Source organism: Struthio camelus, chromosome 1 (genome assembly GCF_040807025.1).
Source record: "Struthio camelus isolate bStrCam1 chromosome 1, bStrCam1.hap1, whole genome shotgun sequence".
In the NCBI taxonomy this organism is placed as follows: Eukaryota; Metazoa; Chordata; class Aves; order Struthioniformes; family Struthionidae; genus Struthio; species Struthio camelus.
In genome coordinates this window covers 58,704,707-58,825,750 of record NC_090942.1, presented here as the reverse complement: position 1 = coordinate 58,825,750, position 121,044 = coordinate 58,704,707, and the positions used below count along the sequence as shown (strand labels likewise).

Below are 121,044 nucleotides of genomic sequence, written 5' to 3'. Positions count from 1 at the left end.
TAAATAACACAGGCTCTTTGCAAGAGATCCCTAATGTAATATCGGGCAGGTAAGGAATGGGAGTTCACTTGAATCCCTCCAGCTCCAGGGGTCTGGGCACAACTGATGCCTAAATAGCTCTGCTCCTGCTCCAACTAGACAGGATGGCTCAGGTGGCTTAAAGTTCAGCCCACTGGATAGTCCAGAGCTGCACTATGCCTCCTTCCTGGGCTCTGGAGGCTGCCAGGTGCAACACAGCATGAATTCCTACATTGCTCCTGCCCCTGCTAACACATTCCCTGGGCCTAGTGGGAATGGGATTCCCCTGTCCCTGAAGGGGGATTCCCTCTCCGTCCTGCCACTCCAGCTTCTAGCCCCCACCTCTGCATGGAAACTTTTCTCTCCTCCCTAAAACGAGTGAAGAAATCAGAGCGGAGGTAGTGTGAAACACTCTTGGGGTATGAACCGGGAGGTTGGGGTATACAGCCTTTTCCCTGGGAGGAAAGGGGTGAAAGTTGAGAGGTACACCCCTTTCAAGGTGGAGAGCTACTCTCACAGAGAGAGCAGTGCTACTCTCCAGAGAGAGGAAAGGAATCACAGGATTCCCACTTCACCCCAAATCAACCTCCTAGTTTGTTTTTCCTCTGGGGGCCAATGGCAGACACATCACCTCTGGGCCCCACCAGACTCCTGAGCTCGCTTAGGCAAGGCTGTCTTGGGGGAAGAGAGGCTTTAGCAAGACCCTCTGCCTTTGCTGCTGTGTTCTTTTCATGGTTAGGCACAACCACCATCTGGGGACTGAGATAAATCAGTCTTCATTCATCTCTTTTATCTGCTCTGTCCGAAAACCTTCCTCTGTGCATCGCACACATAAGTAGCCTCTTTGTTGCTAAAAATGGACAAGCGTTGAGCAACCACCAGGCACCCGCTCACACGCAGGGCTTTCAGCAAACACCACCTCATTTTGCATGGCATCCATGCACCAAGCGCTGGTTGACACCCCAGGTGTATGTATATTTGCTGCTGACTCACTCTCCCTGCAAGGGGTCCAAACTGCCTCCTTCCCCTCCCTTGCAAACCCTCCCAAAGGGTGCGTATTGACCAAAGACTGAGAGCTGTGCTCTCCAGGCAGGATGGAGCTCCAGTCTCCGGTCCTTACCTCCAGCCAGAGGAGTCCAGTTGCAAATGAGCGATCAGAAGCGAGTACACGCAAGGCTGTCTGCAGCCATGCTCATGACTCAAGCCCTGTCAATTTTTGCCTGCTAGTTATCCTTGCAAGCAACCCAGGTCTCTTTAGTGAAAAGATTCCCTGTACAGGATATTCTGTGGTGATAGAAGATAAGATCTTCACAATCACAATAAAAGCCCCAAAGAAGGTTGGTTACAGCGTCATTCACCCAGGAGAGAGACAAACTCAAAACTGATGTTAAGAAAACCTCCCCTTCCACCCGCCCTGACCCCATGGGCAATGGCTGTGGTGCTTTGTGACTCAGAGCACCCAGTACCCGCCCAGACATCAGAGACAGCAGTGCCCACATCAAGTGTCATCAGCTGCTCTTATTCACGGAGGGTATCTGAGAGCTAATGCTGCCAAGACACAGGGTGCTGAGTTTTGCAGGGCACCCCCAGGGGAAGGCAGACCATCCCTCAGGCCTCTGGGGTAGGCTGCCAATTTTAACAGATCAGATGGACAGCATCTGAGAGGAAGGAAATAATCTGTCCCTGGCTTTCGGGGTACAGAAGCATAGAGAGATAAAGAACTTGCCCTTCGCGGGATAGCTGCAGTTCTACGAGACACCCACAATTTGTCTGAGTTGCACAGTCCTACCAGACTGAACATGCTTACAGACAGATATCATATTTCAGAAAGAGCTGTATTGGTAGCAGCTACTTTTGTGCTGGCACAGCTGAGTTCACACTAGGAATGACATTGTGCACTACGGTGTCTGGATGATTTGTTTTCTTTTTTTTTTTTTTAAATCCTCACCAAAATAGTTGCATTGGTAAAACTTTCCAAGCCACGCTGACTTTCACAGGAAATCTATGACAGGCCAGCAAATGGCAAGCCATGCATTGTTTCCAGTGAGAGAGGAAGGGCTTAGCACATATGACCCAAAAATTGTGACAGGCAACTGGCTCTTCTGCAGGAGCTTTGCAGTGCAGACCCAACCCACGGCGCTGCGGGCAGCAGCTGCAAGAAGTTAGCGGGATCCCTCGGAGGCAAGTAAGCCAAATAGTCCGTGCTACAGAGAGTGAGACCGGGGATGCCACAGCGCTACATCCTTTCCCCGCTCCTGGAAAACAGCTTTAGAAAGGTCTGAAATGGTGAAGAAATTAATTAAATTCCAGACTGTGTGACTAAAATTCTGTCAGGATAAAGCTCAACCTGCAGTTACAGATAGCAAGCTTAGATGCTTTTTAAAAAACTGCCAATGTTTTAGGAACCTCAGAATCTTTACAAACCCGGCCTGAAATGTCCCACCTACACAGTGTCTGTAACACAATCTGGTCAGAACATTTGCAATAAAGTATTTCTTGTTTTGTCCTTTTTTCCCTATCAAAATCTGCTATTTTTCTCACAGCCCAGTGATTTGCAAAGACTTAAGGCTTCCAACGAAGTTTTAGGGCAGAGGTTTCTTAAAGTCCACGTCTCTGTAGTCAGGCCCAGGAAGAGATTTTGAACTAACGTCCCTGAAATTTCCCGCCCTATAGTAGATGTCCTAACACAATTCTGTGTCATAAAAACTCTCAACAGGTTTTGTTCCTGTGTGGAACAAAAACAAATGTTGAAAAACTCGAAAAATGTTGTGAATCAGAATTACTGAGTCTAACCTGGCCTAATCAGCTACACACTGGTTCACACCGGATTAGTTAACATGCAAAAAAAACACTTTTATTTTTCCTAGTCACACTCATCAGACTCAGTGTTAGATAAACAACATTTGCAAGGGCTTTGACTATCTACTATTCTCCCCTATGCTTTTCACAGAGAAAGATTTTGGGGTGAGACTGCCACAGCACGCTGACAGCTTTTTGTTCCCTTCATGTTGGAGAGGATGACTACACAAGGGGAGAAGGAACAAGCCCCTGCAAAAAGGAGGGGGTGGCCTTCATTGCAGGAAGGAAATGCATGTATCTGTGTGTGGAGATAGGAAAACAAGTGAATACTTCCTTCAGTATTCCACCCCCTCACAGGCACACACCCATTGCCTGGAGCTAAAGGAGGCAAAAGCATGTGGGAACCTTCTGCTAAGGGATCGGCAACACATCGTTGTCCTCCTTAGGGCTTTAAGGTAGGCAGGGTGGCAAGTAAGAGCTGAATTAGAGCAGGCTCACGGGATTTGAGTCACTAAAGCAGGTTTCCTCACTCCAAAGCTGCCGTAACGCCTGCTGCAAGGGAGCTCCGCATGAACAGGGCTGCGACTGGAAGTCTCCTCACTCTTGTCCCCCGCCTTAGCCTTGCTCTCAGTTGCCTTTTCTTTAAAGCATTAAGCTTGGGAGACATTTTTCCACTTTGTTTTTCCTCTCTGTCCAGAAAAAGCCTCAACTGAGAGTCCCACCTTGCTGCTTATTTTGAATTCAGGTTAGCTGGCTGTTTTTGCAACAAACTTTACAAAGAAATTGAATAAAGTCTGTTCTCCACTATGTAAAAAGGGCCGTGCAAGTCCAAACACTGACCACACAGCAGCTGCAGTGTTTTCAAGGGAGCGGTGTCTGCTTTCCCCAGGTATGAGCCACTCTATTTAGAAAGTGGGGATGAATTCAACTCTCTGTCAAAGGATCCACCTTTTTTGTTGTTAACATGCAAATGGAATTTGAGTCTAACTCAGAAGAAGGAGGAGAAATGAATGGATTGAAGAAGTACACGCAAAGAGAGGTAAATCACATCTGGTTTGGGCAGAGAAGAAATGACTGTCCCAGAGGCAAACCAGTAGGGAAGAGAGCCCAGGGAAGGAATGAACCGAACTGCATATTAATTGCAGAAGGCAACAGCTCATCAAACCCACCACATTTCCCTTAGTGCTTTCCTTGCATGCTAAGCCTGCAGCCACCAGAGGTCAATGTGACCACATCAACCTGAAGCAGTTGTTGGGTGCTGCACAGAGCCCCTTTGCAACACCTTGGGACACCAAACAGAAATATGAAGTAGGTAATGTTTTCCACCTCTCAGGAAATAACTTCAGGGTAGATCTGCATGTAAACGAACATTCAAAGCACTAATCACAATGTGACCTCAGCACTATCCTGAAAAAAAGGGCTTAAAAATGACAAAGTCCCCAGTTAGCATCCTGCAGACATTCTGAATTTCAACCCTTATCACTTGCCTGCAGTCCTATAGGGACCTCACAAGCGCTCCAGCCACTCTGGGCTTGTTTCCTACTGCTAGATTCAGTGTCACTCAGGTGATTTGCACCAGCCCTTTATCTGCCCTGTAACCAACAGATGGAAACGGGCTATCTGTACTCCCTTGACTCCCAGTTCTGCTCCCTGGGGTTAAGGTCTGTCACTGTGAATGAGATCTGCCACAATTGCAGGCTGGCTGAATAAAAGTGAGTTGCCAACCTGCAGCCAGAGGAGGGTGAATGGGGCTAAATGAGCAGGATCATCAATCTGTATTAGAAGTCAGACAGGGTAAATTGCAGAACAGAAATCAATATGTCTAAGTGCTCTGTAGCATCCAGCCCTTCCTCTGCACTCCTGCGCGTGCTTCTCCACCAGCATGTGTAGCATCTCTTCCCTCTGTTTCAGTCATGTGCTACCACTTTCCTTTTCCTCCCCACCCCATCCTAGACCTCTTCTAATGGTCAGGGAGAGGTCCTTTCTATCCTAGCCTCACAACCCCTTTATCAGCTATGGGGGCACCCACCTAGTAGAGCAAACAAGATGCTCCTATTCCCCCCTCCAGCAGAACAAAACATCTCCTGGTTTCCAGCCTTGTGGGATGTCAGGTTTCCTGAGGTGAAAGTCATCTTCTTCTCCAAGGAGACTCCACCGGACTAGAGGATCATTAATGGTCCTCTGCCCAGTTAGCCAGTTGCCTGAACCACACATGTTCCCACCATCCCATGCGAGGTTTAGCTTAGGAGGCATTGAAGACATACCAGAAGGCAAACTCTGCCTTCTGTTTGCAGGGCAGCTGAAGGCAAAGACACCTGCACAGAGAATCACCAGCAACAGCTCACATGCTGTCATACAGAAGAACAAACTGACTGTGAGCAGTTTGAATTCAGAAGAATGAATTGCATCCAAGAGATGAGCTTCTTAGCTGGGAGCTTTGCTCTGCCCACCTCAAAAATGCCCCTGGCCTATTGTGCAGCTCAGAGAAGAGGGAAGGAAAGAGCATATACAGCAAACATTATTTCTATCCTCCCCTCCTCCTCCCCAAGATGCCCAAAGCCCCTTATGGCTCCTCTCCTCTACTGGTATGCAGGCAAGACCAGAGTCTTTGGCTGGGTAGCAGGGCAGCCCTGCCCTGCTACAATTCACTGTCAGGTTGAGGCTGGCCAGATGTTGATGGAGGAGTGGCAGGAGTGGGTGATACAGTCTCATAACACCCATGACACTGAACATGTGCCATACCAGGGAAAGGGGTAGGGTTCCTGTGTGAGGAAAGGAAGATGCTGCTCTTTCAGACCACCAGCAATTTTTCCCCATAAAGCAACAGCCTCTGCATAGACAGCATAAGTTAAGATCCAAAAAACTATCTTCTGCTAGAATAGTCAGGTACACGCTGGGGCTTTGAGGGCATGGGTGGGTCATGTACGTGCGAGGGTGTGCTGGCTATTCACCCTGCTACCCCACATAGCTCCAGCAGCAACCTTCAGAGGGGAGACCCCCATTCACCATTTATCTGGCTTTGTAGCACATGGTTTGGGCAACAAACCCCAGTTTGGTGGTGGTTTCCTAGCCCCAGGAATGCCTGACCGCCCTAGGCAGGTGAGCAATGCAACTGCAGGAGAGGCAGGCACACTGAGACTTTGTTGGGGCATTGGTAGGCCAGGACCTTTGGTTTGAAGAACAGGGCACAGACAGGGGAAAGAGCTGAGCTCATACCAAGGGGGCAAAGCCTGTCTGGAGAGGGCAAGGAACGGCCTATTGCCACCAACACTTGTAACACTGCTCCAGAGCCATGGGATGGCACCGGCCTACCACCCCACCCATTGGGGAAGGAGGGAGCTGGGGAAGCGCCAGGGGCTCTGCCTGTTTGTGCCATGCAGATCTGCCAGGGCTCTTTGGCCCTAACTGCTGAAGCCCTTCCCAAGCCTTTCCACTCTGAAGGCACTGTACCCACACCAACATGCACACTCACTTCCCTCCATATCAGCCCTGACCTGCACAAAAGGCCCAGCTATTCTCATCCTACACCTGAACAGAGACCACTACTGCAAAGAACCTGGCCCTGACTTACCTGGAGGACAGCAAGGGGACTATAACTCCGTTCTGCTCCCATTAACACTGCCTAATGGGGAGTGCTCTCCAGGACCTATGTCAGAGGTGGGTCTGCACAGACAACCCCTCAGCCCACATCAGCACAGCTGAACTGTGAGGCCAAGCTCTACAAAGGGGAATGAAAGCTGAGACCAGACAAACTCAGTACAGATGTGCCCTAAGCTAGAGCAGCTAGGTGCCAGAAGTGAGAGAGAGAGCACAATGTCTTGGACCTTATTTCTCTCTCCACATACCACCATGGCCACCCCAGACGCCCTGCAGGATGTGACCCTAGATAACACAGGAGGTCTTGCAGGGCTTCTGCCTGCTGCCCAGGCTCTGTGCTGGAGCAGTCATGGATAAAAGTGGTGTTATTTGTACACTTCCCCTAAGCACTCCCCCATGCCTGGCATTCCCAAAGATCCTCATTCCTGTGTCCCAAAGCCAATATACCCAGCTACCTCCTCGCCCCCCCGCAGTGGCCCTTTGCCCTTCAGGCCATCCCGCAGAGACCAGCATCAGCCAAGGGCAGAGATGAGCTCTCTCTCAGTGCTGACAAACAAAACATGGAAGGAATCAAAAGCTGTGGTCCAGCAGGATTCGTGCCTTACTTCCCAGGATGCCCACCCCAGCTTCCCCAGACCTTCACAAGCCCCAGGAATGTAACCCCAGCCTCTGTGGTCCGGCTGCACCCCCCCCCCCCCCCCAGGATTTGGATGTTCATTTCCCCTGGGAAGGACTTGAGCCCTGCCCCAGAGATGCGTTCCCCAGCCAGAGAGATGCATACAGACTCGGACTGGAGCCTGCCCAAGACCAATGCGCTTTCCAACTGCTTTCCCTTTCTTAGGGGTCTGTTAGTCACATAAACAGGAAAAGCCTGGCTCTCTCCCCCCACCCACCCCCCGGCTCCATGGCTCTGCCTCCCCCTCTCCTCTCCTGCGTGCGCCGGCGTGATACAAGCCCCTGTGTTTGCCTGCTTGGCCCCCAAGGGAGGAGCTGCCGGCTGGCCCCTGACCTTCAGGCTCCGCATTTCCTGTGGCAGCCAAGGAGGGAGACTAGGCCCCTTCATCCAGACACTGCGGCTGGGCGTAAAGGGGCCTCTGTGAGCCAGCCCAGGGGAAAAAAAGGTCGTAGTAGTCCTTTTCCAGCAACTCAAGGTCCCCTGTGATCCCCATTGCTCTGAGAAGACAAAGATGCCAGCTACACTGGGAGAGGTGTGAGCATCGCTGGGACAGAGAGCTTCCAGGCGCCTGCTGGAGGGGAGCGTGGCCAAAATGACAGGGCGAGGACCGCTCTGGCCCCAGCCCTGCATCCAGCTCTCCAAACCCTTCTTTAGTTCCCAGCGCTCATTTCTAAAAGCTCTGTGGTGTTCCCTCCTAAAACCAAAGGCATTCACGCCGGGTTGGGGCTGCTGCCCAGGAGGGTGTGCGTGCAGGACTGGAGAAGCCACAGAGGGTGCCCGCAAGCAAGGGGTGCAGTTCCTCCTCCCCCAAGACAGCTCAGCTCCAGCTCACAGAGTCGCCTTTGCAGAGACCAGCACTGTTAACCCTCGACAAGCTGAGCACAGCAGCAGAGATAGATGCCAATCCTAAAATGAAAAGCTGGGACTCCCTCCTGGCAGTATAGGGTGGTATTACCCCCTTCCCCTAGATGGCTCTAGGGAGGACTAAGCCAAGGGAGGCATCCCCTGCCCCTCTGCACATCAGGGCATGAGAGGAACTTGGGTCTCCCGAGGGTTGTCCCAGGGAGCAGGCAATTGCAGAGTGGTAGCAGGACTGAGATCTCCTGAAGGAAGCAGGGATACTGACTGAGCCTTGCTGCCGGCATTCAGCTTGAAAAGCAGATCCCCGTCCCTGTGTCCCGGTCCATGGTTTTCCACTGGGATCTGTGTCAGCCCTGGCTTGTAAAACCCCAGGGCGCCAGCCAGATGTGATACCCAGTCTTTGCTGCCTGGCACAAGATGCTGGATGCCAGAGGAGAGAGGGGAGGGGGGAGGGCAGGATGGTATCCCAGATCGAAACCTCTCGCATGCCTCTGCGCTGATTTCCACTCTGCCCTGGAATGCGCCCGCCAGCAGCATGTGGGAAAGTAGAGTCAGCAGAGACCTTGGATGTGTCAGCTCCCCGGCTGAGTAAACAAGAGGAGCCCTGGCAAGCGTTCAGCCCCAAGCATCAGAGACCTTGAAAAGGGATCTGGAGACGGGGAGGTCCTTCTTTCCTCTCCTTCCGCACAACCCCTGCAAAACATCTCCTAACCTCTCCCCTACCTCAGGTGCTAACACCATGTCCTGTTACCCCTACCATGGCAGGTGTGGAGAAGTATCAGTCAGGTAGAGAAACTGCCTTAGGCAATTCCAGCACTGGGCTGTCAAATCTAACATCCAAGGAGGAAACAGCCTGTGGGGGAGAGAGCGCCATGAGAAGGAAAGGGGATCTGGAGAGGGAAGAGGTAGGATTAAAGGATTAATCACTCCACCCCCATGCACACCCATCTGTGCCCCTCATCCATCTCCCAGAGAGCAAGGAGGTCTCATTTCTGCTGGCAATATTGGTACTGCCTTGGAGTCGGCTGGGACAGAGAAGCGTGCTGCACCTTCCAGTGCTGAGGGTGGAAATACGTCACTGGCCCCAGCTGTGAAGTGGCATTTCCACTGCAGGATGCCAAATCCTGTCTGGCACTGTCTCTGCAGGTTTCACAGTGTACCAGATGGCTCAAGAAGAGGCTGAGAAGAGAGACGTTTCCCCCTGGCCAGTCACCACCTTTTGGGTTGCCTGCCCTGCCTCTCTTGTCTCCTTCAAAAGGTGCGTCCACAGGAGACAGCTCCTACTCCCCTCTCTAGGCTGACACAGGAGCTGGGTTTGAAGCCTGGGGAGCAGCGTGGAAGAGGGATGGTCTAAGGAAGGCCCCCCCATGTCCTACTGGTTGTCCTAGCATTTCCCCTTTCATATCCTTGGAGCTGAGCTTCTCCGGCCACGGCGAGGTGCTCAGAGGCTGTGCCCGCCTTCTGGCCGTGGGCCCGTGTCCCCTATCGCTCCTCGCCAGGCGCTGACTCGGAGAGAATGAGCCATTGTTTCCCAACCCTGCGGCCTCTTCCTGTCCCTGTAGGGCTGAGAGACAAACAAAAGCAGAGCCAGACGCTTTGGGGAGGAGGCTGGGCCTGCTCCCCTCCTCCAGATCCCGCAGCAACCCCGCAGGCAGACAGACAGACGGATGCTCGCCTTGGGGGAATGGGCAGGGACACCCCTATTTTTAGCTGCCTCTGCACCCCACCCCTTTCCTTCCGTGGGCCAAAAATACATGGGCTGGATGGTCAGGCAAAATCATTAAGATAAAAGAGCTGTCCAGGCCATGTTTTGAGCCACTCCCCTGTCTTTCACCTCTTCCCCTCGACCAGTACAAATGCATCACACAGGTCCCTCTCTCCTCCCATGGATGACTCCTCTCTCCATCCCCATCCCTTGTTCCCTGTCTCCCCACAAAGCTGCCCTGTTTCCTCACATCGCACCCTTCCTTGTCCCCACTCCCCTTCTGCTCCATGGACACATCCCTCATTCCTTGATGGTCCCCTCTCCCACATCACACCAACCCTGGGGACCTATTCCCTTCTCTCAGCATCCGCAGCTCCTCTTTTCCTCAAAACACCTTCCTCCACCTTGTCACATATTTCCTTCTTTCTTTGAAAGCCTCCTTCTTCCCTCCCCTTGCACCCATAGAGACATCCCTTCTCCTGCAGACTCACCCTGTCATCCCCCTCAGCCCTGCCATTGCCCTGTGTCTTCCAGTCTCTCTGCTCTCCAGGCTGCTCACTCAGCCTCCCCTTTCCCCCTTCTTCCTCACTCCAGGCACTCTTCATTCCCCACCTCCTCTGCCCTCCCTGAGCCCCCCAGCTTCCTGCTCCTTATCTCCTTCCTCTATGCTCCCTCGCTCCCTGCTGCATCCCTCCTGCTTTTGCCATCTCCACCTTTCTCTCCTGCCCCAGTAACCTCCATCCCAACTACCCCAGCCAATATAGAAGACTTTAAACTCCTGCAGATGTGCTCCCCCTCCTTATTTTACTGAGGGAATTTATTTGAGGGAAGGCAAATGGGCCTACAAATGGCCCCCCCCATCCTAGATCTGCAGGAAGGAAAACTGATATCTGAGCCCCCCGAGTCCCTCCTACATCTCCTTAAGGCCTGTGAAAAGGAACCAAAGAATTAAGTGGCATCTGGGGGGGTTGTTCTGAGAAGTAACATACATACATATTATATGTGTATGTGTATGTTTATATAGAGATAAATATGTATATATGTATATATATTTATTTATATCTCCTTTCCCAGCACCTGGAATCATAGAGGAGTTTCCAGGCCACAGGCAGCTGTTCCTGGATTGCTTCTGGTTTATGCAACTTCCCCCCTCTTTTCCCAGCCATGTCCCAAACCACCTCTTCCCTCTTCTCTGTGGCAAGGGGAAAGTAAGAAGTAGAGCATGAATCTGGGTCTTCCCAGAGCCCTCCCCTCCATGCCTGCTGTCTCTCACTCCAGCCTCGCTCCCACAAAACACACCCCCACATGTAAGGCAGCACACATCCCTGAAGCTTGCAAACAGGACTAGCAGGCAAGGAGAAAGCCGGGGGGAGGAGGAAGAAAGATGAAAACATTTAGGATAGGAGGAGATGGGCAATGTGAATGAGGCAGTCAGCTAGCAAGCCTGGGAATTCATCCCTACCTCCTCCCAGGCTTTGGCAAGCCCTGAGGCTTTGAGTTCCCAGGCCAGCTCCCCGGGGAAAAGCACCCCCTCCTTGGCTAACCCCACAAGCAGGACGTGGTCAATCTCATCCCTTTGGCCTCCCACTGCTGCAAGGGAGGGGAGCTGTAGAAATTGGTGGTGAAATGAGAAATGGGCTCTTACAAACTCAACTCAGTCCCTCTTGGGTGAGTGGGTTTGACCTGATCGTGCTGCCTGCCCAGTTGTGCTCATTGCAATACGCCCTGCTCTCCTTCTCCAGCCACGGCAAGGACAGCGCAAGACAAGGCAGCTGGGAACAACATAGGTCTCATTTTCCCTCTTCCCAGCTATTGCCAGATGCAGAGGCTATGGGCATGGAGCAGGGGACCTGCAGCACAGCTCCAAGAATAAGCTGAGTATGGCCCCGCATAACCCACCCTGTGGGATGCTGCAGGCAGAGAAATCATCCTGGAGGAGAAATTGCAGGGCAAAAATGATCGGAGTCCCCAGAAAACTAGAGCTGGTATCATACTGGGGAAGTACTGGGCAGAAGCTAAAGCAGGCTCCTCACACCGACACCATGGAGGGCTTGTCCATGACATACCAGTCTTCCGGAAACTTACCTCCTGCCACCATGCCAGCTTGCTTATATTCCCTTAAAATCAGCTCTGCCTCAAGCTCAGCTCCGGTGCAGTGAGCTGCATGCTGGAGGCAGCGGCCAAGGGCCAAGCGCTGGGAGAGGGGAAGAGGGATACAACAGCAGTGGGGTAAGAGGCAGCTGGATGGGGCCAAGCTGTGTTGCATGGCAGGGCAGGGGGCCGTTTCAATCCCTCCCCTCATGGCAGGGGGCTGCCTCCACCTTGCTGCCTGCAGTAATTCCCAGCCCGTGTGGTATGCACCCTTGCAGCCACTGTGAGGAGAATGGAAACATCTGGAAGTCACCCGCAAACGAGCAGCGCTCCCAGTTAATGAGGAAATATGAGCCGGAGACCCTGGGCAGCAACAGGATATCTGCTTCTTGTGTGCTGAGCAAGACACCCCTTCCCGCCTCCCCACTCTCCCTCCCGCCTCTGCCTCCCTTCCCCTCCAGCCCTCCTTCCCCAGGAGCTGCCTAGGGACCCAGCTCTGGGAGAGCTGCCTTCCAGGGGTGCTCTCATGTGGGACAGGACCCAGCCGCCAAGGAACTGTAGGCCCCCAGGTTCTCAGGGGAAAATATTCCCTTCCCCACCTCTCTGCAGCCACCCCTGTGATCCCTTTGGTCCCGTCCTCACTGGATCTTGGCAAAGCTCCCCTCCACAGCCCTCTCCGGCTGGTAGATGTGTCAGGGGGCGGCCAATGATTCAGGGAGCACCGGCAAGCAGCCATACGGAGGTGGACTGAAGGCGACTGAGCCCAGTCCCCAGTGGGACAAGCAGCAATAGCCAAGGGAAACAGGGAGAGGGGAAGGAAAGCAGAACATCAAGGTGTGTTGGGCCCCATGGCAGCATTTGGGGTAGTACTCTCTGACAGTCATTGCTTGGCAGGGAATAGAAACCCATGGACAGGTACCCCGTCCCCAAGCTGGGGACCTTCCCTCAGCCTCCCCAAACACAGGAGAAAGGAAGCAGGATTTTCTTCCCCAAAAGGAGTCCTGCACCCACTTCCTTCAGGCATCACCCTGCAAGCCCCCAGGCCTGCAAGCAGGAGGAGGGGAATGGAGCTGCAGAGCAAAATGTGAGGAACAAGCAAGGCACATCTTCAGCCTTGGGTGATGGGTCCTTCACTCCCTCCTTCACCCGCATCTGGAGATTCAGGGCAGAGGCGTCAGCTCCCTCACAGTCCACTCACTCCCTCTCTCCTTCCCTGTTGTACTCAGCTACTACTAAGGACGCAAGGCTTTGGCCCCATGCCTGAGGAAAGAGTGCTGGGAAGAGGGGGCAATTTACCCAGCCCAATCTTTGATGTTGTAGGAATCAAAGCAAATAACAATGTCAGCCTTGAAAGCTGCAGGACTACCTGGCTGCTCCTATGATAAGCCTGACAGCCAGAGTCTGTATTAGGGCTAAACTGGGACAACTGCCTGGGGCCTGAGGTTACAGATGGATGAAAGGCAAGGGCTACTAAGGGTAAATGAGGTGTCCAGGCACCTGATGGGGATAGGGATGGGAGGGATCCAGGATTTAGCTTCTGCCCAGGGCACTCACAGCTGTTACGGTGACTCCATGGTACTGTCCAGACCCACTGCAAGAGATGGCACCTGTCGGGGGTGGCAAGTCCAGCAGCCAAGGCAGATAAGCAGCATGGAGGGAGGTTAGGAGGCAGGATTATGAGCGCCCACTTCCCAGAAAACTATATCTGAAAGAAGGGAGTCTAGGGAGGGTGCAACCCATGTTAGGGTGCAATTCATGTTAGGGTGTAGCCAGTGGCGCTGAATCACCTCTGCTTGTACCCTGGCATCCAAAGGCCAGGATGGGTACCGAGACCCATAGCCAGCATGTACTCTGGAGGTCCCCAAAGCCAGGAAAAAGCACTTTGACACCAGCCCAAGGACAAAAATCACAGCCCAGGTGGTATGGCTGCAAGGAGAGGAGCAGAAGAGGGGGATTTCCAGCAGCTTTCCTAGAAACAGAGCACATCCTAGCCCAGAGCACAGAGAAGCTTTGAGTGCAGGAGGAGAGGGCGAGAAGAATGAGGGGGTGGAGAGCTGGCCGCCCCTCGCAGGATGGAGCGTGGCCCCTGCCCCATCTGGAAGAGATTTGTTCTGCATTCCCCAGCGGAGGAGGCTGCCGTCGCCCAGACTCCATTCCCTGCCGCAGCCATCACTGCAGGGAACCAGGAAGGGGGTGGAGGGCAGAAGTACCCGTCTATCTGCAGGGACTGGGCTAAATGGAGAGAGATGGAGTCCCTTTGGCTGGTAGATGCCCTGGCAGGCCTGAGGAAGGAGGAGACATGAAGAAGGGTTTTTCCATGCCTCTCCCACAACCCTGGCTGTTTTCCTCTGAGTGGGGCGTGTGGGGAGAGAGGCCTAATATAGCTCCAGCAAGAAGGGAAGATATAGGTTATGATTTGTCCTCCTTTCCCCCCGGTAGCACAGCCCAGCCCCCTCAAGCCTGAGCTCCTGTCCCCCTCAGAGGCATAGACCCACTAGAAGTACCCCCAGAACCCACAACCCTGTGCTGATAATGACGTTCCCTAAGGCATCTGGCCTCTACAGAAGAAAGCAGAAAACCTAACTGTCCCGTTTTATAGAGAAAGAGCCCGAGGCTGAGATTGATACATGCCAAAAACTTGCTGCTGCTTAGCAAACCTCTAAGCAATAGCCAAGGTACCAAGCTGGTCTGCCTGCAGCCTCTGCAGAGCACTGAGCCTGTCTCCATTGGAAAGTTTCTCCTAATTTTCTCAAACAGAATACACAGCAGCATCCTGCTCTGGGGTTATTTGCTGGGAAAGATAACTCTGAAAAAATGAAGAGTCTCAGGAAAGGTTAAACTAAAAGAAGCCCTTCCCCCAGTGATGGTGGGGTAGTGGTCCTGGGAGAAGTGAGAGGCCATGGTCTCCTCCCCTCCAGAAGCAAGCAGAGCCTTAAGTTAGTGAGCTGGATGTGCAAACACATGGTGCCCCTCCTCCCTGTTCCAGAGCAGCATTCTGGCTGGCCACCCCAACATGGGCCACCTGAGCCTAGTGAGAGGCCAGGCTCCATTTTGACATCTTCTCTGCAGACATCTTGTCATCCGTTCAGCCTGGCCCTGCTTAGCCCTGCTTAACAAGTCTCATCTCGCCTTTCCCAGCTGAGACACCTCCCTTCTCCTCCACTGGGCGATGAATAGGTGCTTGTGTCTGGGCAAAGCACTTCCCAATAGAGCCACTGAGTCTCACCTGGAAGCCACAGAGGTCACCAACAGAACCAGTGCTCTTGTGTCCCCCAGGAGATTGCCCCCTGCAGGACTGATGGGGTCTTCTGCCCTGTGACCATCAAGGGGCAAAGCATCAAAGCACGATGCCAGAGGGATTCGGTGTCTTCCGTGTTGGCAGAAACCTTTCCCAGTGCTGCAAAGGAGCCCTTCTCCTCGACTTTGCCCAGTGCCACCTCCTCACCCTGGCCCTATACAATGCTGCTGATGTAACGCTTGTCCTGACCCTCTAACGCTTGTTCTGGCCCTGTCACAATTGTCCTGGCCCACACTGTCTTCGGTGAGGGCCTTAACCAGTCAACATTCAACCCAACTCTATCCACAGGTCCTGGCATGACCGCACACCCCCAGACCAAGGGCTCCTCTCCTCATTCCTGGTTGGCAGCACTCTTATTGAGGGCACTGAGGACTTCACATGCAACACGGGCTGGGATGATCCCATGTGATATATATGAGGACTTTCACATACAGGGGACAAATGCCTTTCTTTTGCCCCCCAGCCAGGTTTGCTTAATCAGGTCTACTGGAGAGCTGGTCTTTCCCCTTTCCCCAAATTCCCTGAATCTGGGCTGCTTTGCGGGCGACTCAGAGTCTGATCCCAGAGGAAGGGAAATGATACTAGGGAAGAGGGAGGAGGTACAGAAGTTCCTGAAGTTTTCTGTCCTGGATAGTTGGAATAAATCTTATTTTCTCTGGTCTCCTTGCTGAGGCAAAGATTGCTTAGGGATAGCGAGGATTGGTTCAGCAGCGCTGCAGCCCGCCCCCTCCTTCCCACATCCCCTCCCCGCCAGCTTCGCTCCCTCTCTCCAGTGGCACCAGTGTGTTATGCACAGCAGCCAAAAGACCAGCCTGGGGAGCCAGCATTGGGGGGGAAGCCGTGGGAAAAGGGGGGGTATGCCTCCCCTTCCCCCCTCCTCAGGGACACAGCACTGGTAGCCCTCGGAGCAGGCTGAAGGGGCACTCTGGGAGCGTCTCCGAACTTTTCTGCTGGAGGACAAAAAAAAAAAGCCCCGGTTCTTAAGAGGTAAATCCTGAAAGTTTTGATTCCTATGCATGTAGGGCTTGGGAGGGGAGAGATGTTTCGGAGCAGAAGAAAAAGTGTGGAGAGGGTGGTAAGAGAGGGAACGAAGGGGTGGGAGAACTGGGAGGGGTGGCAAGACGATGGAGACGGGGAGAATGTAGCAAAAGAAGGGGAGAAGAAGACAGGAATGTAACAGGAAATGAACAGAAGAGGAATGGAAAGACGGAGCAAAAAACAAGAGAGAGGCCGGGGAGAGGAGGAAAAAAAAAACAGGGCAAGAAGGGAGCCCCAATGAAGCGGCCCCAGAACTGGGAAAGCAGCAGGGCACCCCCTTCCACTGCCACCTTTCTCCCTCAGCTCTGGATATCCCGTGAAGCCCCACAGGGTCTCAGAGCCTCAATTTTGGTTTTGGAGCAAGAAAGGGAGCAGTTCTGGGCAAGGGGGGTAGGGAAAGGATGGCTGGAAACTGCCTGTGTTTGGAACACCAGCCCTCCTCCATGTCCAAGTGTGTCTGCTTGGAAAAACACCCTTGTTATACAGAGAGATATAAATATATATATAGCAGCAGGCACCGCAGGAGTTAGACTCAGGCTTGTCCGCCTACTGCCCGGCATTGCTCCAGAGGAGCTGGAAAAGGCCCAGCCCAGCCAGCCAAGCCCATTTCCCCTTCCCTGGTCGGTCGTATGGTTCCCTCCCCAAATCCCTGTCTTTTCTGGCTTTCCCCATCCCAGAACAAAGTGACCCCAATTGCAGAGCCTCTGCTTCTCTTCCTTCAGGGAGAAGGAGTTTTTCAGTGCTCAGGAAGGCTGAGAAAGCCTTTCTGCCCGCCCACAGCAATTTGCACCCGCTCTTCCCCCTGTTGAGACCACCCCAAACATCTCCTCTCCCTCCTTTGAGTATGTCCCCTTGGGGGTGTGTGTGTGTGTGTAAGGAGAGAAGGAGGGGGGGAGGCTGGTTTCAGCAGCTCCAGCCAACTAGACATCTGGATTATTTTTCCCCCCCTTTCTGGTTTCCGCTCTTCCCAGCAAGCAGAGCAGCTCTGGCCATTCCCGGTGACTGGAAAACCAGTGGAAACCAGCTGAACTCAGTGGGGGAAATGGGGGAGGCCAGAGTGGGGGCAGGAGAAGGTGCCGACAGCCTTTCGGGCAGCTTGCCTTTGAGGGAAGAGGGCTTTCCAGAGTTGGTGAGAAGGGAGTCGGGGAGAGGGGATGCCAGGGAAAGGGAGATGAGGACAGGCGCCGAGCTTGCTGCACCCGAGGCTGGCAAACACGGTGGGCTGCCGGATGGAAGTGCCATGTGTCCAGCCGATGGATGGGTGGCCAGACACGGGGTCCCCTTGCCCACTGGAGGAGAGGAGCACACAGATGACCCTTTGCCCCAAGAATCACGAGTTTCTCTGGCACGAAGAAATATGCTTGGCCAGAGGGAGGGAAGGCAGTGGGAGGGCAGGGCTCAAAGGGCCTGCACTGGCTTTGGGTACAGCCAGGCTGGAGACGCACCAGGGGCAGAGGAAGGAGGAGAAAGGGAAAAGAGGGGACTAGAGGTAGAAAAAACTGAGCAGGCCTGCCAGAAACCTGCCGTCCAGGTAGGGTTTGGCACCAGCTGCCTCCCTCCATCTCCCAGTACAGGAAAAGGCAGTGTCTGCTGCCTGGGAAGCAGCCAGGGACAGCTGAGGACCCGGAAGCACGGGCTTGTGTCACCGTCACGGCTAGGGGACGAGTAAGGAGAGAGAAACACTTTCCTCCTCCTATGTCTTCCTTTGGTAGGTTCACTAGGCTGAGAGTGTGGAGGGGGCCAGGCCTCTTCTCTAGTAGCCCTCTTTCCCTCACCTTCCCACCCCGTCTCTGGGACAATGCTAGTCCCGGCACTGTGCAAGGGTCCTCAGGGCAGCTCAGCTATGCAGGGGACCCAGGGCAGCTTTCTTCTCTGTAGATTAACCCTAGCAGTACACCATGTGCCCCACATCATGCAGACACTGCTGCTGAAGGGCACAGTCCCCACTTCTAGTTTTGCAATGGGTCCCATGTATGGAGGGAATGGAAAACAGGGAACTAAAGGGTTGTAACTCGCATAAGACCCTCTTCCAGGGTCACATACCTTCCTAGGGAATTCACAGACAGGCTAGAAATGGGGTCCCTTTTCTCTCCGTATGACCCTGAGACCTCAGCTGTGCTGCAGGGGGACAGCAGGGCTCACACCAATTGTTTTCCTTGAGTCTCAATAGAGCCCTGGCCAGTGGCTATGGATGGGCTTATGCCAGAGAGGAACTTTCTCCTCATTTGTCCCCCCATCCCAAATTTGCCACGTGTGCGGCCCATCCCAGTCTCAAGGAAGGACACGCGGCCTGCATGTGCAGGAGACAGAACCAGGCACTGAGAGCCAGGGAGGTGAAGGCCAGCGGGAAGCAAAACTGCCACCCGTCCCTGTGCTCCCCTGCCACCAAGGGAAGCAACCAATGGTGCCCAGAGCCACGAGGGGAGGTTTGTTTTCCCTCCCCCAGGCATTAACCCCTGGCAGATAAGAGGGGCCCTGGGTGAGCAAACAAGGCCAGGGCAAGGCAAAACACATGTAGCCAGCCAAGAAAGCAGTGCTCCCCCTCGCCTGAAGCTTTGCTCTCCCTGGCACTGGCCGCCCGCTTCAAGGTGACCTGCGAACACACAGGAGAAGCAGGCAGTGTAGCAGGGGTGGGACGGATGGAGCCACGTGGCCGGGGGGCTCCAGCACACAGTAATCGATGGATGCTAGGTTCATACATCACCTCTTGGCATGCTCCTCTCAACAACCAGCCGTGCTGAAAGGATCCAGCTCCATCCTGTTCTCCCAGCCTCAGCCTCTGAGAGCCACTGAGGCCCCACAGCCTTCAGTGACCCATTGACTTTTTTCCTGCAGTGTCAAATTCAGGCCCAGGAAGGGGACTTGGATCACCGACATGCTGAGGTGCCCCAAATCCTGAGGAGACAATTCTCTCCTTTACAGCTCCTCCAAGTCCCCTTTCTCCCTCTTGCCACGCACACCCCCCGGGCTCTGCTGATGTGAGCGTCCTCCTCGCTGACCCACTCCAGCAGAGAGGCCATGTAGCCGTCCGGTCATTGCCCTGCTGTTGCATGCCTAGTCACTGCTTCTGCGCTTGTCCTCCAGCGCTGCTATCTCCCAGACCTGCCTGAGCACAGGGACCTATCCTACCTACTCTTCTGGCCTTGAGCAATCCATCTCCCTTTGGCATGCCTCAGTTTCCCTGCCTGAAAAGCAGCCTGCTGCTCTCCCCTGCCTGCCCCTTTACACCTCAGGCTCCGACTCCATGCTGCTGCATTCAAGTTCTGACAAAGTTTGCCAAGCACTTAGGGATCTGAGGAGGGAAACAGCCAAAGGAGGATAAACAAACCGATATACAAATATTGCATTTCCCCTCCCCGCCACCCCTCCTCCCTGAGAACTACCCAGTCCCCAGGCCTCACCCTCTCCTGAAGGGTTCGGCTGAATAGCAAAAATGAGGGAGAGGTTTTTCACTCTGGGAGCACACACAGCTGGGCAGGGCAAGGCCCCTGCCTGTCTGGGAGGAGGTACCATCTGGGAATTGGATTTCAGCTTAGGTCCAAGCAATAGGCAAAGCCAAAGGGTCTGAGAAGTACAGCAGGGGATGATTTGGAGGGCACACGTTTGGGGGAAGCCTTCTTCTTCCACCTCAAGAGGAGGACACGTGCACTGGCTTTAACCTCCCTGCCTTCAGGACCACCCAGCCCAGCCAGTCTCTGGGTTACACCTCTCTTGCAGGCAGCATAATTAGGAAAATCCTCTCCAGGGGCTTCACCTTTTCTTTTGTCTTGTTTAGGCTGCTTACAAGGGGATCAAGGCAGTTGCCCTGCTATCCCCCCCACTCCAGCTCCTGTGACCTGCTGCCCCATCTGTGAACCAGCTCCCACACTCCCAGCAGGAGGAGGCGGAGGCAACAGAAGACAGGAGACAGTGGATTAGCCCTAAGCCTGCAGCTTTGTTTGCTGCTAGCCAGACGCAGCTTCCGGCAGCAACAGCAGCACCTGGGGTGACCACAGACCCCCCTGAGACACCTTCGCACCACCATCCTCACCAGGGAGGTGGTGGCAAGAAAACAAGACTCCCCTCCTGGGAGGAGTTACATGACCAGCCAGAAGTCCCTTGCACCACTCACTGGGGCAGCTTCTGGCAGCCAACAGATCTGGGACATACACTCTGCGGGTAATTTCATAACAGTGCAGAGAAACCGGGGGATAGGCAAGATTCCCACCAGCCACTCTTAAAACCAAGGGACCATAACGTGAGCCGTGCCTCCATGCCCCTGAGAGCACCAGGGGCAGGAGCAAGGGTGATGGGGAGGCCAGGGATGTGACAGGCTGCCCTGGTGTTGGAGGCCCAGTTAAGGCTAGTTTCTTGGGCTTTTAAAAGTGTGGGTGCACGTGGGCAACAACAGGGTGCAATATGAGCCTTGGAAAGCTCCCCGTGATCAGCTGGGTGTCAGGCTCCCATGGCAAGCGGCGGCTGAAGTCAGAGCTGACCCCAGATATGATCAGCCCACCGTTGGGGGACTTCCGGCACACCATGCACGTGGGACGTGGCGGGGACGTCTTCGGGGACACCTCCTTCCTCAGCAACCACGGTGGGAACGACACAGTCAAAGCCAACAACTTCTTCACCCGGACACTGCGGCACGTCCGCCGGACACCGCTAAGGAGCCGGGGCAGTGAGAGCCAAGCCGAGACATCACCCGCCCCCCCGGCTGTCTCACCCATCATCAAGAATGCCGTGTCACTGCCGCAGCTCAATGAGGGGATGTACGACGGGGGCAGCAACGGCGGGGGCAGCTTGACCAGCAAGTTCTCCTTCAAAAGTGCTTCCAACAGCTTCTCCAAAACACACCAGGCCTACGGTGAGTGAAGCATAGGGCAGGGGTGAGTTTCCAGCTACGGGGGCTGGCTCTAAGACACTGCACTTCCTCTGCATCCCCTCTCCAACACACAATGCCTCAGTTTCCCAATTCAGGGACAACCATCACCTTTAGGCTCTCAACAAAGACAGGATCCTTGAGAGTCTCCAGCCCTGGTAAACCTTACAAGGAGTAACTCTAATCTTGTTTTCAACTGCTATCCTTGCTGCTGCTCTTTGAGTGTCGCCTGCCAGCATGCCCCCAGGGTGGGGCACAAATGTTTCTCCTCTCTGGTGCCAGCCCAAGCCAGGCAGGCAGCACTCTCTCCCCATAACCCACATTCTGCTGGCAGCCTGTGTGAAGCAGTTATAAGCAGATGCCCCTCACATTCCCCCAGTCCTATGCTTTTCTCATGGGCAGCCTCCCTGGTGAAGCCAATAGGGTGCTGGGACAGTGGGGCAAATGCTAATGTACCGAGGCCAAGGAGGCCTAATACAGGTCCTTTCTCTAACCTACCAACCCCTCCATCTCCACATGTCTCTCATGGGTCTCGGTCCATTCCTCTCCTATGTGCCCACATCCCTCTCTGCTGACTGTGGTCCAGGAGGGACCCTTGAAGAAGGCTTGCAGGAAGGATGGGATGGGACATCAGGATGGCTCTTTTCTGGCCTCAAAACACTAGGCTGAGGCTCAGCTTTTCTTCAGCGAGGGAGGTCTGAAGCAGAGGGTCTCAGGAGGGTCTGGGGGCGCCTGTGGCAGCCCAGGGACATGGCTCAGCTCCAAGGAAAGGCAAGCTGAGGCAATGCTGCCATCTCCTGGTCTCACCTGCACGGCTCATCCCCCACTAGCATGTTACCAAACCTGGTATCCACCTTGAGACCTCCACTGAAAACTCTGGGCTTTGGAGAAGTCCACACAGATCTGGCCATCAGTGCTGGGAAACAATCCCTGAGGTGCAGCAGTGTGATCCCTCTGTTTGTTGGACCTGGTGAGCCTAGGACTAATGGGGCAGTAAGGGATGAAACCTGGCCTTTCCTTGCCAGGCTAGAGCCACGGACAAGACCGTAACATGTTCCCAATTTAGTGGCAGGGTCCCTTGTCCTCACAAGACCTAAAACAGACCTCCTCTTAATAGGATTTCTTAGCTGTGGCCCTCCCTCATCAGCTGTTCCTTGTGCCTTGCAGGGCTGGAGTCTGGATTTTGCACCATCCCTCGTGTCCCTCGCTTGGAAAAGGCCCAAGAGAGCACCTTCCCTGGCGAAACAGAGCTCACACGTTCAGACTCCCTGCTCTCCTTCCGCCTGGACCTGGGGCCCTCCCTCATGAGTGAGCTCCTCCAGGTGATGAGCTTCTCCGAAACCAATGGGAACGAGGCAGGGGACGATGGCCAAGACCTGCCTGGTGGGCACATTCTCCTGCATGGTGAGGGGTCTGAGGACAGAGTCCCTCTGGGATCAGGCACAGCCCATGGAGAAGGGAAGGCAGCATCCAGCTTCTGGGACCACACTGGGCAAACTAGCCTGTCCGGGGCCAGCTCATTACTAGGACTGACTGTCCATGCCAATGGAGAGGCACATGCTATTGAGCACATAGGAGAGGATCCTGCCAAAGTTAGGGGCTCTGGCTGGGCTTCGGGGCTGGCAGAGGGGCCAGAGGCAGTGTCCAGAGGGACCCTGTGGCAAGGGCACTGGAATGACTGCACCATAGAGGCGGGAGAGTTTGACCGAGCAGCCCAGGTCCTGGCTCGCCATTATGGTGGGACGAGCACCCCACGTAGCTCAGAGGAAAAGGACGAGGGTGCCCGGCAGGCCCGGAGGCAGGCCTTGTGGGAGAGCCCCAGCAGCAGCTCATGGCGGTCACAAGTGGCAACAGACAGCCAGTCCCTGGAGGCCCCATGGAACCAAGAAGAGGAAGAGGAAGAGGAAGAGAATGAGCTCTCAAGCCTGCAGGAGGGGGATGCTGGCACCCAGGACGGCCGCAGCAATTCCTTCGAATATGCTGATGAGGAGGAAGAGGACGATGAAGTCAAGGTGTGAACAGCTATCCCTTCCATCAAGGCCCCCATCCAAAGACACCAATGCTATGGTCTTCACCCTCCTCCCTATCCCCTTCCCTTGGATGCCAGCTCCGTAAGAGAGCTGATAACAGACTCAATGGGCGAACTCCTGGCTGAGTCATGCTCCTCTGGAGACGCGTGAAGCTGAGGGCAGTGGGGTACAGGAAGGGGAGGGGGTTGAAGAGGGCAGTCCATCTCCCAAAGGGCTCCCCAGGGCTGGGTGAGGGTGCCGTGGTGAGCCGGTGAAGACCCGCTCTGCTCTGTATCGCAGCACTGGGTGTTGCGGCAGGGAGAAACGGATGCTCATAGCCCTCCCCCCGCCAGGCCTCATTGTCATTAGATGCCAAAGGAACATTCCAATATGCCAAAGAAACCCCAGATCCCTTCCCACGCCGTTCAACATCCCCCAGGCAAACAAACACTTTGCTCAGGAAAAGGAAAGGTGACAGAGAGCAGACAAAAAGAGAGACTCTAGACACAGGGCTCGTTCCCCCTACGTAAAACCCAGCCCTGGAGAGGCGGTGAGTCAGGAGTGGGCTCCGAGACAGTCATGCCGGGACAAAGCACCACAGGGAGCCGTCTCGGCTCTGAAGGAGGCAGTAGCCCGTGTGCAATGCTCCCAGGCCAGCAGCACCAGCCAGCTGGAACAGGTTCTGGAATCCGGCTTGCATTCCTGCCTCTCGCCCCCACCAGGGCAGCGACACCGAGCCCACTCCTGGGGTGCCCAGAGGGTAGCAAGGCCTTCTCCTGCCTCACAGAGACCCCCTCCCAACCCACACCAGCGCCCTCCTCCCTCGCACGACTGTGGTACCACATACAAAGAGAGGGACCTCGCCCATCCCTCAGCCTAACCCAGCTCGCACACCTAGGACATGCTCCATCCTCCCACCAAAGCCCCCTTTGTGCTGGCAAGGTTGCCTTCATGGAGATATTCCCATCAATATGTCTCGCACGTAAGGGAAGCTGCTCTTCCCAGCTCTGGCTAGTGGAAGACCCTCCCATAGAGCACATATACCTAACTTATGTGTGCCCTGGGGAGGTCAGCTGGAGGCTCAGGGGCCAGACAAACATACAGAGCTGTGCCTTCCCCTCCAAAAAACCATGAGCTCAGTGTTAAAGAAGGCAAGACTGTTCACAAAGAAAATTGCAGGGGGCTTTCCGTTTGCCTCCTGCTGCTGAACGTCACTTAGGAAGTCTTGTTTTCTAACCCCTGCCCTCTTGCAGCAGGAAGAGGGAAAGACTTCTCGCCTTGCAGATGCAGAGGTGAGATTGTCAGGTCCTCACATTCTGTAGTTTGGGCCCCAAAAATCTCAATAGTCATCTCCAGTCATCAAGATTAAGAAACATTATGTTAGGGCCCTCCCACCACTGGATTTCCCTCCCATCTCACAATAACCTAGCCTGAGTGATACCCTTCTCCAGGCACACTCTTACCCTTCCTCTCACCCCATCTCAGAAAAAGAAGACTCTCTGCAGACACTTGGCTAGTGGAGATCTGGGCTGTCTCTTTTCCCTTTTCTCCCCCTCTCCCCATTTCCTACTCACACACCCCTCTTTCCAGAGTGCCTCCCTCAAGGGGTATTTGCGGATGGTTGAGGCCTCTAATCGAGTGTCTCAGGGCAACACGGCCTTCCTGGAACAAGCTGCCCCCCACGCTGTCCCACGTGCAAAGCGACGCTCATAGAAGCGCCTTTGTGCTGCAGCGTGGAGCCGAAATGCTCGGGGGCTGAGGTCACTGAAGGGACCCTCACAGGACTGCCCTTGTTCTCTGGGACAGAAGTATGTGTGTGGCAGGCGGAGATACCAGGCCATCGCCAAAGGGCTCCGTTCCCACACAGCTCACCCGCTGCCTGGTCCTTCTGCAGGCTGCTTCTGTCAGGGAGCACTTCTAAGCGTAATAAAGAGCCTCCAGCGTGTGCACGTGTGTTGTGCGTGGAAGCAGCATGTCTGAGTGACCTCAGTCAGGTCATCGAGGTTATGCGCAACTGATCTCCCCCACTTCCAGAGGCAGCTGCCTTGCACCAGCAGGCAGCAGCAAGCTGGGGCAGTCAGCACTTTCAAGGAGTCCTCAGCTCCAGCCACTGTCACCCAGCAAGGCCTGAGGTCTACAGCCTTCACCACCCCTGCGCCCTCTGTTGGGTGGACCCTGGCTCTCAGGATGAGGTCCCCTGCCCTCTTCCTGGACCATAACACAAGCTCCAGACCAAAGACCCACATCTGTGGGAAATCCTTTCTGCCTCCACTCTGTATCCCATGCACTTATTATTGTTCTTATTAAACCAGTTTTGATAGTAACTTCTCCTCTGGTGCCTCCTCCTCAAGCCTCCCCACAGCTGCAGTGACCCAGCAAGTTTAACATCTTCTCTTGCCACATCTGCCCACATTCCAGTCCCAGCCCCAAAATCACCTTGTCTCTGCACTCAGGGCTCACAAGGAAGTGGGATTTGCCAGCACCACCACAGGGATGCTTGGATTACCTATTCCAGTACCTTGCCTCTCCCTGTGACTAATACACAAAGCAACCCTCTCTTCTATTCACCCAGCACTGTGTAGCATACAGAAGAGTGAAAAGTTTCCTCTCCAACTCAGCAACAGTTAGTTTGCACCCTGAAGCAAATTGTTACCATTCCCAGAACTGGCTTGGCCACAGGCCTTCCAATCCTTCAGAAAACCTCTGCCCAAACACTCAGGCAGCAGTTAGTCACATAGGCTGGGGTACACTGCACTCATGGTTTGTTTTGCACTAACCAGCTGCTGCTTAGACTGAAGGAGCAGCATGGAAGCACAGAGGAACGGCAGCAGCATTGCAGTGTCCTTTTAGGTTGAAATTTCCATTAAATGCTCTTCTCTTCTACTCTCATCCCACCCAATCCAAAGTCCCCTGAAGTGTGCTGTTTGCTGTCATACATCAGTCTCACTCAGAGACTATCCTAACCTTCCTACCATCATTGCTGGAGGTGTTGCAATATTCCTGTTACCTCATTTTCTGCACATTTCAGTCTCTCTCCCTGGGGACTCTGGAAACAGAATTGACCTAGCATGCTCCAGGCCCGCTCTCCCTCCCTGTGGCTTGTGAGACTTTTTAATTAGAGCAGCAGCAGCAGCTAATCAGGAGTAATTGCCTGTAATCCTGTGTGACAGACACAGACTGGGAGATGCTGAACAGTGTAACCAAACCAAAACACCCTCCTTCCTGCTGCCCTCCCCTGCCTCGCTTTCATACTGAGTATGATACTGCATGGAAATGTCTGAGTAATGGGTAACCCAGCTGGAATGTGCCAGCAGATAAGTGAGGTGAGATAAGAAGAAAAAATGGAGAAGACAGCTCCTTATCACTGGCAGGAATGCCAGCTCAGAGGCACACCTGTGCTCCATTCCCAGGGCCACTGCTTTGCCTGGTATGACTCCTGCTGGAGGGCAAGGCACCTCTTTCCTCCTGCCTGTTTACTGCAAGAGGCCAAGAGGAAAACATCAAACCCATGCCCTGAGGTTCCCAAACCTAACATTTAATTATACGCTTTTGTGGCACTGAATGCCACATTGCTCACGTCATGGGTTTTTTTCCCTCCTTCCCAAAACTTAGGTGCAGGAAGAAATGGTGCATTGTGAAGAGATTACACAACCATTCGCTTGCAATCGCATACTGCCTTCCTCGTCCTGAACCCCACCTACAGCCTGCTTTGCCCTATGTGCCATCTATTCATCCCTACATCCTGGTCTGACCTGGAAAAAGCACCTGGCTTTATCTGGGACCTATTTCCATCCAACACGGGCTCCTTTCCTGTTGGCAGAAAACCTTGCACTTTGTCAACGTCTCACACTAAGCCACAGAGCCAGAGACCTCATGGAAGCCAGTGCAGCTGGAGCAAACAGCCCCACTGCTTGGATCTTTATTAGAGATAGGAAGCGGTGCCCATCAGTCCAGTTTGAAGGATGTGACCCTGAATCCTCCCTTGACACTCATGTAGGTGATCTTGTCATAGCCATGTCGATTAGGGAACTCCACTTCATGCCCATCTGGTAGTTTGACCTGGAATTTGTCTTCCAGGAATTCAATGACGAGCTAGGAGAAGAAAGGGGAGGAAGAGAAGGAATTGGGGACAAGAAGGAGAATAGAAGGTGAGCATCCACTCCAAAGTGGAGTAACATCCTGTTACACAACAAGGTCAGACCTGGTCCTGACAGCCTTAAGCAAGGTGCTAGGGACTGAGCTGAGCTAGCACCTCACACAATGGTGCAGGAAATGAGCGACTAATACTGACGGTCTAAGCTTGTATCTAGACTATGATCTGGGGAGAGGATCTCTCCTGGGGATGTTTCAGCTGTTCAGGTTGTAAAATTAGAACAGTTAAACCTAGGTGCAGCTTCCACTGCATTTTTATACATGAAGTGGCTTAGATCTGCCCTGAATGGGACAGAAAAAACTTCAGACCTGAATGCCTCGGAAGCCTTGCAGCAGCTCACCAGGGCACTCATACTGAACAAGGCCTTGCAAAAGAAACTTCACTGATAAATATGCACAGACAAGATGAAAACTCATTACTGACTACTGCAAATTAAAGGGATCATTCCCCATTGTCATTGCCTCTCCACCCCTTCCCCATGAGCCAGCCACAGCTGAGGAAATGGGATTCCACTCCACAGCAATAGGAAAAGGACTGCTCATAAATGCAGCCCTGTCAACAACCTGGAGCATTAGACAGCATGAGGCAGCAACTTGGACAGCATCCCTGGCAGGAAGAGAGGGGGGTCAGGTTGTCAATGTGGATCCAGGAGTGCTGAGGACGGAAGGGCTGAGGGAGAGTTAGTTGGACCAGAAAGGGCAAGAAGGGTTGTTTGCATTACAAAGCCCCCAACTCTGGGTTGCCTTAAACTTGTATTTGCCTGGGAGGGAATGAGGGAGAGAAATAGGGTGGAGAGCAAGATCCTGCTTCTTGGAGACTCCTTTTACGTTCATACCCACCCCAGGTGTGCTCACTTTCTGAGCTGCATGGGGCAGGAATGAGGAGCAGGAAGTACTAACAAAGCCCAAGAGAGAAAAGGCTCATGCAAAGTTCTCAGAGGAAGCAGTGAGGACTTGAAGGAGGAATGGAAAGGGTGATCAGGACTGAAAACCCAGGAGATGAGGACAAGTGGCTGTTGAGAGGGTGCGGGAGGCTCTAGAGGGCAGCTGGGAGGAAGCGGTATAGAAGAACACGCTAACCAAGGGCTTCCACGCACACGCACAACCCGATGACAGGCTAGCCCTCTCACCTTGATAGAGGAGCCCTTGGAGAAAGAGAAGTGGCTGTCACGATGCTCATTCTGCCAGGCTTTGGAGCACTTGGAGTTGCAGACAATGACAGACTCATTGAAGCGGGGATTGAAGTGCAATGCCAGATCTGAGGAGCTGCGGCCAAGGTTGACGGCGAAGCTGTGGTGAGCAGGAGGAAGGTCAGTGTGTGGGCAAGGCAGGGTCTTGGAAGTATCTGAGATCTGATACACAGCTCTGCCTTCAATTCCTCATTCACCATTGAAGATATTTAACTACTCCTGTTTCCTCATTCTGCTCATGAACTGGGGGAATTAGAATGGGAGTGGTGCACGGACTCCCCTAATACTGAGCTGTGCTGAGGCTCTTTGTACCTGGCAGGCATCCCTGGTGACTTAGAAACCACCCCCCCTGCCTCTGCAACTCACCTTCAGTCCTGGTGAACTGAGGTGATTTCTTCGTACTTACCCATCAGCGTCCTCAGATATCTTGCCCTTGATCTTCAGGCTGTCCCCAGCCTTCAGATCCAGGTTGAAGATTTCAAACACTTCCTAAGACAGAGAGAAAAAAGGGCTGTGGGGCTCCTTCAGTTAATGCAAGTGAGAGCACACTACTTGGAGAAGGTGCCTGAGCCAAGAGAACATTACTGCTCTCAGCAAATGTTCCTCTCATGGTCTAAAACCCCCCATACTGGAGGTCTTGCATGGGCTTCTCGCCCAATGAGGGGAAGAGAGGGCTGAGTAAAGCCAACAGGCAACAAAAGACATGTGAGAGAGAAGAGATGAAAACAGGCTTGTCCACAGCACAGTGAAAGACAGAGCATGACAACAGACAAAGAGGATTAAAGAAGGGGGGTCCAACCCTGGGCTCCCCAAAGTCTTCTTGGCGGGCATCATCACCCACAGCCCAGGAAATGCAAGTGATGAGAACAGAGGTGGCTGAGGCCTGCCCATCCCTCACTCAGCATTGCTGACTACCCACCACCATGAGCTGGGGACCCCAAGGTGACAGAGGAGAGGAGCAGCAGCCCTTACAGACATCTTCCTCAGCAGGGCAGAGCAACCAGGCAGGAAGCCACAGGCAGTTTAGCCCAGAAACTCTTTGTACAGAGGATCTTACATCCCTGAACTTCCTTGTGGCTTACACATTAACAGCACTCCTGCCTCTGCAGGGCAACATTGACTGCTATTAAACCAGGAGACTTTGATCCAAAGAAATAGCTCCCTCACACACAATTCCTTTCACTAGGGACTCAGGGAGATTTAATCAATCCCCAGCCTCACCGGCCCCTCAGTGGACTTCCTGTGGAGGGATCAACACACATAGCCCTTAGTGGTGTTAACCCCAGCCACCACATAGGACAAGTATCATCTCAGCTGGCTATGAAGATGTAACTGTTTTCTTTGTCTAACAGCTCAGTCAATAAAGCATCCCAGCTCCTTCACTTTTTACGGCCTTAGATTCAGCCCCGGCTGTGTGGATTGCACCAGCATTACCTGGGAGCTCTCTACAATCTCCCACCCAAGCACCAGTGAGACCCAAACCTGTTAGCTTCAGGAGCAGCAAGTTCAATAGCACAGTCTACCCTAACCCTAAGAAAAAGGAATGTTGTCTTCATAAAGGAGCATCACTTCATCAATCTTCTTCTGCAGTAAAAGCTACAAGTCAGCAGTGCCCCAGATTTGATTGAAGAAATTGGTGCTCTATTCCCAGACTCCAGAAGTCAGTGGGAAAGCAAGAGGGAGTAGGAAGCCAATGTTAAGGAAGACTAGCAGTCCTTCACTCCCCCCCAGGCCCCATCCCTACAGAGAGCAGCTGGATGCACAGTTATCCTGCTGTTGCACAGCCAGATGGGAGATAGCATCTGTCCTTCCCCCAAAGGCTTCTGAAGCAAGAAGAGATAATAAGTGATGATAAGCACTCCTCACCTGGAGGCGTTTCCTATTAGCAGGGGGTCATAAAGCCCAGCAGGCTTTGGAAATCTATTTGCTGTCAAGGTCACTTAAGATGCTGGTGAACCCCTGTCCAGGCTAAGCTCGCAGGTGGCAGGAGCAGGTGCTGCAGATGGTGGTTTCTGGCACTAGGTCTATTTCCCATTGCGCTGCCATGTCCCACCTGCACACAGGTTCACATCACCTTGCTCCCCCCTAGCCATCCCAGGGGAGAATGCAGCACCAAGAGCTCCGCTCCCAAAATATCTGAGCATCCCACTAGCTCTTTCTTTCCAGCACCTCTCATTTGCAGGGACCAGAATGAGATTCATCCATCTTAGGGCTACAAAGATGATTAGAGGGCTGGAGCACCTCTCCTATGAAGAAAGACTGCAAGAGCTGGGCCTCTTCAGCCTGGAGAAGAGAAGATTGAGAGGCGATCTCATCAACGTGTATAAGTATCTGAAGGGGGAGTGTCAAGAGGATGAGGCCAGCCTCTTCTCCGTGGTGCCCAGCGACAGGACAAGAGGCAACGGGCAGAAACTGAACCACAGGAAGTTCCACCTAAACCTGAGAAAAAACTTCTTCACTGTGAGGGTGACAGAGCATTGGAACAGGTTGCCCAGAGAGGTAGTGGAGTCTCCTTTCCTGAAGATATTCAAAACCCGTCTGGATGTGATCCTGGGCAATATGCTCTAGGTGACCCTGCTTGAGCAGGGAGGTTGGACTAGATGATCTCCAGAGGTCCCTTCCAACCTAAACCATTCTGTGATTCTGTGATCCAAAGACACTGACCACATAGCCACCACCAGGGTTAATTACCTGAACTTATTTTAAGCCAAGTGGAAACATACACTTCTACAGCTCAAGACATCATGCCCCAAGATAGATCCTAAACTTAGTCAGAAAAATCCTGTCCTACATGGCTGGCTAAGGTCACACAGGAATGTTGTGGCAGAGACAAGGCCTTGGTCTTCAGCCAGTATCGTACTGACTAGAGGAGCCTGCCCCCCACTTCCTACACAGACCAGTGTGGAATGGACCAAAAAAAAAAAACCTCTCAGCAAAAAACTCTCCGCAGGATTTATCAGCTGATCTCATTGACTGGCAGAGTCTGAGGCTGTCCAGGAGAGAAAGCAGCATGTGTCTGAGGGATGGAGAGAATCATTCATGCAGAAAGGGGCCGTGAGATTTTTGCCAAGATAAAATTAACCCCCCTTTCATAAATGCTCAGCAGGGGCGTTCACCCCCTTTTTATTTGCCACTGGGAACAAGGGTGGTAAATCAGGCAGCAGTTCTCCCAGTGATGGCTACTTCCTTCATCTGTGGAGCTGACCCTCTGCATGATCAGAAACCAACTCTGTACAGATGGCCCAGCTCATGCAGGATGTGGGCTCACCCTGTAGGAAGGGTCTGGGACTTTAGCAACCCCAGAAGAGCTGAGATCATCCATACAAGCAGAGCTGGGAAGTTTCACCAGCCCAGCCAGGGACTCTCATGCTGTATTTCCACCTAGCACTCCCTGAAGCCAGCTTGAGCAACACAAACCTGCTTGCCTCCCACCGCACTGGGGTTGGCTGATGCAGTGCGTCATCTCCCAAACTCTTGACGTGCCCATGAGGACTTAGTTACAGTCAAAGGGCAAATGGGATGAGATGACAGGAGGGAGTAGGGGGCAAGTTGATATTCCCACACACACAATCCAAAGCAAAAAGCTCTAGGAAATTGTGATGTGGTAGGAATGTACACCCCAAAAACAGAGGAAACTTGGCTAAAGGACACCTGCAAAGGAGGTGGAGGGTCTGTGAAGGGAGGAAAACACAGGGATGTGGAAGCTTTGAGGCTCCTCAGGAAGGGCTTATACAGGCAGTCTTGCTGGCATCCTGATGGGGTGGTCACTGGTGCAGGGGACCCAGGAATCCTTCATCCCCAGAGAGATGGATAAGAGGGCACCTGCCAGGGAGCACCTGTCCAGGATCCCCTATAGGTTTATCCTAGCTGGAGGATAGCTGGCCTATACTGGTGTTGGACACCTGCGTTCACATTGCTGGAGCCAGAGGAGCCCGTGCTGTGTTCTCAGAGGAGCCCGTGCTGTGTTCTCAGAGGGCTGCCTTGGAATAGCAGAGATGTGACAAGCAGTCACTGGTGAAAAGGTAGGGGCCATGCCTGACCCAAGGGCAAGCTCAGCTTCCACTAGGGACCAGGTCTGCAATTTCACACAAGGGAAACAGAATACTCATACGGGGTAGGGCAGCACCTGTTTAAGGAGGGAAGAGACCAACCCAACTGTGTGGGCCTTCAGCCATGGGGGATAGAAGGGTGGCAGGGCAGGACCTCTGCAGAGTGACTGTGGGGCTCACACCTCCTCCCCTCTGCCTGGGGACCCTTGAGTCTCAGTGCTCAGAGGGGTCTCTGCCTGACGTGGGGAGCAGAGCAGGACAGTCACTAAAATACTGCCAGTGTTTTAGAGCGCATATGGAGAAATCACGGTGCTGTGGTGAAGAGAGGAAGAGAGCAGCCAATTATGAGGTAGCAAGGGAAGAGTTTGGGACAGAAGGGGAAGAGAATGATGCTTTCACTGCATGAAACATGGTAACTTCATTTGCCTAGGTCTCATAAGACAGATGTTGGGGTTAACAGTCTTTCCTGGCCTTCCTCTGTTCCTGGGGATCTCAGGCCACCAAGAGCATCCACGAGAGCTCAAGACCATTGGAGTGGCTCCAGACAGCAGCACCTCATGTAGTACTGCTTGCAGCAGCAACTGCTACCAGCTGGCACCCACACTGTTTTTGAGGAGAGACTGAATGCTACCCTCCCAGGCAGGCTGCCAAGATCCTTGAAGGCATCATTGCTGCCAGCAGTATTATTTTGTTTCCTTGCTCGGGCAAGAGATAAGACAGTTAGGTGTGCAGCCTTGAAAAAAATGACAGGTTTCCCAATTTCCTGGCCAGTGCAGCACAACCGCCCCACCGAGAGCTTTCACAGGGCCTTTTGCGGTGAGGGGTGCACCCTAAAATCCACACCAGCACATCCAACAGGCAGCACTGTCCCCACCCCACCCTCCCCACAGCCTCAGGACTTAGAGGAGAGGGCAGCCAACACTCTAGAGGATACAAGTTATAAACAGTCCCTCACAGTAGTGACATGAATTGTCATGCATTAGACATGGTGTTCAGCCCAGATTCCAAAGAAATAAAGGTAAGGTGATCGCGCTGGATGTGGGAATGTGTGCACTACTGTCTTATGTCAAACCAAGCCCTGAGAGAAAAGGCAAGAGATCTCCTCATGCTCTCACGAAAGGCCGTAGTTTCAGCTCAACACTAATTAGACACCAAAGAATCAGCACCAGAGAAAGATGCTATGGGGGAAAAGCTTCTGTCCAATTTTGCACTCAAGGCACCAGAGAGTCTGTGCTGTGGACCAGGCCTTAGTGTCTATTCAAGGCAAAAAGAGCTGCAGAGACCATGCATTCTTTCTCGGAGTAGCAGCTGTTCACTCTGCTATTATTTCCTACTGCTTCATATAATTTGTACTCCACAGCAAGCTATTGTCCCTTTCCACTGGCTATTTATTTCCTTGAATAGCCTCTGGGGAAGAATTTCAGTGTAAGAGTAAAGAAAAAAGAAAAACTCTACATAATAAATATCGAGCAGTGACCTGATTTAAACCATGTTCTCTGGCCTCATCTAGGACCCCGATAAGTTCCTCCCTGTAATTCTGAAAATAAGCCACATTTCTGCCTCAGTTTCCCCCTGCTATGAAGCCTGGCTGGGAATGCCCCCCCTGCCTTGGAGGGATGCAGGGTGCCTTTCAAGAAGCTGAGTCCTAGATTTTTTCAGAGACCCTGGGAGTACACAGCTTTTCTGAAAACAAGTGGGGAACATCAGCCCCTCTGAACAGTAGGTCCTACCACTGCACCCAGATCCTTGTACAAACTCCTCCATCACATGACGGAGAACAGGCTTTGCATCACCTCCTGATGTCAGTGCTTAGTTCTCTACCTGCTATTCACAAAGATTCCCTGATAGGTTTGATATGACCAGTTTCCCCTTTGTTTGAGAGGTGTTGGTTTGCCTCTCATCAAATAATACTTCAACCGTCACCCCAACCTATCCCTAGACTCTGAAAGCCAGCCAGCTTCCTAACAGAGGAGGACTGAGAGAACAAAATGTACTTACCTCAGCCAAATGCTGAGGTAAGCGGGAGACTGGATAAGCAGGTCTGCAGATCTGAAGGGTGTGTACAGGGAAGGACTGTCCAGAAGATGTAGAAGCCAAGGTAATGATGAGCACTAGGAAACCAGTGCCTATGAACATTAACCTCCTGCCTACGAGGTTAACCAGAGCGGAACAGCTGTTTTAGAGAAGGCATTGAAGTCTCCGCATTTGGATCAATTAAAATGGGAAGAAACAAAGGACTGGAAGATAAGGTGTAACCCCCTGCCATCCTCCATGCCCCAGCTCCCTGCTTGTGCATCAGTCCTGAATCCCTCTGGGTAGTACAGAAGTAGCACCATTCCTCTGAATCTTGGGGCAAGGGATTAGAGGCCATCAGCATCTGGCAGGCTCTCCAGCACCATCACCTCCTTTTGCAAATTCTTTTCCTTGGGATGTGGGGGAACGAGGAGGAAGGACATAGCTATTGGAAGAGCTAGAATCTTGTAAAAAACACCTAAGTTCAGGGCTAGGTGCAGGGCAACAGGAAAGTAGGGAACCTGCACCACAACAGTGGAGATCAAGAGCAAAAGAAAGCAGTGTAGTCTCAGACCCCATTTCTTTCTCTATCGCCTCAGGAAGGCTCCAGTGTCAGTGACTGGCATCTCCCATGTTCACTGGGAGTTCAAAGTACTCTGACGGAAGGTTTCCATCCCCAGGGCCAAGGGGTCTTACAGATTTGCAGGGGACATTTCTCTCAGGCAGCTCTAAAGTCTGCGGTAACACTCTTGTGCGGTATAAGTTGTGCAAGGGGAGAGGAGGAAGGTGGTTCACATGCAGGGAAGCTAGTTCATAAGATGTCAGGGCCATTTCATTGGCCAAAGCAGCCAGATGATTCACGTTGTATGGGTCCTCAGCTTGCCTGAGGCGCAGCAGAATGAACCGGCACTGGGTGGAGTAGGGAAATAAGAGGACTGACTACATGCCACCCAGCTCCATTTCTAGCCTTCATTTCTCTAATTTTCTCTCTCATGGGGGCATGCCAGGAATATGGGTTGTGGGAAAGGCTTTCAAAAACATGCCTGGAGGTAAAAATGCACTTGTGTTGAAAGCTTCCCCACTGGTGAAGGAGAAGATACATAGATGGTTCAAGGCTTCCCCCTCTCTCGCACCTCTGGGACCTCCCTGCTTTTCCCAGACTTGCTGGATGAGATAGCAGTAACTAAATAGGAAAAATCATCACCCATAGAGCTCTCCACAAAGGATCGGCTTTATGAGGTCTTCTGCCCCACTTGCACTGGAAGATGAAGATCTCCAACAGCTTTCTCTTACCACTGGGTAAGGAAGATGGCAGCTCCCTCATTTTGCACATGAGGAAACTGAGGTGCAGACACCCAAGTCTATGCCCAAAAACAACTATCCTTGTTTGGATTCTCATCTCAAAACTTCCATAGCCAGATTTGCAAAACCCAGCTTTGCAAACCTGTCTCAGAAGCTGAATGTAAGTTGGGCATCTCTGGCTAACGTGCCCCGGATATTGGAGATGCTGATTTCTCACCACGCCATCTAATATCAGTAGGAGGTATGAGGCACTCAGTGCCTCTGAAAAAAATCAGCCCTTGGGTGTGTTCAAATAAGTCCAAAAACCGGAGGCATTCAAAAAGAATGGACCCCTTCCAAAAATGTTAAGCCAGGGGACTTCCGAGATGCCCCAAGTCCAACTTCCCCTGACCATTTCCCACAACAAAGACAACATGAGGCCAACTGGATGGAACTCAAATAAGCAAAAAAAGAAATACAGAATTGCACCATACACAAAACATCCATGGGGACCTCCCTCAGTCAAGCTCAGAGCAGCCATCATGGATTCAACCCCACATGGCAGCAAGGGGGTGCAGTGAGAGTGAGCGCTGAGTTGCTGTGCACACAATCCATCCTGCACAGGAAGAATAAGGCTGCTGGCGCTGCACGACTTGCTTTGAGTGTTTCTCACTGGCTCTAGTGCTAGCCAAGGCGGGTTGGACAACTCTGAGGACTTGCAGGAATCCTTCAGACAAGCAGAATCTGAGTCACACACACGAGGAGTGATGCCAAGGGTGGTTCATCTACTGGAAAAAAAAAAAAAAAAAGAAAGAGAGAGAAAGAAATGCTAAAGGAGAAATAGCAAGTTTTGAAAAGCCACAAAAATTAACAGCTCATGGGCTGGAAAGAAGGAAAGCAAATAAAAGTCTGCTCTTCCATCATCACATCACCAAACCCCAGTCCTCCCCACCTTGAGAAGTGGCAAGCCACCTTAACTCCCATCACCTGTGAGGGTCTGAAGGGGCTATCAGCTTCTGACCCAAGACTGGGGCTGAAGCCTGCAGGGAAGGGGACTGTCAAGTTAAAACTATCTGTTGCTCCGAAATTAGCTTGAACAGATTCCCTTTGATGGTGCTACAAATGAAACGGTAAAAACCAAACCAGATGGAAACGGAAAAGAAAAGCTGCTAAAAAAAGGGAATCAAAATCCCCAAATGACTGGCTCAGTGCAGGAAATGGGCTTCTAAAGAGGGAGCTGCAGGCATCTAGAAGAAACCTAAGAAAAGATCAGGCCCACACAACTGACTCCCCCTGTTCCTGTCTCCACCCCTCGTTCCCAGAGAAGGACACCAGAAATAAATGAACCAATGAACCTTCAGAGCAAGCTGCAGAGAAAAGAGCTGAACCTGACCTGCAACCACTATAGGAGCCCAGGGAAACAACCCTGTTGTTAGCAAAGTGCAGAGGAGGTTCCAGCTCCACTCTCAAGGACGTGAGGAGTGCTACATTACATTTTCCCTACTCCTCAGTGAAGAGTTACAGCCATAGCCTTGCATTGAGTTTCCACCTGGATGAAAGAGCTTTTAAAGGCACCAGCAGAGCCTGCTTGGTCACAACACTGCCAAGAGCATTTTAATCTCCTCACAGTATTACAGGGAGGGGGGTGGCAACTGCTTTGCACTGCTGGGACACCCTGTTTCCCTTTCCAGCACTATACTGGGCACTATGGGACACCCCTTGTGTTTGAGGACATACTGTTTTCTCAGGCAGTCCCAGAGGAGTATCCTGTCCCTTTTCTTGACTGCTCCTGGATCACTCCTGTTTTTGACCCATCTCACGTAGCCGCATATCCAGTCAGTGGTATATAAGCCCTCATTTGACCACAGCGGATGTTTATTTTGTGTTCTTAGTGGTTGTGTTACGCTGTCTGTTCTCCCTGGCTCTCCTTCCCTTCAGTTTGTGCCTCTTTGCTGTTGTTATTTTCTCCACCACTGACAATACATCCAGGCAAGATCACTGCTGTATATCTCCGGCTGCCCCCAGCTTCCTTCACACTGTTCCCCACAAGAGCCCTGCTGCAGCAAAGCAGATAAATTGCTTTTATTGCAGTCAGAATCCTGGATGGAGAACACTTGCTCCCAAGAGGGGGAAAGAGTATTGCAAGCTAAACACTTTGAACACTGCTCACACCAGACAAATCGTATCATATCCCAGGCTGAACAGCCTCAAACACACTGCCGTTCACCGTTCAACAGACAGACTTGCCAAACCAGGAGATCCGATAAGAACAATGTGAGGAACGGTGGCTGTAACTGCAAGGCAAGTTCCCATCAGTACGCAGATAGCTTATCTCTTCTGTCAAGACGGGACATGCATCAATGTCTACGGCACAACAGCATGGAAAAGCTAGTGGAGGCCTGCTCTCTGGTCCTGAACATGCACGTAGCACTGCTTACAACACTGCCCCTGAGGAACATCTCTATTACTCACTCCATCTCATTAGGAAAGGGGTGTGAATCTTTCCTGAACAGCTCTGACAGAGACACAGCTCCCCAAGGATAAGCTGAAAAGTCCTAGCGCCTACTTTGGACACCAGCAACCAGCTGTTAGCAGGAGCAGTGTAGTAGCTAAGTGAGGCTCACACAGAGGGAAGAGGTCTCATGCCCCTTGGGCAAGCCAGGCTGCGACACCATTGCTTTCCGCTGCGTCAACTCCCACTGCACACCCTCCTCCTGAAATCCACCCAGTTGTGCCACTATGGGGAAGACCCGAGGCAGGATGCAAGGTCCTCTGAGCAAGGAGGAAGATGGAAAGAGGAAGAGCCTCTGTGGGGGGCATCTCCTCATTCTGCACAGAGGAAGAGCTGGGGCTTCAAATTGGTGAGTGCAAAGGCGTGACGTGATTGCAGTGAGAGCCAGAATGCGCACATTCCCTCAGAAATGCCTGCTGAGCTAAGGGGCAACATGGTATGCAGTCAGCACAGCCCAAAAGCATTTCAGGCAGTGTGCTAAGAATTACATGGTGTGAGCCATCCGGAGGCAGTCCTCAGGCCTTGCGCTGCTCCTGTTGCATTTGCTAACACAGATGAAGCCACAGTGACCAGAAATGAGCCTATAAAGGCCAGGCCCACCCTAGGGAAATATGTAGATTCTGCATCTGCCTCCTCCTCTTGGGTTTCAGCTTCTTTTTATTTCTAGCCCTGCATCTGCCATACCCCAGCACTGGGTTCACTCCGCCCTGCTGCTCCTCTCTGCCGCCAAAGCAGGGCTGAAGCTGGCTGCAGTGCCAAGTGGAAAGGGAAGAGCAGCCAGGCTGGAGGCAGAGAACCATGGGACTACCTCCTCCTGCTGTTTCGCAGCCCAGACCTAAGCCAGCACTGAGGTTTCCTAGGGAACCTGATGCAGCTGCTGCCAAACCAAGATCACTAGCCATGTAGGTTTTTCAAGCCTAGGCCAAAAACTGTCTATTCAAGCTCACCAGCTGCCAAACCTGAGCCAGCTGCACAAATGAGAGCACGTGGGGCACCCTGCAGAGGGAATGCCTCCTCCCTGTGCTACTTTTTAAAGAGAGGCTGCACAAAGCTGCATCTCTGAGCACCTCAGATTGCTGCTAAACTAAACGTCCCCAGCAAACGCTTCACTAAGTTACACTTCGTTGTCATCACAATGCAGGGACGTATTAATCATCCAGGCTTGGGGATTTGCTGCATTTGGGCTCCCTGATTTGCTCCAGGATTCCTAGCTTCAAGTCACTGATCTATGCTCAGCTGCCCATGTAAAATGCCTTTGCAACAGGATTTTTCTCCTTCTCCCTCCCACTGTTCTTTAAAGCTAAACTATCTCAGCAAAATCACAGTTCTTAAACCAGTCTTCCAATACTTGCACTTTCTAATTACTCCCCTTCCACCTGCTGGAAATAACACTGCAAGTCAGAGCTAGAGCTAGAGGGAGAACAGGTGAATCTGTTCACCTTTTCAAGTGCCTCTCTCAGCACTTAAATCCTGAGCGCTCTTTACTGGTATCTGTTACAGTCTGGGGCTAGCTCACCAACAAATGACTTCACTGAAGCTCCCCCTTGTGGGCTTGGGGCCTTTGATGCTTGCTTCAGCCTCGTAAATTTAAGCAGTTCTTTCTAAACTGGCAGATCTTCTTCTCCCTGTTCTGTTTTTGGCTTACACAGATAAACAGCCCCCAGGCCAAGAATATAACTAGGGTTTCTATCCTGCTTGTTTTCTTTTTATTTTGCCTGCTGCAGATACCGTTCCTCAGCAGCAGCAGCAGCAGTTTTCTGATGTTCTCAGAGCATCCTCTGCCTGTCCCAGACTCTCCAACAGTAAATCCAGCTGAGCCTTCCTTGCAGGGTAGCTGGGCAGCATCGCTTCCTAGAACAGACATGAGAGCAACACAGGCGACTCAGTCAAGAGACCAAGACATCCCTTGAGTGCCCAGTCTGAAAAGAGGGTTTGAATACAAGGAAGCAACAACCTGTACAGCTCACCAAACTAACGCTAGCATTTGCTTCTCTTGCTTCCAGATCTTGCAGATCCAGTTGTTACCGGTATGACAGAACCAACACGGAGAGGAAATTTTGAATATAGAGGTCAAGGCAACTCCCCAAAGGAAGCAAGCGCAATCAACTCCATGCTAACAACTGGGGAAACTGAGGCAGTAAGTATGCATGTGCATTTCCTGAAGTATTGCTCCAAGACATGCTCAGTGGCAGAGATCTAGCAAACAATTTTCTGATCCTTTATTCAATATCCTATTTCCTCATTCTGTTCCTCTAGTTATAGAACATTCTCTTTGATCACTAGAGACAGGTCTTCCTACAGCAAAAAGGAAAATGCTGAAAGAAATGGAAAGGAACAATTCGAGTGGATGACTGCATACCACAAGAAAGCACTGCATATGAAAGGGAGGAAGAAATTTCCTATTAGGCTAAAGGAGCTTGAACCTGCTCTCCCTCTGCTGAAACATGCAACTCTGTACTTGCCTCTCTAATTGCAACCCTCCACTGGGAAAGGTACTTAGAATACTTCTATTGTGAAAGGAAAGAGATTAGCCAAGGTCGGGGAACAGCAGGGTTGCAAATCCAGAGGATTGCGTAAAAGATGCATGGTCCGAGGTGATGTCAAGAGAAGAGATGCCAGCCCTGTTTCAAGAGAAAGTAGCAGAGGTAACTGAGCCAAAAAGCCAGGAACTGGCTGGACAGTCAGCTGCAGTAGGCAAACAAAAAGAGCAGTGAATGAGGGACCACAATATAGAGTTTCGGGAAAGTGAAAGGTCTCCAAGAGAATACAGTGTCAAAGAAAGAGGAACCTGCCGGGAGAAAAGGAACCTAACATCACAAGCCAGAGCCAACAGCCCAGCAGGAAGCGCACAAGAACTCTTGCCACTGCACATGAGCACATATGAAAGATATTGCGTGAATTATCACAATACTAAAAAAAAAAAAAAAACAAATATCAGAACAGACTGAGGGTGACAGAGTGGTTCTGGCAAGCTGAAGATGACTAGGCGAGTAGTTTCATCTGCCTGGGAACCCCCTTTTCCAGGCGACCAAGTCGCTCATGCAGACCTCCTCCCCTTCCCGATTTTGTGATTCACCACATCTGCAGCTTCACAGGCAGCAAGAGCATTTCCTAAACTGATGCTAACCAAGCAGCCAGCCTCCTGCTGCCCTCTGTGGGACAGCGTGCAGCAAGCCTGCCAAACCCAAGATCACAAACCCTTCTCCCGTCACAAGTTTTTACATTACTGGCACGCAAACTACCCAGGCCTCCAGCTTGAGCCTAAGCACTTTTCTCTGCAACTGGCTACAAGATAATTATAGTTCTAGTGTTTTTATTCTGAATCAGTGTTAATTACAATATGGAGCGTCTCACCCCATTAGGCTTCAAATCTGGTCTGGGATTCCAGCTGACAGTAGAAGAAATGAAATGAGGGACAAGAGAAAGTTTTCCTCACGTATCATCTATCCACTGTTGCAAGGAGGAAAATTCAGTTTGTTTGCTGATAGATCCAGCAGAAAACTCAAGAGCTCTTCGTTCTTTTACACTTAGGGCCCTTATGGCATGGAAAGCAGATGTAGTCAAAGTGGTAAGACTCTAAGCTTAGGAGAAAGAAACGGTCTGAAAGGCTGTTGCCAACATAACTGTTATGCATGAGGTCATTCACCATTGTTTGTGACCTGCTGAAAAGAGGTGCAGCCTTCCATTCATCTTAGGCTTAGTAACAACTGGGTGTTGGCAAAGACAGGAAAATAAATACCTCAAGACTTGGAGAGCAAAACTTCAGCAACAGGGGGCTGTGAAACCCCAGACTGAAAACCACTGCTTCAGAGGCACAATCTCTTTGTGGATCAGGGAAAGGAGATACCTACCTTCTACACAGTGCTTACATGACCTAGAATGCGAGATGTAGGCCTCAGTCTCCTGAAGACAATTTAAGGATTCTCAGAAAATCAAAGAGGTAGAAGTGACAGGCAAGACTGACTCATAAGATTAAAATAACTCACGTAAAACGTGCCTGAACACAGCAGAGGAAAGGATGTGGCAATTTTCTGTGAAAGGCATTTTTAAAAAAGGCTTTGTGATGTAAAGGAGTTAAAAAAAGAACAACATTTGAGTGCCAAAAAAGTACTTTTTAATGGCCAAAAAGTCCCCGAGAAACAACAACTACCCATAAGGAAAAGACATTAGGTGTGACACCACAGCAGTTCCCTCCTCTACCATCTGTGGAATTAACTCTATAAACATGCCCCCAGTGAGCAACCCCACACAGGACCACTCCGACTCATTTGCCCATCTCAGGGATTAGACTCTTTAAGGCTGAACAGGCTGCAATGTACCCTTATCGCTGACACTTCAACACGGCCAGCCTCAGCGGGCTCTTTGAACACCACCACTGATGCAGCGCACTGGGTGTTCATCAAACAGGTGGAGAACTACATTCCCAAAGGCTCTCAAGTTGGCACCTTTCACCAGCATTAACTTAAGACAAACATATACACAAAAAATCATTACCTACTGAACATACACTGTTCTTTCCACTGCAGCACAAACTAAATAAGCAATGCTTATTAAGCATCATAATTAGCACCAGTCTGGATTACTGGAGCCATAAGGAGAAAAAGGGCAAGTGGAATTTAAACTCCTAAGGGCTCTAGTTTTTTCCAGGACCTCCCCCCCCCCCACCTCACAGCTCTTAAAACATAGAGGAGGAGAAAGGATTTTTACTTAAAGAAGCCTGAAACCAAGACAGAGAATAAAGAGAGGTTCACTCGCCGGTATTTATCATTCCTCCTGAAGTACCCACCTACGCCCCGCCCCGCCCCGAGCCCTGTGTAACTTCATCAAGCCCCCAAAGAAAAACCCTCAGCCCTCGCGCCGCGACCGTTAAACCGCTCGGGCCGGGCAAGGCCCCGCCCGCCGCGCGGCGAGGGGGAGAGGGAGGCGAGGCGAGGCGCAGGCTCTGCGCATGCGCCACGCCCTGCTCTCGGCGTCTCTCCCGTGTCCTTCGAAAGGACATGCAGCTTCCCCACGAGGCGGAAGTGCTCTGCTTCCGCGCCGGAAGCGGCCTCACCTGCCAGCACCAAGGCTTCTTCCGGAAACTGTTAGGGCGGCTCCTTTGGAAGCGTGTTGGATGTGACGGCTGGCTTCCGGCGCTCTAGCCTATCTCGTCTTCCCTCGCTCTCGAAGCTCTCTTGCTGAAGGCCTTCCCCTTCCTCTCTGGTCCTGTGCCCTTCTTTCCCCTATGGCCAGAGCTCTATGGTGGCCGCGCCGGGCCGCTCGGCAGGCAGGGGGCGCGCCGGACTCTCGGGGGCGGTCTGTGCCGGTGACTTCCGGCTCTCTATGGTTGAGGCCGGCGGAACGGCGCTCTAGACGGTTCTGGGCGCCCTCGATGGTTCGGCGGCGCCGTCGTGCCGGGCGGGAGGGCGGCGGCGCGGCGCTGCCCCGTTGAGGACAGCGGCGGGGCCCGGCCGCCATGGAGCCCGAGACGCTGGAGGCGCGGATCAGTGAGTGCCGCGGGGGCAGGGCCCCTCCTCGGGGCCCGGCCCGGTCCGGCCCGGCCCGGCTCGGCCGCGCCGCCTCTGGCCGCCCCCGCGGGGTGGGGGTGGGGGTATGTGGGGTGCACACTGTGGGGGAGGGGCAGGGTGGGGGAAGTGCCAGCCGATGGCGTGCACGCACTGGGGGGGTGCAGGGTATGCGGGGGGGCATAGGCCTATGGGGTGCACACACAGGGGGGTGCAAGGTGTAGGGGGGGTAGGCGTGTGTGGGGTGCAGACTGGGGAGTGCAAGGTGCAGCGAGGAACAGGTCTCTGGGGCACGCACACTGGGGTGTAGGAGGTGTTGATGGGGTGCATGCACAGGTGTGTTCAGGATGTACATGCTGGGGTATGTGGGGGGGGTTGCAAGGATCGGGGGGGGTGGACGCTGGGGTACGCAAAGTATAAGAAGTTGTGAGGATGTAGGGGGGAGTTTGTGTTTGCACTGGGGTGCATAAGGGGTGAGGAGGTTACAGGTATGTGGAGCGGGAGTGGGAGGGTGCGCGCTGGGGTGTGCAAGGTGCGAGGGCCTGCATGGGGAGGGTGCATCTTCATGCAGATCAAGGTGTCGGGGATGTGTACAAAGGATGGATGGATGTGTTTGTGTGCGTGTGTGGTGTCTGTGGACGTGTCTGTGCACCTGAGGGTGGTGTCCATGTGGTAACGATGGGACTATGTGCATTACTGCCCCGGCGAACAGTGTAAGCACGCTAGCAGGGAAGTGATAGTGGAAAAGTTTGTGCACAGGGCTTGCGTGTGAAGACAGGGGTGCCCAGGGTGCATGTTCTTCCCTGCACACCATGCTCCATTGATGCACTCAGTGGGGCTGGCTGAGAGTGAATGGGAGCAGTATTACTCCTAATTTCCCCAAGGAGGGGGGTTGGGGAGACTTTCTCACCTTCCCTTTCTCTCTTCTGCAGATAAAGCTACAAATCCCCTGAACAAGGACCTGGACTGGGATGGAATCAATGCTTTCTGTGAGCAGCTTAATAAGGAGCTAGAGGGGTAAGAATGTCTCTTCCTTTCCCCAGGCTGCTTTGGGTCACAGGCTCGGGTTGTCATCTGCTGCCTGGTAAAATTCAGTGGGGTTATCCTGAGGGCTGAATAGGCATAAAGTGCCTGAAAGTAGTGTGGGGGGATCCTGGTCCTCTAAAGAACAGGAGGAGAGTTTTCAGTAGGTGGCACGCTTCTACCCAAGGTGGTACAGAGGGCAGCTACACAGCTGCTCTGGAGACGTGCTATGGGGAGCAGCAGAACTGAGATCCTAGGAGTTCAAAGTCCTTTGCCTTGGCGTTGTGGTTGTACTCCCATGCATGGGGTTCCTCTCTGCTGTAGAGACTCCTTAGAGTTTCATGTAGATTTTTCCTTTTTTGGCTCCAACAGCTGTGACAGAGCTGTGCTTTACCCCAGAGAAAGCTGTCTTAGTATAATAAAGAAGGTTCTGATAAGTTTTTGAAGTAGCCTGGGGCCTGATCAGTGCCTTAAACTTGGAACATGCTTTTCACCCTTGGGTACCCAGATGGAAGCACAGGTACCAGCCTTCTCATCACTAACCAGCTAGCTTTTTTCCCCCCACTCCTTCCAGTCCTCCACTTGCTACCCGACTTCTTGCCCACAAGATCCAGTCTCCGCAGGAATGGGAAGCTATCCAGGCCCTCACGGTAAGGGCATCTGCAGGCTATAGAACTAGATGGAGGGCCAGGGTGTGGAGTTGCTTCAGTTTGACCTGAGGAGCAAGGGAAGCTTTGAACTCCTGAGTGCCCCTCTTGCTCTGAGAAAGTCCTAATACATCTGGGCTCTTGGGTGGGAGAGTGGCTGAAGGTGGTTGCACAGGAGTGGAGTGGGTGGCTGCTAGGAAAGGTCTTGATTCTGGGAAGGATCATGGCCTACTGAACACTGTGGTCGAGAGCCTGTTGAAGTCATTGGGAAGCTTTTTGTTCCCTTGATCATATTCTGGATCTGTGCTGTGAAACCTGAGTGTTTGTGAGCTCTCATTTTCCACCTCAGCGATGGCTCTACATGCTAAGGATATCCCCTTCCATGGGCTGCTGAGCCACCTCTGCAACAACTGACCCCAAAGAGGAAATTTTCCTTGCTGCCCTGGGAGGGTGATTGCCCCCCCAGGAGGGGAAGTGGGTGTCCCTCCTGGCTGCAGTGAGGATAGCCACGGGCTCCGTGCCTGGCAAGGGGATAGTCAGGGAGGGCTGGCTCCCAAGCCTGCTGACCCTGTGCCGGGCTCACCCAGCCCCTCTCCCCAGGTGCTGGAGTCCTGCATGAAGAGCTGCGGCAAACGCTTCCACGATGAGGTGGGCAAGTTCCGCTTTCTCAATGAGCTCATCAAAGTGGTGTCACCCAAGGTGGGTCCCATGAGATCATGCTGGAGGGAACTAAAGCCTGGTGGCAGGAGGGCTTTGGGAAGAAGTGACTGTGTGGGAAGGCTGGGTATACACTGGGATGTGGTGAGGACAGAACAACACTAGGAAGAGATGTAGTGCTTGTTTTCTGGTGAGTTTTCCACTGAGAAGGTGAGCTTTTACCTCTCTCCTCCAGGCTGATTCTAGATGCAGGAAGCTGAGGCCTAGCTACACCTGATGCAGGTAGTGCTTGTGAGGCTCCTGAGCTCACTGTGTGCCTAGAGTCACTTTACTTATGTCTCCATTGCACCTCATCTGTGCTGCGTGTGCTCAGGAACCTTCTTCTGCCCTGACACTGTGACTACATCTCTCCAGGATGTCCCAACCTGGTTGAGAGATTTAAGAGGGCAAGCCCAGGCCTGGTCAGTGGTGCTCTGGAGAGTCCATCTGAAGCCCTGAAAGTCATTACCTGCTCCTCTGTTGCTGTTCCCACAACACAACAAGCTGTGCATGCTCTCTTCAGTCAGGCCAGTTAGCTCATGTTGCCAGCAAGTTCAGAGTTAAGGGAATATGAACGAAAAAAAACTAGGAAAAACCTTAAGTCTATCAGTCACAGGTTCTGACCTGTGATGATGAACAGCCAGGAACAGTAACATCCTAAAGTCTTCTTGCTAGGTGCCCTAGAGGATGTCTAGGCCACTGATCCAGCACACCTTAGGCCCCTGGTCTCTGGTAGCATATTCACTGTTGTTTCCTCCAGTGCACAGCAGACTCATTGGACAAGGGCAAAGGATGATTGCATGGCAAGAGGAAAGCTGTAGCATTTGAACATCTCACTGCTGGGTGCTGTTCGTCTGGGGCCTGCGCAGCCACCGAGGGTGTCAGGCACTCTGCGCTAGAGAGCGCAGCTGAGAAAGTGCTGGGCCCCAAGGGCTGTTGCCCACGGTCCTTCCCTTCCCAGCCCCGCTGTCTGGTCATTCCTGAAAGGCTGCTTTGCAAAGCACCTCTTGTTGGCAGTACCTTTTCCTTCACAAGGCGACAAAGACCCACCTGAGCCTTCCCTCTTGTCCCTGGGTGTTGCCAAGGGCCTACAGGCCCAGCATTTCTCTCACCTCTTAGGTTTCCTGTGCTGGAAACCAAGCATAGCAGGGGTATGTTGCAAGGGCGTCGTGGGCTTTCCTGCTTGTTTCCTCTTTCCTCGTCCTTGTGCCGTTGGGAACTGTCTCACTTCTCCTGGGGGAGGGGATGAACACACCAGGCTTGCAACAGCTCAGATCAGCTCCAAGCCACCTCTTCCGCTCTTCTTCTTGTAGTATCTTGGCAGTCGGACACCAGAAAAAGTGAAGGCAAAGATCCTGGAGCTGTTGTACAGCTGGACGTTAGGGCTGCCTCATGAGGTGAAGATCTCAGAAGCCTACCAGATGCTGAAGAAACAAGGTGAGAGGCAATGGACTAGTGAGGGAGGGTTGACATAAAGTTCCCCCCCCACCTCCTTTTTTGTCCAGGCAAAGCCTGAAACAGGCTTTTTTTCTTTTTTCCCCCCCCTCCTGTGCCCAGACCTAGCGCATCCATGTCTGAGCAGCAAGGGCGGACAAAGGAACGGGGGATCCTAGCTGCACAGTGTTTGTTGGTTGTGGTCTGAATTGCTATCCCCTCCAACCATATTTCTGGGATGGGGCACCAGAAGGGGTTGAAGCTGAAGGACTATGAGTGCTTTGGCAATAGACTTAGGATTTTTCAGAGGAGGTAGGATATTGATGGGGAGGTCCTTGCCAAGAAAAAGAAATGCAATGGTAACACAATCCAGGATCACGGGTGGCAGGAACAGACCCAAACCCCCTCCGTCCCAGCTGGGTTCGATGGGCCATTGGGGAAGAAACGTCCTACGTGGCAGTGTCGTCCCCCCAGTGGGTGAAGCCTCCTGACCTCTCCATGGGTCTCTGCTGCAGGGATTGTGAAATGTGACCCGAAACTGCCTGACAATGCTCCTTTTCCACCACCTCCCCCTCGGCCCAAGAACATCATCTTTGATGACGAAGAGAAATCCAAGGTAAGGGCCCTGTTCAAGGAGAGAGCCAGAAGGCAGCATCTTCCCCCCCTCCAGGATCTCCTGTCCCCCAGAGGTCTAGAAAGAGTCAAAGCCCCTGTTCCTCATGCCGTGCTTCAGGAAGTGCATCACAGGAATGCTGAGGGCCTGCGCCAAAGTCGGGACTAAGGAAATGGCCGAAGATAAGGCATGTAGGTCTGTTTGACCTCTAGAGCTCTCAGCTGCAGGATGGTGCAAAGGGTGAAGTCCTGACATTAGCCCAACAGGTTCTTGGAGGCTTGCTGGTGTGCTGTCCCCTGGGTGCTAAGTTATCTGGCTGTGGTCTAAATTAATCCAGCCCCACAGGCTGTTACGGTTAGCTCTTCCTCACCCCCACCACTGCAATCCACTTTTTGCCCAACTGCTTATACCCTCCTGTACCCATCCTGTATTGCCTTTCCTTGGGTCACCACACAGATAAACATCTCTGCTTTATTAATGGTGATATGTTTAAGCAAGTTTTGGGCTCCTTTGGCTCTAGTTCTGAAGTAGAGATGTGATCATAGTTTGTTGCATGGGATAATGTTTTGCCTCTGCAGGCCCTTTCCCCAAGGTGAAAGAGGTGTCATGGAGAATGTACAAATGAGGATTTGTAGGTGGCCTGGGGAACTGTTCACTGACGCTAAGGTGTGTGAGGGAAATTGGAGCTCTCCCTGTTTACCAATTACAGCTGCAAAAGAGGTGTGTGAAGAGGTCTGAACAGGAGTCCATTACAGTCCTGTGGCAATTCCTGTGTTAATCCAGCTTTTCTCTTCCTCAGTACTAATATCGCTGTGCTCCCTGGGTCTCCGCAGTGCGTAAATGGCAGGCAGGGCCAGGTTTTGAATGCAGGGGATTTTCAAGCCTCTGTTACCACAGCAGGGGGAAGAAGACCAGCTGTGCTTTTTCTCTCCCTGGTCTCATAGCCCACAAGTGATCCAGCTAGGTTTTCAAGTGGCTGTTGTCATCCCCTGCCTCAGCCAGATTTGGGGTTGCTGGGGACTTCACTGGCTCTAGTATTGACAGACTGACTCCAGCTGCCACCCCCAGCTTGGGCCCAAAGGTGTCTTCTCTTTTGCAGATACTGGCTCGTCTCCTGAAAAGCTCCCATCCTGAGGACCTCCGGGCTGCCAATAAGCTCATCAAGGAGATGGTTCAGGAGGTGTGGCTGGGAAGAAGTTGGGGAGTCATGATCTGGATGGTGATGCTTGTAGCCAGGGGAAAGGGATCAGGGCAGTGAGTCTCTGTCCTCATGCAGGCACGTGGAGCTTCTGCCCAGAACTTTGCAGTAGGTGCCAAAGAGTCTCTGTGCAAATTCTGCTATCCCTTGGCTACTTGGAGAAATGGCTCTGGGCACTTTCTGAGGCACAAGCCCTGCTGCAGCACTAGATCTGCAGCAGATCTACTCCGTCTGGCAAGTGCTGGACCAGAGATGGTCTGGAGTCTTCCACTGCTGTGGGAGCTGTTTTGGGGGCAGTGTTGCTGTGCCTTAGTCCAGGGAGTTGGTGTGTAGGCTGGCCCAGCTTTCCTTCTCCCCAAGCTGTGGACAAGAGCAAAGACACCCCTCCCAATTTGGTTGCCCTCCAGGACCAGAAGCGCATGGAGAAGATCTCCAAGAGGGTGAATGCCATTGAGGAGGTGAACAACAATGTGAAGCTGCTGACAGAGATGGTGACCAACTATAGCAAGGGAGAGACAACAGAGAGCAATGAGGACCTAATGAAGGTGAGGAAAAGCCATCCCAGCCTCTTCCTTGGGCTTAAAAGTGATAAGTGGGTGCAGTCTTTCGCTCCTGCCCTCCCAAGTTCTTCCTGCCTGTTTTGCACCCCCAGCTGAGCTTCCCACTTACCACCTCAGCGTCCCTTTCTCCTCTTCCCCAGGAGCTGTATCAGCGCTGCGAGCGCATGAGGCCCATGCTTTTCCGACTTGCCAGTGACACAGAAGACAATGATGAAGCACTAGGTAAGCAGACCTGGCCCTTCTCCCTCCATCTTCTCCCAGGGAATCTCTGCTTGGGTTGCCCATGGCAAGGCATTTCTCAGCAGCTGCCATTCTGTTTGAGGTGGGTGCTAACTAACTGTAGGTTAGTTAGTCTGTGCTTGCTGCTGGGCAGGGGCATGTGACGCCAATCAGCAGTGTTACAGACTTCCTCCACTTTGCTGCGGGAAGAGCATTTGCACTTGCCCTCCTGAGAGTGCTGTGGAGGTGTCAATGCACCCCCATACTTCTTGCAGCAACAATGGCAAAAATGCTATTTGCAGTGAGTTGCTATTAGCTCTCTGGGCCTTGCTCTCAAGGAAGAGAGGGGTGTAAAAGTCACTCTCTTCATTTTCTTCCCTCTCTTCAAACTTACTTCCCACCTATTCCATTTCAGCGGAGATCCTGCAAGCCAATGACAACCTGACGCAGGTGATCAATCTCTACAAGCAGCTTGTGCGGGGAGAAGAGATCAATGGGGAGACTGTGGCTGGTCCCCTTCGAGGTGAGGAGACCTGGGGGATAGGGATGGGAAGATGCAGCACAGGGACCCTGTTGCTGGTTTTCTCTAGCGTAAGAGAAGATTTTGAGAGACATGGAAAGGTGAAACATGCCGGAGGCCAAAGTGATGCTGCTGAGATAAGGAAATGGCTTGTGGAGATGAGTGATGCATGAAGAGAGGGAGTTGAAAGGGAGAGCAGAGGGGGGATTCCCTTTCCCAGGTGTAAGGAAGGATGGGAGCTGGCTCTCCACACGCTGAGAGGACCCAGAGAAAGTTTCTATCTCTCACCCTGTCTCTTTTTTTGCAGGCAGTACCTCAGCGCTTCTGGATCTGTCAGGTCTGGACCTTCCAGCAACAGGCCCTTCCTACCCAGCCTTGCCCACCCTCTCAGGTGGCTCAGCAGTCCCTGTGCCTGACCAAGCCGGCTCTGTCTCCTTGCTGGATGATGAACTCATGTCTTTAGGTGAGAAGACCAGAGCAAAAGTTCTGAGTGAGAGTCTGAGCGGATGGCTTATCCGGTGGAGGAGCATGAATGAGGGACAGCTCTGGGAGAGGCGAATTGTGAAAGACCCAGAGGTGATCCTCACTTAGTGTGAGGTAGAAAGGAGGGAAAAACCCTGATTTGATTCTGAGCTTCAGTTCCCATGGTGTTTTCCTGACTAATCAGGGAAAACCTGCAATGATCTGCTTTCTGCTTTGTTCTCAGAAAACTGACCTGGCAGGTAAATCAAGAGTGATGCAATGGCCATCACCAGATGGGATCACAAGGGTGGGCCACCCCCACCTCCTGGTGTTTACTCCTTGCAGTTGAGGTCAGGAGTTGACAGTAGAGACACAGGACTTGCAGAATGGCTCACGTGGAAGCCTTATGAGGTGCCAATCCCAGAAGGCTCTAGAATCCAATTTTTCTGGCAGCATGTCTGTCTCCTAAGATAGATGATTTGGGTACGGCAGCATGAAGTAGACGTCCTCCAGATGCAGGTGCAAGTGGAGATTGCCAACCCAGTAGTATTCACATCTGTGCCAGTTACACTGGGAACTAGAGTGTGAGAGAAACAACACTTATCATCCTGCCTGCTCCTTCCCATGCAGGAATGGGGCCAGAGGTGGGGAACATATCAGTAGTTCTGCCCTGCTGCTCGTGTGTCCTGCCTGACCGGAGGGATGTCAGTTATGTGTGCCTTATTCAGGCCCCGTTAAGTGCCCTTACCAACCTGATAGCAAGGCTTCATATTTGCTTTTCCCTTGGCAGGCCTGAATGACCCGGCACCACCTCCTGCCCAGGCTGGTGACAGCAGTGGCTGGAACAGCTTCCAGGTAACATGGTGGGAGCTATGGAAGCAGGTGGGGAGGGTGGTGGAAGCAACACCTGGAGCAGGTAAGGAGGCATCCCAGATCTGATGGCTATGCTGATATGACTCTGCTTGGGGGGCTCTCCTGTGCACTCTCTCTGCAGTCATCGGACAGCAGCGAGTTTGGCATCGCCCCTGTCACGGCAACGCCACCAGTCAAAGCAGATGCCGGTGCATCCTCCCCGAAACCTTCTTTCACCAGTGGCCTGGATGACCTAGACCTCCTGGGCAAGACTCTGCTGCAACAGTCTCTGCCTCCAGAGTCACAACAAGTGCGGTGGTAAGCAGGAGCAGAGCAGTCTTGCATCTCTGGCCATCTCTTCTGTTTCTGGGGTGCTGGATGCAGGTTCCTGTTCCATTCCTTGCTCTCTTTCTCCCTACAGGGAGAAGCAGCAACCACCTCCACGGCTCACCCTGAGGGATTTGCAGAACAAGAGCAGCTCTGGCACCACAGCCCACGCTCCCAGTGCCCTGCCTGTGCTCCAGAGTGTTTCTCCCAGCCCCCCGCTGCCCCTGGCCTCAGAGCTGCCTGCCCCTGTGACGCTTCCAAAAGCTGCCACCATGCCAACAGGAAGTACTCTGGTCCCGCCGCGGCCTCCTGCCACTACACTGCCCCAGGAGATCACGCTGGCCAACATCACTGTGCCTCTGGAGTCAATCAAACCCAGTGAGTAGGCTGGAAGAATGGAACAAGTTTGGGGGTGATGGACTGTTTGGAAGGGAATCAGACAAATCAGGGAAGAAGCAACTGGAGAGGGTATGAAGAGGGTGGAGCAAACTGTGTGTACAAAGAGGGGAGGAATATGAGGAAACTTCTTGCCTTTTGGATTTTGGGGAGGTTGAAGAGGAGTAGAATCTTCTAGTCCCTTGGGTGGAGTTTGGGTTATAGAGAGGTTGCTGCAGGGCCATTTCCCTCCTGGCTGACTGGTCTGTCCCTGCCTTTCCCACAGGCAGCATCCTCCCTGTGACAGTGTATGATCAACATGGCTTCCGTGTCCTCTTCCACTTCGCTAAAGATGCCCTGCCCGAGAGGCCTGATGTGCTTGTGGTGGTGATTTCTATGCTTAGCACAGCCCCACAGCCAATCCGCAACATTGTCTTTCAATCTGCTGTCCCTAAGGTAAGGGGGCTGCAGGGGCTCAGGGCCCCTGGACTAAGCTGCCATGTGATTCTCCCTTTGTAGGAAAGGCAGGGTGGGTGGAGAGAGCTCTGCGGGGCTGAGAGCGAGTTGTATTGCCCTCAGATTAGCAGGGACCAGCACAATACTTCTCTCTTTAACTAGAGTGTGGAAGTTTCCTAAACACTCGCTGGAAGCAGGGCCTTTGGCGGCCAAGTCCCTCTCTCAAGAAGGTGGGATGCTGTTCTCTTTCCCTAGGTGATGAAAGTGAAGCTGCAGCCTCCCTCGGGCACAGAGCTGCCAGCGTTCAACCCCATTGTCCATCCCAGTGCCATCACACAAGTCCTGCTGCTTGCTAACCCGCAGAAGGTAACAGTGCTATCCCTGGGGCAGAAGCAGGCTGGGCTTGTTGGCTAGGCAAGGTCTGGCTCCCCTTTCACTGAGGGGACCCTGTCCCTATTCCTTATGCTCACTGCAACTTTGCAGACATCTGTCTAGAGCATCTGCGCCTTGTGTCTTTCTGCCCCTGTTCTTGACTGCTTTTCTTTTCTCCTCCTTCTCTAGGAGAAAGTGAGGCTACGATACAAGCTGACCTTTACCATGGGAGAGCAAACCTACAATGAAATGGGGGATGTGGACCAGTTCCCCCCACCAGAGTCCTGGGGAAACCTCTAGAGCCACTCCTTTCAGGCACTACTCTGCAGAGTCCTTGGGAAGCCAGCCCTGCAAGGCTGCAGCACCCTGAGGAGATGGGGAGGGTGGGGGGGGGGGCTGCTGCTCACACTCTATTCTCCGGATGGCTGAGTGAGGGCCAGAGGGAGCATGCCTGAAGGATGAGAGCAGAGACGCCAGGAGATGTTCATCCAGCGTGACTAGGAGTGGAATTGAAAGCTTACTGTGGGTGAACGGTTGCCTTCCCTGCTCTTCTGAAGGCTTCCCTCCCTCCCCAGTCTGTTCAGCTTCTCTTCTAACCCTGCTTTCCTCCTTTAGGTGCAGTGGGGAACAAGGATGGGGAGTTTTAGCAGACTCAGCCTGGAGCAAGGCCTAGTAAACGAAGATCCTTTTCCTTGTCTGTCCCTTCCACCCTTCCTGACTCTTCAGTTACTTCCTGCTCTGCGGTGCTCCCTCTTGTTAGCAAATGCTGAGCTCAGATGGATTCTCCCCCGCCACCTTGAAGCTGGGTACCAGTGGTTCCCTGTCTGCTGGGGTTGCCCCAGACCTGGCTGTGAAATGAGGCTGAACAGGGACTGCGCTGGGGTCAGTGTCTTTCCGGCACCAGAGAGCAGGTCGCTGTTCTTGCTTGGGTTTGAGGGGGGTAGTCTTCCCATGTCCCCCTCCCTCCAGCTGCAGGCAGAGCTATTGAGCTGGGAGGAGTGCCCTGGGGTTGGGAACCTGTTGGGCTCAGGGCTGGGAAGAGCTTACTCTGTGCCTCCCCGTCTATGTTAGCTCTGTAGTTCCTTGGCTCCTGGCACTGAACCCAGCAGGGAGGAAGTGCAGGCTTTTCCCATATGCTTTATCTATTACAGCAACCGTTTGGGATCGCTGTTGGACTATGGTACCTGTTTGTCCCGTGTGCCATCCCTGAGAGGGGCATGTTTCAAAGGGGCCTTCTTGGAGGTTTAAATCTTCCCACAGCCTCTGACACCTGTCAGACAGAGGGAGAGGAAGCAGCAAATCATCCTACTCCCCCCTGGCTGGGCTGGACAGCTTGGTTAGGAGGGTTTTATGAGGAGTTTTGGGGTTTTTTTAGCTCTTTAATTTTTTTTTTTTTTCCTGCAGCTGGGAAAGGGATGGGCTAGAGTTGGGGAGAGACTAGACACCAGCCCATCTCCAGGGGGCACCACTAAGGAACTGCACTGGGAGCCCAAGTCCATGGAGGGGGGGGGGTGGCGGGGGTATGACCATGCCTTGTGCACCTTTGCCTGCAGCAGTGGGCAGGCCTGTCTCCCTGCAGCAGGCAGGGGGCTCGTCCAGGCACTTGATCACTGTGACACAAGAGCAGGGATCTGCAGGCAGAGAGGAGACCGGGGGTAGCACATCCAGAGCAATCCCCATTCTGACTGGACTTGTGACCACAGGAGCTGCTTCTCCTCCCTAAGCTGGTTTTAACTGGGCCTGATTTTAGAGGTATGAGCAAACTGCCCTGTGTGTCAGCTTGCTAGGTGTAGAAGGAGCCTGTGTGAGATGGAGGCCATCAGGTGCTGCTCGTTCTTGGCTTGGGGGCAGTGAAGGTGAGAGGTCTCAGAGCTGGGTGTGCTGCGTGGTAGAGGAGAGGGGGAAGCAAGGTCTTTATGCTGGGGTTCTGCTGTGTCTTACTTCCCTTTCTGGTCTCTTTTCAGGGTTTTATATGGGTTTTTTTCTTTGCAGATCTTGTTTGGTTCTTGAACAGACTTGTATATATTTTCAGTGCAAATTCTGTAAATGGAAAAAAACAAAGATTTAAAACAAAACGCCCGGCGCGAAGAATCTGCTGTATTTATGGGAAATAAAGAGAGTTCTTTCCTGATCTTGTCCCCATGCCTTTTGACCCAGGGAATGCATTTTCCTATCATCCTCCTGGACTTCAGAGAAGTTGCTTCTACCCTGAGAGTGGTAGGTTCTAGGCTCAAGTGTCTTTGGCTCAAATCCTACCACTGCTCTCATGTATTTAATCCCCCTGGCTGTCCTGGACCTCAGATTATTTCCTTGCTCCACGGAAGTGGAGAGAGTGGAATCGTGGAAGTCCCCCAACTGCTCTCAATTCCTGTTTGAGAGCAAGTCACTTCCATGCTGAGAGCTGGGTGCTGCCTGCTTCCCTCTAACACCCCCACCCCCGGATGGAGGAGGAGGAGGTGGGCAGGGGTTGGTGCCCAGCAGCCCGTGGGCTGGCCCTGAAGGGCCGTGTGCCCCCTTGCTCAAGCACAGCCTGCTTGGCTGTTAGCAGGCAGGCGCCTTTGCTGCTGCTTGTAGAGCAGTACTTCCTCTTCCCCAGCGCCGCCTCTCAGAAACAGCTCCTCGGAACGGTTTTGTTGTAGGCTCGTGAGGGCTGTGGGGTGGAGGGAGATGTGGCCCATTGTGGGAAGCAGCAGCAACGTTCTCCTGACTGAAGGCTATGGGGTGGGAGCAGATCTGTCCACAGAGCCCCTTGCAAATTACCAGGATGTTGCATGGGAGGAAAGAGTTCCCAGGTTGGCCGCTGCACTATGCAGTGCTGCCTAGGGAGTCGTTTGGGTTGTATGGAGGTTTGGGTGAGCCTTTTTGCAACTTTGCAATAGGTCTGTGAAGCCCTTGTCTGCTTTCAGTCAGCATGATGCCCCTTAGGAGCATGAAGGGGGCTTTTTGCTGGTTTTGCTGAGGTGTGCTTCTCTACCCTGCCCCGGGCTTAGAGCAATGTGGTGTTGAAAAGGGAGATGCTAGCACTGCTTCTGCTGCACCCTCACTGGAGACTCGCCCTCCAAGACGGGTGAAGGAGCAGACCACAGGAGCCCCCTGAGCTACCCGTTTGGAGACTGCAGGGTACAGGTGGAGCAGCCCTTCTGTCTCTTTTTCCTTTGCTGTTTGTCTCATCTGCCCGTGAGCTAACCGCTTCCTGTCTGGACTCTGATGCTAGTTCCTTTGCCTGCCACATAACTGAGCCGACAGCACCCTCCCTTCTTTCTCAGCACAGAGCAAGGAAAGTCCCAGCTGCAGGTAGCCAGAGATAAGAGGTTTATATCTCCTAGAGCAGGAGTGAAGGGGTAGCTTAAACAATCCACCTCCCAGAGCTGAGCCCTGGTGCCGCGGGAGGCTTCAGCTCTGCAGAGAGCAAGCAGCACCCAAGCCTGGGAACCCAGAGCTTGTGGTCCCCGTGCAACCGTGCAAAGGAGGTGCTGCTCTGCGCTTCGCCCAGCCGCCACGCTCAGATGAGCGTTGCCACAGGAGGGGGGAGTGGAGAGGAAGGGGGCCTCCACAGGGCGTAAAGCAACAGCCCTTTTCCACAGCTTTGTGGTGGGTCCAGAGAGTCTCAGCAACAGCAGGGAGGGAAAAAGCGGGGGACACAGAAGAGGCCTCAGGGATGTTGTAGCACGCCGAGGAAGGGGTCCCGGCCATGCTGCATGGGGGCAGGCAGAGCGCTGTAGGCTGTTCTCCTCCCATTATTAGCGCACCAGAGGGTCCGTCCCCTGGGGGAAGAGGCTAGAGAGGTGCCCACGAGCATGAAGAGGTGCCCAAGGGGTACTAGCAGAGTTAGGGTGACAAGAGTGGGCAGGAGCTGTCAGGTTTGTCAGACGCCCCACGCACACTGCTCAGCCAGCTGGTTTGGCCACAGGCTGCCCTGCATCGCTGCTGATGGTGGGGAAGGCAAGGGGAAAAAAAAAAACCAGCCCGGGTGAGAGAGCGAGAAACAGAGCGTGGGCCCTTCGCTCGGGCTCTGCAGCAGTGTGTGCTTGTCCTGCCTTGTTACGTGCTTGCTGTAATAATATTTCCCCTTTAAGGCTGGGCTGAAGTTATTTATACTTGTGGGGTGGTGACAGGAACACAGAGCGGAGCAGGAGCCCTGAACTGCTCTTACCTGATCAGCAGCAAGGGTGCAGAGAGGCAGCTCAAGGAGGAAGGAAACCCAGAAAAAGAGAGGGAGTGAAAGAGGGAGTCTGGCAGAGGGGAAGAGAAACCAGGCAGGGCATCTCCGGGGAGAAAGGAGGGAGGAGAAAAGGCGGGAAACAGAAAGAGGGGGAACAAGGGAAGAAGGAAGGACAGGAGTAAGGAGGTAGAGGTGCTTGGGGAAAAGCAAGGGGCAGAGCAGCCCCTGGGAGCCAAGGGGCCACGGACATCCAATGCCAAGCATCGTCTGGGAGTGCTGAGCGGGTACAGCCAAGCAGAGCAGCTCTTGTGGTCGCCTCCCATCTCTCAAGATGATGAAGAGGCAGTTTCATCGGATGCGGCAGCAGCTGTCCCATCCCAGCCTCACCAGCCGGTAAGGACTTCTCCATGACCTGGGCTGATGGGCTGGGAGGGGGCAGGGTGCAGCGCCCAGAGGGTTTGCGCCTGGGCTGGGCTGGCCTCCTGGGGTAACCAGGGAAGAGGAAAATGGGGCAACAACCCTAGTCTTAGAGCATCTTTAGTGTAAGCCAAGAGGCTGTGCTTAACTCGTCTTCTGGGTGTCCATGGGGCAGCAGGGAGACTGCACCCGTGTTACTCGGCAGTGTTGCACTTGTGAAGCCTGGCCGAGGGAGTGCAGCTACCTCTCTTGGGCCCCACAAACATTGCAGCCAAGTGGAAACAGGCCCTTCCCAAGCTCAGCGTGGCTGAGGCCGAGATGCCCAGCTCCCCTCGGCTCTGACAACAGGGCCTGAATGGCTGCTGCCAGCAGGCGCCAATGGGGGCTGTTGGGTGGGGAGGGACCCCAAGGACCTCCCCGCTGGAGGGCCCCCCCCTTGCCACACATCTCTGGCTGTGCAGCAACCGGGAGGGCATTAGCAGCCAGGACCTGTCCCCCTGGGAGCCAGATACTCCAGGCTAGCAGCCCTGATCTGGCAGTGCGGGCATCCTGGGCCCAAGGGCCCTGTGTCCCCTGATCCTTGGAGAAGCCATGGAGGGCTTACAGTTTCATGTGAATTCCTCCAGCTCAGTTCCACCTCCACTGCTTCCTTATTTTTCTCTCCAACTTTCCAAAGCTCTACCCTTGCAAAACCCAGAACTGAAATTACAAGACAGGGCTGGGCCCTCCCTTCCCAGCCCCCTCCTTCCTATAGCCACCTCCACCCATACACAGGCAGGTTCCCTACCGCTGGGAGGCTGAGCAGGACTCAGACTTGTCCACCGGGCCGCTGGGATCCTTCAGCCAGCCCAGCAGATCTGTCACAGGGAAGCAGTTCCCATAGCACGGTCGCCTCTTGCTCTTCTTGCATTTCCCAGAAAGGAGCAGGTTCCTCTTTCCCATCTCTTCTCCCCTGAGGAGAGCCCCAAGCCTGTTTTGTCTCCACACTCCGAGGCTGCAGAGCCACTCAGCTACACTGGATGTGCCTCCCTTTCGTTTAAGGCCTGATGGGCAAAAGGTCTCAACCAGCTTATGCAGTCCAACAGCAAACTTTTCACTCACTGCAAAGCCTGTCTTCTGTGGGCTGCAATCTCACATGACTTTGGCTGCCTTCAAGCTAGCCGCCTCCATTTCCTGTGGCTCCACGGACTTGTCCCACATCTGTTCTTGCAAGCTGTGAAAAGAGAGAAATGTGAACTGGCCAGGCAGAGGGGCAGTCCTTGTGTGGGGGCAGAGGGAAAGCAAATGCAGGTCCCAGGGACTTAACAATGAGCATGGCCTGAAAAGCCAGGTTTCCCTTTCACAGGGAGTCACAGAGGTTTGGTTGTGATGGCAGCTATTTTTTTTTAAATTTGCTTTTCATCAAGATGTTCTGCAAACCAGAGGCTTCCTGGATGCCTTTGAATGATTTTACTTCATACTTCCTGCAAAACCAATCAGAAAGCTGGTTTCATTTAGTCACCCCTGGGGGCTGGTGTTCATCTGAGCTTCCAGCTTGACCACAGAGTTATCCAGTGTCCCTTGCTCCAGCACTGGTGACCCTGCAGCTTCCAGCCACTCTGGCCCCGGAAAAACCTCTTGCAAAGATGAGTGTAGGGCTCCAGCAGAGGCTGCCTTGGATTCACCCTCAGAGAAGAAGTGTTCAGAGCTTGGAAGTTTCATCAGCAAAATTCCCGTCAGTGCAGTACCCCGCCAGGGACCCTGTCTCTGAAAAACAGGCCATGTCAAGACATTTTGAGCTGGATGCTCTGAATTGGGATTCCTGTCTGAAATCATACTCTTGCCTCGGAGAGCTGCCAGCTGCAGATGCTTTTGCTGCCCTGTCTGTCTGGGCATCCCGCTCTTCTTACGTTCATCTTTTCCGGGGATAGGAAGTCCACTGGCCAGCAAGGTTGGCTGCTTTTCCTTGCTCTTGATGTCCTCTTCTCCTGGGCTCATTCCGCCTGTAACCTTGCATATGATGGTCCAGGCCATAGCCAGTATCTTCTGCTCCCTGGAGCCATGAACAAAGAGAGGTGAAACAAATAAGGACCTGCCTTCCCAAGCAGGCCAGGTCGAGGGTACCCCATCTGCTAATGGCTCCTTCTTCCTCTGCAGAGCCCAAGAAGCAACCGAGCTCCTGACAGAAGATTTGCTGCAGGTGAGATGTGGGCTTGGTTGCCAGGCATGTGCTTGCTTGTGCTTGTGCGTGGGAACGTGTCCTGTTCCCGCCTGCGATTTGCCCAGCCAGCATGTCCAAGTCACAGGGCCAGGATCTCCCTGCATGCCTGAGGGTGACTCCAGGACCAGAGCGAGAGGTTCGGACAAGCACTAACAATCCGTCATGGCTTTGCCTAACCCTTGCTCTTTGCTGTGCTGAGCTGCTCCTGTCACGGCAGCTTTTATTTGCAGCCTAGCTGTGCTAGAGAGGGTGTTACAACATGCCCCTAGCCACAGGAACGCAGAGTTTGCTTCAGCACCTTCAGACCAAGTCACATCACAACCGCATTAAGGAAACAACAGGCTTATGCCACAGAAAAGGGCTTCCCCAGCTGCCTATGCAGGGATGAGCCTGACTCAACCCTGTGATGGCACCAGCCTCGGCCATGAGCCACACTCGCATTTGCCCCGGACGTGGGATGTGCTGGGCTCTGGCATGATGCTGTGCTAGTTTGGCTCCTGGACCTAGAGGCAGTGTGTGCAGAGCTGGGGTTGGCTTGTGGAGAGATGGTCCCAGGGCCCCAACATTGTGCTGCTGGGTCGCAGGGTTTGCTCCTGTACCAGTGGCTCAGCTGATGCTGCCAGAAAGGTGTTGTGGTGCTGCCAAGGCGGAGGGAGGCCAGGAGAGCCTCGGCACTGGCACAGCGAGGAGGCAAATGAGGCCTGCAGGGTTTTGTCCCCTTGAGTGACATAGCTGATGGCAAAAGGCAGAGGAGAGCTTTGCTCACGCTGGGAGAAGAGATGTTGCTCCTGCTGAGAGCCCCATGGGGCTAGCTGTCCCCAGGCAGGGCTACCCCGGGGGCCTGGAGACAGGGCTTTGCCATCCTACCCTTCCACCCCCAGATCGAGCAGAGGATTGAGCCTGCCAAGCGAGCAGCTCACAGTGTGTCCAAGAGGCTCCAGGCCTGTCTGCAGGGACAGTGTGGGTCGGAGATGGACAAGCGAGTGGTAAGTACAGTCCTTCCCACCGTGCCGCTCCCCACACTTACCCCTGCTCTGTGCCCTGCCAGCAAAGGGGACGCCATGCCCCCACCTGCATGGCGAGCCTTGGCTCTGCATAAGGGTGGCTAGTGCAGCACAGCTCAAAGGTGCACCTAACCTAGGTCCTCCTTCAGCAGTGGCCACCAGCAAATGTCCAGTGAGAGCAGAGCAGGGCAAGTGTCTCCTGGTCACTCTCTCAGCCACCAGTGGTTTGAGGCCAAGGTGCTTCCTGGGCCAGAGACCGTGTTTTTGTTTTTAATAGCCCCCCCAGAAAACTTTTGTCCACGTCACTTTTTGAATCCCTGTGAACCTCTGGCATCCATAGGGGCACAGTGCAACTGGGCACTGCGTGCACAATCACTTCCTCTTCTTTGAGTTGAACTTGCCACCCTATTTCCAACTGATGCTCACCAGCTCTTATCTGGAAAGCAACTGCAAACAGTCAATGCCCCTTCACTCTCCCTAGGCACCACATGATTTTGTGGGCCCATCTCCTTGCCAACCTAACAAGCCTTAGCTTGGTTACCCATTCATGTTTAGGAAACTGCTCTGTACATTTGAAATCATGGCAGGGCTGGGCTTGGAGGAGGTCTTCATCAGTCCCATAGTCCTCCACAGCAGGTTACGTTAGAGAAAGCAGGAGGATTTCTAACCAGTTATGGAGCCTTGGTGCCTTGTGCAGCTAATTGGATCCTGGCTTTGTCTGAAGGCACATCAGAAGGACAGATGTGGTGCTTCCTCAGGCCTCAAGGCCAGTGGGGTTGGGTGGCCAGGGAAAGATGTGGAGGTCCAGCTCACGGTTTGGCAGCTGGCCAGCCCTTGCTCCTGGGTGGTAATGCTGGTAGCAGTGTGCCTTGGGGGCCGGGAGCTGCCACACATCAGCTCATCATCTCCTTTCCATAATCATTATCTCTGTGTAGAAGAAGCTGCCCTTGATGGCTCTGTCCATGACAATGGCTGAGAGTTTCAAGGAACTGGACACGGAGTCCAGCCTTGGGTAAGTGCGGGTAGGGAAAAGGGCTGGGGTGACCCTGAAAGATGCCAAATTCTGGCAGTGCCACTGTCTTGGCTTTGGGGTTCTCATGACCAAGCTGAGCTGTCAAACTCCCTCCTCAGAGCGTGGCAGGGACCAAACACCAGCGTAGGAGCGGAAGATGGGACAGCCAGTGCCTTTGGTCTCCAAGTGCAGAGGGTACTGGGGACTGGGTCCCCCCACCGGCCCCTCATGGGTATGGGTGCACAGAGGGGTGGTGGAGTGGAGACGGCTCTGGTCTGCAGTCATTTCATGTCCCCATGCAGGAGAGCCCTGGAGATGGGTTGTTGCATACAGAGCTCACTGGCCAAAATCCTAGCTGAGTTTGAGATCACCCTGGAGCGTGACGTCCTGCAGCCACTGAACAAGCTCAGCGAGGTAGCCCTGGCCACACTCCCTCCTCTGCTGTCTCTGTCTCATCTTTCCCTTCCCGTGTTCCTCTGCCCGCTCTGGCTCTCTTTACCCCAAGCATCTCTGCATGCCTCAGGCAGGGCAGGCTCAGCAACTCCTGCTCTTCTCGCAGGAAGAGCTTCCCATCATCCTGAAGCGCAAGAAGACACTGCAAAAGCTGATCTCTGACTGGAACACCATCAAGAGCAGGTACAGGGCACGACGAGGCACTGGGTGGCGAGGGGGCACACCATAGCGGAATGCAGGGCACGCTGGGCACAGCCCAGCTCCCAGACTGAAGGAGAGAGAAAGATGACTGCATGCTGCCAGCAGGGTGAGGCCAGGGGAGCAAATTTCCCAGGGCCTGGAGTGATGTTAAAGAGGCAGTAGCTTGCTCCTAGCTGCATGGAACATAAGCTCCCAGCCAGCCTGTCTCTGTGGGTGCATCCAGACCTGGGCTGAACGGCCAGCTTGATTGCACAGAAGAGAACGGCAATGCCAGTACTGAAGGCAGCAAAATGCCCCATCACCATCTGGTGCAGCTGGAGTCACCATGCTCTGACTGCTGCTGGGTATCCCAGGCCTCCCAGCACAGGCTTAGCTAACAGCAGGAGCAGGGTGTTTTTCTGGGAGAATGGGGCAGCCGCAGGCCTCTCTCAGTTCATTTCTGCACTGCTCACCATGCCTCACAGGCTCCCTTTGGCTGGAGGGATGAAAGAAGAGGGGAGATTGGGGCCTCTTGGAAACATGATGTGGGAAGGGTCCCCCAGATCCCAGCTGTGTTGGGAAACCGTGCTGAAAACCCTCTTCTGACCTGGATCACACCCCTGATGCAGTAGCAATTTTTCCTCTGGGTCAGGGAAATAAGAAGCACTGGCTGGCCAAGGATAACCACCTCAGGGCTACAGTGGCTTCCCATCCCCACCGTGGTCCCTGTACCCTCCCTTCACACTTGTCCCATCCATTGTCCCTCTGTCACTGCTACTGGATGTGGCTCTCCTTTCCCATCCCAAAGGCTGAACCAAGCTGCCAAAAGCTCCAGCAACAGCACAAGCACTGGCACCGGCCCTGGGGCTTCTTCTGCTGCCAACAAACTGGAGAACTTGAAGGAAGAGGAGGAGGAGGTGAAGAGGAAGGTGGAGCAGTGCAGGGTAAGAACAGCCACTGTGGTGGGGCTGCTCCAGGGCTGGAGACCTGTTCGGCTCCAGCAGCCCTATCCAAGGCAACCCACACACCAAGCTGGACAGCAACACAGCCAGACTGACACAGCTGGCACAGCTCACCCTCTGAAAGCAAATGAGTCCCTCAAGGAGCAGAAGTTGGGAGATGCCCCAAGCCCAGGGAAGGAGAAGAGTAAAGGATTGCAAGCGTAGCTGTCGCAGAGAGGAGACTCCAGGGGTTGGAGCAGGGAACTTACAGGATCCTCCCAGACTGGGACCCAGCTGAGCTGGGGCCTGCTGGGCCAGAGGGGGCTAAATCACATCAGCTCTCTACACCTCTGCCCTGTTTCTCCAATATGCCCTGCGCCTCTTCTGGCAGAGCCAGCAGACTCTCCAGAACCATAACAGCCTCTTGTGCAGTCCCTGATCGTAGGGCCCATCGTTGCTGTTACCTGAATGCAAGGAGCAGCGGTGAGGAGGAACTCAATGGGATCCCAGCCTGCCGTCCTCTTGCATTGCCTTGTAGCCAGGCCTGCGTCCTTGCGTGCCCTCCCAGGACACCAGGAACCCCTTTCTAGGAGAGCACATGGTCTGGGCAGCTCATGCAGGCTTTATGATGACAGCCCCTCTTCCTCGGGGAGCCAAGGGTGAGGTGGAAGGTTGCTCTATGCTGTCTCTCCTCCTGCAGGACGAGTACATGGCTGACCTCTACCACTTCTCCACTAAAGAGGACAGCTATGCCAGCTACTTTATCAGAGTAAGTCCTGTCCGCCTGCTTTCACACCTCTCCTTAGCACATGAACATCTCCTGGGATATGCCCAAGGCACAAATCAGAGCCAGCCTTGCCCCTGTCCACACCAAGCCCTCCAGCCAGGGCAGGAGACAGTCCTCACGCACCAGCAGATGCCCAGAGTAGGCCTTTGCCTCCATGCACTGTGACTGCATGCTGCCACTAGTGCTGACTGCAAACAGGGTGGCTTGGCCCAGTTATCCCTGCTCTCCAGTTTGTTCCCTACCCCTCAGCACTGACACAGTCCCACAGACCCCAGCCAGACAGGGAGTCCTCCTTGCAGCTGCCCTTTTTACTCCTCCAGGATCTTTGCTTCTCCTCACCCTACCTCCATGCGGGTGCAGTGTCCAGGGACAGGGTCTCTCTAAGAGGGGCCAGTGTTAAACTGAGGACTGTTTGTGTGTACTCTGTCTGACAGCTGATGGAAATCCAAGCCCAATACCACCGGCAGTCCCTGGGATCTCTGGACTCTGCTCTGGCAGAGTTGAAGGAAGCCCACAGCCAGACAGGTACCACTTTGCTCTCCACACAGCCTGGGGTGAGCCGCAGTTGACCCCAGGGGACATGAGTGTGGCCAGCAAGCTGGGTAAGGCAGATTTTCTCTCTCTACACTTGCTGCTGCCTCCTACACTGGGCTGGTGGGAAGAGAGATTGGAGGTTGAGGAGGAGGGTTGGGGTTGCCGCCCTCGCCCAGCCAGACCTGACTCAGAGCAAGACGTCGCTGCTCTGACCTGCTAAAGCCCCAGCCTCCTCCAGTCTTCCTGACATTCCCTCCTCTCTTCCAGAGCCCTCCTTCACTGCAAACACCCCAGTTGCAGGGTATTACGGCGTGTCCCTAGAGACACACCTCAAGAGCTTGGGCCGGGAGATTGCGCTCCCCATCGAGGCCTGCGTCATGATGTTGCTGGCCTCAGGCATGAGGGAGGAGGTAAGCAGTGCTCGTGACCCCCCAGCCTGCCCCATGCCTGCCCTCCCCCCCCAAAATGCAGCCAGGGCCAGCCCCCTGCATCCTTTCATTCTTCACCCTATGCCCAGGGACTCTTCCGGCTGGCGGCGGGTGCCTCAGTGCTGAGGAAGCTGAAGAGCAGCTTGGCCAGTGGCTCCAATGCCCTGGAGGAGTTCTACGCGGATCCCCACGCCGTAGCCGGTGAGTGTCAGTGCCGCGGGCAGGCCACGGGGTGGCAGGCCCCGCTTCCCTCCTGTCTGCAGCACCACCCACGCTCCCCCTTCCCTCCCAGGTGCGCTGAAATCCTACCTGCGGGAGCTGCCCCAGCCTCTGATGACCTTCGAGCTCTACGATGAATGGGTCAAAGTGGCCAGGTAGGCCAGAGCAGAGAGACTGAAAAGAGACTGATGGGGCACTGCCACCCCCCTTTGCCTTTCCTAGCACTCAAAGCAGGGTTGCTCAGCCTCATTTTTCACAAGAGAAGATAAAAACACAGCTCCCGGTCCAGCTGCCACTTCTATTCGATGCCCAGCAGAAATTCAGATGGCCCAGAATCTCAGCTTGGATTTAAAAATGAGAATAGCAATAAAAACAAGGCAGGGAAGGAGGGAGGGCTACAGCCTTTTAGTGCACTGACAGCTTTCTGCTTAGCCTATAAAGATCACCTTGGCCTTGGCCTAAAACAGTGCCTCAAAAGCATAAGCTCCACTGGCCTGCTTCCACCTCCCAGGCCCATCAACCCAGTGGCTATCCGGCCTGTTGCTTTTGAGATGGAAGGAGTGGTGGAGGAAATACAGTAAAAAAAGCCTGGGGAAAGGGCAAGAGAAGAGCAAATCCTGGAAAGGGATAGGAGCAACTTTCTAAGGGGATTGGCTCAGTGCAAAACCCATGTAGTCCTGATGAAAGAGGATTACTACTCATAGAAGGGCTGCGCTCTCTCCAAGGCTCCTCCACAAACTATATTCATATCATAGTAAAACTCCTTGGGCATTTGGGGTAGTATTTTGTCCTCTGTGGATGCCTGGCCCACATGACCCAATATATGCAGCAGCATTTGGCCTTCTCCTCTCAGGGCATCTGCTATCCCAGGGCTGTGGCCCACACCAGGCGGCCAACGTCGGCCTTTCTCCCTCGCACACCATGCCCATCTTTGTTGCCTGGAGCGGACCAAACTCTCCTCTCCTCCCTCTTCTGTCTCGCAGCTTCAAGGACCTTGATGGCCGAGTACAGAGTCTCCAAGACACCTGCAGCCGCCTGCCCCAGGAGAACTACAATAATTTGAGGTGTTTTGCAGGGATGGGGTTATTTTTCCCCATGCGATCACTGGGGCAGCCATTCCCTTCCTCGAGCCATACTTACTGCCCTCCCACCCTCTTTTTACCCCACAGGTATCTGATCAAGTTTTTAGCCAAGCTGGCTGAACACCAGGAGGTGAATAAAATGACACCCAGCAACATTGCCATTGTGCTGGGCCCCAACCTGCTCTGGGCACAGCAGAGCACAGAGTAAGGCTGCGTTGACTCGGTGGGGTGGGAAGCAGCTCCTCTGCCTTGGAAAAGGATTTTTGCTAATCCTGCAGGCCACCTACACCTCTTCCATCCTTAGGTCCTGTCCCTCATCCCCTACCATCCTGGAGCACTACATTCCCTCCCCAAGCTCATGTCCTCTTAGCCAGTCTGCAAAGCAGCAAATGTGCCCTCCCTGCATCCCTACATTCACCCTCACTGTCCTGCATCCAGGCCTCCAAGTGTCTCTCTCTGATGTCCCCTTAGCCCCTCAGTCCTCCCTCACTCTGTAGTCTCTTCCAGAGCCATCCCAGGCCTGACATCTCCTACACAACTCTCTGTACACCCCCAGCCTTTCATCCACACCTGGCCCTTATACACCTGCGTGCCTGCCATTCTCCACCCTTCCACCAAGGTGTACAGACTAAAAGGTGGAGCCCTAGCCCACTCGTGACATGGATGACCTCCAACTGTGTTGGAAGCCAGGTTTCCAGGATAGAGAACAGGGCTCGCTTCCCCTGGTGTGTCTCCCCTTCGGGCCTCTGCCCTCAGAAGGAATTAACATAAAATAGGTTAATTCCCTTTAAGTCCTTTCCTGATGCCTCCCCCACCTCTCTTTCTCAGAGACCCCGTGCAACTGGACTTGGCCTCTGTCTGCTCCATCCAGGTGGTGAGCATTGTGGAAGCCCTCATCCAAAACGCGGACACCCTCTTCCCTGGAGGTAGGGCCAAGGTTTCTCTTTGTCCTTTCTTCCTCGGGAGCAGTAACAGAGGGTGAAGGGCACAGAGAAAAAGCACTGGGTCCCGCTGCAATTGCAAAGAGCAGGGGGATCGATGAAGAGCATCCCACACTGGTTGGTTCCGTCACGTCCATCTGTGGCTGCTGCAGAAGGGGTTTTCAGCAGGGCATAGGACTGCTTATCTGCAGTTCATGTTGGCAGCAGGGCAGCTGGCAAAATGAGCCAGATCTCTGTCCTGCTTTCATATAACCTGCTCAAACCAGAGGCTCAGATCCTGTTCTGGGAAAGCCAAGGGTCTCTAATCCCCCTGTCCACTGCATTCAGAGCACCCTCACAGATGGGGCATTTAACCTCAGTGAGGAGTTGGTATCCCACCGAGCTTGGAGCTCAGAGGGACTGTGAATCAAGGGCTCAGTGGGAAGGGAGCAAGATTTTGCCTCTGTGAGAGACCTGCCTTTTTGAGCTTGGTCCAAGTTCCCAGCTTGGGCAAGCTTGTGTCTCCTAGAGGTACCCTCACATTAATCTGCTGAATGCAGGTGTGTCTGAGCCACAAGCTTGTCGTTTGTGCCTAGCTGGAGACTGTAACCCTGCTTCAAACACTGTATAAAAGCAAATCAGCTCTCTTCCATCCATCTTCCCTGCTCATGCCCTCAGACACCAAAGGGCTCGTGGAAGAGAGCCCTAGCAGCAACATCAGGCTTCAGGGAGGCCAGCAGTCCCATCAGGTGGGACTGCTGCCCCAACTGTGCACATGGGTCTCTGCCCCCCAGGGACAAAGTGCTGGGGCTATGCGGGAGGAGGAAGGAAAAAGGACATTTTCCAATCCCAAGAGACGTTAATCCCCAGGGTCAGGCTGTCCTCGCTACCTCAGCAAGCTGAGGTACCACTCAGGAGGAGGGAAGCAAGGCTCTGCGCAGGGAGGCAGGTGGGCTCTGGAAGCTGCTCCATGGCTGGGCTATACCCACCCACAGCCTGCTCTGATTCCTGGCCTTGGGATGAGCCCTGTGCAGCATTCGGCATAGCTTTGCTTCTAGTACAGTTTTCTCAGGGGTTCCTTCCTTTCTCTCTACCTAGAGATAGATTTCAACGTCTCGGGCATGTTCACACCGCCTGCGAATGCTGTACTTATCAAGGCCAGCCCGGTAGAGGAGCCATCTCCCGAGTCCCCTCCAGCCAGCACCCCTGCTCTCCCAGCTGAAGAAGTGTAAGTCTGGCAGGAGCTGGCAGCCCTGGCTGTCTTGGCTCTCCTCAGACAGCTGTCCTCCCTTCCCATCCCGCCCCATGCCATGCGCCCATATCTTCACACACAGCCATGGGCTAGGCATGAGGTGCCTCATGCCCAGGACCAGCTGTGCCCCATGGAAGCACTGACTCCCACCATGAGCAGGATGCACTAACTCCTACCATCAGCAGGATAACCAAAGCCTAACTTGCTCCTTTTTCCCACAGCACAAAGGACCCCAAGGCGAGTTCTCAGCCAGCTTCCCCAACGGTGACCAGATCTTCTCCTGAAGCTGCAGGGCCACTGGCTCCGACACCAGCCAGTGACACCGCCCGCAAAGGTTAGGCTACAGGAGCAGGAGGCCCCAGGCCACACACTAGGATGCTGGCAATGCTCAGGAGATATCCACAGGGCCTGACAACCCCACTGCCATGTTCTCCACTTGCCTTCATCCCATCATACCCCAGAAGAAAGGGTGCTGTGAGCAGCCCTTGTTGCCAAACGGGAGGAGAAGGGCCTGTGGCCAGGCTGTGTAGGCAGGATTGCGGCCCCTCATTTTGTGCTTTCAATCCCCAGCGAAGGTAGGACCATGGGATGGACATAGCTGGCCCTCTGGTGGAAGAAACTCCCTTCTTTCAGAGACATTAAAGCTCAGGGTCTCTTGTGGAGGGAAGATGGCAGGAAAAGCCCCCAAAGCTGGCTTGTGCTCTGCCCTCCCAGCTCAGTGTTCCAGGATGGGATGTAGGAGCCAGGCAAAGGGTAGTGTGGCCATCTCTCTGTCAGGTCTGAGGCCCTGTATGTGACCAGCACCGCAACCCCCTCTCCCCTGGGGATGCGGTGAGACCTGCATGGAGGGGAAGCCAGCCTATCTTGCCTTTTTCTCCAGGTAAGCGCCCGGCCCCAGCCCGGCCCACAGTGCCACCACCGCCCGTGGCCCAGCCCCGCAGCTCAGCTCCTGCCCCTGTGGCCCCCGAGCACGCAACTGGCCCCAAAGCCCTGCCACGACGGATGACTGGGGGCCTCAGCCGAGCCCCATCTGTCCCCCCACCGCAGCCCCCGCAGCCAGCGCGCCGCCAGAGCCGTAATGGCCCCCAGGCCCCCAGGCCTCCCACCAGCGAAGTCGACACCATCTCTGACACGGAAACCGCCACGGACTGTGCCCTGGGAGCTGCCGACGAGGGGCAACCACTGTCTCCAGGAGGAAGGAGTCCTCCAGCGGCGTCTCAGCCAGCAGGCCAGGCCTCAGAGAACGACTGAGCAGGACAGGGTAATTTGGGGGTGCTGGCTCTCCTGTCCTCCTGCTGCAGGTCCGAGGAAGACAGGGTCCAGTGCCCCTCCAGGACCTCCTTCCCCTCCTGTGGCCAAGCGTCCAGCAAGAGGGCAAGAGGAGCTCTGTGAAGATGTCTAGGTGGCGCAAGGGACAACGCGCCCTCAGCTCCTTTCTCTGCTGCCTTGGTTCATCCTGACTGAGGACCCTTTGTGTGCCTCTCCCTCCCTTTCCACCTCTGTCTCCGAAGATCTTTCCTCCCTTCATCACTGCTTAGCACTGCCATATCCCCGTTATCATGAGCACAGGTGGACTTTCCCTCTTCCCCTCTGATTGGCAGGAATTTCCCATCATGATGCACCCCAGAACCTCAGCTCCTGGAGAGCCTGGCTGTGTTTCGGGGTGCTGCCACTACCTGCAAGAAGCCTCTGTCCCTGCCCAGGCCCGTATCTGATCCCGACTGGTCCTGTTGAGCCACTCAGCATTGTGGGGGGTCAGGGATCGCTCAAGTCTGTTCCTCAGATTACTGTTAGGGCACTTGGTGGCGAGGACCCGGATGCTGTGTTTCTCCTGGGGTTGCCCCTCATGGCCATTTTGAAGAGTCTCCCAGCCCTCCAAGAAGAGTTGTTCAAGGCTGTGCCTTATCCGCTTTCTTTTTCAAAGCTTCACTCTAATTTACTGCCCCTGTTGCTCTTCAAACCCTGGAGTGCAGGTCTGAGGGGAGACTCTAAGAGATGTTTGTGATATGTAGGCATCAAGTGGGAAATGCATCACCAGGATTCAGAAGCATTTTGGCACAGAAAGCCTGACTCCAGAGTTGTTTACAGGTGCAAAGCAGTAATTCTAAACCTTGATGTCTAATTTTGCTTTAAAATGTCTTGTGCTACACCTAGGAATTGGTATGGTTGGTTTTACAGCAAGTGTTTTTAAAACGTGTGCACATGCATGTGCGCGTGCACATTGCAACTAAATTATTTGAACAGTCGGTGTCAAAATTACACATTGGTGTTAACTGAGCACAGCACACTTTGCAGCCTGTAGCATCAGAGGCCAGCCAAGAGGAGGGGGACAGGGAGTGCTTCCTATAGGGACACAGACGTAAATATGGCTTCTGTGGCATGCGGCCCCGGCAGGGCATGGGCGGGAGGCACCTCTGCTCCCTGGCGCCGAGAGGGACAAGAGCTGTGGGGCTAACGGGATGTCCAGGACCCTGCTCCCCCGCGGCCTGCCCGCCACAGGCCTCCACGGCCACCATGGGGCACCATACTCCTGCGCGTTGCCATGGGGATACCGGAGGGAGGGGGGAATTCAGCCATTGCGCAAGCGCAGTCAGGCTTTGCCCCGCCTCCTCACCGTCTTTCTGAGCAGCTAATAGGGGAATCCGGCTGCCACTCTCGGAACCCACTTCCCGCCGCGCGTGTCTCGTTGCTCTTCGCGTCACTCACCCCCGCCCCTTCCCCTCGAGGTGACGGGCCGGTGCCGCTGTCACTTTGCGCGACCTCCGCCTCCCATTGGTTCCCGTGCTCGGCGGGCGGTGCTGTGCGGGCGGGCGGGCCGAGGGGCGGCGGCGCGCTGATTGCCGCGGCGGCCGTTGGGGGCGGTTGGCGGCGCGCTGATTGGCGGCTGGCGGCGGCCGTTGGGGGCGGTTGGCGGCGGCATGGCGGGCTGCCGGCGGTTGAGCGGCGCGGGCTTGCGCGAGGTGCTGGGCCCGGCGCAGGGGCTGCTCTTCGACTGCGACGGCGTGTTGTGGGCGGGCGAGCGGGCCGTGCCGGGCGCCCCCGAGCTGCTGGAGCGGCTGCGGCGCAGCGGCAAGGCCACGCTCTTCGTCAGCAACAACAGCCGCCGCTCCGTGGCCGAGCTGGAGCGGCGCTTCAGCCGCCTCGGCTTCCGCGGCGTCCGCGCCGAGCAGGTCTTCAGCTCCGCGTTCTGCTCCGCGCTCTTCCTCCGCCAGCGCCTCCTCGGCAACGGCGGTGGCGACGGTGACGGCGGGCCCGGCCGCATCTTCGTGCTGGGCGGCGAGGGGCTGCGCGGCGAGGTGCGCGATGCCGGACTGCGCCTGGCGGGCGAGGGCGAGCCGAGCTCCGGCGCCGCCGAGCCGGTGCGCGCCGTCCTGGTGGGCTACGACGACCAGTTCACCTTCGCCAAGCTGGCGCAGGCCTGCGGTTACCTGCGCGACCCGCAGTGCCTCCTGGTGGCCACCGACCCCGACCCTTGGCACCCTCTCAGCGACGGCCAGCGCACCCCCGGTGAGCCCCCTGCCCGCCGCCGCACTTCCTCACCCGGGAGAGCGGTGCCAGTCGGCCGTGCAGCCCTCGGGTTTCTCTTACAGCCCGTCTGTCTGCTTGGTCTAGGGGTGGTGGGTGCGTGGGGCTGAGGCCTCACCAGGTTTGACCCCTAGCTCCCCCCCGGGATTGTCCCCTTGCCCAGGCCTGCCGCCGCCTCCTCAGCAGCACCGCGCTGGGAGCTGGTGCAGGTTTTTAGTGGCAGGGTCGGCCTTTGTGGGATTTGTTCTGCAAAGCTTGGACGAGACGGTTCCCTAAGCCACAGGGCAGGCTGCGTTTCTCGTGCGTCTCTGAGCGGTTTAGCATCTCACAGGGATGCTGAGTTGTTAGCACCTCCCGGCCTGTTTAGTCATCCTCTCACTTGTAATATTAGGTGCTGGGCTACCTGTAGCCAATGTGTGGTTAGTCTGCAGCTATTTCTTTTTCTTCTCCTTCTCTCAGGGACAGGCAGTCTCACAGCAGCAGTGGAAACTGCCTCTGGCCGCAAGGCACTGGTGGTGGGGAAGCCAAACACATACATGTTTGATTGCATCGTGGAGCGTTTTGGTGTAGACCCTTCTCGCACCCTCATGGTGGGAGACCGTCTGGAGACAGATATCCTCTTCGGCAAGAACTGCGGCCTCTCCACCATCCTTACCCTGACAGGTGTCTCCCGCCTGGAAGAGGCACAGGCCTATATGGCCAGTGACAGCGCTGCTGCCAAGGATCTGGTGCCCAATTACTATGTGGACAGCATTGCGGACTTGATACCAGGCCTGGATGATTAGTGTTCATTACATGTGAGGAGAAAGGGATTGGGTTCCTTATCCCAGATCTCCATCTGTTCCCATTTCTCTCTGTGCTCTATTTCCTCAATTCCTGTTTTTTTTCACACTCCAGTACCCTTCTTCAGGGACAAAGGGGGTGGGGGAAGGAGGGGATAATGCTCAAGTTGTCTCCTTTCTGCTGAAAGCTATCCACTATAGACAGAATCCTTCTCTCCCTCTTACGCCAGCTGCTAGCATATCTGAAAGAGAGCTGGAGACCTTGAGGCTGACAGGGGAGCCAAATCAGAGTCTGTTTGTGGCTTTTCCCCCTGCAGTGGTTAGGGACCGGCTGTCGTATTCGTATTTCTCTTAGATAACCAGTGGCGGCCTTTTACTGCTGTCCCTTCACTCGTATAACTTGTGATTTCTGAGCTGCAGCCCCTGTACTCTTTGTGGTAACTCCTTCCTTGCCAGGGGAGTAGTTGTCTTGTCACCCATCCTGTCTCCATCAGTGCCAGAGCCTGCGGAAGGAGCATGTCAGGGCTCTGGAGCAAAGACTGAGAGCATCTCTGCCTCCGGCAATCACAAATGAAAGGGAGCATCATCTCTTCTCTCCCCTGTTCTTCAGAGATGTTTCCGCCCCCACACCCAGCCCTGGCTCAGCTAATAACTATGCCAGTGTCTGTTAGAGGACTGTAGAAAGGGAAGAAAGACTGTCCTTTTCTGTGCCAAACAATTCAGGCAAGCTGTGATTGTGCACAGTGGTTCAGTGATTGTACCTTTCTCCTCCACCCCAGGCACCCTCTTCCAAGTGGCTTAGGAAGGGGAGAGGGCTTCTAGACCAAGAAAGCAAAGCTGTGGTGAACTACATTGCTCTCCCCTTTCCCCCTCCTCAGTGGATTTTGCCACAGTATGGTGAGAGAAAAGGGCTGATGGGGGGGGGGGGAGGTCTGTGCTTCAACCGCTGGTGTGCAGGTGGGGTGTTGTTGATGTTGTCGCTGCTGTGAATGTGTCACAGCCCTCAATCATTCCTTGCTGCTTTGTCTTTCTACTTTTTTAATTTATTGATCTTATTTATTGAACTTACTTATTGTTCAAATGTATTATTTGTATAAATTATGCTGACTGGTTGTGCCAAGGGGACATGGGGCAGTGCCTTTGGGCCTCACTTTACTGTCCGTGTCCCATGTTGATGTTCTTATACTGACCATGTCTCTGTAAATAATAAAGTGTGAGCGTAGGCTGGAAATGGCCTCCTTCTTTGCCTGTGGTCCATGTTGGGCTGGACCCATCAATGTGGGAATGACCTGGGCATCTCTGAGCCCTTTGAGACACCGTCTGAGCAGGACACGGAAGGACCTCTCCTTACTCAGAAGAGTCCTGCTAGGTAGGCTGAAGAAGGACGGACAACATCCTGTGGACAGTGTTTTCCCTTCCTATGCTATTGTTTCCTGCTGCCTCTCACTGAGGGCTGGTTTCAAAATACATGGTTTGAATCTAGGATGGAAGTTGCCCGTGGGGCTATGGCATAGGGCAGACAGCTGAATGGCATCCAGCCGGGTGAATTAGAACAGTGAACGATGTGAACTTTGCCTGGTTTCTTTTTGCTTCGCAGCAAGGCTGACTCCTTGCCAGGAGATGCTAATTTTTTGTGCTAAGCATATGAAGTCTGCCTGCTGTTAGTCAGACAGCCCTCTTCCATCCATATGGCCATACGTGGTGGTGCCCAGCTCTTGTGCATGTGGGACAGGGGTAGGGGTGAGGTGTGATCTCTGACGCCTTGATCTGGCTTGAGGTGGGCAAAGAACTGCTCCAGGAAGGCTGCTGTAATCCTTCTCACTACACTAAGCTTTGAGTGAAGGGGAATCGGGTTTCATCACATCCCCGGAGGTGACCTTTACTGGACTGGCAGTCACTGCTTGCCTTGTTCTGTGTCCTCTTGCTTAGTTTGGCTGTGATCCTAGGCAGGAGGGAGAAAATACAGTTTGGGTAAGAAAAGTGGTTGAAATCCTTTGAATGTACTTTGATCCTCATAAGGGATCAAATCCTACCCTTTAGTCTGTTAGACCTCTTTAATGGCTGTTTCCTGATAACCAAGCATTTCATTTTCCACTTTGACAGATAAGTTGTTTAGATGGACAGCTGACCTATATATGTTATTACTGTATTAGGTCATGTGCCAGAACTAGATGCAACTTATATGGCCTTAGGATAACTTCATTTGTTGTTATTCATTTGTGAATATCTTTTTTTCAAGATAACTTAGGAGATGGGCCCCCAAAATAAAAACATCCAGGCTTCAAACACTCCAAAGACTGCCTGTGTCATCTTAGTTGGTCCCCTTTGTGTGTGTCTTTCTATCCCCCATTGTCTCTCCTGTCTCCAATTAGACGATCAGAGGAATGGTACTCACGTAGTGAGCATCTGATCAACGCTTGCATCATCAAGCAGAGCAAGGTCAACACCTAATGTGTCTGCTAGTTCTAATTAGAGATACCCAGACCCCAATTTATTTTTTAGAACTCTCCGCTCTCATACTGAACTGAAACTCAGCATTTCTGTGGTAACTTTAAGCCACAGCTGTGAATGCTCAGCACATCTGCAAATCGCACAGGAGTCCATTAGATGTGCGTGTGCAGAGGAGATTGTGCACAGCAAGAGCCTCCCCAGGAATTCTCTCTTTTTTTTCTGGGGTGCCTTGAGGTTGAACCTTTCTTGTGCTCCTCTGCCTCATTCTGTCCTTTCCAGCTGCCGCAACCAGTGGACTGGAGGTTGCAGGCGAAGATCTCTCATGCTGGCACCCGAGGATGCATAGGGTTTCCAGCAGCTAGTTGGATCGTGACAGTCCAGCAGCCTGTGTTTGGGTGCTCCCTTGACTTGGGGGTTATTTTTTTTGCATCCTGAACAGTGAGCTCAGAGAGTAAGTTTCCATTTCGGCACTGCTGCTAATGAAATAGGACTCAGAAGAGGCGGTTGCTGACCCGTCTCCTTTATGGCTACGTAAGCTGTTTTGATCTGATGAAGCCTCTCCCCAGGGATCTCGCTATGAAAGAGAAGTGGACTCAGAGCAGAAGGAGAATGGACTCTACCTGGCTTTCCCCTGACTCTTTATGTAGCTGAGGCCACCAAGAGCACTTGTGCCTAGAAAGTACTTCCTCTCCCCAGCAAAGGAAAGGAGGGGTAAGTGCTACCTCTAGCCAATGGGCTGCTCCTGCTCCATCCCAAAACCGAAAGGGGGTGAAAGCAGCAACATATGGATCCGTCAGGCCTGCCAGACTTTGGTATGTGTGGCTTCCTTCTGCTACCATCTCTCCTGCATGTAAGATCTGTTCTCACCTTCGTTACTAGAAAACCAGCCTGGAATGCCACCCTTCCCAGAGTCCCCGGGGGATGCTCAGTTCTCCTTCCAAGCCCTTTAGGCATCCATTCAGCCTGTGTTAAAACCTCCAGGGCTAAAGGCTCTGCAATACTCATGGGGATAAGTCCATGGCCTGGGGTTCTGGTTCCCCTGGGGTGGGCCTGGGGGCTTGCAGAGCATGTCTGCTGTTGAAACTGAAGTAAGTGACAGCTGATGCCTGGGTAGACTGATCTGTTGGTCTTAAGCAGTTTTTCGTTTCTGGGTTTACTGTTTAACCAAAACAATGCAATTGAACAGGGCTGTGAAGAGCAAAGCTGTGAAAGTGTATGAGAGATGGAGTGGACAGGAAGCCTGGCTCGATGTAATGTAGAGAAAAGTATTTATTTTCTCACCTTTGGAAAACTGCACCATCCTTTCCTGCTGTGCAATAAAGACAACACCCTGGCCAGGAGCAGACTTACTGTTAGCCAGGGAGCCTTGTATTTTTTCATCACGTAAAGGTGGTTACTGTGGTAACCACTGGTTGGATGATGCAAGCAGCAACCTGCAGAGCATTGCCTGTTCTGGACAAGGCCCAGGGAGAGGCTAGGGGTGCCCATGTTCTCCTGACCTGGGGAGAGCCACATGGGTATGGGAGCGAACTTCATGTCACGGCCCAGGCTCCAGCTATCCTTGAGCACAGAAGGGTGGAGGAGGCTGAGAGCTGTGCAAAGTCTCCCTGAGCTCTTGGGAGCATGGGGCAGTGCGGAAAGGGGTCAGGTTAATGAGTAAGCTAGCCTGCATCCCCAGGAAACAATTCCTTGAGTCAGAGTGGACTGAGATGTGTTGCTTCTGTTTGTGTTTTGTGTACTTGATCTGAAGTCAGATAACCTGGAAGCCGTCTGTGTGTGCTTCTCTGTGCCCGTCTGCTGCTTTCCTCTACTGCTTTATGACCTCTGGTTTGGCTGCTCTCACCTGCCTGACTTCTAGGGCACTGAGGCTGTGGTAACCTGATATCCCCTAATTCGAAATATTCTTTGTCATGCTCCTGTTCTCCTGGGATCAACGTGTTAGCAGGTCCTTTCTGTTTCCCTTCTCAAGCATATTGCTTTCTTCCCTTTGCACTGCAGAAAGACAGCAAATGGCTCTCAACACAGAGAGACAAAGGTGTTAATCAGTGAGTGTATACCTTTAATACAAGGAATTAGCAATCATCTTAGGTGTGATGTTCTTAGCACTGAGCCATGTGATATAGTAAGAGAAATGAGAGGATCTGGAAGGTGCTGGGACTGGGAGATGAGAGGAGTTTTTTTGCCTGGGAAAGTTTTTCTAGAGCCAACAAAGAATCATCCTAGGAACTCACTCGATACTTGACTAACCTGATGTGAGACTCCTCTTTTCCAAGGCGGGCAGCTCTGGCGCCACCCTGTCCCGCAGCAGCTGGAACAGGGAGGAGAACCTAAGAATTCCTGCTTTTGCATAGCCTGTTACTGCCTGCCTTAGTAGCATGGGTAGAGGTCCCTCCTCCACAGCAGAGCTTCTCTCTTTGCTCCTCACACAAGTCATGGCCACTTCCTCCCCATAATACGGGCTTTCAGGTACCCCTTTGCCATCCCTGTGTCATTACCTGTTCCTTCACTGCTTATTTTCTCTCCTTTCACTGTGAGGACCCTGACCCCAGCAAACTTGCCAAGCAGCCCAAGAGACTTGCATGGCTATGCAAGTACAGGAACTGCTGCTGTATTGTTAGGCTTTATCTGCCTGGAAACTATACAGGGATGATGTATTGGAAGTGCTCTTGGTAGACAAGTTGTTCTGGCTTTCTACATGATCCCTGTGAGATCCCAGACACCTGAACCAGTTGAGAGCAATTAAAAGCTATTTATAACTCCACCAACTTAAGAGAGTAGCATTGCTCTTTGTAGCTTCTGCATACCACTGCAGTAAAGCATTGGCAGGCCTGTAAGGCTTGAGCATGGAGACAGCTATCTCAGGCAGCTACGCAAGGGTACCTTGCATTGAAAATTCAAAGCTTGGAGAAAACACCTAAAGCCATTCTAGCAGCTCCTACCACAACTGAAATATCTGCAGTGCTGTACTTACAAGCCCGGGGCTTGTAATACAGGGTTTGCAAAACTCAGATTGCCACTGCTGCAAAGCTAATGCCAGCTCAAAGTAGTGTAGCTGGCCTCCTTAAGCTGTGGCCCAGCACTGCTCACTAGGAGTGAGTGGGGCTCAGGTTGCTCAAAGCTCTGTGCCAGTCTCTGTGCCCACCAGCCTTTGCTGAACCTCCACCCTGGCTTCCACAGAAGCGACACAGAAAGCAGTGCCTGATTAAAATTTTGGGGCAGGAGTTACTTTCGTACTTGACCTGTTTCAAGTATCCTGAAACAACTCAGATACTGTTTTCTGTTTCCTCAAGTACTCTGGGGCAGTGTACTCTGCTGTTGTACTACAGCTGCTTGTGTGCAAGTAAGTAGTTGTTTCCTGCAGCACAGATGCCAGGGGAAATTGAGTGTTTGTGTGCTGTAAACTAGAGATTCTCACTCCGAGACCTCACCACCCCACCCCTGCTAGAGCAAAGGTGATTGGAGCCCTGGCAAGGTGCCCCTTCCTTCTGAAGCAGAGGAGTTCCTGAGTTAGTGTCCTTCCTTGGCCTAGCGTGTGGAGGTTGCTGATATAGCCGGCCTTGATGAGCAGATCCTATAAGCAGTATGGAGCAGTGCCAGTTCCTATTTGTGCTATTGTGAAGTTTGCAGGTGGAGGTGTAAGGAATAGTGATATGCCCCCCTGCAGCGCTCCAGTACACCTACGAGACCACAGGGCAGAAGGGGCAAAGCCCTTGGTAACCCAGAGATTGACTGATGTCTCATGAGATGGGGTGGCCATACTCCTGCAATGGAGAGCTTAGGCTGCTTTTAGGCTGAGCTTCCCAATGCTGGTGGCCTTGCAATTCACCACAGTCAGTCTCATTAGTACCTTCCTTCAGCAGTTTCGGGGTGAAAGGACATGTGTCACTGAGCACTCCTACGTTGTATTGGACTCCAGTTTGGCCACAGGTCACTCTGTATGCCCTTGAGCCAGCGTTGCTGGAAACCTCCCTGCTGGTGCAAGCTTTGAGCTGCTTTCTTCCCAGTCACCTGTTTGGGCATCCTTATGTTAAGGACCCTTAGGAGAACTTTCTAGAGAAGTGATCTTCCTCATCCTGAAGGTCACCTGTCACTTACTGATGGTCCATTGGGTCAACAGCACAGTCCCTCCCACTAAAGCACACTTGGTCCCTGGGTTGAGAATGGTCAATCCATCGCTGCAGATGGTTGTTCATTGCAAGTAGCACATGCTCCTGGCTGGTGTATCTTTTAACTGGCAAGATCTGAAGCAGACTCTGTTGCTGCTTGCTGGCACTATTTGAACCTCTGCCATTACTAATTGTAGGTGTGACATAAGCTTTCCAGAACAGTGCATCCCCTGCAACAAACAGCAGCAGGAAAATCTATCTGATCCCTGTTAGTGATGCAGGAAGACAACTCAGCTGTGCTTTCCCTGGAAAATGAGACTGAGTCACCCTGGGACTTGAGGCAGCAGACCTCCAAGCTCAGCAATGTGGAGAATACCCTGTTTGCTACCTCTGTGCCCTGGCAGTGTTCAGTGATGCATAACAGTAAGGCACACCACAAAGGCTCATCCTTAGCTGCTCCTTGTCTCTTGACCTCAGATGCTGTATTAAGCACAGTAAGTACATTAGACTTCGCTAGTAAGTCAGCTATCATCAGCCTTCATTCAGCTTTCAGCTAAAGGAAATCAGCTTTAATTCTCCCGTTTCCTGGACTGCCCTTCTCTAGGCAGAAAATAAATCTGGAAGTAGAAGATGGATTCTTCCCTTCAGGCTGGCAGGAGTGAATGAACAAGGGATTTCTCTATTTCATAACATTCATGTCAAATCCCTTTCTCGCTCTCCCCTTTCCACTGGAACCATCAAGGAGTCAGTAACTTGCATGTACCAGTGGAATGTGAGTTGTGAGTCACCACCACCATCCACCCCACCAGGCACCACAAGTTGTTGCCCTGTCTTTTAACACACAGTTAGGTGATACCTAGAGGCCACAGTCTTGGGCAAGATAGGATTAAAAAAAAGAAATTGGGTGGAAAGGAGGTATGGCAGCTGAAACTGCTTTTCAGCAGACCTCACTTTCTCTATTGACTGAGACTCCTGTCCGTGTGTGTCATAGATGGGAAGGAGTGGGAGGTTCCATGTCAGAGTTGCTCCATAGCTCTGCGAAACCAACATAAGCCAGTGCTGCCTGGAGAAAAAGCAATTATTTCCATACCAGTCTAATGCTCAGCTGCAGGAATGCTTCTATCACAAATGAGGAGGTAGTGCAAGGCAGAGGCAAACAGCTGAAGGTGGGAGAACAGGGTAAAATGGTCTTTTGGAGTGTCACCTTGGTGAATGTGAGCTCACTGAAATATGGGTTGCATAATGGCAGCTGGCAGGGGAAAGAGTGTGAAGTTCTGTCCCTGCACACATTTAAAACTTGCATTCCTCTGAGTTGTTGAACAAAACCCCTTCCCAAGGGCTGAAAAGCCTGATTTTTAACTGTAGACAATTTTGGCTGCCTTTCTGGGGTCACCTTCTTTCCCTGGCCGTTGTCAACACTCCAGCGCCTCCAACTGTTCCTAGCACCCCAGGGTGCAGCAGTCACCCCATGGCTGTAGCTTTCTGCCCCAGAGCTGTTTCTCATCAGAGCACTTCCCTGCTTCCCCACACAGCCCCATTTGGCACTGGATTGGTCACACAAGTTTCTCTATTCAGGGCAGCGTCGTTGCTAGTGAGCACAACACTGGGTCCTGGAAAGCAAACTGCACAAAATGTGGCTGAAAATCCTATAGTCAGAAGCCAAGTCACTGCTCCCCTTTGTATACATTTAATCAGCTCCTCCTGTGTCGGACTGTGGTGTGCTATTGGGTGGTATCTCCTGTGATGCCTTCAGTTGCTCTTAGTGGGACTATGCCTTCCATCTATGCCATATAGTTTAAATGGTATAGATGTATTTTTCCAATCTGCACATCATCCTTTCTTCAATAACTGCCTTACGCAGCTCTTCTTTCATCCTTTGATGGACTGCAGACACCTTCCTCGCTGATTCGCTCACTGTTACATCAGCTGCATGGCTACAGGAATCAGATTTTCTATTTTCCAGGCCTGTGGCATATTGCTTTTGCCTATCCGTGTCAAAGTGAAGAAGGGCCTGATCCTTTTAGGTGCTGCTGTAAAGCCCTTAGCAGTTTCAGGTGCCCAAGTCTCTGTGAATAAGACTTGAACTCTGAAGCATAGGGAAGGGGAAGAGGGACAGACTGACTCTTGCAAGCCATCCGCAGCCCTTTTTGAGGCCGCACCGAGCCCTGCTGGCTGTTGCTGGCACGCTGGCCAAGCTCATGCTGGTTCCTGGCTCCTGCAAGAGAGGTACTGAGCCTGCAGGAAGTGCCCTGTTGAGCCATGCTGGGTAGTGATGGTTTAAAAGGCTCTCTTCTGTTTCCAGACACTCAGGAAAAAGTGTTATCAGTCCTTGATAGGCTGGGACCCTGAGAAGGAGTGGGCAGAGGCCCACCCAGCAATCCCAAATTCAACTGCGACATCCCTTTCCTGACCCCTGTGGAGAACGGTTATTGATCCAGGCTACATGAGCAGCTAGATTTCACAGTGCAGCTGGGAAGTTCCCCTTCTCTGCGACTATGGATGCTTGGCAAGGCATGGGGAAGGAGAGTGCCTGGGACTACTGTTTGTGTGCTGCTGGGAAGCTGCACGTATGCAGCCTTGCTAACCTGCACTGTTGTAATGCAGTCCTCACCTTCATCCCAGTTCATTCACTGATGCCCAGCTCATTTGCTCTGGAACAGCAGCCGTAAGGGGCAATGTTTCAAAGGGATGAGGCCACAGATGCTCATGCACGGCCAGGGGCTGGAGCAGAGCAGCCACCACCCAGCAAGTCTTCCACCACAGCCTGCCCCGCCAGCCTGGCCCCAAGAGAGTCAGGGCTGCAGTCAGACAGACAGCAGTCAATGCGGGCATGGCTGGCAGCGGAGTTGGGCTTGCACCACTGTGCAGCACAAGAGACCGCAGAGAGGGAGCTCTGCCACTCTGTGGGCAGCCTTTCCTGAGCAGAGCTGAAACACACTGGCAAGGCGAAGGTGTGTTGGGGAAATGCAGCCTGTTTGTGCTTGCCTTGTTTGCAAACAGAGGAAGGCAGAGACTCAGTCCACCCAAAGTTGATGTGGTATTCAGATGCTATCGGCAGCAGGAGCAAGGGGAGCCACCTTAGCAAGGTGCCACCTGCAGCACAGGGTTCTCCTGCAGCGGGTGCTAAAGGCTCTAACTTGCCCAAGGAGAGGCAGGGCATGCTCCAGCCATGCACAGTTTTGCTGTGACAATGGTTGGTGTGACAGCACGCTGCAAACAGCCTGTCGAAACCACTCTGGGAGGGCAATGGCAGGTCCCAAAGGTGGGAGAGGGTGCTTGGGCAACCGAAAGGGAGTGGTGGGTGTTGGCATGCCCTGGGCATCCTCCTCCCCTGGCCTCTTTTTCTGGCAGGAGCAGTGCAGAGTACACCTGTGGGACATCTGCCTGGAGAGAGAGATGCCCTGGGAGGTCTCCTACTGTCCTGCAGTGTCATGATCTCCATTTTCATCCCCAAGATACCACCTATTCACCCGTTATCCTGTCTCCATTGGGCCAGACCAGCTCTGCTTCTCATGCTTCTGCTACACTTCTAGACCTGCGCTGCCATCAGCTCTTTTGTTGCTGCTGAGGCCTGGTCTCTAGTATGACAGTACCAGCTAATTTTCCTTAGCAAGGGTTGTGGTGTTTCCAGAAGCACATCCAAAAATCCCAGTAGACCAAAAGATGTGGCATAAAAGGGAAAGAGGAAAAGAATAGACTGCATTTCATCTTTCAGCCTCTTGGAGGGACCAAAGAGTGTCTTGTGCTTAAAAACAACTTCCTCGCCCTGCAAGAAAAGATAAGTTCAGCTGTAAACCAGAGAACATGTCCTGCTTTCCACCATCTCCCTAGGGCTCTCCCTTCCCCTCTCCAAAGCAGCTATAGGCCCAAGTCTACCCACTGTACTACAGCCTAGTCTGACGTGGGGCTGGGGCTCTGTGGAGCGAGGCTAGGACACCCTTCCCTGGGAGTCAGAACAGAGAGGGAGTAGTAGTCTGCATTTGGCAGACCAGAGCTGGTCCATGGCAGGCCAAAAAACACAAAAGCAAACCTTTTTGAGCTGTTTGTGAGTCTCCCTGAAAAGGGCAAGCACGTTAACTGTAGTAGGCCTGCACACCAGGCCACCTATCTCCTGCAGATTGTGTCCATGTCCAGAGTGTATTGCTGGCAAGCTCCTTGTAGAGAGCGTCTGCCTATCTCATAAACTGTCCTGTTTCCCTGCAAGGAGTGTGAGTCTGAGCTAGCAGCCACCCTCCTGCTCCCAAGGAGGACAGCTGCTCTCTGTGTGGCTGGGCATCCTCACCAGCTTCTGCTTCTGGGAGTAACAGTGCAGACCCAAACATCTTGATTTCACTCTGAGGGGCAGAAACATCTGTCCCCCAATGGAGCCAAGAAACAGCTCATCTGTGGTCACAGATGCTAAGCTTGACCTTTTTGCAGCTCTTACAGCCCCTGTCTGGGCCTGAAGCAGGTCGAACATTAATGTTAGTGGGTAGCTCTGTTGTTGCATTGCCTCCCTGTCCAGCTGCAAGCTGTCTGGCAGGGACTCTCTCTCTCCTGTCAAGGGGCTGTTTACATCCTCCCACCGTAGTGTAAATGTGGCCAGAGTGGAAGAGCTCCAGTTTCCCAGAGGGGAAATTCTGACTCACCGGGGAATTGGTCAGCATCTAGGGCCAATCCTCAACAGCATCCCCTGGGCAGCTGTATCCCACCAGCTTCAGTAGGACTTGCTCAGGACATTGCTTTAAAGAAGGTTGAGATTGCATTTTGAGGCTGACCTGACCCCAACCACAGCAGCCCTTTTTGAAACCCCATGATCCCTAAGGCTAGTTGTACATATGGATGGATTATGGTTCCCTTGGCAGTGCTGGGCCAGGCAGCGCCCTGTGCTCTCACCGCAGTGCTGTACAGACACACTTTGGGCCTCAACTTGGCTGATTGTAGGCTTGTTATTAGGTTGAAAGGAGGAGGCCTTGGTTCTAGAACCTTTCACCCCCACCTGCCACTGACCTTTTTCTCTAGGGCTGAATGACATTTATCTTTATCTCCCAGTCTTGCATCCTGAGACACCAGGTGTTCTGGCTTCTTGGAGTTATTCGTCACTCTGTAATGTGTGTGAATAAAGTTGTCCTGCAAACTAGCTTAATCACCTAATAACTAACAGCCTTGTAAGCAGGGTAGTCCACCTTCTAGCCCACATCCCAAATCTCTTCATGTGCCCAACAGCCCTGGGGCTGCTTTGGGAGCAGATCACAGGAAACACCTGACAGCTGTTCCTGCATCCCTCTCCTCCCTGGCTGTTATCTGCAGGGTGTATGAAGGAAAGGGTGTTTCTGTGCTCCCTGTATATTACTCCCCGGTTCTGCACGTTGTGCCTTGGCAACAACCCCAGGAGAGGCTCTGGTGGGTGCAGGAACCAGTCCCTGCTCATCACATCCTGTGAACAACCCTGCCTGCACCAAGCATCACATGACCCCAGCCACCACTGGGGCTGTCCTGGCTCTCAGCATAGGGGCTGGGCAGCAGCAACCCAAATTCCCTCCGCAGACAACGAGGCCCTTTTGGTTCAGTACCTGGGGGACAGCCCAACACACCCCTCCCTAAGCCTAGGTCCCCACAAAGGGGATGGGAGCGCAGGTATTCATGTGTTTTCTCATGATTTCTCCACAGCTTTGCTGTGGGAACCAAAGGTCAAAGCAGCTCTTGTGTGAAGGCTCACAAGGTGGGGGAATGCCATGCCACCATCTCCTGCTTGCCTCCCCGTGGTGCTAATCCCAGCCAGCAGCCCTGCTCCTAGCTGGTAGGTGAAAATACTCGTGTACTTGCTCAACAGGTTCACTTGCTCAAAACCTTCCCTGCCTGTGAAGTCTCTCCCTGCGTTTATTACTCCCTCCCTCTGAGCTAAGGATGTGTTTGACTGCCTTTATGGCAGCTCCAGGAGTGGGTCTGGCTGGGCTTAGAGAACTGCTTTTCTCCAGGATTTTACTGGTTTGTTCGTCTCACAGGGTGCCTGCCTAAGTTGGACTTCCTTCAAACTCTGCTTCACTTGATTTCTATCTGCCTGTCTCCTTCCACTAGCCCTGCGCAGACACCACTCACAGCAAGGAAACCACAGCCTGGCACTTCCCAGAAATCTCTGAGCCCAAAATACCCACTATTGAGCCTAGCTGCTACTTTAATGCAGATTGAGCCATGCAGACATGTACTTCGTTTCTGCCCACACTCAGAAATGCCTGGAGGCATTTATCCCTCCCCAGCCTGGAGCATGGAGGTTGCAACTGAGGGAGGAGAATGGAGGGGTGTCAAGGGAATTGCTGTGAGAGCCTTCACACAAGAGCTGCTTTGACCTTTGGTTCCCACAGCAAAGCTGTGGAGAAATCATGAGAAAATACATGAATACCTGCGCTCCCATCCCCTTTGTGGGGGCCAGCGCAGGCTGGCAGAGGAAATAAAGGCAGGGCTTGGCTCCTCAGATCAATGAGGGGATGGGGTCGGATGGGGGTGTCATCCCCATGTGACGTGAGGCCGTGGACGTGCAGGGTGAGAGTGAATGGGCGTGAAGAATCTCCCTGGAGCGAGGGGTTCAGAGGATGCCACATGAACTATTTTGGTATGATTTTTGAAACGTTATCACTGACCCAGGATCCAGGGCAGGATGGGAAGTCAGGCAGGTTTAGTAACCCTTTTGAGTGATCATGGTTGCTAGCTGGAGCCAAGGGGAAGTGATAAATGCCGCACTGTATAGGAGGGAATTCTGCAAGAGTCCTGCTTGTGCACCTCAGTGCTGGTGCTCTCTGTCTTGTCATGCCCAAGGGGATTTGCCCGGTGCTTTTCTCCATCCTCAGGCAATGCTCTCTGCCCTTCCCTTCTGGACTACACTCCCTTGTGACCAGTTATTTTGCTTTTGCCAGGGGACAAACTAAGTGCATTAATTACACAGTTGCCTTTGCCAGCTCTGGGGAAGTCTCAGGGGTTATCACACCTGGAGTGTAAGGACTGAGCCTCCTGCTGGGGTAGCTGCCCTTGTGTCCCGGGGTCCTGGCATTGCATGCCCCAGAGACTGGCTAGCAAGAAGAGGTGCACAGGATATGTACAAAAGACCTGGCTGGCCAGCAGGCTCCCCCTTGCCTTCTACCCTGGGAGAGAGGAGCATGCTTAAAGCTACGAGCAGCACTTGCCACCAAATCACTGGTGCATGCACACTGCAAGCGAACTCCCATGCCTCTTCCCCCAAGGCTTCTCCTGCAAAGAGGCTAAGCAGAAGCACACACTGTGTCTACCAACCCCTTGTCCCAGCAGTAACCCCACTCCCTCCTGAAACGTCACTCAACAAGTAGCCCACAGGCCATCAGTGCTTAGTAAAATCCTAGAAGTTGTCCCACCAGAAAGGCATTGAAAGCCCCAAACCCAAGTATGTGGCCATGCAATCCATTGACATTTCAAGATCTGCCCCCTGGCCAAAGTCAGGAGTTTGTCAGTGCTTAGCCTAGATATTCATCACAGTGCCAGCAATGCTACGATCCCGTAGAACAATACCATGTTGTTTACTTCAGTGCTAAGTGCATCAACACGCTTCCCTCCCTTCTCCTAAACTGCCCAGCTCTGCTGAGATGTGAGCTGCTCCATGGCTTTCTTCCAAAAAAAAATGAAATGGTCCTTTGTTTGGGAAAGGCTGAGGAGCCCAACTCTGGAACACAAGGCAGAAGAGAGGGAGGGTATATCTGTGCTGCCAGTGGTGGGAGTGTGTGAGCTTATGGTCCTGATGAAACTGTCCATATTATCACCCTGCCAGGTGCTACTATGGAACTGTCCCAGCTACAGACCTGGCTCTTCCTGGAGAAGAGAACTAAGGAGATCCCATGCGTGGCTCCTATCTTTTGCCATGAGGTCCGGACACGTGAGACCTGGACTGGGCTGAGCACCCAAGGTCAGCTCTTCCCAAGCGCCATGTGGGCGCCCAAGGTCAGCTCTTCCCAAGCGCCATGTGGACAGGCAAAGCCCAGCTCCAGTGAAGGCAGGGGTATTGGAGTCTGCTCTCAGCCCAGGGAGCAGACAGAGCTGGAGAAGCTGGAGGTGAGGAAGAGAGCGCCTTTGTGTGGGACATGATGAGTATGCGTGCTGGCTGTGGGGCAGAGACGGCTCTGCAGCAGGCTTCCTCAGAAAGGCCTGCTTGCAATAACCCGCAAAGAGCAACATGGCCTTGCCACTGCAGTGGTGTGCATGTGCCCACTGGCCCCCAGGAGTCCCTGGGCCTCCTTGTGAGGCAGTGGAAACCAGCAGCATTGCAGAGTGTGACGTGTCCTGGCGCTTCCCACTGCCTTCAAACTGCGATAGCATCAGAGCAGAGCTCCCTGTGCTTTCTCTCCCTAAATAATACATCTCCTTCTCCAAGTGCTGAGCCTCAGGGAAGGGAGGGGGACAAGCTCTGCAGAAACACCCTCCTGCTTCAGCAGCTGGTTCTGGGGGATAACAGGCAGTTATTCCTGGCTGGTAATTGTTTCAGCTGCCTGTAGGGTGGAAGGCAGCAGCTGTCTGACAGGGCACAGTACCACCTGACTGTCTGGGACAGGAACTGAATGATGGCACATGCAACTGAAACCCATGAGGGAGTTTGCAGGGGATTCCCAGTCAGGAAGTGGAGGGCAATCCTGGGCTGTCAGCCTTGGTGCGCTGCTCCTGTGTGCAGGTGACACCTCTGCTGGGCTGCGCTAGGGAAGGATGAGCTGTGCCACACGCAGGATCCCACGGGAGGGCAGGACCCTGTTTGTGCAAGGCAATCCCTGTCAGTTTTGCAAAGTGGGACCTTGGCAGTGAGGAGCTGCCCCTCCACCAGGGTAGCCAAGCAGAAATGGGGAGGACAGGCAGTTAGTCCATAGCACAGCCGCAGCAAAAGCAGCATCAGGCTTGCAGGAGACAGGAACAGCTTGTTGCAAGCCGCCAGTGAGAGGTCCCACGTGGGCCTCTTTCCTCTAGCTTCTGCTGTCTGCAGGGACCCCTTTGCCATTCAGAAAGGCCAGGTTGGCCTTTCTCCTGGCTTGGTTTCAGTCCAGCTGTGTTGATGCCGCATAGTCTGACGCGCTTTGGAGGCTCTCCAAGCACAAAAACATGGACCTAACGTTGGCTTGCAGGCTGGCTGCAGACAAGCACTTGCACCAAAGCCGATTCAAAGGTCCATACAGAGTATGTCTCAGTAAGAAAAGCAAAACCAAGGCCTGACATGCTCTAGGCTCCCTGCTGAAGCGCTGATGCTGTTTCTACAATGCATGGAGATGAACATCACATCTCACAGCACAGGTACCACTTTACATACACAAAAAGGAGAGTATTTTCAGGCTTCTTTGTCATCCTTGCCAGCAAAACCTATTCAGAGGAATCCATTTCTTCAGGATTATCATCCCAGCCTGGGATGATCATTCACTGAAAAATGAGCAAGTGGCTGAGTTTCGGTCTCAAGGGTGTTACAAGAGAATGTGCCTAAATTCCACAAACATACATCTCCTCAGCACAGCCTCTTGGAAAAGCTGAAACCAGAGTCTGGGTTGTTGTAACATGTTCAAACACAGCATCCACTTACAATTTGCATATTATATGCAGAAAACAAACCTCTTCCCAGCATGTCTCAAAAGTCACGTTTACAGACAAACAGCCTGAGACAGGCAATGTACCGCAGCAGGTAGTTTCTAGGCTTGAAATAGGCTCAGTAAATGGCAGGCAGCGCAAGGAAGCAGATTTGGGTATTACAGCAGTACAGAGCCAGTATCCACAGTCAGGTGACAGCCTGCAGTTCCCATGCTCCAGCACATGAGTACCAATACGTCTGACCACCCCTGTAGTGCATGTGGAGTTGCATTGCCCTCCCCTTGCACTCCCAACATGAACCAGCAGCCCACAGTGTAATATTTTAATAAAATGTTCCATTTCTTTCCTGCAGCGGTTGCATTGAGCTTACGATGCATGCCCTCTGAAAGTCATTAGCCAATATCCAGACAAGCGGTAGCAATGTTTTCCCCTCTATAGTCAGCATTTGCTGAGCTTGTACCTCTGCTTTGGAAACATGTCATTTCTTAAATGACTTGCCTATAGTGTCTGCAAAGCCTGAACAGCAAGCACATGCTGCACCTCAGCTTATTTTCACTTCTACCTTTTCCTTTCTTTCTATTTCTTCAAATTGATTTATTTAAATAAAAAAATGGAAATTCACTACACTGTTCAGAATTTGATTTCCCCTGTTTTCTTTCAAAATAGAGAAATAACAGCTGTTTCAAACTGCATTACAGAGTTGTAAAGGTCCCTAACTCAACTTTGTCCACAGCAGAACTTAAGTCTTATTCCATTCACCTTCCAGCTTTCCCCAATCTGTAGACCCCCTCTGGATCAGCAGCAATTGTTTGAACTGCTGCAATGTTTTTGCTGATTTCCATTTGCAACTCCTGGAATTCCTCTGTGTGCAGCAACCTCTGAGTCTGGGCTGCAGCATTAGGAGCAACTTCTCTATGTCAAAACCAAGAACTGCTTTTCTAAAGCATCAGGCCTCCCCTCCTTGCACTGGTTTGCCTTTGCTGTGATGCCTATGTCAAGCGCTCTTAAACCAAAATGCAAATGGCCTGAAGCCTTACCAACTAGTCATCGCGTTGCTGGATTTAAAGATCTGCTAACTCCATCACTCCAGCCTCAGAGTCAATCCAGCCTCAGGATCACTCATGTCCAAGTTCATCGAAGGCTTGGCTTTTTTGCTCTACTGTCAGTATTTTTAGCACCGTCAGGTGAGGAGTTCTCACACTTATCACCCAAGCCTGGGAGCTAACCCAGATAAGCTGGTGGCTTATCCGGTTCCCCGTGGCTCTCACACACTGGAGGGACATTGGCAAGGCTTGAGCAACCGCCTCTGCAGGCTGATCAGCAGCAGCCAAGCAAGACTCAGCACTCCCCATAGCAGAGAAGCACTGCCCACAGCAGCGACACAGCACGCACATTCCTCCTGCCTGTCCAGACTTTGGGACAGGGATGTGCAATGGGACATGGGCAGGGGAGGGCCCTGCACTGGGTCCTTGTTTAGGGGCATGGGGAGGACACCCCAGCTGGGGAGGTGATGGATGGGGGGAGGCAAGATGGGAACCTGGAGTGAGCAGCTCTGGGGTGCAGGGGAGAAGGTGGGGAGCACCTTCTTTGGGGTGATTTGGGGTGAGGCAGTGAACACACACACGTTGAGTTGTCTCTAGCACTTAAATCCCTATGCTATTTGCATCAACAGGAGTTGTTCCCACTTCCCCAAGCTGTAATTTCAGGCTTTCCTAGATAAATCACCATGCCTAGGTACCCTTTGATAATATTTGCAGAACTATCTTCATCGCTGGGGAACGTATTTCCGTACTGATTTAATGAAAGCAGAGATTCTGCAGTCAGCAGGAGCTGTAGCCTTACATACAATTCTTAATTCAGGAAATTGGATGTGGTTGGAAATGTCTCAGCAGGCAAAGCTTGGGAAATCCTGCTGTGGCTCATTCCTGTTGTGAGGCTGTGTGTCCATGAGATAGAATTTAGGGCACCTAATCCTGAATTTAAAAAGCCACAGCCCACGTAACACAAAGTGGCTGAACAGGTATAAAGACGCTCTCCCAGTGGAAAGTTGTTTGCAAATTGTTGAAGGAGTAATTGTAGCCTAAAGAGGCTTTTGCCAGCTTGGGAGCAGATGGACTTTGCTCACGTAGTCCACAGGCTTTTCAGTCAGGCCTTTTTGGCCCCTTTCCCAGGGCTCCAAGGTCATGACTCGAGACGCTCAGTCTATCATGGCATTCCTCACAAGCAGAATTGGGGGCAAAATTTTCTTCTTCTGATTCAGAGACTTGCTGGACTGAGATATTTCTTTGACTGCTGCCAAACCACCTTGGTTACAGCCAAACAGCAACTGAACAACCTCGATGTGCAGTAGCTGGACTCCACCCCTTAGCACCCACGATCTTAGTCCAGATATGCTGAGGCATACCGATGCCTATCAACTAGACCGGAAGGCAGGCCTTAAATCAGAGCTACTCACAATGATGAAACTCACCCTTAGCAACCATGTTTCCTATTTCAACCTAAGCAGAATTACAGGAGCCGCTTGGATGTTAGGAGGGGCAGGGGTGTTCATGAGGAAAGCCAGAACTAGGGACTCAAGGAATTGTGTTGTATTAGCATGGGTAGATCAGCACAGGCAATTTCAGAATCAAGGGGAGTACAGGAACAAGGCTGAGGCTCTAGGGGAAGGACTACAAATAAAACTATGGGCAACTATGTCCTAGCAACAGATAAGGGTGCCCAGTCCCTTCTACATGAATGACAGGTTACAACCAGCATCAGCAGCAATTCTTTGAGGACTGTCTGGGATTGCTCGCTGTACAAGGGCAATTTACGTATTCCAAGGAGGAGAAAGAAGACGGGATGTTGTGCAAGGAAAGGCTAAAAGGCTAGCAAGAGGGCTGTGAGTTGCTCTTGAAGCCAGGCTGTCTCTGAAGTGCAGGCACACAGAGGAGGTGCCCAGGGTCAGGACCTGAGGCGGATGCCTAACCCCTAGCATAAGACATGCTTTTGTGGGGTGTCCCTTTGCTGTGATTTCTGGCCTTGCACATATGTGCTATCTGTACCCTGGAACTTGATCTGCCTCCACCATGGCAGCAGATTCTCCTATATCCCGTTGTCCTGGCCCTGTCCTACCTGGAGCACATGGTGACAGTTTTGAGAAAGCAAGAGCAGATGCAGTCACCACCTGCCTCGCTCTCATAACCAGGGCTCAGGTATTATACTGAAGTAATATCCCCATTGATTTTACTCACTTCTCCTCACCTGTGGCTCCCTCTGGCCAAGAGTTTGACATGATTAAGGGCACTGTTTGTGGAAACAGCATCATGGCAACTTATAACCTTTGGCTTGGATAAAGAAGCATTTTTGGATCTCCTGGGATATCTTCTTGGATAAAGAAGATCCTCCGAACATATGATGCAGATCAGTACCATGTCCTCTAAATATGAAGCACCTGTAAGGATCTGCAGTGTGATACAGGAAAGTTCTCCTGGGGAGGAAAAACTACCTGGCTGAAAAGGTTGGAGGAGAGGAGACTTATCCCATTGCTGAGTGCCCATGCAGATGGGTAAGCCTGTGCCACCAAGATCTGCTGTGATGTGTCTTCATCTCCATCAGATGTACTGATAAACTTTGGTGTGGTGGACATCTCTTTGCCACACATTGATAAGGATCAAGGTGACGGAAGAGGAGGATTGCCAGCTCTAACAAGACTAGCTCTGCCTTTCTCAGCCCACGGTGGCCCTTCCTATGCCACCTTTAGGCAAGCACTTTTGTTTCTTCAGTGCCATGAAACAAGTGGCAGTGCAGCCAAGTACACCATCCCTGTCTCTGTGGTGTGCAATCACAGTGTGCAGGGGCCTTTCCAGACAAGGACTCTGAACTTAGTGATACCCAATAAGGACACTGGTTCTGAAGCTTTAGATATTGTCTCCTAATCATAGTGGCTCTAACCTAGGGGTAGGAAGAGAGATGTGGCATTGTACTGATGGAACTAGCCATGGCCTTCACACTGTGGAACATGCCACAGGCCCCTGGCCCAGCTGGCAGAGCCTGGGACAAACTGCAGCAGAGGATGCTCCTGTTGTGCTAATGTCAGGCATTTACTTTAGAGCTCCTTAAAAGCCAGTGGAGAGCCCCAGACTTCCAACATGCAAGAACAGGCTGCCTTAGGGAGACTCAAGTCTGAAGGCTAAATTTCTTTTATATGAATAGCCCTGGTAGCATCTCCTCTGGGATGGTATCCCCTCCCTCATTATCTACGAGCTGGTCTCTAAGCTTCCTAGGCAATTTGGAGGAAGGTCCCTGGACAGGTGTGACCCAAGGAGGCTGGGGGCAGCTAAGATGGGTTACAGTACACAGCTGGCAGAAATACTGCAGGGAACACAGAACCTACCGTTGGTCCTTTAAATGTCCTCCCACATCTCCAGCTCTAAGTTATCAAATATCTGGACATTTCCCTTCTCCATCTGCCAGTTCTTGCAAAGAAACAGCCACTTCTAGTCCATCCCCTGCAACCTGCTACACCTTGGCTCCAGGAGCAGCATATCTCCTTGGATGGATGTCTGAGGTCCTTCACAGAGGCTCCACATGTCCAGTCTCACAGAATTTTGCATTTGAAATGAATTTATTTAATCGCACACACACACACATACACGCACACCCCAAGCAGAGGGAAGCTGGGTCTTCTGCAGAAGAAAGGGATTGTGTTCAAGAGCTGAACCCTGAGGTTTCTAGAAGGGAGGAAGGATAGAGAGAGCATGTCACAGCAGAGAAACCCATGGGCTTTGAGGGCCAAATCTCAGAGATGGAGAAGGAGGCCCACTCCGGCCTTTACTCCAGCCCCCTTGTATCATGGGGTGATTAATGACCTGGCCAAAGGCAGAAGCCTTTCCCTGCCCTCCCCAGCTCCAACAGACAGTCCCTTGACCATGCTGGCTAGAAATATGCAGGAGTGACAGTCTCTGGGGTCATGCTTGAAGGAGGTAAGAGAGAGGGGGACTATCATGTCCTCAGCAGATGGGAAACGGATGGGCCTCAGAAGAGAAGAAGAAAGTGTTTCAGAGCATTTCAGTTCTGGGCCTCTTCAGGAAATCAGAGACCATCTTGTGATTTAGAGACAAATATGCAAGACAAGGAAAGCTTTAAACCACAGGCTTGGCCTACTGCCTGAATTTTTTCCCTCCTCCTTCGGAGTAATTACAGTTGAGCCATGTTGTAATTGGGTAACTTTTTCCAAATAAATCCTTTCACCCTGACTGAATCATACTTGCCACAAAGGGACCGTGGAGGCGGAGAACAGATATACAGACCCTATCGGTTTATTGTGACAGTGTGTTTTGCCCTCCCCCACCCCCCATGTTCCTCAGCCCTCCAAACCCACTGGGGTAGATGCAAGAGCCGGGCACTGAGCTTTCCTGGGTAGTTCTTCCCCATCTCTCCAAGACAGCAGCCTCCAGGTTTGTTGTGTCCTATGATCAAGCTATACTGCATGATTTGGAGGGCATCTAGGAGTTCTGCAAGCTTGGAGCTATTTTTCCTGCTTTGGCTCCTGTATCTGCAGGAGCTGGTGGTAAGGGCTGGGTCAATAGCTGTGCAGCCTCTGGGGACAGCAAGACTTAATAGCATGGCTGGGAATCCCAGAATCCATGGTGCCATTCTGCTCCTGGGATTTCACCTCGACCATGTAGTTTCTGAGGTATTGTGTGCAATTAGTGATAGTTCTTCCGCTCCTGGTTTAGGCAGAGCTGAAGAGCCCGGCCCTCCTCCCAGGCCCTTCCCACCAAGTCTCAATCCATCTGACCATTTTCCATGTGGGATAAAAGCCTTGCATAGTAAAACACTCATTGTAAAACTATTTTCCATTGGCTTCATGGCCACGCACAGCTGGATCTCCTCCTGGAGTGGCTGGCAGCCTTCTTGCAAGGGTTGGGTTTAGCATCCTAGAGGTTGAGAGTGGGAGGAGGCAGATCTGCCTAAGAGGCCTCCCCGCCCCCAAAAGTTATCCCCTCCCATGCCCTCACCCTTTCCTCAGTCTCATTGGCAGGAAAATGGAGAAGGGCTGTGACAACTCAGCTTTGCATCTATTTAAAGGCAAGGGTGGGGCTCCTCAGCTGCTTGTCTGGGACTTCTGCATCTTGGTGGAGAGGATCATCAGCCTGAAGAGTGGCACCATGTCTTGTGTGAGTAGAGAGAAGGATGGGGAAGGCAGTGCATGGCTGCAAGAAGGGCTTGTTTCCCTGGATCTGCAGGGGTAGCTTTTCTGGAGGTGAGGCTTTACAGAGTAGGAGTGTGGTGAAGGCATTGGCTTGGTGTGAGGGTATTTGTGCTGTCTTCCTCCATCCACTCATCAGTCCCTGTGTTGGAAGGCCTGCCAGAGCTGGATGCCTGGTGCTGGGGGAGTAAGGATCTCTGCTGTGTCTACTATGAGGGTGATGCTATTTCTTGTTCTGGCAGGAATATATTTTTTTCCCCCTGCAGGATGGCTTTGGGGAGATTGGGGGGGGGAGTGGTCCTTGCTGTGTTGGTTTCTAAGTTGGGGTAGCCTATTTTACAGCAGCTGTGCTCTGGGGAAGCAGCTGCTGTAATATTTAATGCCCTCCAAGCATTTCTTCTCCTGGGCAGCCTTGCCACTCACTTTCTGACTGAAGTTTTCATGAGTCATCCAGTCCCTATTGCTCTCTCCTGTAAGAAAATATGCTCTTAAAAGTATTGTTCTGTGAGTGCCATGGATTGCTGGGGCAATACTTGTATCAGAAGAGTGTTTGTACTTGTTCTACTGACTTATCTCACCCTAGATATGGGGGGGTGGGGAAACAGGGAGTGCCCCAAGTGCATACTTCCACTGAACCGGGGTGTGGAGAGGTGGGAGAAGTTCTTCATACTTCTGTGGCCTAGCCCCTGGTGTGATGGAAAGTGAGCCTGGAGTCAGAGCTGACCAGATATATGGGCTTTCCAGGATATCTTAGTCCTCCTAGAAAGAAGGTGAGTAAGGGTGTATGCACGGAGCAGGAGAATATATCCTTGCAAAAAACAAGTCCTAAGGAGTTGGGCAAGGCTTGGAGCTCAAATCAAAGCAAGGGGAAGGGAGTGGAGGCTCCATCCCTCCACAGCCAGGCTCATGTGGGAAGATGTGAGACCCACAGGGCATGTGGGTGTGTTTGGCAAGTGCTGGGTGAGGGTGGGCAGGTGTGGTAGGAGCTTGAGAGTGCTCTCACCTCACTGCAGTGAAATACAAATGTGTTGATAAGAGCAGCTGGAGGGGGGCTGGGAACCCAGGCATATCCCCATGCAATTGGGTAACTTCTCTGGAGTGCCCCCTTTGCCCTGCCCTAAGGAAAGGGAGCCTACCTGTCTCTCCAGCAATCCAAACCAATGCTTTCTCCGCAAGGCAGCGGGAAGAGATGCCGGGTCAGAGCAAGTGAGCCAGAAGGTACTGAGATAAGCTCTGCCTCTCTGTTCCCCAGGGACCAGTGTGCACCAACTTGGGTCTCAAGCCTGGCCAGCGCCTCACTGTGAAGGGGAAAATTTCACCAAGTGCCAAAAGGTAAGTCATGCCATCTGCCAGGGCACGGCTGAGGCATCATGCTGATCTGGCTTTTGCTGGCGGGGGACAGAGGGAATCCCTTCCGTGGGTGGGAAGAGTGGGAGAGGTGCAGCTTTGGAAGGGGTTAACACCAGCAGTGCTTTCCAGTGAGTCATTGCCTAATGCACATTGCAGACTCACTCTCCTGCCAAAGGGCTAAGCCAAAGCAGATGTGAACCTCCAGCCACAGGCACTGGCAGCAGCCACATCCTCTCTAGTGCAGGGTAAAGGAAATGGAAGCTGTGTCTATACTGAGATTTGGCTTGAGACCGTCCACACAGCCACATCCTTTCATCTGCACTGAGATAGCTCTGCAGCAGGGGCCCCGTTGCAGTGCCTGGCTGCACTGGACAGGAAGAGATTATGGGTCAAGCAGCTGAGAGGCCCTGGGTGCTCTGGGTCAGCGTGAAAGGATGCTCTGAGTCACAGCTCCAGCTAACAGTGCGAATGAAAAAGCTGCAAGTGGCAAAAGGGGGTCCTAGGATGTTTAAGTCCACCTTCTCCTAGTGGCAGTGCCTCTCAGATGCTGGTGGTAAAGGAAGCGGGGAGAGGTGGTGAGCTGGTAGGTTGGTTTAGTAAGTGGAAGATAGCTCCTAGCTCTGCAAGGACCAGTGGCTGGGCCCCTCAGGAAGACCTTTGCAGCAGCGCTGTGCTTTTGTATGGGTCTGCGGCTGGTAGGGTCCCCCTGGTGGGTAGTGAAGCACGTAGCTGCTGTTCTGGGACCAGCAGCGTTCCAGGAAACATGTCCCAGCTCTTCCCAATGCCTTTGAAGTTTGATAGCATCAGAGTGAAGCCTCCTGGGCTTTCTCTTACCAAATAATATGCCTCCTCACTTCTCATCTGGGTAAGAGGCCTGGAGGCAAGGTGGATGCTGGACTGGGAAGCTGTTTCCTCCCGCTGCAGTTGCAGATACTTTGGGAGATGAGAGCTAATGAGATGGTAATTATTTCAGCTGCCTGCAGGGTGGAGGAAGGCAGCAGCTGTCAAGCAGGGAGCAGCACTGGCTAACTGTCTGGGGATGGAAGAGAAATTGGTGACAAAAAACTGGCTCCTCAAAAGCTAGTTTAGGTACGGAATAGCTCCCTGTTCAGAGCTAGGCACCAAACCTTTTCCTCTTAAAAGTTTTGTGGAAACTAAGCAGTGTCTCTTCAGAGGTGGAAGGTGCCCCTTACTGACTTACACCCTCTTTTTGCAAAACTGCAGAGCTTTCTTGTAGGTATTCTTCTCAGAAACTGACAGTGGGGCCTGAGGGAATAGACCCAGAAGCATTCATGGTAATGGGCAAGATGTTACCATACTGTCAATGTTGCCTCTCTTTGTAGCTTTGTGATGAACCTGGGAAAGGACTCGACCCACCTGGGGCTTCACTTCAACCCCCGCTTTGACGCTCATGGTGATGTGAACACAATCGTGTGCAACTCAAAGAATGTGGAAGAGTGGGGCAAAGAGCACAGGGAGACGGTCTTCCCTTTCCAGAAGGGTGCTCCTATAGAGGTGAGGCCTAGGATGTGCTTTCTGTACCTGCTCTGGTGAAGGAAGGGTATTTGGCACAGGGCACCCAATTGCAGGAGCTGGCTCCAGACTGTCTGTATGGGATGTAGCTGACCTCTACTTGGCCAGTGCCATCACCCTGGGCTCTGAGTAGTGGTGGACGGTGGCAACTGAACGTGTATGAGCTCCGTTTATCTCAAATGTTGCTATTGAACTGAGGCAAGGAACTGGCATCTCTTGGGAGACCAGAGTACCACTAATGCTGTTGCAGAGCTGGTTATGCTGTGAGTGTGTTCACTCTGCAAAGTGGAGGGTGGCACAGCAACACTGAGGGGGAAAGGTTTGCAGGATGTCTTGGCAGAAGCTTTCTCTGACTCTTCCACTTGTTTTTCAGATATCTTTTGCCATCAACCCAAGTGATGTGACAGTCCATCTGCCAGGCCACCAGTTCACATTCCCCAACCGGCTTAGTCTCCAGGTCTTTGACTACTTTGATGCACAAGGAGACTTCACACTCCAGTCCCTCAGCTGGGAATAGTTTCCTCCTATACCCCTTCTCAAAAGGAAAAACAGAAGGCAATCAATAAATGTTTGGCCTACCTGATCTCAGAACCTAATTTCTGTCTGATTTGTCCACATTGGTCACTCTGAGAGTAAGGGAATACCAACTTTGCTGGGATACCATATGTGGGTGGGGCTGGGCCAGTAAGAGGGGAGATTGGGTGGTTCAATCCAGACTTGGCCCCCAAATTTGTGTAAGGAGCAGCAAAGGGCTAGGGCAGAGCCTCTCCTGCCTTGGAAGGCAAATAAACTAGCTCCAGAGAGCAAGGGGAAGGGTGGAAATGAGAAGAGGCAATACATTATCAATAGTCCCTAACTTGGACAGAGTAGAAGTGTTCCTTAGGTAAAACCACTTCTTCTGAGGCTTAGCCTGACAAACTTTCTGCCTGAGGAAAGGGAGTTGATGAAATCTATCGTTCCCTAAACTGAGCATCTCCACCTGGCAGGTCTCAGACAGCCTGGAGTGGCTGTGCTAGGCAAACCTTGACAGGCATGTGGGGGGGGGGGGGGGGCTGGGAAATCCTCAGCTGTGCTGTCTTTGGCTTCCACCTCTCTGTAATAGCCTGTCCCACTGATGGCCTCTAGCATCTCCTTGGGATCTCTTAGTGCTGTTGTGCTGGGGCAGCAGTAGAAAGGGAAGTCTTGCTGCGTATGGAGGAGTCTGCAGTGGGTTCCTCATCCACCTCCTTCCTCCTAAAAACTGCAAAAGCCCAAATGCAGCTGGGTCATTGCCCATGTGGCATGTCTGGCAGCAAGCTGGAGGGATCTGCTTTCAATCTACCCCATCTGCCTGGCTTATTGTCTCTAGAGCTGGGAATGCTATCCTTCTCCTATCTGCTCCAAGGGGCTGGGATTGGTAGCAACGCGTAGCTGGGATGTGGGGTACCAAGGATGTGTGCACTATGCTTTTGTTACCCCTTCATTAGCTCAAATGAGCCTGAGTGCTTCTCAGTCTAATCTAAGGCTGCTAGGCCCTTCCTTCAGCTGCTGAAGAGCCAGAAGGTGAGGCATGTTGTGATGCTATAGCACATTCCTCACTGAGCTGTGGGTTATTCAAGGCATCTGACAGCAGTGGCCTTTGGGGCTCTCCCAGTTTAATGCTACTTCAGCAGTGTGAGCAGCAGCAGTTGCTGCTGCTGGGGAAGGAGATGCCTAGCAGGCCTGAGAAAGGTGGGAGCTGCTCTTTCCAGTGCAAAGCAGTTGCCAGCTAGGCTTGAGGTGGAGGGTCCAAATCTTTGGGGCCTTGCTTCCAGGCTGGACAACGAGCAATACAAAACTGAAACACTTTGATGGCCTACAAGGGCACCCAGCTGGCCGATTCCCCTCATTAGCCTGCTGCAGAGCAGCTGGAGTGCAGGAGCTTGTTCCTAAGGCAGCAGCACCTCCTGTTCTTGCACCGCAACTCCCGAGGAGCTTCCAGGCCATGTGTCTTGGGGTACCTGCACAGAGCAAGGCTTGGCTGCTAGTACGTGGGGAACTCAACTTGGAGATGAGGGCTTGAGATGGGCTTTCAGGCTGGCAGACAGGAACACTTGGGGTTTACAAGCAATTCATGCTCTGTGGTTGGATCTCTCGCGGCCCTCTGTGCTCTGCTACCTGAACCAACCCGTCAAGAGTCGTCTTGCTCACTTTCTGCTCTTTAGGACTATGTCTATATTAGTAAATGTAACATCTAGCACTGACACCCAGTGCCCAGACACAGCTGGGAGACAGGATGGGCTGGGGACTGCTCCTATGGGGTGGTATAGACAAGGCTATCCTTTTTGGGGGTGAGAAGACAGTTTAGCTGGATGGAAGTAAGCCATGCTGGGCCAGCAGGCCTCAGGGTGAGAAAATTGGCCCAGTTTATGTACTGGCATTGGCACAGCCTGACAGACTGGGGTGAATTCTGTAGGACAGAGGGCTGGGGATCTCCTCAACTGGAGCAGGGACATTGTGTTGGTGAGGGGCCCCTTCGTTAACGGTGATGAAGGGTAGGTAGCGGAACTATTTCCTTGCAGCTTCCTCTGCTGAGGTGACCTCAAAGCTGCCCAGGACACATGCTGACTTCCCTGAGCTATATTTCAGGGGTGTCTCATACAATTCATAATGTCTTTCAATGGCACTCAGGAGTCTTCTTTTTTTGGCCGGGGCCGGGGGCGGGGGGGAAGATTCTTTAAAAACTTTAAAAAAAAAAAAAAAGCTGAATCTGAGTTTTACCACAAGTCAGGGGATGAACATTACTTCAGGTCTCCTGCTAGCGTGGCTGGTTCTAGAAATGACTCACTAGTCCCATGAAATCCTGTGATTCACTGTTGTCCTAACTTTGTTATGTCTCAGCCTGTTGCCAGCAAGGAGGTGAGGGGTGGCGAGGGCTCTTTGGCAGCATACTATAGATGTATCGAGGCTGACTGCTCCCTTCCACCTACTCCCTGCTTTTGCAAAAGGTGGTGGCTGCTGTGCAAGGACTGGAGGAGCCAAGGACTCCTCACGCATACCACACTCAGGATCCCCAAGGCAAGTCTTTTCAAGAGCTTCTTCCACCCTTCTGAGGGATGCTTCACCCAAGAGGACGCAAGCACTGATAGATGGATAAGCCGGGGGGGGAGGGGGTTACAGTGGCCTTGTGGAGGGAAGGGCGCAAAGGAGACTACGCTGCAACAACAGAGGACACTGCACATCGGCACAGCGGACGACTCACTTTATTTTCCCTTCCTGGCAGACTCAACCCCAGTGAAGAGCTGGGAGAAGCCCCCGTCCAGGCGTTTATCGCTGCTCTAGGCCCTCCCCACTTTCCCCTGTGGACCCAGACAACTTCTTGAAAACGAGGGAGGTGCCGTTGCCTCCTGTCGTGGCCTGCATTGCCCCCCGAGAGGGGGCCCAGGGCTCTGGCGGCCCCCTCCCGCTGCGGCCGGAGGGCCGGCGGTAGCTCCTGGTGAGTAGGGTGTAGAGGAAGGGGTTGACGCAGCTGTTGCTGTAGGCCAGGCAGGTGACCCCGAAGTTGAGGTAGGCCTGGGTGGTGGGGCCAAGGCCCAGGCCCTCGCCCTGGTACAGCCTGGTCAGCTGCCAGGCCCAGAAGGGCACGAAGCAGGCCCAGTAGGCCGTGATAATGCTGAAGATCCGGGAGAAGAGCTTCTGGGAGGAAGCTCGGCCGGTGGCCGGTGGCCCCAAGCCCGAGGTGGACACCCGGTAGACCCGGGCCAGGCGGGCATAGACAACACCCAGCACCAGGCCGGGTGCCAGGACACTGGTGACAAACAGCACTGTGAGGTAAAGCCGGAAGGCAGATGGTGTCCAGGTGGGGAAGCAGATCCGCTTGTGGTGACTGCCTCGGTCCCGAAGCTGGATCATCGCCATCATAGGAGCCGTTAGCAGGAGCGAGAGGAGCCACAGCACAGCACTGGCCAGCTTGCGGTAAGCGTTTCCAGTCCGCCTGGCCCGCAGCGGCCTGCTCACCGCCCAGTATCTCTCCAGGCTCATGGCAGTCAGGAGGAAGATGCTGGCATGCATGGTGAGGAGGTCCAGGCTGAGCAAAAGCCTGCAGCCCACATCCCCAAAGAACCAGTCGTGGGCAAAGTACGTGCAGACCACAAAGGGGATGGTGGAGAGGTACAGGAAATCAGCCAATGCGAGGTTGATCACATAGACCCCTAAGGAGCCTGCCGAGCGGCCCACAACCCTGCCGGAGGCCACCACCAGTGTATAGACATTCCCTGCCATCCCAATGAGGCACATGACCAACAGCATTGCACTCAGGGGCCCCGTGACTGGGCTGTCGCCTCCCAAGACACCGTTGCCGTCACCCCCGCCACTGCTCTCCTCTGAGAAGTTACCACCCTCAGGGTCCTCTCCAGGCCTTGTGCTTAGCAGGAAAGGGTCACAAGACATCTTTGGGCACAGGAAGCAAGAGCAGTCAGGCTGTCAGAGACACGTTTCTTTCCCCCACCTTCCTCACTTGCTGTATGGGAAACGTGTAGTCTTAGCACAAGAGCAGCCAAGAGAAGGAGAGAACAGTGTGAGTTCAGCAGACATCAAGGTATTCCCCCAAAATCCATTCCTCACCTCCAGTGGTCCATCTGTTTTGCTGATCTTGTCCATCACAAGCCCCATCCGGTAGTTTTCCTTAAACGCCAAGCGGTTGAGAAAAGGACCCCTCCTCCTCTCAAGGTTGATCAATGCTAAACAGCCTCTACCTGCGAGGAGGAAACAGCTCTGCTCTCCACCAGCTCCTCTCTCGCCTCTTCCCAGTGTTCACTGGGCCCATAGAAACCAGCAGAAATTTCTCCTCAGTGGGTAAGTGGATTTCTTCTTCTCCCAGGTCTCTGTACCCTTTCAGCTCAAAGAGACACTGGAGAGCTGTGCTCTGCGCCCCTGAACCAACCCTTGGAGAGTCATCTTGCTCACTCCGCGGAGGAATGTGCCCGACTCACAGCTTCACACACCAGTGTCAATGCATTCCCAATTTATACTCAACTTTTAGCCACTAGCTGAGGAGCCGTGCTGGCTCCCTCCTCCTTCTTTCATACACACCTTAAGAGCATTCTTCCTTCCCCAATGCCTTCCTCCTTCTTCCTCCCACTCTCTTTTTGTTCTTTTTTTTTTTTTTCCATTTCTATTTCTCATTTCCCTCCATAGCTTTCATCCTTTGAGAGAGGATATAACTAAAAGATAAGGCTCCCTAATGTGGCAGGAGTAGGATGGAAAGCTACTGTATTTTAGCTTGAGAAGGGAAACAAGGTCAGCATCAAAAATGGAATAGGCAGGGAGCTGCCACGTTGCTCTCCGCTGCTCTTAGCCAAGCAAGGATGAGGGTCTGTCCTCTATCTCTCCTTCAAGGACAACAGGACCCCTTGAGGTGTACAATGGAGTTTAGCCACTGGTTGTGCAGGCAAAGATCCCCATAGCTCACCAGTGGTAGGACACCCCTCTCCCCCCCATCGCCTCTGACCTGGCCTTGTTCCTCCCTCGTCCCACAGTCAGCAGGCAATTATAAGCTGTGATCTTAGAACCTAGAGACTCAAAGGGATGGATATTTTAGACCCATCTCTTCCTCCCCTTCCCCAAAGACCATTCTCCTCCTCTAACTTTTCCCCCACCTCCCCTTTTCCCACCAGTACCTGCTCGCACACCTCAGAAAGGGAAGCAGAGGTGTGGGAGGTAGGTACTATTGCCTCCTAGTGGTGTATCGATGTATGACACAGGCCCCAAAAGGCTTTGTGCTCAACCACTACCTTGCTGTTTCCTCGCCGAGATCTGAGCCTCCCTCACCTCAGGGAGCAGACATGGGGCAGAGTTTGCAGAGCACAACCATATGTGCCATTACCAAGTATGCTCTGCTGTTAGTCCACAGGGATTTTTCAGGCCACTCCAGATACACTCTCCTGTATCCTCAGTGTAGTAGCTTAGCTCTGTTTGAGTCAAATGCCTCCACTCACCTCCAGCAGCAACATCTCAGCAGTGAAGAGAATTAAGCATCCCAAGCAGCAGTGCCTGTACTGCCCCTGTTGCAGTAGGATCCAAGCACCTTCCCAAGTGATGTGCTAGCATGCAACAGCACCAGCTTCAGCACCCCTTGCTACACAACTGGCAATGTATGGCACATGTGACATTGCATGGAGGGGTCTTCAAAGGCGGCCTCCCTTTAGGATATGGTGAGCAGATTGTTGGTCTGTCTGGGTCACTCTCTCTCCTCTTCTCCCCGGAGAAGAACTGAATATGCAGGATGTTTAAATGAGGCTTATTTTTTTACTGGACTGCCCCATTTCATCAGAACCAAAAGGGCACTTTTGGTGCCCTCAAAACAGAAGGAGATAAGCTTTGCGGCGGCCTTTAGTTTCCGGGATAGTTCATGCCTCAAACTGGGAGAGATCGACAAGCACAAAGAGAACGTACTTTTGGTTGTAAAGCTTCATTGTGCCACGGCAGCAGGATCAGTAATGCTGCTTCTTGTCCAGGAACCTCAGGTGAAAAGCTGATGCTCCCAACAGGTTATGGTGGTCCCAGCACAGACAAGGACTCCCAGAAAAGCAGAGAGGACCGTGCCTTTGTTCATTTGGCTCTTACGGGAAGATTCACAGTCAAAGTGCCCTGGGAAACGCAATGAACAGCCATGGCTCCTTGCTCTGATTGTCTGTGTCTTTTTTCCTCACGAAACAAACTCATGCCTTAGCAGTTAGCACCTCACCTCACTTAGGAAGAAAGAACTTACAATAGGATTTTTAATTCATTTCTTTAGGAACTAATTGAAATACTGGTTGCCCCATGCATTCCAGTTAGCTCCCCTTAACACACTAGATGCCTATTCTCACACTGCCTGTGTAAAACTGCAGACACGTTAGATACTGCAGTCATCAGAACTCAGCTGGTCCTTCCAGCAAGTGAAACACAGCTTTTCCAGGAGAGCTTAAAGAGGTGATCTCTAAAACATGAATCATGGGTGGATTTAGTTGCTAGGTCCAAGTGTTACTAGAAAGACATGAACATACAAACTTACCTGTTATACTATCGCATGAAAGTGTTAAAATACACAGGTCAGAATGAAAGTGCTTGGCCTTTGTCATACACTTGCCTTCTCCAGAGCAGAGACCCATGTATTACTAACTTCAGACATCAACCCTTTGGCTCCAGCAAAGTCAAAAGAGAGTCAAAAGACTGTAACAGATGTGCCACAAGCTGTTCTCTGCAGAAGCCAACTTCTCTCCATTGGTTTGACTACAGAGACTCATATTTGACAGTGGAACTTCAACGACATGAATATCCCTTGCAGTATCTTCCCTAGGCCAATTATTTCCCCTCCCACTTTTTGTTATGTGCCTGAAAACACACACAAGCTATCCACATACACATATGTATACACACACTTGGACTCTTAATCTTCTCAGTAGCAACTGGAGGAAGGTCTCTATATAAACGTCAGCTGAAGAAGCTCTCAAGCCCATGCACAGTTGTCAGAAAACATCCCTCAGGCTTAGCTGCCGAATTACATCTTTTAAGTGAGCTTTCTCAGCTACAGCTCTAACTGATCAAATATCTGGATGTTTCACTTCTCTGTCCCCAGCAGAGAAGCCATTTTGTGTAATGGAACAGTCCCTCCTAGTCCAGCCACTGCAACCATCTGGGCCTTAGCTCCAGCCAGGTGGCTGTTTTCTTGCATAAGTTAGGTGGCTCTCCGCAGTTTCATGCAGATGTGACATCAGGTCCCATGTCCAACAAAGTGCCTGCCAGCATGCAGTCAGATCACAGAAATTCAACAGTGACCAGTTGCACTGAGGGTTCAGTCTTACAAAGTCTCGCATTGGAAAGGAAGCAGCTTAATCATGCCCCCAGACCAAAGTGGTTTGTCTATGGAAAACAAAGTGCTTCAAAGGGCGGGTTGTAAGAGCATTGTGTTTCTCTGACGTGCGTCTCCTCACCTCTCCTGACACCCCACCCAACAGCATCAGGCAGAGTGGAGTCATAGCTGGGTTCTCACATGGCTTCCTAGGATTTAACCTTGAAGTAGGCTTCAACTGTAGTGAAGGGAAAAGTTGGTGTATTAGGACATTACTCTGAATTTGAGGGGGAGGAGGGGAAGGAAATAGCACCTCCAAGCACTTACTTGCATATTCCTGTGGTATCATGGGCTGGTTGATGACGCTAGTGAAGGCTGCTATCCAGTCCAGCTGGTCAGTCTCTGTCTCACAGGTGAAGAGGTACTCCCGGTCAGGGGTGACAATGGTGAGGCCATAGCGCCAAGAGAAGTTGCCCTGTGTACCCGAAGGCAATCCCTTCTGGACGCTATAGCCATTCTCTCTGCTGCCCACAAACACTTCGCCCTTAGCAAATGCATCCTGCATATCAGAAGGGAAAGAGAGGGACTAACTGAATCCCAGAAGGACCAGGTAATAAGAGCACTGCACTAAAGGGCAGGAGGTGAATGGATGAGGACGAGGGACGTAGCAGCAAAAGATGAAGATGGTCCAGGGATTCAAAACAGCAGAGAGATTATGCTCAAAAGGCAGTGACTGAAAAGAAAATTAAGGGCACAGATCTCAAGAGGCCTGTGAGAGGAACTGCTCCTCTTGTCTCTCCATGTCACCCTCCATGTCACTCTCCTCCCCACCACCACCTTGACATAGCTGCCCTCCCTGTTCCCATTGTTTGCCGGCAGTGAAACAAACACAGAAAGTGTGGGATGAACTAAGTGGGAGGAAAAGGGGAAGACTTAAAGTCCATTCAGAGCAGTGAGGGAACCTGCAAGCCTCCCTTGCTCCAGAGCAAAGCAAAGCAGCAGAGACTCTGGCTGCACTTTGACCCTGCCCACAGCACTGTTGCCTCCACTGCCAGTGGTCAGATTTCCCCCTCACCAAAGGGTCCTTGAAGTACATGAGCCTGCGGTGATCCAGCGTGAACCAGCGCCTCTTAAAAGCCTCTTTCTGCTGTGAAGGGAAGAGGTGACATATATAAGGGGACAGTGCCCTCTGCTGCGAGCAGGGTGAACGGATACCCCAAATTCATCCCAACCATTTCAATTAAGCCCCTGCCTCAGAAGAACCTTCGCCTCAGCCCTTCTGAGCTGAGAGTGGGGATCGGTAACTGTTTCTTCGGTCCCAAGTGTTGCACCCAACTCTTGGACTTCTATGAAGGACCCCAGAATTCAGACAGGAAAAATCTAGACTCTAAATACATGTAAAGTCACATGCACACAGATACATGCAGAGGGATCTGTTGTTCCAGGAGAAAAAAGGGACTCTGGCTTCACTCTGCTTTCACATGCAACCTTCCCCTTCCTTTTAATTCCCCCTCCCTTAGTGCACACACACTGTTCCCATGGGTCTCTAATGAGTGCGTGTGTGCTGGGGTCGGGGGGAGAGATGTGGAAACAGCAGCAGAGCACTGAAATAAGGAAGGTCAGTGTCTCTCTGGCACCTCCCTGTTAGATTTTCTCCTCGTACAGCAGCTTACCTTGGGACCAGTCTTCTCCATGTATCCCTCTTTCAGGAAATTTCTTGTTAGCCGGCTTTTAAGCTGCAAAAAAGGAAATAGTAGCTTTCTCTTAGCCACGTTTCTTTGTCATTAACTTTGTCCCCTCGGTTTGGCTCAGCTGCTCTTCCCCACACTTCCTTCTAGAATTCCCCCCTTTTAAATTCATGTTTCCTGAGCTGCCTAGCCAGGAGTCACTTCTGTCACTAAAGCCCCCAGAAATAACAGAGAATGGCTGTTCTATGGCCATCACAGAGCCCTGTAAGCACATTTTCTCCTGCCTTTACCTAAGCGCTGTTAATTTCCACTTCCGTACCTCGGGATCTAATAGTAAACTAACGGGTATCACAGTAAGTGAGTACCAGCAGGAGACTCAGCACTAATCTCTGTTGCTGCCTTACCTCATTATCACTGGCTATGGGAAATGCTACTTTCAGATAATGGAACTGCACAGAGCGAATGGCATTGAACCAGTCCACTACTTCCTAAGAAAGAAACAGCACAGGACAGAAAGATTACCTAGAGCAACAGTCAGCAATGCAAATTCACCTAGCTGTACCCATTCCAACACTAACTACAAACACAGGCAGCTCTCCCTTCCCTGGCCCTACAGCATCTTCCTCACACACACACCAAACATGTCTGCCCCATTCCCCACAAACACTGCCAGCACCTCAACCCATCTTCTACAGCAGCTTCTCCCACACAAACCCACGCAGTGCTCCTGCCCTGCTCCCTGCAGCAAATCTCTCTCACAGACACACAAACACAGAGCCAAAACTCCCACCCTGTTACCTACAGCAGCTCATACACACACACCTCATCCTGCCCATGCCTCAGACTATTTAATACCAGTAGCTTCTCAAGTATTCATATAAAGGATCTCAATTGCTTTGCATAGTGTTTCATGCTAAAACTAGATACCTTTCCATTTTCATGGTAGACAAATATATTACGGGTCTTGTTGTCCTTGAGATAGGTGATCTGCAGGCCATTGGGGTTTCCAATCTTCACTGGCTGGAACGTAGCATTGATGACATCTATTTTGATAATGACTTTGGGTTCTTTGGCCTGAGAACAGAAGTGGCATTCGTCATATATGAAGAATCCTGGTGGGAAAGGGACCTAAGCTACTGAGTTAGCGGGGTAAGGCAGGGTCAGAGTGTTTTAAAACGTATAACTGCCCCTTCCTATCAAAACTGCTGCAGCCCACACCCACTTCATGGCATGGTATACTCACGACCAAACAGTGGCTCAGCCCCTCCAATTTAGATTTGAGCTGCACCCACTCTGGAACTGCCACTGAGACACAAAGAGCGCATATAATGTTACAGCTTAACCAGTCTAAAGGCTAATTGACTCCAAAAGGAAAGATCCCACTCCTGCTCCTCTCTACCCAAAGCCATTCTCTCCCTTGCAACAGTAAACTAGGACTTGTCCCATTCAGTTCAGGGAGATAAGTTAGCAGAAAAGTAGCACTACCCAAAACAAACCAACCAAAGAACATTTTCTGCCAACCAGCTCCAGAGGAGTCAGGTCAGCTGTTAGGCTGGTGCCAGGGAAGGGGCAGGATTACGGTCAGGATAAGGACGGAGCGAAAGAGCAGCCCTCTTATCAGCAGTGAGCTTATCTGTATCTCAGACCTGTGCCCTGAGATTCATTGGTGAGACAAGAAAAGGGGAGTCTAACAGGAGTGATAATCCTTCCCATCATCAGCAAAGACACTGTTTAAAGGGAAGGGTGTAGGGAAGCACAAAGAGAGGACATGGGAGAAATGTCACCCTGACAATAGGAAAGGGGCCCCTCTCCTCAGTGACATGGTTCCTCTGTTATCATCCCTGGTCAGGAATGAGCAAGGGATTTTCAGAAACACGTGTAGGAGAAAGGTCTCCATGACTCCAGTGCCCTAGGTGGAGTTGACCACCATACTCACATCCTGCTTGGTGAAATACTTCAGAGATCCCTCTCTCTCAGACAAGAGGAACTTGCGGGGTAGGAACTGCCCGTTGTCTCGTCCTCTCTTCCAGAGGATGCCTTCCTTCACTCCTAGGAGGAGAAAGGCCAGTTTTAAGAGCATTCTCCCACAGTTACAGTAGGTAGGTGAGAGCTGCATGCAGCAGCTTATAAAGTGTTGCTGGGAACAGACGCCTGAGAAGGGGAGATCTCCCCTCTCACTTGCAATAGAGGGTGGTGGTGTTCTTGGGTTTGCAGCCCAGATCCCTGGTCACCAAAAGGCATTCCCAAACGCTTCCCATCTCCTGGACAGGCTCCTGCTACTGCCTCTGACATTAAGAGCTGTCTCTCCCTACGGACACCACAGCCTTGGCCCACGCAGAAAGCTGGCATGGGACCGGAACTCTTCCCACTTGACTTTGCAAGCCCCTGGGTTCCAGCACTTTCTCTTGCAGTGCTGGCAATGGCATTTCAAAGACAAATGCTGTGGCTTGGTGCGGGTGGCATGCAACAGGACAGAACTTCCTTTCTGCAGAGGTCTGGCTCTACCAGCAGCGAATGCCTTTGAATAGTGCCAACTGGTAATGCCAGGCTTGGAAGCACCTCATGGCAATACCAACCTACACTGCCCACAATTTAAACTTCCCCACAACAATGCCCTTTAAGTACCAGACAGGTTCTCAAGAGTACTGGTTGTGGGATTTGCGACACTGGCACTATGAGCTTTCTCCTCCTGCTGCTCAAAAGCTTCCAGTGAAGGAAACAAGGAGGACATTTTGAAGCTGTGCTTTGCTCTTACCATCAGAGTATGGCAGCTGTTTTCCTGGCTCAGTGAATTCTTTGCGTTCATATTTGGCCCGTATCCACTGCTCTCTCAGCACTCTAGGGAGAAACACGACAGGTAGCTCAGACACAAACTACAGGAACTGCCCTTCCCCCTTTTCTTTTATATACAGCAACTTACTGGCAGTCATTGTAGGTTGGCTGGTAATAGTAAATAGGGATGTGAGCTTCGTATGTGGCTTTAGTCACAGCATTCCCATGCTGGGCCAGGAACTGTAAAGTTAGACAGAGCGTTAGTGCTTTCCCTTTGATGCAGACTCATGTTGAGCCTTTTTTTCCCTGATATATGAGAGGGCAGATATGCATTGAGCCATAACGGACCGCTCTCTTTCCCCTCCACTGCAACATCCCAGTGAAGTTTGGCCAAAGAAATGTGGGTCTCAAAGGTCTTGTCTACCCTCAGAAGTTACACTGATTGCACCTGAACCAAGAGAATGCCTTAAATATCACTTTCATGGGGTTGAGCGCATGCACATTTAGTGGATTTCCTGCAATACCCCACATCTCCAGAAAGACTGTGTTCAAACACAGCACCACAATGCCTTTTGGCAAGACATTTTGGGAACACATTCCAAAGCTCTCAGCACCTCTCCAAAGCCAGTGAGATACAGATTATTTTGTTCAGCCCTTTGGGAGACTTTGTCATACCCCTAGTATGACTTTGTCATACCCCTAGTAGGGTTGGGGGGGGGGGGGGACGTGTAGCAGGGAGAACTCAAGTCCCCATAAATGCCATTATCCCCAGGGGATCACATTAAACCTGGAAACTCTTCTTGGAGCATGGAATTGTCCAAGATTTTCCCCTTGCACTGCTGAAATTAAGAGGAGAAGTTGAGACTGGGTGATGCTGGCAAATGGGTAACGTGAAGCAATGAGGACCTTTGGGACTTGACAAGATACACTGCAAGATCTCTGCCCCAGCCATGAAGTAATGGGACATGGGGCAACACACAAGGCAACTGCATCCTCCCTCCCCCAGGGGGTTATGGGGAATTATCCTCACTTGAGTATTCAGAGCACAACTAGTAGTCCCGGGACAGTTTACCGGATCAAATCTCCAACTGTGTGAGGCCCAAGGCCTGATTTTCCCAGGACACATTAGTGTATGCCTAGCCCCAACCCATCTGACATACCAATGAGAATAAAGATCTCACCTGCACCTGAGCGTCATCCCAGTGGTCCATCTTCAGAGATTTGACTTTGCTGATGCTAGGGATGTTGCGATGAATTCCTGAGCAGCTGAGGCATATAAAGACACCCAAAGTAGAAGATGCCCAGTCAGGATCTGACGGTATAAAAAAGTGTATCACTAGCAGTGGCAAAGTTTCATGGGAGATATGCCTCTACTATCAAGAAACAGAGAGCTGGGTGAACACTCTTTCATCTGGGCTGATTATTTATCACCCACAGTACAGATGCCAGTCTGGAAAAAGCATAGCTGTTACTGCCTTGTTCCCCCTGCTTCAACTATTTAATCTGAAATCTCTTTTGACTTGAACCCTGACAAATTCCAAAACACTCTGCAGACTCCCTTTGTGTAAAGAATCATCCAAGATCAAAATGCAACCACCTCTGGGAGAAGATTCCAGGAGCTGTTTAGTGCAGCACAGCAAACCCACAACAGTATTTAGCTCAGGAAGTAGAAAGCAACCTTGAATCCAAAATTCTCCAGGGTGAATTTAAGAAGGTAAGATGGTATTAATTAGCCCAATTTTCATTTGTTCTGGGTGGTACAGTCCACATGCCCCTGTTGGGAGGAGTGTGATGGGCATTTTTACAGCTTTTGTAGAACCTCAAATTGATAGCCTTTCGGGAAGGCAAGCCCTTTAGTGAAACAAATCTCGGGGTGGGGGGGGGCCCGTGGCAAGTTGTCAGTTCAGAGCTGAGTCACAGAGGACACAATGCCCTTTTGAATCATGTCTTCTTTCTGGAGCAGCTACAATTTTGTTGGGAGCTTTCCTGTCCGGTCCTGGCTGGGCCTGACCCTGATTTGTATTTGAGATTTTTATGCAATTACAGCCCACAGTGCTGCGGTTGCACAGCCCCTGCTCATCTGGCATTACAGTGTTCCTGTCCTTCTTCCCTCCAGCACTGTAGCAGCACCTCCTTCCTCCCACCTTCCTAACTCATCCCCAGAGGACACTAATATCCAGACAAAGCAATGGCTCTCCTGTCCCTCCACCCCGGGGTCCTCCGTAGTCCAGACAACCTGCACTAAACCACACCATGACATGCTGCAGTGCTACACGCAGTTTCCAACAACCGCACTTCAGCATTGCCCCTGCTCCTGTTCGCTGTCTTCCTCCACAGGTTGCCTCAAGGCCTCAAATGGGCCAAAACTGTCACTGGAAACCGGCCCCCGCTCTCCGCTTCTGACTCTTCCTCCAACAGCATTTTCCCAGCCCTTGGGCACTCACCTGGCTTCCCACAGTCTGCGCACAGAGAGTTTTCTGCTCTTCTCCACACCTCCTTTAGGGCTTTCACACTCTTGTCGTTGCCTCCAGTCATCATGTTCAAATGGTACCCCTCTGGGCAGGGCCAGGCCAGGCCAAAAGGGCAGCTACCTGTGTCTTCTGCACCTGCAATGCAACCCACTGGGTTGCCCTGGGGAGAAAGGGCCACCAGACAGCTAGAAGTTTTTGCAGAAGGAGGGAAGGTGGGAGAAGCCGTAAGGTTAATCAAAAGACTACGAAAGCCTGACAGAGTGCCTGACTGGCAGAGCGCAGCCAGGGGCGAAGAGGCTAGCGGCCGAAGTGCACCCAGACTGCGAGAGAGGAGGAGGAGGAGGAGGAGGAGGAGGAGGCCTTCCCATGGGCGTGGAGGGAAGTGCAGCAATTAACCACAGAACTGGTTTTTCCGCATTTCTGCTGGTGAGAGGACAGACCAGGAAAAGAGTGCTAGCAGCAAGCGGGCTGATAAAGCGCTAAGGCGGCCCAGGACTAGCAACGACCAGGCCGTGTCAGAACTCGTCACGCTCTGTGGGCTGGGGTTGGTTTTGTCACTGCCCACAGCACCTCAGGAGCTTCCACCGAAGTCAGCAGGCTACAACGTAAGCATGACACCCATTTTTAAGACAAGGACCAGAGGGCAAGAAAAGGTTCAGGAGTTCAGCCAGTCACTCAAGTGAGTAGCGAACCTGGGAGTCCTGACACCCCCAGCAACCCGTGCTAGTACCTCTCTCTACCATCAGCTACAGAAACCGCAGCTGTTTGGAGAGGTCTGACGTCCCAGAAGCTCAGCATCACACCCATCCCCATGCTTGCCCTCCCGGACTAAGAGGAGGCAGCACAGCTGCCACTGACACCAAACACAATGACTGACAATTCCTTAAATTAAAGCCCCAGACCTTTATCAGAAAGATATGGACGTGAACTATTCAGAGGAGCGGCAGAGTGGGTCTCATGGCCACGACCCCAGTGCCCTGCTGGCTGTACAAGACAGAGCATGTAAGACCTTGTAAACACCTCTGCGGGGAGCAAGCTGCAAAGGCGCATGAGCTGGAGGCACCATGGCTTGAAGAAACCTGCCGCTCACCTCAGGCTGGATGCCAGGGCTCTGGCTAGATGCCGGGACACAGATACCACCCAGGTCTGTGGCAGCAGCTTCTCTCTTCAAGCTCCAGCAGGGTGGAAGAAAACGTGCCAGAAGCGGGCAAGGGGCATGCTGGAGGGATGCACAGAGGTCCCTGCCATGCGTGCAGGGCAAGGAGAGGACCAGACCCCCTCTTCTGCTCTTTCAAACGACTGTAGGCCACCAGGCAGCCCTGCGAGGGAGCTCATCACCTCCCCGCACGCGAGTGCTCCCTCGCTGGAGCCAGCCTGGGCTAGGGCCTGCACGAGGCTCCTCGCTCCAGGCTCTGCCAAAGCTCCGGCGAGCGAGCAGCAGCAGAGCCGTCGCGCCTCTCCGTAACCAGAGCCAGCGTTCGGCCCAGGCGGCCACTGCCACCATGGCCGGCCTTCGTCTCCATCTCCACAGCGACACCTCTGTGGCACCGCTTGGGGGACGGCGGGAAACAGCCTGGGCCGCTCTGCCCCCTCTCTTAAACCAGCTCTGCTTGCAACGGCCAAAAGCCAAGGCGGCGCCCAGGCCTTTCAGCCGGGGTATCGCGGGAGCCCGGCTCCTTCCGCCACACACCGCGGACTGCGGCTCGCAGCCGCATGGCGGCGGGCAGCGCCGCTGCGGGCGGCACAAAATGGCGGGCGGGGCCCGGGCCGAGCCCCTCCCGGCGCGGTACCGCCTGGCGGGGGCCGGGCCGGGCCGAGGCGGGCGGCGGAAGGGGCGGGCGGGCGGCAACGCGGCGCCGCGGCGTGGAGCAGCCATGGGCCGCAAGAAGAAGAAGGGGGCGAGCGGCGCGGCGGCGCGGCTGGTGGTGACTTTCGATGAGGAGCGGCGGAGGTGGGGACGGGCCGGGCGGGACCTGATGGCGGGCGGCTGCCCGGGGGGATCCGGGGGGGTCCAGGCCGTGGGGGGGCGGTGGAAAGCCTCCCCCCCCCAGCCGCCGGCGGTGCTGAAAGTCCCCCCCCCGCCCCCCGGGGGGCTTTTCCTCTGCTTCCAGGGAGTATCTGACCGGCTTCCACAAGCGGAAGGTGGAGCGGCGGAAGGTGGCCCTGGAGGAGATCAGGCGCAAGCTGAAGGAGGAGCAGAGGAAGATGAAGGAGGAGGTACTTTCCCCCCGGCCGGGGGGCTGAGAGGGGTGAGGCCGTGGGGCAGGCCCGTCGGGGGTTTGGGGGCTCCCCCGGCTCGCTCGCTCGCAGGGTCATCGCGGGTGGAGGAGCTGGGAGGCGGTCGGCAGAGGCGCTGCAGTGACCCGTTTCCGTCCTTCAGCGGCACAAGGAGTACCTGAAGATGCTGAGTGAGAGAGAAGAGGCGCTCGGTACGTGTTACTTGCCTCGTCGCAGCCGGGTGGATGTGCGAGGAGTCCAAAGTTTGTGAGAAACGGGAGAGGGGCCGAACGGGCTGGGAGTGTCGTGATCTGTCACGCAGAGACCCTGCCTGGGGGGTCGGAGAGGGAGCAGAGGCGCTCGCCCAGCCCGGCAGGGCTCGCTCCATCGTGTCTCCCTGAGAAGCGGGGTAGCAATCGGCGTGGTGGGCTGAAAGTGAACCCCTCGGCCCCTGGTCCCTAGTCAGAAGGGGAATTGGGCATGTTACGAAGAAGGGAACAAACGGGATGACATCTCCAAACTGTTACAGATTCTCTTCTGCTGGGGAAGGTGTTTGCTTTCCATGCTTGCAGTGCTGGTGTTTCAGCCTCTCCACCCCTGCATGCAAAGACTGGGTCTCCTTCCCCCAACGCGGCAATGTAGGAATGAGTGTAAGCGTAGCTTGTGAAAGGCTAGGTGCTTTGTAGCGTGGGATTTCTCGCCTCCGCAGATGAAGCCGATGAACTGGAGCACTTGGTGACGTCGCGGACGGAGTCTGTGAACATCGACCACCCAAACCACATTGTAACAGTGACCACCATCAGTGACTTGGATCTCTCAGGTGCACGCCAGCTGGGACTGACCACCGCTGAGGTACAGCCTCTTACTGCTTCTCTGGTTATATCAGTCTTGAGCGTTCTTGCGGCTGGCTAAGTAGGGCTGATGCTCCATGATTATGTCAATAGATTTGTAGCTGCCTGGGAGCAAGGCTGAAAAGGGAAACTCACAATTTGTGCATTCCTTCCCAAGGTATCTTGGGGCTCTAAAGAGGAGGAAATGCCCTGCGTGAAGGGCTCATTCCAAACCTCCCTGGAATCCTTTGCTATTTCTCTTTGATGTAATGTTAGTGGAAGAGGCAGCAGGGCTGGATGGGGAGAACATGGTATTTTCAAAGCAGGTACAATACAAGCAGTGAGAATGCAGGCTTTGCTGCATGGATTGTCCTTGACCCTTTGCCTCTGTGCTGTCCAGGAATAATTGCTACTAGGGTGAAGAATTTTTCTGTCTGTATTCCTCTGCTTGGACCACAAATAAGGAAACCATTCAGTTCTGGTTATGTTACTTTATATTTCAGAACAGAATTTAACTGAGCTGTCATATTAGTTTCACAGAGGCTTTCATGCACTAGTTGACTTAAATCCTTCTGGTCTTTATGAGTTGAGGATTTGAGCTCTTTGGGGAAGTGTTCATGTTGGGCAGTTAACCTTTTAAATTTTTAAGGGCATCTTCTAATCTAAAAATCTACTTAAAGAGGTTCTGGTAGTAACTGAAAAACAGAAATAACATGTTCAGTTCATAGTTCAGACTTGAATTGCATAGCCACTAAGATCCCGCTGAAGAGCTGAATCTTAGAGTGGGTTAATGTATTCCTTGCTGGCTGTCCCTTTTTTGAAGGGCTGTGGTACGAAATCTTGAGACCTGGACGGTAAGGGATGTGGAGGATTTAAAGAAGTTTGTCCATAATTAGATGTTTCACAAAGCAGGATGAAACCAGGAAGGCAGTAGAAACACTTGATTTACCAGATACTGCTGCTTGTTTTAATGTGTCTATGTGCTTTTTTTTTTTTTGGTTCCTTTCTAAGGGAAAAGGTATCGGATCAGAAGGAGAGAAGGGGGAAGAGGTGGTGAACAAGCCCACAAGAACAGTTCCCAAGAAGTCCAGAAATCCCTTCCTGTCTGAAAAGTATGTATAAACTTCTTCAACACTTTGCTACCAGGTTTTGGGAGCTGTTCGGAAGCATCTCACCCAACCTGCGTTCCCAGCATAGCTGTGTGGGGACAGGGAGAGGATGCTGTACTTCCTGGTTGACTGTGGATAGGAGCCAGCAGAGGGCACTTGCAGAGCATGAGCCTGGCTGGAACACTCAATTCCCAGCCTAGAGTCCCAGCTAGCTGCCGGGCTTCCTATTTTATTGATTCCTGGTGACAGCAGCAGGAAGATGCTGCTGCATTGCAGGGCAGACTTTGCCCCGAGTTATGAACTCCGTCCTTCTGTGGATATTGCAGGGTGTTTCTCTGGGATGTAGGTAAAAAGACTCTAAAGCTTAAAGCTCTTGGATTCCCCACGTTTTTCACTATCAGCTGCTTTTGTGGTACAGGGAATTATTTAATTCTGTGGTGGCTGGACTGCCCATTGCTCTAAGAGTGCGTTTTGGTTGTTACTGCACAATGTGGACCTACAAGCTTTTTGTCTCGTCAGGATGATGCCCGACATGGTGCGGTTCTCCAGAAGTTGGTAGATGCTAGTATCTGTTTCTGCTGGGCCATGCAGGGCTGTCCTGCTGTTGTGGTGGTGTCACCTTGCTTCTGCAGATTTTGGTCCTCAGGCATTTCTTTCTTTCTGCCCTGCACAGGATCTCATCACTCACTGCCTCACTGCACATGCACAGCCGGAAAAAAACAAAAGGAAAGAGACCGCAACGTGGGCAAGGCCCACGCAAGAAAATCCAGAAACCCAGCACAAGGCGAACCACTAAGACTCAGCGCCGGAGACTGACTGGCAAAACAGGGCGCGACCAAGATTAAGGGAAGAACTAGTGCTTGGACCAGCAGCTGGGACAGCTTCTGCCTCTGGCCAGCTGCTCCTTGTGGCCCATTTGTCATGAGCAAGGGCCTTGTTTACTTGACTTTCTGACCAGCGATGAGTCTAGCTTAGCTGTCCTCTCACCTCCAAGTCTGAGCACTGGCCAGGGTCGCTGGACACTCTTCCCATTTATTTCTGCAGTGATCTACAACTGAGTGTTTGGGTGCTGTGGAATCTCTCAAAACTTCTGCTGAGGGTCAGGCTATGAACTCAGTAAGATTCTCTATTTAGCATGAAATAAAGGGGGTTCCTGTCCCTGAACCTCCCTTCCAGAGCTGATACTTGGCTTTATTAAAGGAGAGGATGTAGGGTTGAGTTCAACAAACAAATCATCAGGGAAAGTTATGAGATGAGCAAGAGCTCTGCTTCCACTTCTGCACAGTGCCCCAGTGTTTCATGGAAGCAAGGTATCATCTTGTCTCATTTTTTTTCCCCAGTGCCACACCTGAGTGAAGGGATGCTTGCATTTTTCTTTTTCTTTTTTTTTTTTTTTTTAATTTTTAAGATACCTATCCCAGGTGAAATTTGGTAACTTTGAGTAAATTTTTATAAAGTCATTTTGCTAAGAGCATGTGTGCTTTTTCTGGAATGGAACAGCAACAGTGCTAATGCCAATATCAGCTGGGAAGAGGGGAGACCGTTCCTTTTGCTTAAAGGATCTTGAAATCCACTGGTGCTCTGGAAAGAGAATAGCTAGGAGCTATTTCTGCAGTATATAGAACTAGCCAGAGCAGGAATGGCTCATTTCTTTGTCTGCTGAATGTGCTGATCTTAGTTCTGATAGCTCAGAGGAGTATGAAATCCCCTAACGCCCTTACTGCATGTGTGGTCCTCTCCATGATGGGAATGACAGAGGCTGCCCTTCATCTCAGGGCTGTTGCAGTGATGAGCAGTTGCCTTTCTTCTTGGAACCTCAGGACATGTGTTTTAGCAGGGATGCTTCCAGCAGGAAAGAACTGCTTGCACAGTTGGAGTTGAGGAATGCCAGTGGCAAAACTGGGAGCAAATTCTTTAGGGAAACTAGGAGACTGAGCCTAGGCAGCATGCTCACCTGTTCCCTGCAGTATCTGTAGGAAATGGTGTCCATTGTGCCTCTGTCAGCTCTTCACCCAGCAGTCTTCCCTGGACAAGGCCTCCTCCCGTGCTGCATGTGTACCATGGAAGAAATAACAAAGGGAAAAATGGCCCATGTAGCCAAATTCCACACCAGAAAATTGGAAACTCGGCACTGCGTGGGTGAGTAGGCTTCCTCATGCCTGAACCTGTAGGGGAGAGTAACCAGTGCCTGAGGCTTCATGGAAGAACTTCAGAGCACTGATGATAGCCAGCCACCTCTAAAGCAAGTGGAGTGTAATGCCATCAGCCTGCCATGCCTTGTCCTCTGTGTGTGTTGGGAGGAAGGGTATAATCTCAGCCGTTTCAGCAGCTACACTATTTCCACTGGAGCATCTTCCTCTGGAGGGAGCTATGTGATCCAGATAAGTGCAGTAAGGAGTGAGGCACTGCGGTACTTTCTGGCATTGCTTCCTCCTCAGAAGAATGTAAACAGCAGGGAAGGAGATTCTTTTACCTTGTGTGGTGCCCTGAGTACTCGGACTCTGCATGTCCCAGCCTGGGCTGAGACTGGGAGCTTTCTGTCACTAATGCAGAATAGCCTTGGTCACATCATGGGTATGCAGCATGTGTGGTTGCCTTATCTCCAGAATAGGTGTGGATGGCTTCTCCTACGCTGATAGAACCCACTCCAGAAAGCTCTTGGGGTTTAATGTGCTACTTTACCAGTTTTCTTGGCTTCTCTTGGGGCCCTTCAAAGCTGCAGTAATACAACTTGGGGGCAAGACTGAAAGAGTCTAGTGCTGGAATTGAGTCTCATCCTAGGTATGTGTCCAGGAGAGGTCATATGTGGAGTACAAAGCATTTCTTATTCTCATTTGAAAATTACATGCTATAGGGCTATTCTCAGGCCGTTGGGTTTTAGAGGTATATAGGGAGGGAAGGAGAAGCAAGTTCTACTTGGAGTGATGCACCATGCAAAGGGGACTGTGGTTCGAGACTGGAGGACACTGTGTGACACGCTCGCTTGGGGAAGGCTGTGTTGTCAGTTTTAATGGACAATAAAAAGAAGCTGCAGAGGCAGGTCTGGAGGAACCAGACAATTTGGTTGGGTCAGTTCAACACTAGGACAGCAGTAGGTCTATGTTCTACAGCAGCTTTCCCTTCTCCCCCCGACATTGTGCTTTACAGAGTGACAGTAGGCAGATTGTGACTTAAATTTATCCCTGCCCCAGGAGTTTGCTGTAGAACTGGAATGGCCATTTGCAAGGAAGTCCACAGTTCATGTATTTTTTTACAACTGTAAAATCTGCTGAAACGTAGAGTATGAACTTGGAGTTGGGTTGCCTTCCTGATCCTGTCGGAGGCCTGAAATGGTAGCTGAGACTATCTTCAGTGTTGATTTTTGTTATTTTGCTGCCAATTGATTTAGAAGAATCACTCTTCTAGTTTGCTTTTTCCTTGGCCCTTGTAACTTCTGAGTCTTTCTCAAGTGTCAGTTAAAACAATTAACAGCCTCTCTTCCACGCTCTGAAAACTCCCAGTCCCTGCTGGAAGTTGTGTTTTCACGTTTAAGGAGAAGGAGGGAGGGAGGGAGGATGAAAAAAAAAAACATATGGAAAAAGTGAAATCAGAACTGTTAAATCCTGTGTGGAGTTAACAATCAGTATTGCTCACCCCGTTATTGATTTCTCCATTTGATTGATTAAAGCTTT

The 121,044-nt window shown here is 52.7% G+C and overlaps 9 protein-coding genes and 1 long non-coding RNA gene across 17 annotated transcripts; 6 read left to right on the top strand and 4 right to left on the bottom strand.

The window, feature by feature from the left end:
- The first annotated feature begins 15,714 nt into the window (after positions 1 to 15,714).
- CDC42EP1 (CDC42 effector protein 1) lies at positions 15,715 to 24,898 on the top strand. Its single transcript, XM_009665194.2, has 3 exons — positions 15,715 to 16,032; positions 19,859 to 20,929; positions 22,112 to 24,898. The coding sequence occupies exons 2-3, from the start codon at positions 20,482 to 20,484 to the stop codon at positions 22,960 to 22,962; spliced, it is 1,299 nt and encodes a 432-aa protein (XP_009663489.2). The 5' UTR covers positions 15,715 to 16,032; positions 19,859 to 20,481; the 3' UTR covers positions 22,963 to 24,898.
- A 1,926-nt stretch (positions 24,899 to 26,824) lies between these two features.
- LGALS2 (galectin 2) lies at positions 26,825 to 29,400 on the bottom strand. 2 transcript variants are annotated; one of them, XM_009665195.2, is made up of 4 exons: positions 29,268 to 29,400; positions 28,702 to 28,784; positions 28,236 to 28,395; positions 26,825 to 27,045 (listed from the first exon to the last, which is right to left on the bottom strand). In XM_009665195.2, the coding sequence occupies exons 1-4, from the start codon at positions 29,271 to 29,273 to the stop codon at positions 26,899 to 26,901; spliced, it is 396 nt and encodes a 131-aa protein (XP_009663490.1). In that variant the 5' UTR covers positions 29,274 to 29,400; the 3' UTR covers positions 26,825 to 26,898. The 2 variants fall into 2 exon arrangements, with proteins under 2 accessions (XP_009663490.1, XP_009663492.1); XM_009665197.2 differs by having other exon boundaries at positions 29,215 to 29,394.
- Positions 29,401 to 36,080: 6,680 nt separating this feature from the next.
- On the bottom strand, positions 36,081 to 43,444 carry LOC138067205 (uncharacterized). Its single transcript, XR_011141036.1, has 3 exons — positions 43,204 to 43,444; positions 39,879 to 40,001; positions 36,081 to 36,426 (listed from the first exon to the last, which is right to left on the bottom strand). It is a non-coding gene; the product is annotated as an uncharacterized lncRNA (long non-coding RNA).
- A 30-nt stretch (positions 43,445 to 43,474) lies between these two features.
- Positions 43,475 to 55,539, top strand: GGA1 (golgi associated, gamma adaptin ear containing, ARF binding protein 1). Of its 2 annotated transcripts, XM_068942531.1 has the most exons (17): positions 43,475 to 43,636; positions 44,587 to 44,671; positions 45,252 to 45,327; positions 45,925 to 46,023; positions 47,334 to 47,457; positions 47,970 to 48,070; positions 49,167 to 49,247; positions 49,673 to 49,810; positions 49,966 to 50,047; positions 50,460 to 50,567; positions 50,872 to 51,027; positions 51,817 to 51,881; positions 52,021 to 52,196; positions 52,300 to 52,583; positions 52,867 to 53,036; positions 53,292 to 53,402; positions 53,598 to 55,539. In XM_068942531.1, the coding sequence occupies exons 1-17, from the start codon at positions 43,606 to 43,608 to the stop codon at positions 53,706 to 53,708; spliced, it is 1,998 nt and encodes a 665-aa protein (XP_068798632.1). In that variant the 5' UTR covers positions 43,475 to 43,605; the 3' UTR covers positions 53,709 to 55,539. The 2 variants fall into 2 exon arrangements, with proteins under 2 accessions (XP_068798632.1, XP_068798642.1); XM_068942541.1 differs by lacking the exon at positions 45,252 to 45,327 and having other exon boundaries at positions 43,497 to 43,636.
- Positions 55,540 to 57,396: 1,857 nt separating this feature from the next.
- Positions 57,397 to 71,148, top strand: SH3BP1 (SH3 domain binding protein 1). Its single transcript, XM_068942521.1, has 18 exons — positions 57,397 to 57,963; positions 60,124 to 60,166; positions 61,069 to 61,173; positions 62,127 to 62,203; positions 62,506 to 62,617; positions 62,763 to 62,839; positions 63,645 to 63,780; positions 64,478 to 64,546; positions 64,999 to 65,089; positions 65,366 to 65,508; positions 65,616 to 65,727; positions 65,819 to 65,900; positions 66,729 to 66,809; positions 66,915 to 67,031; positions 67,656 to 67,753; positions 68,846 to 68,975; positions 69,221 to 69,333; positions 69,880 to 71,148. The coding sequence occupies exons 1-18, from the start codon at positions 57,902 to 57,904 to the stop codon at positions 70,248 to 70,250; spliced, it is 2,019 nt and encodes a 672-aa protein (XP_068798622.1). The 5' UTR covers positions 57,397 to 57,901; the 3' UTR covers positions 70,251 to 71,148.
- Positions 71,149 to 71,172: 24 nt separating this feature from the next.
- PDXP (pyridoxal phosphatase) lies at positions 71,173 to 74,537 on the top strand. The gene is made up of 2 exons (XM_068942620.1): positions 71,173 to 72,506; positions 72,984 to 74,537. The coding sequence occupies exons 1-2, from the start codon at positions 71,918 to 71,920 to the stop codon at positions 73,307 to 73,309; spliced, it is 915 nt and encodes a 304-aa protein (XP_068798721.1). The 5' UTR covers positions 71,173 to 71,917; the 3' UTR covers positions 73,310 to 74,537.
- Positions 74,538 to 95,434: 20,897 nt separating this feature from the next.
- On the top strand, positions 95,435 to 99,080 carry LGALS1 (galectin 1). 2 transcript variants are annotated; one of them, XM_009665202.2, is made up of 4 exons: positions 95,435 to 95,582; positions 96,867 to 96,946; positions 98,308 to 98,479; positions 98,871 to 99,080. In XM_009665202.2, the coding sequence occupies exons 1-4, from the start codon at positions 95,451 to 95,453 to the stop codon at positions 99,012 to 99,014; spliced, it is 528 nt and encodes a 175-aa protein (XP_009663497.2). In that variant the 5' UTR covers positions 95,435 to 95,450; the 3' UTR covers positions 99,015 to 99,080. The 2 variants fall into 2 exon arrangements, with proteins under 2 accessions (XP_009663497.2, XP_009663496.1); XM_009665201.2 differs by having other exon boundaries at positions 95,515 to 95,668.
- A 2,622-nt stretch (positions 99,081 to 101,702) lies between these two features.
- Positions 101,703 to 103,214, bottom strand: LOC104137941 (urotensin-2 receptor-like). Its single transcript, XM_068942592.1, has 2 exons — positions 103,079 to 103,214; positions 101,703 to 102,974 (listed from the first exon to the last, which is right to left on the bottom strand). Exon 2 carries the CDS (start codon positions 102,902 to 102,904, stop codon positions 101,783 to 101,785), a length of 1,122 nt encoding a protein of 373 aa, XP_068798693.1. The 5' UTR covers positions 102,905 to 102,974; positions 103,079 to 103,214; the 3' UTR covers positions 101,703 to 101,782.
- A 1,698-nt stretch (positions 103,215 to 104,912) lies between these two features.
- LOC104137856 (arf-GAP with dual PH domain-containing protein 1) lies at positions 104,913 to 114,960 on the bottom strand. 5 transcript variants are annotated; one of them, XM_068942558.1, is made up of 12 exons: positions 114,308 to 114,960; positions 113,191 to 113,352; positions 111,928 to 112,058; positions 110,895 to 110,986; positions 110,730 to 110,812; positions 109,911 to 110,023; positions 108,902 to 109,048; positions 108,379 to 108,462; positions 107,960 to 108,022; positions 107,362 to 107,433; positions 106,614 to 106,845; positions 104,913 to 106,524 (listed from the first exon to the last, which is right to left on the bottom strand). In XM_068942558.1, the coding sequence occupies exons 2-12, from the start codon at positions 113,282 to 113,284 to the stop codon at positions 106,496 to 106,498; spliced, it is 1,140 nt and encodes a 379-aa protein (XP_068798659.1). In that variant the 5' UTR covers positions 113,285 to 113,352; positions 114,308 to 114,960; the 3' UTR covers positions 104,913 to 106,495. The 5 variants fall into 5 exon arrangements, with proteins under 5 accessions (XP_068798659.1, XP_068798683.1, XP_068798670.1 ...); XM_009665204.2 differs by having other exon boundaries at positions 105,224 to 106,524; positions 113,191 to 113,377; positions 114,308 to 114,389; XM_068942582.1 differs by lacking the exon at positions 114,308 to 114,960 and having other exon boundaries at positions 105,046 to 106,524; positions 111,928 to 112,012; positions 113,191 to 113,548.
- NOL12 (nucleolar protein 12) lies at positions 114,951 to 118,842 on the top strand. The gene is made up of 6 exons (XM_068942604.1): positions 114,951 to 115,168; positions 115,329 to 115,434; positions 115,598 to 115,646; positions 116,144 to 116,286; positions 117,276 to 117,376; positions 118,047 to 118,842. Exons 1-6 carry the CDS (start codon positions 114,966 to 114,968, stop codon positions 118,216 to 118,218), a joined length of 774 nt encoding a protein of 257 aa, XP_068798705.1. The 5' UTR covers positions 114,951 to 114,965; the 3' UTR covers positions 118,219 to 118,842.
- The last annotated feature ends 2,202 nt before the right edge of the window (positions 118,843 to 121,044 follow it).

Bases quoted from the DNA above. Each gene is read 5' to 3' on its own strand.
- GGA1 (XM_068942531.1), top strand. From the start codon at position 43,606: ATGGAGCCCGAGACGCTGGAGGCGCGGATCA. The intron at 45,328-45,924 runs GTAAGGGCATCT...CCCTCTCCCCAG, and splicing joins AAGCTATCCAGGCCCTCACG to GTGCTGGAGTCCTGCATGAA. The intron at 53,403-53,597 runs GTAACAGTGCTA...CTCCTTCTCTAG, and splicing joins TGCTTGCTAACCCGCAGAAG to GAGAAAGTGAGGCTACGATA.
- NOL12 (XM_068942604.1), top strand. From the start codon at position 114,966: ATGGCGGGCGGGGCCCGGGCCGAGCCCCTCCCGGCGCGGTACCGCCTG. The intron at 115,435-115,597 runs GTACTTTCCCCC...TCCGTCCTTCAG, and splicing joins AGAGGAAGATGAAGGAGGAG to CGGCACAAGGAGTACCTGAA. The intron at 115,647-116,143 runs GTACGTGTTACT...TCGCCTCCGCAG, and splicing joins TGAGAGAGAAGAGGCGCTCG to ATGAAGCCGATGAACTGGAG.
- PDXP (XM_068942620.1), top strand. From the start codon at position 71,918: ATGGCGGGCTGCCGGCGGTTGAGCGGCGCGGGCTTGCGCGAGGTGCTG. The intron at 72,507-72,983 runs GTGAGCCCCCTG...TCCTTCTCTCAG, and splicing joins CGACGGCCAGCGCACCCCCG to GGACAGGCAGTCTCACAGCA.
- SH3BP1 (XM_068942521.1), top strand. From the start codon at position 57,902: ATGATGAAGAGGCAGTTTCATCGGATGCGGCAGCAGCTGTCCCATCCC. The intron at 62,840-63,644 runs GTACAGGGCACG...CCCATCCCAAAG, and splicing joins TGGAACACCATCAAGAGCAG to GCTGAACCAAGCTGCCAAAA. The intron at 63,781-64,477 runs GTAAGAACAGCC...CTCCTCCTGCAG, and splicing joins GGAAGGTGGAGCAGTGCAGG to GACGAGTACATGGCTGACCT.
- LOC104137856 (XM_068942558.1), bottom strand. From the start codon at position 113,284: ATGATGACTGGAGGCAACGACAAGAGTGTGAAAGCCCTAAAGGAGGTG. The intron at 109,049-109,910 runs GTGAGTATGGTG...TTCTGTTCTCAG, and splicing joins AGTATTTCACCAAGCAGGAT to GCCAAAGAACCCAAAGTCAT. The intron at 108,023-108,378 runs GTAAGGCAGCAA...CCTTTTTTGCAG, and splicing joins CCATAGCCAGTGATAATGAG to CTTAAAAGCCGGCTAACAAG.
- LGALS1 (XM_009665202.2), top strand. From the start codon at position 95,451: ATGGAGAAGGGCTGTGACAACTCAGCTTTGCATCTATTTAAAGGCAAG. The intron at 95,583-96,866 runs GTGAGTAGAGAG...TCTGTTCCCCAG, and splicing joins AGAGTGGCACCATGTCTTGT to GGACCAGTGTGCACCAACTT. The intron at 98,480-98,870 runs GTGAGGCCTAGG...CTTGTTTTTCAG, and splicing joins AGAAGGGTGCTCCTATAGAG to ATATCTTTTGCCATCAACCC.
- CDC42EP1 (XM_009665194.2), top strand. From the start codon at position 20,482: ATGAGCCTTGGAAAGCTCCCCGTGATCAGCTGGGTGTCAGGCTCCCAT. The intron at 20,930-22,111 runs GTGAGTGAAGCA...TGTGCCTTGCAG, and splicing joins CAAAACACACCAGGCCTACG to GGCTGGAGTCTGGATTTTGC.
- LOC104137941 (XM_068942592.1), bottom strand. From the start codon at position 102,904: ATGTCTTGTGACCCTTTCCTGCTAAGCACAAGGCCTGGAGAGGACCCT.
- LGALS2 (XM_009665195.2), bottom strand. The intron at 28,396-28,701 runs GTAAGTACGAAG...TGCTCACCACAG, and splicing joins ATATCTGAGGACGCTGATGG to CTTCGCCGTCAACCTTGGCC. The intron at 27,046-28,235 runs GTGAGAGGGCTA...TTCTTCTCCTAG, and splicing joins CCAAGGGCTCCTCTATCAAG to CTCGTCATTGAATTCCTGGA.